Genomic DNA, 119,748 nt, shown 5'->3' on the forward strand with positions numbered 1-119,748 from the left:
TGTGCAAGCCATAAGGAAGGTGAAGCATTACTAGCCACAGCAGTGGTACGCGTAAGGGATGAGAATGGAGAGCCTCACATAATGAGAGCATTGATCGACCAAGGGTCACAATGTGCATTTATAACGGAACAAGCGGCGACGGCGCTAGGAACAAAAAGGCAGCCAATACAGGCGACCATATCCGGAATAGGCTCGTCAGGGGAAAAGACAGCCAACTGGAGTATGAAACTATTGATCGGAAATCATTACCAAAGTGACTTCGAGATGGAAATAGAGGCACTGGTACTACCGAAAATAACAAGGGATTTACCGGAACAGGACATAGTCCTACAGGATTACAACGAGAAGAATGTGCTACTGGCAGACCCAAGATACTACAGGGTAGGAAAAATAGACTTATTGCTAGGAGTAAAAGAATATAGTTACATATTGACAGAAGGGATGCACAGAAGAAGTAATGGACTACTAAGTCAAAACACCAAACTAGGATGGATAATTTCGGGGATAGCGAAAGAAAGGGAGACTACTAAAGCAGAAGTATGCTGTATGATATCCAGACAAGAAATGGACATACAAATAAAGAAATTCTGGGAATTAGAAGAAGTGAATCAAGAAACAAGTTTATCAGTAGAAGAGCAAGAATGTGAAGAAATGTATCGTCAGACAGTAAAAAGAAATGAAGAAGGTAGATACGAAGTGAGAATTCCGTTTAAGGAAGACGTCACAAAGTTAGGAGAATCTAAGCAGCAGGCATTCGCCAGATTGATGCAACTGGAAAGGACGTTCACAAAAGACAAACAGTTACAAACGAATTACAGACAATTCATGTAAGATTATGAAAACCAAGGTCATATGGCAATAGCGGAAGTCCAGGGAGGAGGTTACTACCTACCTCATCATCCAGTGAGAAAGGAGGACAGCACTACAACAAAAATAAGAGCCGTGTTTGATGCATCAAGTAAAAGCTCATCAACAGTAAGCCTAAATGATATTATGCACACGGGGCCAAAATTACAACAGGATTTGACAGATATACTATTGAGATGGAGATCCCATAAGGTAGCATACTCAGCGGATCTGGAGAAAATGTTTAGACAGATCAGAATGGCAGAAGAAGACCAAATGTATCAAAAAATACTCTGGAGAAAGAACACAAAGGATCCAGTGCAAGAATATAAATTGAAGACGGTGACATACGGCACGGCCGCAGCATCATTTTTAGCATTAAGAACAATACAACAGTTACAAGAGGATGAAGGAGGGAATTTCCCTACAGCAGCGAAAATAATAAAAGAAAATATGTATGTAGACGATATATTAGGAGGAGCGGAGACGTTAAAAGAGGCAGAAGCAGCCCAAAAGGAACTAATACAAATTTTTAAGAAAGGTGGATTTACACTTAGAAAATGGTTGAGCAACGAAGAAAAAATAATGGAGAAAGTACCGGAAGAAATGAGGAATGTAGACTCAAAAGCATTCAAGCAAGAAGAAATACGAAAGACGTTAGGAATACATTGGTCACCCAAAGAAGATACAATCAGATTCAAGATAGAAATAACGACGACAAAGAAAATAACGAAAAGACACATACTGTCAGAAGTAGCAAAACTATATGACCCATTAGGATGGATAGCACCAGTAGTAATTCAGGCGAAAATGTTCATACAAGAACTTTGGGAGCAAAAGACCAGTTGGGACAAAGAATTAACTAGCGCGCAACAAAGCCGGTGGAAAGCATATCAGGCACAATTAATAAATCTTGAGAGAATAACATTATCCAGGTGGAACAATTTAAATAAAACAAACAGAGTAGAACTACATGGATTCGCAGATGCGTCTCTGAAAGGATATGGAGCGGTTATTTATTCTAGGGTATTAGACCCGGAAATTAAAACAAATCTATTGATAGCAAAATCTAAAGTCGCACCATTGAAAGGGAAAACGACATTACCAAGATTGGAATTGTGTGCCGCGGTACTATTAGCAAATTTAATGAAGAAAACCCTACAAGCATTGAACAGGGAGAACATGGCAATATATGCATGGTCGGACTCAACAATAACCCTGGCTTGGATAAAGGGATCATCAAAAAGATGGAAAATGTTCGTCGCCAACAGAGTAGAGGAGATAAAAGGAGTTATAGCGCCAGAAAATTGGCATAAAGTGGATACGAAAGAAAACCCAGCGGACATCCTCTCACGTGGAAGTACCGCTTCAGAGTTATTAGAAGCAGAGTTATGGTGGAAGGGACCAACTTGGCTAACGAGTAAAAAAGCACTGAGGTTACCGGCAGAGGATATACCTGAAACAAATGAGGAGGAAGTCAAAACGAAAGTAACGACGCACATGGTAACGATAAAGGAAGACATATGCGAGAGATTCTCGAATTTAGAAAAAATGAGAAGAGTGGTATCATATTGTATGAGATTTGCAAACAACTGCAGAAAGAAGGACAAAACTCAAGGACAACTTACAGTCCGAGAATTAGAGGAAACATTGTTAAAAGTGATAAAACTCACACAAATTAACAACTTCAAGCTAGAAATAAATAAACTGGAAAAGAAACAGCAACTAGACAGGAAGAACAAATTAGCATCATTGGTACCGTTCCTGGATAAACAAGGGATTCTAAGAGTCACCGGAAGGCTAAGGAGTAATTGTACTGCAACAGTTCGGCGTATTTTCCCGTGTTAAATCCCATAAGAAATCGCTAAGGTCCATTCTGGTCATTTTTGACGCGTATAGTGGTGGAGGCGCCAAGACTCGTCCGATCTTGACGTGTGAGGTATCGAAGGAAAGTGGAGAGGGTAAGGAATAAGTTAACACAAAAAACAAAGAGAACGGCAGAGCCAAAACGGTACTATAGCATATCTCCGTTGTTATCGGTCCGATCATGACGTGTGAGGTATCGTAGGAAAGTGGAGGGCTAAGGAATAAGCTAATACAAAAAACAAAGAAGACGACCAAAACGGCACTACAGCATATCTCTGTTGTTATTGATCAGCTCGTGATGTATGAGGTATCGTAGGAAAGTGGAGGGGGTAAGGAATAAGCTAATACAAAAACAAAGAGGACGGCCAAAACGGCACTACAGCATATCTCCGCTGTTATTGATCAGATCGTGATATGTGAGGTATCGTAGGTAAAGGAAGGAATAGCGAATATGTTGAGAAAACAATCATCGCGACATTGACAAAAGGAGTATTGAATCATGGAAATTACAATGGCTGCATTATCAGAGGAACATTTGGAATGTAGCGTCTAAACGACTTACCGTATAAGACACAATAGAATCATTAGGACATTATATCCAAACCACCGAACATACATGACATGCTCTCACTTTCATCTTCCGTTCTTTATCTTTGCCCAAACCATCTAGCATCTATAAGACATCATAAAAGACTCTCTCTCTCTCTCTCTCTCTCTCTCTCTCTCTCTCTCTCTCTCTCTCTCTCTCTCTCTCTCTCTCTCTCTCTCTCTCTCTCTCTCTCGAAACAATTAATAAAAGATACAGGTGTCGATAAAAACAACATAGCAGCGTGGGAGGTAATACTAGAAATAGAATACGACGAACGTATACCATTCTTATGACCAAAGCAACAATCATCCTCAATATCATCTTCTATAATCTTCTATACATGAATCTCCCTCCATTCATACACCTGGTCATTACAAAGAATATAATAACATTCTTAAGATCAAACCAACAAACATCCACCGTCTTCTATTATTGAATACTACTATACATGAATCTCCCTCCATTCATACACCTGGTCATTACAAAGAACATATAACATTCTTAAGATCAGACCGACAAACATACACAATATAATATTCTCTGATTGGATCTACATGAATCTTCCTCCAATCATACACTTGCTATTTACAAAGATTGTAAGTTGCATACTTTATTTCATATACGGCAAGTAGGGTAATATTATGTAGGTTGGTATTATACTTCTCACATAAAAATGGGATTATCTGTTTTATTAGAAAAATCGTTTAACAATATAGCATAGCACAAACAATTGTTTATAGATATGAGTTATACGTCGACATAGAAAAGGTATTTAATATAGTGAAAATAAGTTGTATTATTGAAATAGAAAAATACATGTACTGTATTTTACCTACGACCATAAACAAATTTAGACTACATAGACTGAAAAAATGTTAGCAAGGACAGTCAAGCAGTAAGTAATGGTTAATATGTAAACGTTAATAAAATAATGTTAGTATCTAAGCGATGAAATGTGTGTAAAGCGATTTATAAAAATAATGTAAGCATGCAATGAATGAAAGGTAGCCAATTCGGTCGAACATAAATTTATTGAAAAAACAAAAATATATTCTTAACAGCGATCACCAACGTGAAGGTACGACTACATCGACCGCCAGGTTAGTAGGGGTAATGGTTAGTAGGAATGATTTTTACATTATATGATAATATATTTAATAATAGTGATATACTTAACTTACTAAGATCAGCTCTTTACTTGGTTTAGTAGACATCTTTTTATTGATCTGTTGGACATCTTTTATGTATTCTTATTAATGTTAAAACACCGATACTTTGGTATCAATTCATTCGTTACTAAGTTCTATAGTATTCAAAAATGAATTATTAGGGGAAAATAACTGTAGGTTATCTAATCTTAAAACTAGGGATTTTTTCGACTCCTGTATTTTGATAGGATATCGAAGACTTAAAACTAAATCGGGGAAAGAAGACCATTAAGTTATCGATTGTTTTAACTTGGAGGCTACACGAGCAACGGCTCTGGAATTAACCAGAACGGCTCATTAATTTGCCAGTGGTCCATATCAGATATCTTTTTTTTTTTGGTCATAACTAAACATCTTTTTAGGGGCATACTTAATTATACTAAATTTAGAGATAATATATACAAAAGTATGAGTTACTAGAATCATCATATGATATAAAAACAATGAGTGTGGGAAAGGTTGAGGAATGTAGTAAAAAGGGCCTGTTCCAGATATCATTATGTTAGTTGTAATAAATAAAGTTATAAAAAATTACAATATTCAATCATATAAATAATCTTAGTGACGTAAAAACGATTAGTGATAGGGTGATAAGAGGAATATAATAAAAAAATTGTACATTTGTAATAAATAAAGTTTTAAGACCAACTTCAATCAGCATCCATCTTAAAGTCAATAAAATCATCAATGATAAATGTTAAAATAAGTTTATTCAAATCTTTGTGTTAAATCTAATCAACATCCATCTCAAGAGTATCAATTAAATAGTGCCCAAAGGGAAGCGTATCATAAGAACCCTGAATGTGATGTCTTTTATCATCATTGGGGCTTAGCGCAATCTTACTTTGAGTTATAGAATAAACTTTGTGTTTATCAGAGCGTATAAGATTTTGTGAGGTGACCTTTGCTGTAAAGGTATCTGAACATTCTACGTAGTCCTCAAAAGTAATTTTAGTATTTACTACAGATTTCTTTACCCCCTTCGCCTTCTTTGTCACACCATAATTTCGTATAATATTATCAACTTCATCATCGTCATACTCTTGTTCTTTCAACTTCCCCCTCAGCTTTTTAATGTCAACATCTGTGGTAGCTGCTTTTGTCGTGTATAATTTCGATCGGAGTCCTATGTAGTCGGTCATAATGCAGCCATTATTCTCATCTTTCATTATGCCCAATACCTTCTTATTAACCAGAGGGATGCCGTAAATGTTATCTTTAGGATAGTCTGAGGTATCAAAATATTTATAGCAATCATGTATCATTGCTTCATACGGGTCTTTTTCCCGTATCTCCACGATCACACTATCAGTATCGGTATAGCAGGTCGAAAAGTTTTCTCCGAACCTGCTAGCTAAGTAGCCATATTGGAAATCATATATGGTCGTTTTCGCCAAGTCTAAAATACTCATTCCAACATAAATCGGTTTAACTAACCATATTTCCGCTCTATGCATCTCAACAGCAATCAAATTTTCATTAAAGATAGTAGCGTTTTTAAACAGGGGGCTACTTATTCTAGCTTCAGCTCCATAACGACCCTCCCACTCTGTCAGCAATTTAATATCAACGCGCCTGCGCACACCCTCTAAAGTCTTACCAAACACTGCATTGTTCATAAGCTTAAACAGATTCTTTTCAAACTCATTTTTTGCTGCCTTCCGGAGATTTGTATTCAAGTCGATGTATGACTTTAACCAAGGAGACTGCTTAAATTTCAAGACTCGATGAATCTTTTTTAGTATTAATCCATGAGCTAGCGCTTGCTTCAAGGCTCTGTAATGAATTACATATCTTTCTTTATCATGAAGGGTAGCCATTAATTTGGTCAGCTCTCGCGGACGTTTAGGAGGTTTCATAGTTTTCGGGTTCAAGGATTGGGGACAGAATGGGATGTCTTTATGACGATCATGGAGATGTTGAGGGTACTCCAGATCGACCTCGAGAATGCACCCTTCAGAAGAATCGTCCGGAATACTAAGAATGTTGATGTTAGTATCAGACCACTCGAAACCTCCATATGGAAGATATTGTGACATTGCCCACCCATATTGATTATTGACATCGAAATACATCAGATAGGAGTCGGGCTTCGATGGGTCGTAAGATGCCATGTACTTGTTATTAGCATGAACACGACGTTTCGAGCAAACTTGACTCAAACCACCACGAATGCCACGCTCCACAAACAAATGCATATCTGGATCAGTTAAAAGTTCAAGTTCCTGTTTTGTATACTTAAGCATCGCATCCCACGTGAATCCAGGCAGAGTAAAGTAATGAGCGGGGTCAAGATTATATGTTTCGAGACAACTGGAGCGGAACCGTTCGAAAACGTCGGCAAGAAGAAGAATATCGGTTTTCATGTAGAGATCGACGTAATCTCCGAGAGAAGAACAAGAGAATGAGGACCAGACTTGGAGAGCGCGATGATAATGGCGGCGAGGACAAGGTTTATCCTCAAGTTTATTATAAAAAAACTCGATAGGCGGCAGACATGTTTCAATAAAACGATCGAAAGAATCAATATAATCATAAGGCATGATACCTTTCACAGTAAGAAGATTGAACTGCTCCTCGGGAAGGAAAACATATTGAGAGCGGAGATTAGGATATTCGGTCAAATAAGAAGAGAGCTTATCGAGAGAAGACGCCATAAATCGAAAACTATCGATGAAACGAAATTTAATTCGAGCATCATTAATGTGTTTAGTGAAAGAAATATATTTTTCCTTAGTAATAGGAAGAAGATCTACAGGACCTTTGATGTGAGTAGCAATATCATTAATAATGAAATGCGCGTCATATCCACTGAGGTTATGAAATATCACAGGGATAGTGTGAGCATCTTTGTAATTAATATTACAGCCTTCATGAGATGCAAATCTATAATTATTTTCTGGGATCAGGTGATTATGGTCTCGCATTTTCTTATCACTGAGGGAGAAGCGCTGCTCGCAAATATGACAATGAGTGGCTGCTTGAAAATCACTCTCTTGCTGAAATGTCATATTAATATCAAACGGACACATAAACACCGTAGAAACATCCTCAGCAAGCTGATTTAGTTCATCTGCGAACCATTTCATGCAATCTTTTCCACGATATGATTTGTAAAATGACAGAGAATCATCATAGGAACATTTAAAGTAATACCCAACGGCAGCAGGTATATGTTTTTGATAGGTAGTCTTTTCAGCACTATGTTCCAGAACGCTTTCAAGATCTGCGTATACCGCGAAGGGGGCTTTTAGTTTATTCCTGAAATTCTTAAATTTTAACATTTTATGGCTTTCTTCAGGCATTTTAATGGCTGTTTCATTTATTCTTTCACAATCGTTGATGTGAGCTTCTAGCTGTGTAGACGATAAAAATGGTTGTAAACACCTATCACAGAGAACATCTGATCGCCCTTTGCAGCATGTCTTATGAACATTCAACTTTTCTTGCGATCGAAAGTAATGGAGGCAGCCATCACAGAAATATTTTGTTCCATCTTCATTGCTAAGCTGCTTGGAAAGGAGGCGAGATAGATTTTTTATCCAAACGTAATGATATTTAAGGGGACCTTGCTCATCATATTTATCTTGTATCAAAAGCAGATTCACATGTTTATCCTTCTTGTTTTTTGTTAGGAAGGTAGGGAGAGTCGTATAATTCTTCTTCTCCTTTTTCAAAATGTAAACATTAATCGATATATTATTCTGCTTTTCAAAATTAGGAATCTGTTTGGCGGTCATTGGCCACTGAATACCTTTAAGTTTCAACACTTGAGAGTAGTGTGGGTAAGATGACATTAAAGCGGAGTTATTCTGACAAGGATATAATGCCGATATGACAGCCCATGCAAAGCATGCATCGTCATCGTTTTTAACATTAATGCATGCCTGTTTTATTTTTATCTGAGGGGGAAGTTCAATATATGAGGAGCCAAGCTGTGGTGTAAATTTGTTTATATTCACCCCTAGGTTAACAACAGCTTTAAGTGCCCAGCCACTATCTCTCTCTTGGAATTCTTCCAAGTCTCTGTTGATGGGTTCCACTACTTTTTTTTCGAACCATTCATCAAGATTGGTGTCTCTATAAATGGCTGAGTTTGAAGTAGTGAAGTACTTGGTTTCATTTATCATCTTATCGCCTTGAGCAATCTCGAATTCTCCTCCAAATGCTATGTTAACTTTTACTGCAGCGTTATTTTTTAAGGCAGTCTGGATTCGTCGCTTGAACAGAGCTTTGCAATCAACCAGGAAACTACCTGGGTCCTTGTGTTTAAGGTTCGAAATGACTCCAGTCTGAATTCTTGAATTAAATGTAGATACAGAGTCTTCCCAATGTACCCTACGCTTTGCAGTCTCCGGACGAGTGTTAAGTCCCGCCCCCTTCTTTTGTTCAGCCTTCAGTTGCTTACTCAACGTTCTCACCTGCCGCATCTGAGCTTCGAGGTGCTGCTTTTCGCCAATCGTCTTTGCAAACCTCATTCTATCATGAATCATTTTAATCGCTTTCCTACACTCTATCAACCCTTTTCTTAACTTTTCATCATTATACTTGTTTTGAATTAAACCTAAGATGGTTGCAATTAACTGAATAAGTTTAGTTAACATGTTAAATTAAAAAAGCCAATATTCAAAGATAGATTAAGTATAAAAATTCAAAATTTTCAAAAATTGCTAATTTAAATCAAAAATTATCAAAAAAATTCAAAAATTATCAAAAAATCAAAATTTTTCAAAATATACCACTCACCAGAGCACACGTCTAAATGATTTACCAAAGCACTGAATGAAGATCTGAAACAGAATGAGAAAATATAAGTTGCGTCAAGTATTTAGTAAACATTGGTCGGACGGAAAACTGAATGGTGATACGTTATGCTCAAAAGGCCCCTGAAATGAGTAGATTTGTGCTTGTTTTCTCATAAGAATCAATGTAAAAGTGCTGTATTAAAATATTTATTGAACTTGGTTACATTTTTTTCCCTTCATGTACGATATGTATAAATTAAAAATTTCAGATGTAAACATGTAAAAATCCTGATTACCCCCCACCACCTTGACCACTAACACAATCATTAATTCAAAATAATACCATTAAATTTTCATTCATGGAATAAAAATTGTTTCAACAATTTAGCATAACACACACAATTGTTTGCTATGCTGATATGATGTATATGTTAACATAGAAAAGTATTTAACGTGGTGTAATAAGCAGTATAGATGAAATAAAGAAATGTCTTACTATTTTTATCTACAACCATAAATTAATTTAGAAAAACATATCACATAAAAACGTATCACATAACAACGTATCACGCTAAAATGGAAGTGGGCAGACATAGAAACAATGGAAGACAACTTTTGGACGAAGCGAGTTATTTAATGGCGTCCAAGGGCAATTAAAAAGAAGTAGAGGCAGACCTCAAACAAGATGGACTAATGATATCAAGCGAATGGACATAAAAAACAGCAAACAGATAATATGAATAAACACACCCAAGGTAGGCTTTTATCCGACGATGGATGGAATAGCTGATAGATCACATAACATATCTCCGCATAAATAGTAAAATGTAATGAATATATAAGCTTATAGTATATAACATAATATGTAAAGTATGTGAGAGAAAACAGTAAAAGGAATACAAAACAGTAGTTCAGATAGTAGTCTCCAGGGGAAAGACACTTTTCCTCTCTCCGTATATCACTTCTTGTAATATATTGGCGGTAATCATAAAATAGACATGGCGTTGCATCAAAAGACACTATGATGTTCTTCCTCTTTCCTTCTGGCACTTCAATCGTTTTCTGGGTCAAATCGTCAGACACATGACAATGCTTCGTCTTTTTACCTGTAATGTTTTCTGTTTCACGTCATTTTCTTTCATTTTTTAATGACAGATGACCTTCTTGGTTTAGGTCTAGCCAGGGATATGTCATATGATGGTTTGCAGGCAATAAAATATGATTAAGAAAAATCCATAATTTGAGTAATATATTTTTCCGCAAATCGCCAGGAAATTTTGACATTCCTGTCAAAATTTCTTGAAGAAAAAGTCAGGACTTCCTTACTGTAAGGAAATGTCATTTCCTTACTGTAAGGAAATGATATTTCCGTACAGTTGTTAGTGTTAAATTTATAAGCGTCAAGTTTGACAATTCAACCTCAATACGTTTCCATAGTAACCCAAGTAATTTTATTAGGAATTTCAAAGCACCATTTATTTGGGAATAAAATTATCGCGTTTTTTTTTAAATCAATCAATATCTGTCGAATTTTAAACGATTTGCGGAAAAATAGTATGTTTACCTCGTAGGAAAAGCCACATTCCTGGACTCTGTGTTGCTAAGTCTCGGCTTGCGCCTCGACTTAGCAATCTTCACAGTCGTCCAGGAATGTTAAGCTTTTCCTACCCGGTAAACAATGTACTAATATTATATGACATTTTATATAGAACGAAACAGTTCTTAATGCACATTCGTCACAAAACTTATATGTATAAACAAAAATCATTGAAGTGGCATTGAAGTTGACACGGTCGTTTACACCAGCTATCATTATATCTGATAAATCATCTCGAAAACTAGAGAAAATATCATATAATTCATGTGAATGGGTGGAATTTTTGAATATTATTCAAAACAAAATTATTAATATATGTTTCCAAGAACCTCTGAATCCGAGGAAATACTAAGAAAATGATCCGATAGAATACCTGTGTGAAGAGTTTTCAACAATTATTTATCTATTCGAACGTAAAAATACAAAGTTTATTTCCATTATAAAACATGGTGTATACATTGAGTTGATTCGAGATCAAAGAACTTTTGTTTATTCACAAAAGTATTATCCAGCAAAGAGTGAGACTTTTATGTTGACTTAATTTTAGGGTGTATTATTATAACATTGCAAATAGAATAAAAGCAACATCCTGTTCCTCTTCTATAGATTTGTTGGAGCTAGTGCAAATTAAAATTTCATACAATTTTAGTATTTTAAGTATTGCTTTAGCAGAGATTATACAGGGTGTCCCGAAAAGAATGGTTATAAATTATACCACAGATTCTGGGGTCAAAAATATGTTGATTGAACCTCACTTACCTATATACAATAGTGCACACAAAAAAAGTTACAGCCCTTTGAAGTTACAAAATGAAAATCGATTTTTTTTCATATATCGAAAACCCTTCGAGATTTTTCATTGAAAATGGACATGTGGCATTCTTATGGCAGCAACATCTTAAAAAAAAATTAAAGTGAAATTTGTGCACCCCTTAAAAATTTTAAGGGGGTTTTGTTCCTTTAAACCCCCCCAAACTTTTGTGTACGTTCCAATTAAATTATTATTGTGACACCATTAGTTAAACAAAATATTTTTAAAACTTTTTTGCCTCTCAGTACTTTTTTGATAAGCCAGTGTTTATCGAGCTATTTTGAATATTTGTCGAATCCACCATATATTTGTACATGGTTAAGTACGATTATAGAGACCTGTTAATAATCTGAAAATGTATTTATAATTTACATTTTTAGGTATATTTTGAAAAAGAAGCCATATCTCGATAAAAGGTGATTTGTCAAAAAAAGACTAAGAGGCAAAAAAGTTTTAAAAACACTGTGTTTAACTAATGGTATCACAATAATAGTGTAATTGGAACGTACACAAACATTTGGGGTTTTTAAAGGAACAAAACCCCCATAAAATTTTTATGTAAATATATTAAAAAAGAAGCCGCATCTCGATAAAACTTTGCTTATTGAAAAAATACTAAGAGGCAAAAAAGTTTTAAAAACGTTGTGTTTAACTAATGATACCACAATAATGAATTAACTGGAACGTATACAAAAGTACGGGGGGGTTTAAGGGAGCAAAACCCCCATAAAATTTTTATGGGGTGGACAAACTTCACTATAATTTTGTTTTAAGATGTTACTGCCATAAGAATGATATATGTCAATTTTCAATAAAAAATCTCTAATAGTTTTCGATATATTGAAAAAAATCGATTTTCATTTTGTAACTTCAAAGGGCTGTAACTTTTTTTATGAGCACATTTTTACTAAGGTAAGTTAGGTTCAATCGAACTATTTTTGACCGTAGAATGTGTGGTATAATTTATGACCAATCTTTTCGGGACACCCTGTATATTACTATAGAGATAAAATATTGTTAGATTTACATCAATAAATGTCTTTTATATTATAAAAGTTTTATATACAAAATAACTTTAGACCACATGTTTAAACATGTTACCTAAAATAGTGCAATATTCAATAAATTTTCTCTAAGGCAACGTGACGTGAGCTAACATAATGCCTTCCATATCTACTTTAAAAGATATTATAGACAAGTATGCTTCTACGTGAGAAAGGTTGAAATTTGAATAATTTAAAAATACCTCTATTAGTATGAAATATTATTCACCTAATTAATGTAAATTACTATACACCCTTTTAGGTTAGTATTAATATTGAATATAATTGTTAATAAATAATATCGATTTAGAAAATTAATAAAAAATTACATAAAATGATGTCTCATACCACTTTTGTCCCTATTCCATCGTGTTTCGTCTATAGAATTAACCGTATTTATAAGAAAACATAGACAAGTTTCAGTTTATAATATTGCACAAGTCCAACAGCTCAATAAAATTAAAAATGAGCCAAAATGAGCCAAAATGAACCATATTTTCAAAAATATTAGCAACATGTAATAGATATTGATAAGCATATGACCCTAACTATAACTCGAGAACTTAATTAGTAGAATATGAGATAATGTAAAATATCTTTTAAAGATGAAAAAAATTATCTAGAAACAACAGAATTTAAGACTGCTCCCGGATTACTTAATTTAATATTTTCTAAACAGTCATCTAACTTCACTCAAGAAGATTTATAAATTTATAGCAAATTCTAGAAATAACAGGTCTTTACCTCATTTAACAGGGATATTACACCACCGAACCACCCTCCCATAAAAATTTGAAAATATCACTAAATCTCTATTTACCAAAAAATAAACGATTTTGTTCTCATATACAGAACGCCGATAATGCAAGTGCTAACATTTGTTATACATAAAAACTTTAATTATGAAACCGATCCAAACATTCTAGTAACTATATAATTAGTAATTTGAAAATATTGAACAGATTATATACTTAGATAAAATGAGTAGTGAGTATTTGTATGACCAAAGATGTGGAATATTAATTAGGTGAACATCCGTTGTCTAGGGTGAATATTAATTAGTTTCTGGCAGTCTCGACTAGCAAAATACGGATGATCATCTGGTGGTGTGTTGATAGTGTAGAAGAGGGGGTATACAAATACACACTACTCATTTTATCTAAGTATATAATCTGTTCAATATTTTCAAATTACTAATTATATAGTTACTAGAATGTTTGGATCGGTTTCATAATTAAAGTTTTTATGTATAACAAATGTTAGCACTTGCATTATCGGCGTTCTGTATATGAGAACAAAATCGTTTATTTTTTGGTAAATAGAGATTTAGTGATATTTTCAAATTTTTATGGGAGGGTGGTTCGGTGGTGTAATATCCCTGTTAAATGAGGTAAAGACCTGTTATTTCTAGAATTTGCTATAAATTTATAAATCTTCTTGAGTGAAGTTAGATGACTGTTTAGAAAATATTAAATTAAGTAATCCGGGAGCAGTCTTAAATTCTGTTGTTTCTAGATAATTTTTTTCATCTTTAAAAGATATTTTACATTATCTCATATTCTACTAATGAAGTTCTCGAGTTATAGTTAGGGTCATATGCTTATCAATATCTATTACATGTTGCTAATATTTTTGAAAATATGGTTCATTTTGGCTCATTTTGGCTCATTTTTAATTTTATTGAGCTGTTGGACTTGTGCAATATTATAAACTGAAACTTGTCTATGTTTTCTTATAAATACGGTTAATTCTATAGACGAAACACGATGGAATAGGGACAAAAGTGGTATGAGACATCATTTTATGTAATTTTTTATTAATTTTCTAAATCGATATTATTTATTAACAATTATATTCAATATTAATACTAACCTAAAAGGGTGTATAGTAATTTACATTAATTAGGTGAATAATATTTCATACTAATAGAGGTATTTTTAAATTATTCAAATTTCAACCTTTCTCACGTAGAAGCATACTTGTCTATAATATCTTTTAAAGTAGATATGGAAGGCATTATGTTAGCTCACGTCACGTTGCCTTAGAGAAAATTTATTGAATATTGCACTATTTTAGGTAACATGTTTAAACATGTGGTCTAAAGTTATTTTGTATATAAAACTTTTATAATATAAAAGACATTTATTGATGTAAATCTAACAATATTTTATCTCTATAGTAATATATAATCTCTGCTAAAGCAATACTTAAAATACTAAAATTGTATGAAATTTTAATTTGCACTAGCTCCAACAAATCTATAGAAGAGGAACAGGATGTTGCTTTTATTATATTTGCAATGTTATAATAATACACCCTAAAATTAAGTCAACATAAAAGTCTCACTCTTTGCTGGATAATACTTTTGTGAATAAACAAAAGTTCTTTGATCTCGAATCAACTCAATGTATACACCATGTTTTATAATGGAAATAAACTTTGTATTTTTACGTTCGAATAGATAAATAATTGTTGAAAACTCTTCACACAGGTATTCTATCGGATCATTTTCTTAGTATTTCCTCGGATTCAGAGGTTCTTGGAAACATATATTAATAATTTTGTTTTGAATAATATTCAAAAATTCCACCCATTCACATGAATTATATGATATTTTCTCTAGTTTTCGAGATGATTTATCAGATATAATGATAGCTGGTGTAAACGACCGTGTCAACTTCAATGCCACTTCAATGATTTTTGTTTATACATATAAGTTTTGTGACGAATGTGCATTAAGAACTGTTTCGTTCTATATAAAATGTCATATAATATAATATATTACTCAAATTATGGATTTTTCTTAATCATATTTTATTGCCTGCAAACCATCATATGACATATCCCTGGCTAGACCTAAACCAAGAAGGTCATCTGTCATTAAAAAATGAAAGAAAATGACGTGAAACAGAAAACATTACAGGTAAAAAGACGAAGCATTGTCATGTGTCTGACGATTTGACCCAGAAAACGATTGAAGTGCCAGAAGGAAAGAGGAAGAACATCATAGTGTCTTTTGATGCAACGCCATGTCTATTTTATGATTACCGCCAATATATTACAAGAAGTGATATACGGAGAGAGGAAAAGTGTCTTTCCCCTGGAGACTACTATCTGAACTACTGTTTTGTATTCCTTTTACTGTTTTCTCTCACATACTTTACATATTATGTTATATACTATAAGCTTATATATTCATTACATTTTACTATTTATGCGGAGATATGTTATGTGATCTATCAGCTATTCCATCCATCGTCGGATAAAAGCCTACCTTGGGTGTGTTTATTCATATTATCTGTTTGCTGTTTTTTATGTCCATTCGCTTGATATCATTAGTCCATCTTGTTTGAGGTCTGCCTCTACTTCTTTTTAATTGCCCTTGGACGCCATTAAATAACTCGCTTCGTCCAAAAGTTGTCTTCCATTGTTTCTATGTCTGCCCACTTCCATTTTAGCGTGATACGTTGTTATGTGATACGTTTTTATGTGATATGTTTTTCTAAATTAATTTATGGTTGTAGATAAAAATAGTAAGACATTTCTTTATTTCATCTATACTGCTTATTACACCACGTTAAATACTTTTCTATGTTAACATATACATCATATCAGCATAGCAAACAATTGTGTGTGTTATGCTAAATTGTTGAAACAATTTTTATTCCATGAATGAAAATTTAATGGTATTATTTTGAATTAATGATTGTGTTAGTGGTCAAGGTGGTGGGGGGTAATCAGGATTTTTACATGTTTACATCTGAAATTTTTAATTTATACATATCGTACATGAAGGGAAAAAAATGTAACCAAGTTCAATAAATATTTTAATACAGCACTTTTACATTGATTCTTATGAGAAAACAAGCACAAATCTACTCATTTCAGGGGCCTTTTGAGCATAACGTATCACCATTCAGTTTTCCGTCCGACCAATGTTTACTAAATACTTGACGCAACTTATATTTTCTCATTCTGTTTCAGATCTTCATTCAGTGCTTTGGTAAATCATTTAGACGTGTGCTCTGGTGAGTGGTATATTTTGAAAAATTTTGATTTTTTGATAATTTTTGAATTTTTTTGATAATTTTTGATTTAAATTAGCAATTTTTGAAAATTTTGAATTTTTATACTTAATCTATCTTTGAATATTGGCTTTTTTAATTTAACATGTTAACTAAACTTATTCAGTTAATTGCAACCATCTTAGGTTTAATTCAAAACAAGTATAATGATGAAAAGTTAAGAAAAGGGTTGATAGAGTGTAGGAAAGCGATTAAAATGATTCATGATAGAATGAGGTTTGCAAAGACGATTGGCGAAAAGCAGCACCTCGAAGCTCAGATGCGGCAGGTGAGAACGTTGAGTAAGCAACTGAAGGCTGAACAAAAGAAGGGGGCGGGACTTAACACTCGTCCGGAGACTGCAAAGCGTAGGGTACATTGGGAAGACTCTGTATCTACATTTAATTCAAGAATTCAGACTGGAGTCATTTCGAACCTTAAACACAAGGACCCAGGTAGTTTCCTGGTTGATTGCAAAGCTCTGTTCAAGCGACGAATCCAGACTGCCTTAAAAAATAACGCTGCAGTAAAAGTTAACATAGCATTTGGAGGAGAATTCGAGATTGCTCAAGGCGATAAGATGATAAATGAAACCAAGTACTTCACTACTTCAAACTCAGCCATTTATAGAGACACCAATCTTGATGAATGGTTCGAGAAAAAAGTAGTGGAACCCATCAACAGAGACTTGGAAGAATTCCAAGAGAGAGATAGTGGCTGGGCACTTAAAGCTGTTGTTAACCTAGGGGTGAATATAAACAAATTTACACCACAGCTTGGCTCCTCATATATTGAACTTCCCCCTCAGATAAAAATAAAACAGGCATGCATTAATGTTAAAAACGATGACGATGCATGCTTTGCATGGGCTGTCATATCGGCATTATATCCTTGTCAGAATAACTCCGCTTTAATGTCATCTTACCCACACTACTCTCAAGTGTTGAAACTTAAAGGTATTCAGTGGCCAATGACCGCCAAACAGATTCCTAATTTTGAAAAGCAGAATAATATATCGATTAATGTTTACATTTTGAAAAAGGAGAAGAAGAACTATACGACTCTCCCTACCTTCCTAACAAAAAACAAGAAGGATAAACATGTGAATCTGCTTTTGATACAAGATAAATATGATGAGCAAGGTCCCCTTAAATATCATTACGTTTGGATAAAAAATCTATCTCGCCTCCTTTCCAAGCAGCTTAGCAATGAAGATGGAACAAAATATTTCTGTGATGGCTGCCTCCATTACTTTCGATCGCAAGAAAAGTTGAATGTTCATAAGACATGCTGCAAAGGGCGATCAGATGTTCTCTGTGATAGGTGTTTACAACCATTTTTATCGTCTACACAGCTAGAAGCTCACATTAACGATTGTGAAAGAATAAATGAAACAGCCATTAAAATGCCTGAAGAAAGCCATAAAATGTTAAAATTTAAGAATTTCAGGAATAAACTAAAAGCCCCCTTCGCGGTATACGCAGATCTTGAAAGCGTTCTGGAACATAGTGCTGAAAAGACTACCTATCAAAAACATATACCTGCTGCCGTTGGGTATTACTTTAAATGTTCCTATGATGATTCTCTGTCATTTTACAAATCATATCGTGGAAAAGATTGCATGAAATGGTTCGCAGATGAACTAAATCAGCTTGCTGAGGATGTTTCTACGGTGTTTATGTGTCCGTTTGATATTAATATGACATTTCAGCAAGAGAGTGATTTTCAAGCAGCCACTCATTGTCATATTTGCGAGCAGCGCTTCTCCCTCAGTGATAAGAAAATGCGAGACCATAATCACCTGATCCCAGAAAATAATTATAGATTTGCATCTCATGAAGGCTGTAATATTAATTACAAAGATGCTCACACTATCCCTGTGATATTTCATAACCTCAGTGGATATGACGCGCATTTCATTATTAATGATATTGCTACTCACATCAAAGGTCCTGTAGATCTTCTTCCTATTACTAAGGAAAAATATATTTCTTTCACTAAACACATTAATGATGCTCGAATTAAATTTCGTTTCATCGATAGTTTTCGATTTATGGCGTCTTCTCTCGATAAGCTCTCTTCTTATTTGACCGAATATCCTAATCTCCGCTCTCAATATGTTTTCCTTCCCGAGGAGCAGTTCAATCTTCTTACTGTGAAAGGTATCATGCCTTATGATTATATTGATTCTTTCGATCGTTTTATTGAAACATGTCTGCCGCCTATCGAGTTTTTTTATAATAAACTTGAGGATAAACCTTGTCCTCGCCGCCATTATCATCGCGCTCTCCAAGTCTGGTCCTCATTCTCTTGTTCTTCTCTCGGAGATTACGTCGATCTCTACATGAAAACCGATATTCTTCTTCTTGCCGACGTTTTCGAACGGTTCCGCTCCAGTTGTCTCGAAACATATAATCTTGACCCCGCTCATTACTTTACTCTGCCTGGATTCACGTGGGATGCGATGCTTAAGTATACAAAACAGGAACTTGAACTTTTAACTGATCCAGATATGCATTTGTTTGTGGAGCGTGGCATTCGTGGTGGTTTGAGTCAAGTTTGCTCGAAACGTCGTGTTCATGCTAATAACAAGTACATGGCATCTTACGACCCATCGAAGCCCGACTCCTATCTGATGTATTTCGATGTCAATAATCAATATGGGTGGGCAATGTCACAATATCTTCCATATGGAGGTTTCGAGTGGTCTGATACTAACATCAACATTCTTAGTATTCCGGACGATTCTTCTGAAGGGTGCATTCTCGAGGTCGATCTGGAGTACCCTCAACATCTCCATGATCGTCATAAAGACATCCCATTCTGTCCCCAATCCTTGAACCCGAAAACTATGAAACCTCCTAAACGTCCGCGAGAGCTGACCAAATTAATGGCTACCCTTCATGATAAAGAAAGATATGTAATTCATTACAGAGCCTTGAAGCAAGCGCTAGCTCATGGATTAATACTAAAAAAGATTCATCGAGTCTTGAAATTTAAGCAGTCTCCTTGGTTAAAGTCATACATCGACTTGAATACAAATCTCCGGAAGGCAGCAAAAAATGAGTTTGAAAAGAATCTGTTTAAGCTTATGAACAATGCAGTGTTTGGTAAGACTTTAGAGGGTGTGCGCAGGCGCGTTGATATTAAATTGCTGACAGAGTGGGAGGGTCGTTATGGAGCTGAAGCTAGAATAAGTAGCCCCCTGTTTAAAAACGCTACTATCTTTAATGAAAATTTGATTGCTGTTGAGATGCATAGAGCGGAAATATGGTTAGTTAAACCGATTTATGTTGGAATGAGTATTTTAGACTTGGCGAAAACGACCATATATGATTTCCAATATGGCTACTTAGCTAGCAGGTTCGGAGAAAACTTTTCGACCTGCTATACCGATACTGATAGTGTGATCGTGGAGATACGGGAAAAAGACCCGTATGAAGCAATGATACATGATTGCTATAAATATTTTGATACCTCAGACTATCCTAAAGATAACATTTACGGCATCCCTCTGGTTAATAAGAAGGTATTGGGCATAATGAAAGATGAGAATAATGGCTGCATTATGACCGACTACATAGGACTCCGATCGAAATTATACACGACAAAAGCAGCTACCACAGATGTTGACATTAAAAAGCTGAGGGGGAAGTTGAAAGAACAAGAGTATGACGATGATGAAGTTGATAATATTATACGAAATTATGGTGTGACAAAGAAGGCGAAGGGGGTAAAGAAATCTGTAGTAAATACTAAAATTACTTTTGAGGACTACGTAGAATGTTCAGATACCTTTACAGCAAAGGTCACCTCACAAAATCTTATACGCTCTGATAAACACAAAGTTTATTCTATAACTCAAAGTAAGATTGCGCTAAGCCCCAATGATGATAAAAGACATCACATTCAGGGTTCTTATGATACGCTTCCCTTTGGGCACTATTTAATTGATACTCTTGAGATGGATGTTGATTAGATTTAACACAAAGATTTGAATAAACTTATTTTAACATTTATCATTGATGATTTTATTGACTTTAAGATGGATGCTGATTGAAGTTGGTCTTAAAACTTTATTTATTACAAATGTACAATTTTTTTATTATATTCCTCTTATCACCCTATCACTAATCGTTTTTACGTCACTAAGATTATTTATATGATTGAATATTGTAATTTTTTATAACTTTATTTATTACAACTAACATAATGATATCTGGAACAGGCCCTTTTTACTACATTCCTCAACCTTTCCCACACTCATTGTTTTTATATCATATGATGATTCTAGTAACTCATACTTTTGTATATATTATCTCTAAATTTAGTATAATTAAGTATGCCCCTAAAAAGATGTTTAGTTATGACCAAAAAAAAAAAAGATATCTGATATGGACCACTGGCAAATTAATGAGCCGTTCTGGTTAATTCCAGAGCCGTTGCTCGTGTAGCCTCCAAGTTAAAACAATCGATAACTTAATGGTCTTCTTTCCCCGATTTAGTTTTAAGTCTTCGATATCCTATCAAAATACAGGAGTCGAAAAAATCCCTAGTTTTAAGATTAGATAACCTACAGTTATTTTCCCCTAATAATTCATTTTTGAATACTATAGAACTTAGTAACGAATGAATTGATACCAAAGTATCGGTGTTTTAACATTAATAAGAATACATAAAAGATGTCCAACAGATCAATAAAAAGATGTCTACTAAACCAAGTAAAGAGCTGATCTTAGTAAGTTAAGTATATCACTATTATTAAATATATTATCATATAATGTAAAAATCATTCCTACTAACCATTACCCCTACTAACCTGGCGGTCGATGTAGTCGTACCTTCACGTTGGTGATCGCTGTTAAGAATATATTTTTGTTTTTTCAATAAATTTATGTTCGACCGAATTGGCTACCTTTCATTCATTGCATGCTTACATTATTTTTATAAATCGCTTTACACACATTTCATCGCTTAGATACTAACATTATTTTATTAACGTTTACATATTAACCATTACTTACTGCTTGACTGTCCTTGCTAACATTTTTTCAGTCTATGTAGTCTAAATTTGTTTATGGTCGTAGGTAAAATACAGTACATGTATTTTTCTATTTCAATAATACAACTTATTTTCACTATATTAAATACCTTTTCTATGTCGACGTATAACTCATATCTATAAACAATTGTTTGTGCTATGCTATATTGTTAAACGATTTTTCTAATAAAACAGATAATCCCATTTTTATGTGAGAAGTATAATACCAACCTACATAATATTACCCTACTTGCCGTATATGAAATAAAGTATGCAACTTACAATCTTTGTAAATAGCAAGTGTATGATTGGAGGAAGATTCATGTAGATCCAATCAGAGAATATTATATTGTGTATGTTTGTCGGTCTGATCTTAAGAATGTTATATGTTCTTTGTAATGACCAGGTGTATGAATGGAGGGAGATTCATGTATAGTAGTATTCAATAATAGAAGACGGTGGATGTTTGTTGGTTTGATCTTAAGAATGTTATTATATTCTTTGTAATGACCAGGTGTATGAATGGAGGGAGATTCATGTATAGAAGATTATAGAAGATGATATTGAGGATGATTGTTGCTTTGGTCATAAGAATGGTATACGTTCGTCGTATTCTATTTCTAGTATTACCTCCCACGCTGCTATGTTGTTTTTATCGACACCTGTATCTTTTATTAATTGTTTCGAGAGAGAGAGAGAGAGAGAGAGAGAGAGAGAGAGAGAGAGAGAGAGAGAGAGAGAGAGAGAGAGAGAGAGAGAGAGAGTCTTTTATGATGTCTTATAGATGCTAGATGGTTTGGGCAAAGATAAAGAACGGAAGATGAAAGTGAGAGCATGTCATGTATGTTCGGTGGTTTGGATATAATGTCCTAATGATTCTATTGTGTCTTATACGGTAAGTCGTTTAGACGCTACATTCCAAATGTTCCTCTGATAATGCAGCCATTGTAATTTCCATGATTCAATACTCCTTTTGTCAATGTCGCGATGATTGTTTTCTCAACATATTCGCTATTCCTTCCTTTACCTACGATACCTCACATATCACGATCTGATCAATAACAGCGGAGATATGCTGTAGTGCCGTTTTGGCCGTCCTCTTTGTTTTTGTATTAGCTTATTCCTTACCCCCTCCACTTTCCTACGATACCTCATACATCACGAGCTGATCAATAACAACAGAGATATGCTGTAGTGCCGTTTTGGTCGTCTTCTTTGTTTTTTGTATTAGCTTATTCCTTAGCCCTCCACTTTCCTACGATACCTCACACGTCATGATCGGACCGATAACAACGGAGATATGCTATAGTACCGTTTTGGCTCTGCCGTTCTCTTTGTTTTTTGTGTTAACTTATTCCTTACCCTCTCCACTTTCCTTCGATACCTCACACGTCAAGATCGGACGAGTCTTGGCGCCTCCACCACTATACGCGTCAAAAATGACCAGAATGGACCTTAGCGATTTCTTATGGGATTTAACACGGGAAAATACGCCGAACTGTTGCAGTACAATTACTCTAAGGCACACGAAGCTACAGTACGCGGAAAAACATCCTATAATTTTACCTAAGGACAGCGCATTAACAAAGTTAATTATATCGGACAGTCATACAAAAAATCTGCATAGCGGACTACAACAGACATTACAATACATAAAGAGGAAATATTGGATAATAAACGGAAGAAGAACCGTGAAAAGTCAGTTAACTAAATGTATAAAGTGTAGGAGGTATAAAGGACAAGTAGCACAACAGTTAATGGGAGACGTGCCGGAGGACAGAGTGAACCCGAGTCATCCTTTCACGAATACAGGGATAGATTACGCCGGGCCGATAAAAATAAGTACTACGAAAGGCAGAGGACAAAGGAGTTATAAAGGATACATTGCAGTATTTGTGTGTCTGTCAACAAAGGCAGTACATCTTGAGGTAGTAAGTGATATGTCTACAGATGCATTTATTGCGGCGTTCAAAAGATTTACGGCACGCAGAGGACAGTGCGTCAACATTTACAGTGATAACGGAACCACATTCGTAGGAACGGCAAACTTACTAAAAAAAGAAAATCAAAACCTAGAGGACGAGATAAAACAAGGATTAATTGCACTAGGCACCCAGTGGCACGTCATACCTGCATATGCGCCACACTTCGGAGGATTGTGGGAAAGCGCCGTGCGAATAATGAAATATCATCTGAAAAGAATCATAGGGGAAACAGTACTGACATATGAAGAACTGAGTACGGTGCTAACACAAATAGAAGCCTGTATGAATTCGAGACCATTATGTGAATCATCAGAAGACCCAGAAGGAAAAATAGCAATCACACCAGCTCACTTCCTTATAGGGAAAGAAATTGTATCACCGAATCGGGAAGAAGAGCTCACGACGTACTTGAAGATGCCAGCAAGGTGGCGAATATTGAAAAAAATAAAAAGGGATTTCTGGAAGATTTGGAGGCAAGAGTACCTGCAACAGTTACAACAAAGGAATAAATGGCATAAAACACACCCAAACATAAAAAAAGAAGAAATAGTCATAATTAAGGAAGAGGATACACCTCCAGGTATATGGCCACTAGCAAGGGTAATAGAAACACACCCTGGAGCGGAGGGATTAACCAGAGTAATGTCAGTGAGAAAGGCAAACGGGAAAATAACAAAAAGACCTATACATAAGCTGATAAAATTAGAAGAAGAGAAACAGGAAAAACCAAAGAATTCATCAGGATCAAGATGGAAGAAAATATTAATCGCAATAATGTTTTTAACACTATTGAAACCCATGAATGCAGAACTGTATAAAATATATAATCCGGAACCAGGGTTATTTACTGAAGACCTTGGAGAGGTTTACATAGATCGAGGAACATTCCGAATAAAAGTGCTAATCGAAAAAGGAAGAGTTCAAAAGGAGCATCAACTGATAGGAAGTATGATACAAGGCATACGGGATCTGTGCCAAGAGACAAAAATCGTAAATTGTAAGGAGATAATAGGGAAGTTAGAGGAAGGACAAAGGAAGGCGGAGTCAATAAGTGAAGCGTTGACAGTAGAAATAAAAGGAAGAGAAAAAAGAGGAATATTAGGAACAATATTAACCTCCATATTTGGAGTGAACGACGAAGCCTATAGTGACATTGAGACACTAGACAAAAACCAGAGAGAATTAATAAAGGGGTCACAGCATCAGGCAAAGATAATGTTAGAGACAATAACGTCAATAAACCACACGGAGATGAGGATAAATGAACAGATGAACAAGTTTAACAAAGCACTATTCACAGGCCTACAAGAAATATCAAAAGGACTCAATGAAGTAGAAGACAAAGCATTAAGACTAGAAACCGAATATAGCACGTTACGAATACAAACCATAGCATTACAAGTTACGGAGTTCATAAACGAATATATTCAATTTTACGAGGGAATATTAAACCTGCACTACAACCACGGCCATTTCGTTGATATAATAAAGCCGGGTCAAATAACCAAGTTAATAGAAAGAGCGGGGAAGATACTACCACAAGGAGTGGAAATACGACGACAACCCATTATAGAAACAGAGGTCAGCCATGACGACAAGTATATAAAGGTCATCGGCTACTTCATAGTGACAGGGAGAAATAATTACAGCATGCTCAAGATCACCGCGATACCACTTAAGGTCGAGTGGTCAGTGTTGCATTCGTTTGTCGCCCCAAGAAATCTACTGATTGTAGATTATAACACTCTCCACTACTTCGAATTGACCGCAGAAGATAAAGCAAGATGCTTACAGCTGGCACGGGCACAGATAGCGTGCTCTCCAACGGCCGTAATGAACATGGATACCAAACCAAACTGTATACTGGAAGAAATTTATGAGCGATCTAAGAATAGCACATGTCCAGTGGTTACCCGGGCAATACATCAAGCTCAGTGGAGTAAGATGGGTACACCCAACCTTTGGTTAATAATCACACCGATTCCGATACACCTGTCCATTATCTGTGATGGAAATCGGAACGAAAGAGTTCTGGAGCGAGTCTCATTTCTGAAACTCTCGCCCCGATGCATCGCCCAAACGAAAAACATTACATTACTCCCCACTAGCAGCGGGGTGGAGACAGCGATAACCAGCTACCTGAAGACTCCGATCACTCCTGTAGCGCAGTTGCTGACGATGCCAAGACATCTGTTAAATACGATTCAACCCACACACATTAACACACAAGGCGATGAATTCCGTACTATACTATTGGACGAAGAAAGTCTGGAGCAAGAAGTAGCGCATACGCCCTGGCGAAAGATACATGAGTCACATTGGACTTATTTAACGGCCACCGGGGTCATTACTTCGATTGTGGTGATTGGTCTGCTCATATTGTGGAGATACTGTCCTGGTATACGAAAATGTCGCTCAGGCAAAGCACTTAGGCAGACACCCGACCACGAGGTAACTTCTTTAGCTCGTAAACGGAAAGACGCCTCCCCGTCGACTTCCAAAGCCGACATCCCCCTCAACACTTTTTCATCTAGTAGTCCCAGTTTTGATCTAAATATAGAGTCGGACGGTGAAAGCTAAGTTAACAGTTGGAAAAATATTGATTATTCTTAAACTACTTATTAATAAATTATGTATGTTGTCATATTGGAGATATGGTTGTTATATTTTATATTTATGTTATACTTGTAAACCTCGAACACTGATACTTGGGACAGCTTCCGGCGGGCAGTATGTCCAATAATAAATATTCAGAATTCATATTCGATATTGAACAGAATTATTTTATCACCCAGTAGACCGCACGAATTTATTTATTTTATATTCACGCACGTAGATTAATTAGTTTAGATACAAATTGGTCAATTATCAACAATATAATTTGGAAATGTCACGAAACTGCTGACAAAAGTAGAATTATTTACCTTAATTAGATATACAAATCACGGGTGACTAGCGTCACCTATGACCCAATTTAAGCTTCTATAAAACTAGGCTCTTGGGCCTAGAAAGAGGGTTCTCATTCAGTCTTCAGCTAATCGCGTATCATTTAACAGTTACAGTGTTCGGCGGTTCTCCCGGGATTGAAATATATCCTTGTGTTCGTCTATATCTATAAACGTATTTATCGCTACTCACGTCTTTTACATCCTACGTAATTACACACTGCCTTGTGTTTATTTTCTCATTCTTATGTAAAAGTTTGCTTTATCATTTTAGCTGACATCAAAATCATACATAAAATAATTCAAGGTATTTAAGTATGGTATATTTAAAACCCAAAACATATAGCTTGTGCTATGTTAGAAGACGTATAGTAACTTACTTTCAGTATCAGTATGTAATTATTTTCTAATCAATATTGAGCTAGTGACACAAGTAGCGACTGCATCATTTCAGAATTTAAGCTGAGTCACTCTAGGTGTTGTAGTAATCAGAATCAGTAATATAATAATATTATTGTTCATCAAATAGGACTTTTCAACGCTTCTCATTTGTTTGAATATTAATTTATTTACTAAAAATTCAAATTCCATCATGTTATGTCTAACAGCTGATTGTCATTTGTCGAGTTTGAGCAAACTGACCTTGAATTATGCCTTGAATCAGATGTTCAGGATGTGACGTCACTAACTGTCAAGTTTGATCAAATAACTGTCAATTATTTGATCAAACTTGACTAGTGACACAAACTATACATACTAACTGTCACTTTGTGTCACTAACTGTCAAGTTTGATCAAATAACTGTCAATTATTTGATGGTGAGACGGGGCCTTTAAGGCCCCGTCTCACCATCAAATAATTTGATCAAACAGTTTGCTCAAACTGCGGAAGTACGTCAAAGTGACGTCACAATTGCAGTTTTTTTGAAATTTTTCATTATATACACTCAGGATGTGACGTCACTAACTGACACTTTGTGTCACTAACTGTCAAGTTTGATCAAATTATTTGATGGTGAGACGGGGCCTTTACACTCTGATGCGCAGGGGCTCTCTATCAGCAAAGTACGTATGTGAGACGTCCTGGGTACAAGAACTCACACACTAAATCCGTGACGCGTGAGGCACTCTATTCCCGCTATTTCTAGTGACTAGTGACCTATCATTGATCTGTATTGCTAGCTCGGGCGTTGAGTCCTCGCGCCGGGCTTGGTTTTATAAAAAAGAATCCTATTTAAAAAAAATTTTATACTCCGAGACATTTTCCACAACACACAACTTTCACTAAAATGACACTTATTTATACTCGAGGTCTATTCTCCTATCAACTTCTGATAATTGTTGAATGCAGTATTTTTCAATGGATAATAGGGCTAACTTTCAAAGTCTGTCTTCGCTTGTTTAACTTCTTTTAAACTCTTAATTTGAAACTTTTAATTCATCTTAATACTGCAAAACTTCGTTCAACTGATGCACTTGTGGCTGGGATAGTTAGTAGTACGAATTCACACAACTTGACCACTTCACACAGTGACTTGTTTAAACCAGTAGTTATAAAAAAATCCCAGATTTCTGGGTATTTCTTTATAATTAATGTCAGTTGTTTCATAAATGACACTTAACTGAGAATGCAAAGCTGGGATATCAAAAAATTTTCATTATTTAATCGTAGTGAAATAAATTCCCCTGTGGAAAATTTTGATGAATTATAATTAGAAATATTAAGATTATATATTAATTCTACAAATTTTAAATCGTTAAAATTTTGAAAGCTAGAATTCATTTGTTGTAGAATATTATCAAAAGGTCTCTTTGTTTCCTCTGTTTTCTCTGTCTCCGAAATTACCAATCTTCATTATTTTTCTTTCATGTTCAAACCCCATATGTTCAGTTTTATCCCAAATGTTTTTAAACTGCTCTCGTTTTTTTAATTATCGTATTAATAAAGTCATCAATTTGTCTTATACAAAATGCAATACCATTTGATTTCTGTAAAATGTCAAATAAAAGATCTAATCAGTAAAAGGAAAAATCTCTGCAAAAAATTTAAATCAAAATATTCTTTAAGCGAATGTATGTAATACCTAAGCACCCCTTAGCAGCAGTAACAGTCGGAGCATCTCACTTTCGGGAAGGCGATAGGACGATCGCTTCCAGGGTACCAAAATTCGCGCGACTAGTGGGTGCGGTCATTGAACCCTGACCAACTTTTAAACGGGACAACTGCATGACAAGCGGCGATTTTGAGATGCGCTTCTGTCAGGAGTGGACCGAATAGTTGAATTGTGTGCATATTGAGTTCGTTCGTACGCGATTAATTTTTAATATCTTTCAATGCCTATTGCCTAGGTAATAGGTATGTAGATTACTTGGATTGGGGAAAAATTTTTGATTATTAAATATTAATTAATAATATATTTTCTTATACCGACGTATAAATAGGGAAGCGGTGCTTCCTCCGCTTCCATGGACCGCACGCCTCTGCATCGATGTAAACCTCCTCGATGGCATCGCGATGGATGTTTAGCTAAACCGTCATCGCGACTTACCTGCTCTGTTCGCTTCCATTAATTACAATGTGTTTGTTTTACATAGATGTTGACATCGACCGCGACCGACAGCTACAGCTCCACCGCGACTTACTTGTTTTGTGCTTACCCTAAGACTACAATCGAGTTTTAATTTTAATATTTTATATATGCTAGAATATTCCACAGGGTGTTCCGAACTTTAAGGAAAAAACAAAGTATGATTGTTACACCCGGTGTAAAATGACATTTACCTTTCTAGCAACAATATTCTTAGATAATAAGGCTATAACATACTAAAAAAATTACTCAAATCGGACAACTGGTTTAGAAAATTCGAGACATCAAAATGTCCCATTTTTAAGGTGTTGCTTTAATTTTGCCGGTGTGTGTAATTCTTTTGTTTTTCTCATAAAACTCAATTGCTTCTTCCTCTTCTTTTTTATTGTCCTTTCTGCTAATAACTCCCAGTAGTCGATGCAGAAGTATTTTTGTTCAAATAAAAAAGATCTGATAACTAAAAATTAACCAGCCGAACAAAGTTTAGTATAATACAAAAAAGAAACGAAGATAAAACTTATTATTATTTATTAAAAAATAGTATTTCTGGAAAATATTACTAAAATACATAATTACAACCCAGACCCATATGTTTTGTTCCATATAAGATAATGTTCCAAATCCTTTGGTGACACACTAGATCTAACTCTATTCAATGATTTTTCAAAATCTTCCATTAATAGCGGCCTCACTTCATTGGCTTGTATATGCTCAATCATACTCATATCTATTGAACGTATAGGGCCCAAAGATGCTTCAGAACACAAACTTTTAATATCTGCTCCTGAATATCCATCAGAAAGTTTAGCAACTTTTTCGAAATTTTCAAATGTCAGCTGATGGTTCTCGTTCTTGATTAACTTTTGTATAAGTTGCAATCTAGCCTAAAAATAATATATTAGCTATAGTTTCGCCAATGCTGTACTTAAAATAGTGTTTGCTATGAAGTAAATCATTTATTTTAATTTCGAAGGTAATAAAAACTAGGAATTCTACATATAACTATTTTGTACGTGTATAGTAAAGTAAGAAATATTTCATAGAATAAAGAGGTAAAAGCTAATGTGGAAAACAATTAAAAAAGGACCCCGCAACAATACTTATGGAAAAGTGGCCACGGTCAAATTTAACGAAAGTTTGGTCAATGATAGTTCTCAGTGTGTCGATTAAAAAAATCCATGGGACCTATACTAAATTTACAAACAAGATGCAGAAGAAATAAACAAACCAAGGTACGTTAAATGCGAGCACTCCCGAATTCGGGAGTGCTCCTAGTAGCATTTAACGTGTCTTGCTTTGTTTATTTCTACTGTATCTTGATTTAAATTTAGTATAGGTCTGAAGAACTATTATTTTGAAGCTACAGCCTTCTGAAGTTGTTGGATTCGGGTGCTCGATTTATTTTAAGTGCATTGATTCACGGTCAAGTTAACGAAAATATTTATTATTGAAAGAAGAGAAGACTCATTTTCTGCATGCATATTTGCGTGTTGCATATGAATTCGTGGTCAAAATGATGCATCATATTTTAGTCTTCAGAAAATCTCCGAAAAGTCCTCAGAAAACTGAAGAAGTATGATAAAAAGTGCTGCTAGAGCGACATAAGAATTATCATGTTTTCATTAATGCTTCACGCTTATCCAAATCAGTATAGCTGCATTTCCGCCTCATCTTTAGAAAACTACTGAACAGTGGCGGATCTATGGGGAGGAATGGGAGAATTCCCCACTAACACGCTCTAGAATTAAATAAAAAATTGTTGTTGAAACAAAACAATGTTGCTGACATGAAACTTAAACTACAGACAGACAAATTCAACCCAATTAATTCGACAGTTAGGAAAATTAAGGGAACTTATTGCACATAAGTTATTATCTATGTCTTTTCTGTACTTTGGGTTTATCTTTTTTGTCTTTTGGTTGGTGTTTCATTCGAAGTCCCGTCCCCTCCAAGAAAAATGTCTAGATCCGCCACTGCTAATGAACCGCCTTCAGAAAACTGAAGAACAACCATATCAAGTGCTGCTAGAGCCGCACAAGACCTCTCACGCTTTCACGCATGCAGAATATAAACCTAATCTCCGCAACAGCACCATGTGATTTTGATGAGAATATGGTTGAATTGGGATTCATAACAGTTCGAATATTTTCTAGGTTTCGGCAAGCTATAAACACCAAATATTCGTTTCCTACACGGTTGATGAAGAGAATGATGAAGATAAATCTACAGAAGACCCGATTAGCAGGTACTACTGCACGTACATGTCAATCTGGTGCGAGAACTGTGGGTACTTGTGCTCATATAACCAGCTGTGAGATTACGAACACTCGATACGAATCGAATCTGCCATGTTTTACCGTACTCTAGCTGGTTATATGAGCGCAAGTACCCACAGTTCTCGCACCAGATTGACATGTACGTACAGTAGTACCTGCTAATAGAGGCTTTTGCAGAAAACCACAAAAACACGTTTCATGTTTCCGGGAAATCGGCCAGCGCCACTGCGCCTGGCGGCAGCGTGTCCGGCTCCAACACGCCATGTCGTCAGTCGTATTAGCGCAGTTTTCGAGACTAGTCTCAAATTTTACTAATTTATTAGTGAAATGTTTTCGTGGCGTTTCCAAAAAATGAGCGGAAAGGAAGGAGGTGCATTTTGGGAACGACAAGAGTTAGAAAAACAACAAAAATTAAATGCAGTATTAAAAAAACCCCCAAGATTCAGCTTTTTACCAAATCAATGGAAGATAGTATACCAACGAGCACTTCTTTTCAAAACGATCCAATTGCAACAGTTTCAGATGTTTTAGAAGGTAGGTTTATTTGACTGTTTTAGTTAGGTACTTTTTTAATAAAATAAAATTTGCAGCAGGATCTTCATCACGTCGAGATGATTCATCCACAGCAAATTCAGACCCACTTGTGATATCGAGTTACATCCTGAAAAGAGTTCTCCTGAACGTCAAATTCTAGTCGAAAATGGTGCTAATCGAGTTGATTTACAAGATACAAAATTCTGGCCAAGAAATTGTGTAGATGAAGTGCTGAAAGAATTCAAAACGCAGGATCTTAATTCGTTAGACTTTGAATCTTCAAAAAGAAAAATAGGAAAACAAAACAGGTACTTCACTATCACCTTTCTATAAAGTTTTAAAGAATGGTGGACAGTCATGAAAGGTCAGTCGCTCATTTAGAACATCTTAAAAATTTTATTTCAAGAAATTCATTGAGTATGAGAAAGATCGATGATTCTCTGCGGCAACAGATTGAACATGAGACCACATGTTGGCGAAACATATTACAAAAAGTCGTTAGTGTCATAAAATTCTTAGCTAGTCGGAAACTATCTTTTAGAGAAACCGACAAAAAATTTGGTTCTGCTAGCAATGGCAACTACCTCGGATTACTAGAGTTGTTGGCGGAATATGATCCTCTTTTAAAGGAACATATTGAAAAATATGCTTCAAAAGGCTGTGGTTCAGTATCTTATTTATCAAAAACGATTTGTTTTGAATTTTTGCAAGTGCTTTCGGACCACATATTAGAAGAAATAATTGTAAAACAAATTCATTGTGGCAAAATATTATTCAATCAGTGTTGACTCTACGCCTGATATAACACGTACAGATCAACTGACATTCATTATTAGGTATTGCTCGGACACCGGAACACCTGTCGAGAGGTTCATACAGTTTTTAGACAACACTGGCCACAAAGCCGAAGATAATATGGAAGCCAGCATTGTAAAAATTTTGTCCAACCTGAATATAAATATCGATGACTGCAGGGGGCAATCTTATGACAATGTGAATAAGATGTCTGGCGTTTATAGTGGTGTCCAAGCCCGAATAAAATCTAGGAATAGTTTGGCAAAATACGTAACATGTGCAGCCCATTCCCTAAATTTGATTGTGCAACATGCAGCAGAATGCACTATTTCTTTTTTTTAGTTGCTGAAGGAATTTATGTTTTTTTCTCAGCTTCAACTTACAGATGGAAACGACTCACTGATCTATTGAAAAATTGTGGCCATACAACATTTGTTCCAAAAAGAGTTAATGTGACTCGATGGTCAGGACGATTTAATGCATTAAAAGCTCTTAATTTATGCTATCAAGATATAAAGCAAGCACTTTTAGAGTTATCCTCTAACGACGACGAGAAGATGCCAGTTCGCTGTCAAGCAAACAATTTACACGAAAAGATGGCTACGTTAGAATTTGATACTTATGTTGCCTTTTGGTTCGAAGTACTGGAAAGAACTGACCTAGCGAGTAAATCTTTACAAAGCGCAAATATAGACTTACATACATGTTCGTCTTTGTATAGCTCGTTACAACATTTTTACGAGTCTCTTCGTGATCAATGTATTTTATTTAAACAAAAGGGGCAGCTCTTATCACAACAAAAGGATTACAGCAAAGAAATTAGTAGTCGCAAAAGAAAATTACAGTTTAACGAAACAGATACAAAAGAGATCCTTACACCGCAAAATAAGATTAGAACCCAAGTGCTGTATAACAAAATTGATTATTTGGCAAATAATCTGAAATCTAGAGGAAAAGCTTATGAAGATCTTGCCATCACTTTCTCATTTTTATTTTCTCTACCTCTTTCGGAGGATAACGTGATTTCAGACAAAGCGTCGCGTCGGTATTAGTGAATATTTATTCGAATAACTTGGATACATCTCTAGCAAGTGAGAGTATTCAATTAAAACATTTTATAATGTCACTACTAGGCCAAGTTGAGTATAAAAATCCAACAACTCACAGTGCTACTTTTGTGATGGAGCTTTTGCATAAAAATAATATCATTGCAACCTTCCCAAACGTAGAAATAGCACTAAGAATCTTCTTATCGTTGATGGTTACTAACGCAACTGGTGAAAAATCATTTTCCACTTTAAAACGGGTCAAAAATTATTTGAGAAATACGATGACGGAAGGAACATTAAAGTCGTTCGCTGTTTTAAATATTAATAATGATCTGCTTACAAAATTAGATTTTAATAAAATCATCGACCTGTTTGCAAGTAGGAAGTCCAGGAAAATTTGTTTGTAAATAATTATGTTAATTTACTTTATAAGTTGTGAGTTTGTGTCTTTGTGGCTTTTTGTGTATTTGTAATAAATTACTTGATAATATTAAAATAGTTTTAATGAATTTTTAACCTAAGACGCATCTATACCTAGTGGAGAGTGGCGGTATAGTATGACTTAGCCCCCGGCGGTCCATGAACTAAATCCGGCACTGCCTAAACATTTCAATTTTGTGAAGATATATTTAAACAAATATGAAAGCCTGAAATTGAGAATGAATTTTCAAATTCCAACGTATAATTACTCAAACATTTCAATAGGGAACAAATTAAAAAGAGAGAAATAGAACAAACTATGGTCATACACAGAAATCAATAATCAAAAAGTAGATAAACCAATACAAAATTAAGCAAGCGAAAAAAGAATGTGTGTGTACTTTGTACGCACGTAAGAAGTTATACTTCTATTATAATATAATCTAACTTCATATTATGAGTTCAACGAAATCAATATACCTATCTACTTTAAACAGTTTTTTTGTATTGTATTTAAATATTAAACTAATTTTAGAAAGAACAAAAAGAATACCAAAAATAAAAAAAGGATATTATGACTTTGTCAGGATTCTAACAGGGTACCTCTCGATCCCTAGGCGAATGCTCTACCGATCAGCTACCACCGCTTTTATATTCAGTCGATCATTTCTCGGACATAATTACAATCACGGTGACAGATACATTAATTGAAAATAAACATTTTTATATGGAGGAAAGACATCCATATAAGGAGGAAGACAAATCCACAGACATAAAAATTATAATAAATATCTTCTTCTTAAGGTGCCTATCCGTTCCGGATGTTGGCAATCAACATGGCTATCCTAACTTTGCTTGCTGCTATTCTGAATAATAATAATAATAATAATAATTTATTCAACAATAATAGGTACAATCTTTTTAGATATTTACAGCTAAAGTGAATAAATTAACCCGAAGGTCGTCTCCGAGAGGTGTGGATACACCTGTTTCGGTAAATATGATATAAAATAATAAATAATAACATATTAACGTAAATAACATAAATAGCAACATAATACAATAAATAGATAGGTACGTTTTTTTTTAATTGTAAATACACACTTATGTTTTGGTAAATATGATACGTAGAATAAATAATATAATGAAAACAATAAAATAAATACTTAGTTTAACAATAAAGCACGAATAATTAATTTTTTTTAACAATTATGTAAGGCTCAATTAGTTAGTAATATTTTTGAAGAATGGTGTATATACGCATGTTTTATTAAATATGATAAAAATAATAAGCAAAATAAATCAGTTTAAAACAATATAAAATTTGAAATATACGTATAAAAATTGGTAGTGACTCTAGAGTTTCATTTATTTTTTTTTGGTTTTTATGTATGTAAATTTAAGCTAGTCGTCGCTGGGCCATCGAAGTGTAAACATCGTTAAAGCGCTCCGAAAAAACCGGTGATTAAGAATTCTAATTATCTTATCAACAACAATAAAAAAAACCCATTAGCAATAAGTGAGAAAAAAAAAAAAAAAAAAAAAAATGTGTGTACCATTTTTATATATTCGGCTGCAATACGAAGGAAAAACAATCTTACTTTTTAATTCGAATAAGGAGTGCAGCCAGTCCCTTTAACTGCAGTTTTCTGCTCTTATTGGAGCGTCATCAGAAGGAACGTAGGCACTGTTCTCCTTAATCCAATCAAATCGCATCGAAATGTTTTCCCAAATATTGCAGCCAAAATGATGGTAATGGGTGGCTAGCGCCATCTGGCCGTAAAAATACGAAGCAAGTTTTCAATCCTAATAGCAAATAATTAATATTGAAAAATATCAAAAATTACTAAAAGATTTTTAAATTGAAAACTTACTGGTACATCCCCATGTATACGCCTCCAAGACTTCTACAATTTGCAAGTCATATGGATGCTGCAGTAAAGACGATAGGGAAGGAATTCTAAACCTTGCAATTCAAATCCCCCGTCTGCAGCCGGCTAGGAACTGAAAGATGCACCATAGTTACTCTACTGAGTAATAAGAAAATAAAATAAAAATGTGTGTACCATTTTTATATATTCGGCTGCAATACGAAGGAAAAACAATCTTACTTTTTAATTCGAATAAGGAGTGCAGCCAGTCCCTTTAACTGCAGTTTTCTGCTCTTATTGGAGCGTCATCAGAAGGAACGTAGGCACTGTTCTCCTTAATCCAATCAAATCGCATCGAAATGTTTTCCCAAATATTGCAGCCAAAATGATGGTAATGGGTGGCTAGCGCCATCTGGCCGTAAAAATACGAAGCAAGTTTTCAATCCTAATAGCAAATAATTACATGGGGATGTACCAGTAAGTTTTCAATTTAAAAATCTTTTAGTAATTTTTGATATTTTTCAATATTAATTATTTGCTATTAGGATTGAAAACTTGCTTCGTATTTTTACGGCCAGATGGCGCTAGCCACCCATTACCATCATTTTGGCTGCAATATTTGGGAAAACATTTCGATGCGATTTGATTGGATTAAGGAGAACAGTGCCTACGTTCCTTCTGATGACGCTCCAATAAGAGCAGAAAACTGCAGTTAAAGGGACTGGCTGCACTCCTTATTCGAATTAAAAAGTAAGATTGTTTTTCCTTCGTATTGCAGCCGAATATATAAAAATGGTACACACATTTTTATTTTATTTTCTTATTACTCAGTAGAGTAACTATGGTGCATCTTTCAGTTCCTAGCCGGCTGCAGACGGGGGATTTGAATTGCAAGGTTTAGAATTCCTTCCCTATCGTCTTTACTGCAGCATCCATATGACTTGCAAATTGTAGAAGTCTTGGAGGCGTATACATGGGGATGTACCAGTAAGTTTTCAATTTAAAAATCTTTTAGTAATTTTTGATATTTTTCAATATTAATTATTTGCTATTAGGATTGAAAACTTGCTTCGTATTAAAAACAAAACAATATGTTCCCTTCGGGGAATCTTATTGGGTTCAGAAATGGACAACCAGTTTATCAACAACAAAACATACAGAGTGATCCAATAAATCTACAAATAACACAAACAACCAATAACCAACTACAGTGGCAGCCAACAATGATGAACCAACCAGAAAATGCAATGAACATGAATATGACAACTATGCAACAACAGTATCATACAACTCCTATACAGACAGCAAATACAAACTATCTCTCTCAACCAGTTCAGCAGCAAATGCCGACATCAAGTAAAAATAGTGCAAATATCGAAGACAGAGAAACTCACTATATGACATCAACCAGCGAAGATGAAGAAGAAAATCAGACAAACAGTAAAAACGCTTGGCAAGTCATGGGAAGCAATAAAAGGAAGAAAATACATAACAACAAACCAAATCCAAGCGAAATTGAAACAGGTAACCGATTCCAACCGCTGTCGAAAGAAACAGAAGAAAATACTGGAAACGCAGAAACCAACAAAATACCAAAACCTCCACCAATATTTGTACACGGGGTACAGGATTTCAACGAGATGACAAAGCAATTAGAGGAAATAGCGAAAAAAGAAGAATACCAGACAAAAAGTTTAATAAACAACGTTGTCAAAATAAATTGTGAAACACCAAAAATATACCGAAAATTGGTTAAGGAGTTCAAGGAAAAATATATATACCATCACACGTACCAACTAAAAGAAGAACGAGCCTACAGAATCGTGATCAGATACTTACATCACTCAACCAATACTGATGACATAAAAAGTGAGCTATCTCAGTTAGGGCACAAAGTGAGAAACATAGTTAATGTAAAACAACAAAAAACCAAAGAACCGCTTAATCTCTTCTTTGTAGATTTAGAACCCGCGCAAAACAATAAAGATGTCTATAATATAACAGGCCTACAGAACAGAGTAGTACACATAGAACCTCCACGAACTCAAAAAAACAGTATAAAATACAGTGCATGAGATGCCAACAATATGGACATTCCAAATCATATTGTAATAAACCATTCGTCTGTGTAAAATGCGGAGGCTCACACAATACCACCACGTGCAAAAAGTCAAAGGAGACGCCAGCCATATGTGCGTTATGCAATGGAGGCCACCCAGCCAATTATAAGGGATGTGATCACTATAAGAAACTTACCAAAGGAAGCAACAAAAACAATGGAGAGCATCAAAACCCATCAGCAATCTACACAAATGATATATACACAAGAAACACACAACAACTATCCAATCCACTGCCCCAGGGCTTGAGCTACGCTGAAGTAACTAAACACAACCAAACAGAAGATACAACCACTGTGTTAAACAAGTTTTTGGAAGAATTCAAGAATCTATTCAACCAACTAATCCAACAAAATAGCATGGTCCTCAACATGCTTACCATGCTTATGAACAAAATGAAATAATGGCTAAGTTTCTTCGAATAGCCCAATGGAATGCCAACGGCCTTCCAAGCCATACAGAAGAAGTGAAAATATTTCTAGACATAAATAAAATTGACATATTTTTAATTAGTGAAACGCACTTTACGAACAGAACTTATTTTAACATACCTAAATATAAACTATATCATACTGAGCATTCTGACGGCACAGCCCACGGAGGTACAGCAATACTCATCAAAGAAAATATTAAACATCATGAACTACTGAAGTACAAAGAAGAACACATCCAAGCAACGACAGTAAGCGTTGAAGCACTTCCACATAATGTCAACGTAACAGCTGTGTACTGCCCTCCTCGCCATAATCTAAAACGAGAACACTATGAAGAATTTTTCCAAACTTTAGGACCAAAATTCATTGCTGGGGGAGATTACAACAGCAAGCATACCATGTGGGGGTCACGACTTATAACAACAAAAGGCAGAGAACTTGCACATGTTATACAAAATAAGAATTACTCATTTATCTCAACGGGAACACCAACATACTGGCCGACCGATCCCAACAAAAAACCAGATTTATTGGACTTCTTCATAACAAACGGTATTGGTATAACTTATACAGATATAACACCAAGCTATGACCTAACTACTGACCATAGCCCAATAATAGCAACGGTAAGTACAACAGTTATCACTAAAAAACCAAAACTCCACCTGCACAACAATAAAACAAACTGGGACACTTACCGACAAATAATTCACGATACTATCGAAATAACAACGAGGCTGAAAAAACCGGAAGAAATAGAAGAGGACTATAACAAATTTATAAACATACTACAGTATGCAGCTAAATCAGCTACCCCACAAAGTAGTCCCAACACAAACATAAGTAATATACCTTTAGAAATAAAAAAACTGGTAGCTGAAAAAAGAAAGGCTAGATCTGCATGGCAACGAACACACACACCAGACAGCAGAACAAGATACAATCGCATCAGCAACAAATTAAAATCAAAGCTCCAAGAAGTCAAAAATGAGTCATTTACGAATTACATCACCAATCTATCAAGACAAGACAACTCTATATGGAAGCCCATAAAAAGTAAGAGAAAGCCAATAACAGCATTACCTCCAATACGTAAAAATTCAACCCCACCAGGACCATGGGCAAAAAGTGATAAAGAAAAGGCTGACCTATTTGCCGAGTATTTAGCAGAAGTTTTTACTCCACTAAATCACGACCAAGTACCAGAAGCGAACCAAATATTAGAAGAACCACTACAGATACAGGACCGAATAAAACTATTTACTCCAAAAGAAATTATAGACGTAATTGCCACCCTAAACCCAAAGAAGGCACCAGGCGAAGATCTGATAACCGCAAAAATGTTAAAATAAATACCCAAAAAGGGCATAGTTAAACTACTGCACATATTCAATGCAATACTTAGATGTGACTACTGGCCCAAAGCACTCAAAATTGGACAAATAATTATGATACCAAAGCCTGGCAAAAACCCTCTAGATGTCTCATCATATAGGCCTATCAGCTTATTACCAACAATCTCCAAGTTGCTTGAAAGACTTATCCTAAACAGAATAAATGCAGAAATAAATCCACAAAATTGGATCCCAGATCATCAGTTCGGATTTCGACAAAGCCATTCAACGATACAACAATGCCATCGCATAGTCAACGCCATCAACCAGTCACTTGAAAATCACCAGTACTGCACAGCAGCCTTTATAGACATCAGTCAGGCTTTTGACAAAGTCTGGCATCCAGGCTTGTTATGCAAAATAAAAAGAATTCTCCCAGCAAGTTACTACAACCTACTGAAAGTCTACCTACACGAACGGCAGTTTAAAGTAAAAGTTAATGAAGAAGTCTCGGAATACAAGCCTATTCACTCTGGCGTACCACAAGGGAGCATACTAGGGCCATTATTGTACATACTATATACATATGACTTGCCTACAAATGATAAAACAACCATCGGGACATTTGCAGACGACACTGCTATTTTTGCCAAGCATGACGATCCTATTGCAGCAACACAAAATCTCCAAGAGCATCTAAACTCACTTGAAATATGGCTGAAGAAGTGGAAGTTTAAGGTAAACGAAACAAAATCATCCCATATAACATTCACTCTCCGGACTGGAACCTGCCCACCAGTAACCATCAATCAAATAAAAATACCACAAAGTAATCAAGCCAAATATCTAGGGCTACACTTTGACAATAAACTCAACTGGAAACACCATATAACAAAGAAAAGAATGCAACTTGACCTAAAAACCAAAGAACTTTACTGGCTCATTGGAAGAAAATCCCACCTTTCAATAGAAAACAAATTGCTAATATATAAAGCAGTGATAAAGCCAATCTGGACTTATGGCATTGAACTGTGGGGCTGTGCTAGCAAATCCAATACTGTGATTATCCAGAGAGCGCAATCCAAGATACTTCGAGCAATAGTTAATGCACCATGGTATGTATCAAACCAAACTCTACACAAAGATCTAAAAATTCCATATGTAACCGAAGTCATCCGAGAGAAAACAACAGAAAACACCACAACAAACTAGAAGACCATCCTAATCCACTACTTCATCCACTACTGCAACCTGTCCACAATAGAAGACTCAGAAGAAGCTGGCCCTCCGACCTAAGAGGTAACTGAGGAAACATCGCTGGATGTTTACCTCTCCACGTCACCACATTTACAATAATTTAATTTAAAACCAACAAATTGACTTATAGATGTTTGTTTTATATCTGATTGTCAATAAAGGGAGATAAAAAAAAATTTAAGCTACTATAATGATGTCACAAAAATTTCTTGTTTGTTCCATCAGAAATGATTTTAATTTCTTTTTAAATAGAAGAACATTCTTAGTATTTTTGATATCATTGGGGATATGATTATATATTTTTGGGGCTAGAAATAGAAAACTTCTTTGACAGAAGGACTTTGTCATTTTCGGAATCATATAAAGGTGTTTGCCTCTTGTATCATGCTCATGTGATGGTAAATTGTTGTCTGTTTTCATGGTGTGATATTTTAAAGACACACAAAGAAAGTATAACTGTTTCAAGTCAAATATATTACTATCCTTATATAATCTATCTGTAGAGTAGGTGTATGGTTTAGACATAATAATTTTCAGAAATCTTCTTTGTATGATTTCCAGTGGGAGAATTTGTGTTTTTAGGGCGCTTCCCCAAGCCAGTATACCATAACGGAGATGACTTTCTACTAGTCCGTAATATAGTGTGCGAAGGTATATATTAGGTATGTGTTTTTTAAGATGTTTAAACTTATACAGGATAAACTGTAGCTTTTTAATGATATATTTAATGTGAAAGTCCCATTTTAGATGTGTATCTATAAAAACTCCTAGATATTTAACATTTGTTACGGGTTTAATATAAAAATTTTATTTATTATGTGATATTTGAAGGGGTTTGAAAAGATCAGTGGTCAAGTTAGAGTTAAATATTGGTAGATAAACAGTTTTCTTAAAATTGATTGTTAGTATTTTGTAGTCAAACCATTCTTTTATTAGTTGTAGATCACATTCTGCTTTTGTTTTTAATTCATACCAATTCTCAGCATCATAAATAATAGCTGTATCATCAGCAAACCCAATTATGTGCCCTGTACTCTGTAATGAAAATAATCCATTTATATATGGATTAAACAGGACAGGACCTAATACTGTTCCCTGTGGCACTCCATATGTTATACTTCTTTGTCCGCTTATTACTTCGGAGACCCTTACTACCTGTTGTCTCCCAGAGAGGTAACTTCTAAATAATTGTAAACAGTTGTCTCTTATACCAATTTTCTCTAAGGTTTGTAAGAGGTTATTGTGACTAACAGTGTCAAAAGCTTTGGCCAAATCAAGAAATACGCATAAGCAAACTTTATTTTTGTTAAGTGCTTCATATGCTTTAGATGTTAAATTCAAAATGGCATCTTGGGTGGAAGTATTTTGCTTAAAACCAAATTGGTGAGTGGAAATTAAATTATATTTTTTGATATATGCTGTAAGCCTATTTTTCAATAATAATTCAAATATTTTAGAAATATGCGGAATAAGAGATATAGGTCGATAGTTTGCAGCAAGAGTTTTGTCTTCATTTTTGTATATTTGATCAGAAGAATATGCAATTACCTACTGCAGAAACAAGAGTTTCCCAGAGACCTAAAGGAAGCGAACCTAGTTCTGCTCCTAAAACCTGCACAAATTTCACTATAATTCTTTTTTAAGATGTTTCTGCCATAAGAATGCCACAAGTCCATTTTCAATAAAAAATAATTGACTACTGTTGTTTTGAAGGCTTTAGGCCATATTCCTTTTTCTATACATATATTGATAATGTGAACCAATGGCTCGAGTATGTATGGTGAAATTGTTTTCAAACATTCTGCATTAATGTCGTCAATACCAGTTGCCTTTTTACACTTTAGTTCATTTATTATTGTTTCTATTTCAAATGTATTTGTAGGTAATAAAATCATTGAGTTTGTTAAGACAGTATTTTCATATACTTGGCGGGGATTAGTACTAATTTTTTCAGCCAAACTTTTGCCCATCAAATGTCTTATTAAATTCATTTGCAATATCAGAGGGCTCAGTCAACATATCTCCCATTTGGTTTTTAAGACTCTCAATAGGTACTTTTCCTTTTTTTGGTCCACTTAAATCTTGTACTACACTCCATAATTCTTTATTGTTATTTGAACTTTCTAGGATCTTATTTTTATAAAAATTCGGTTTTGTTTTGTCGATAAGTGAATGCAGTTTATTTCTATATGTTTTATATTTTTGTAATAAATCGTGATCATTTGGATGAAGCCTTTTAAGTCGATATAGTCTGTCTTTTTCACTAGTGGATTTTACTAGAGCTTGTGTAATCCATGGTGTAATTTTTGTGTTTTTTCTATTTCTTGTTTTATAATAAGTACATTTGGCAATATTTTGTTGTATAATTGTTATTAATTGATCTGCTGCTAAATCTGGACTGTTGTATTTCAGAATACAGTCCCATGTTTGTTTAGATATATCATCCACAAGTTTCTTGTAGTTAATGCCTTTAGTATAATATTGGTTTTTCTTTTTATTAATTTTTTTACTGAAGACTATTTGTAACGCTATTGCAAAGTGATCTGTTATATCAGTTTCTATTACCAGAGGAATAATATTATCTAAACTATTAATTTTTGATTTTATAAATATATGATCTAAGCAAGCTTTTATTCGAGTTGGGTTATTTATGGTGGATATAAATCCGTACTCGTTTAGGGTACTTATATATTCTATGGTATCATTATTTAAATCTAATAGATCAATATTGATATCTCCAACAAAAAGGCTGTAACTTTCAGAGTTAATAGTATTATTGTGTAAGAAATGTTGTAAATTATTAATAAATTGAGAAATACTCGGGTTATAATTTACCTTAGAGGGTGATCTATAAAAAGCAAAAACCATAATTGTATTGCTATTATCAATAATTAATTTTATTTTTAAAATGTTTGTTGGTCCTAGTTTTACGATATCATTGAAAGAATATTGTTGTCGATGTCGAAAGAATAATATGTCCGGTTGTCGATGTACTAAACCACTTTCTCAGATTTTGAAGCCAAGATATTCTTCTTCTCCCAGGTCCTCTCTTTCCGAATCCCTTGCCTTGAAGAATGAGTTGCAACAAGCCATATCTCTGTTCATTGCTCATAACATGGCCAAGATATTCTAGTTTGCGCTTTTTGATTGTGTTAATAATCTCGCATTCCTTGCTTATTCTACGTAGAACCTCAACATTAGTCACACGATCCACCCACGAAATTCTCAAAATGCGCCTGTAACACCACATCTCGAATGCCTCGAGTTTTCTCAAAGAAGCCTCGGAAAGTGTCCAGGCCTCTACTCCGTATAATAACGTAGAAAATACATAGCATCTGATGATAGAGATTTTGGTAGCAATAGGTAAATCGTGGCTTCTGAAAAGAGACTTCATCATTATGAACGCTGATCTCGCTTTTCCTATGCGTTGTTTTATTTCACTTGAGTGGTCCCACTGGCTGTTTATGTTGGTACCAAGGTATGTGTAGCTGTCGACCCTGTCGATTAGTTGTTGGTTAACCAAAAGCTGTGTATTTAATATTTCGCGCTTACTGACTACCATGTACTTTGTTTTTTTCGTATTGAGATCAAGTCCATATTCTCTACTTATATCTGATATGCGCGACATTATTCTTTGCAAACCATCTAGACTGTCTGCAAAAACTACAGCGTCGTCGGCATATCTAATGTTGTTCAGACGCACTCCATTGACTAATACGCCTTCCTGTAGTTCTCCCAGCGCTTGCTCGAAGATACATTCTGAGTATATATTAAAGAGCACCGGGGACAGAATGCATCCTTGCCTCACTCCTCTATCTATGGAGACTGCCTCTGTCAATATAATAAATATATTTACTAAAAACACTAATAATATATTCTTTTCACGCACACCTTATTTGCGCTACATAACTTAAAAGATGTAGCGACTAATATCATACTGTCGGTGTGCGCATGCGCCAGGCAATGTAAAAATTCACCCTCGTGCCTAAAGAAGTATAACTTCAAAATAAACGGTTAAAAACACACTGGGCATAAATAGAAGAATACCAGAAAAGACATGATAGTTTTAACACACACAAATAATTAAAGAATTAACTCACCACAATAGAAATAGAAAACCGGGAATACTGAAAAATACAAATGGGAAACTAGTGTTGAATACTACTAGAGATATACAGAATACATCAATGAGTTTTAAAGATATTCAAAGAGGAAATTATTATGGCATTAAAAATGACAAAAGAAGTAGATCCTGACCAAATCCCAGTAGAAATTTAAAAATGCATAAATGATGAAACCTTACACATTACAGTAGACTTGTTTAACACAATATACAAAACTGGACATATACCGAAACAATGGTTACTCTCCATCTCTTGCACTATCCCTAAAAATATAAACGCTAAAGACTACAGAACAATATCATTAATAAGTAATGTTCTCAAATTATTCTTGCACATTAGCATTCTTACATGTAGAAAAAGCATTTAATAGAGTATGGCATCCTTTTTTTCGGAGGAGGCAGCAGTATCCCAGGAAAAGCCTGGGACACTGCCCTCCCCTCCGGTGTGTATGAGATTCAGTCCGATGGGACATGACATAGTCTTCCCTATGGAACACACGAGCGAGTCAACCGCGCGAACGCAACTGCCTACCCACTAAAACCTCCTCATTTCCAGCAGCAGGCACTCGGTACGTGTTCTTAGCAAACGTTACGTCGGGTGCCCCGCTGCTGACCCTTCTATACTCCCTGTCGGTGAGGCCAACATGGTAGTATGTATGTACATACAGTTGAGTCCGCGAGTCTTTACCCGTGCGTCATCACTTAAAGCATACGAAATAAGTCGGAAATCTATTTCACGCAACAACAACTGACAGAAAGTGGCTACTGTTCCGATTACGGGTTTTATTATAAAATTTTACGTTATCAAATATATAGAATGTCAAATGTAAGTTTTGCTTCAAAATTTTTGCGCAGAATTACAGCTACATTTGAAGTAGCTTAATAAATTCTTTTATTATTATTGATTAATAAATAAATAGACAATTTATAAAAAAATCCAATAACATATTTTATTTTTGTTATTTTATTCACTTTGACGGAAATCTAAACACAGTCATTTCTTTACTGTGTGAATGACGTTAGCTTTGTATGTTTTAAATATTAATTGCCTAAGTTTAATTATTTACCTTAAAATTTCAAAGCCCAATATAAAATTAGTTGTGAAAACAACTGTTTGTGTAATATAAAGAAACTTCAAAACGCAAAAATTCGACAAAAACCGCAAAAAGTTCAACTGACTGACAGCCACAAAATTAAACAAATCAGAAACGTCAAACAAATTGTGCTTAAAATATGAAAACATACCGAATCGTCTATTTTTGTACCTATCTCTTTTCAATGCACTGAGTCTAGATGGATCATAAAAATAACATGTGTTGTTACTTAATAACAAACGGCAGCTGGTTTGTCATGACTTTCATGCATGGAAGAGAATGATGCTAGATAAAAAGTATGTGTTTTATCTCGCCAGGTATTAATGACGCACGGGTAAAGACTCGCGGACTCAACTGTAGATGTATAAAGGAATGTATAAATAAAGCCATACACATATCCAGTCGGTACATTATAAATACCGTTGCACGTCATCCCCCTTATAACAATTGACATCATATGTTGCCAACACGAAATATTTAAGTCGTAGGTCTGTTTCTTTTTATCATCGTTTAGCGGAGTACACTGGAATTCTAGCCACTAGACATATTTTATTATATAGGGTGTCCCAAAAGTAGCGGAACGGTCGAATATTCCGCGAACTAAACATCGGAGCGAAAAACTGAAAAACACGTTTTCAATAATTTTTAACAATATATCCAATGACACCAAACGCAATCCCTCAGTCCATCCCCTGGAGGTGTGGCGGGGGGTAACTTTGAAATCTTAAATGGAGACCCCAAGTTTTTATTTCAGATTTTGATTCCTTACGTAAAAGCAAGTAACTTTTATTCGAGACATTTTTTGAACTATGGATAGATGGCGCTATAATCAAAAAAAAAATCATTTATTCTGATGTCATAGGTAAATAATAGAAACGGTCTAATATCTGGAGAAATACACTTCCAAAGGAAAAACAAAAAAAAACTTTACCTTTCAACTGCCAGATGACGCTAGTCACCTAATCCATACACTTCAGTTGCAATGTGGGGATAAGCTTTCATGGTTGGTCACTTCGAGTATGGAGCAGCAGGCATACGCCTCTCCGAGGGTGACTCCAACAAGAGTCGAAAATCGCCGATTCAGAGTGCTGGACTGCGCTCCGTATTCTAAGTGAAAAATAAGATTGGTTTGCCTTCGCATTGCAACTGAATAAAAATGGTATACATTTTTATTTATTTCATATTAGTATTACTCCTATAGAGTAACTAGGTCCATTTTCCGTTGGAACTTGGCTGCAGACGGGGGTTGTGAATTGCATAGTGTAGAATTCCTTCCCTTTTGTCTTCACTGCAGCATCCATCTGGCTTGCATATTGTAGAAGCCTTGGAGGTGTTACCAGGGAAATGGACCAATAAGTTTTCAATTTGAAAATCTTTTAGTAATGTTTTTAATATTTTTCAATATTATTAATGTTGCTATTAGGATTGAAAACTTTACCTTTCAACTGCCAGATGACGCTAGTCACCTAATCCATGCACTTCAGTTGCAATCTGGGGATAAGCTTTCATGGTTGGTCACTTCGAGTATGGAGCAGCAGGCCTACGCCTCTCCGAGGATGACTCCAACACGAGTCGAAAATCGCCGATTCAGAGTGCTGGACTGCGCTCCGTATTCTAAGTGAAAAATAAGATTGTTTTGCCTTCGCATTGCAACTGAATAAAAATGGTACACATTTTTATTTATAAAAAAATACGTATTTAATATTTTTCAACAACCTATCGAATGGCACCAAACATGACACCCACTCTAGAACCTGGAGGTGGGGTGGGGGGTAACTCTAAAATCTTAAATAGCAACCCCCATTTTTTATTGCAGATTTGGATTCGTCATGAAAAATTAAGCAACATTTGTTCGAAACAATTTTTAGAATTGTTGATAGATGGCGCTAATAAATAGTCTTTTTCCAATTATAGCGCCATCTATCAACAATTCTAAAAAATGTTGTAAATAAATGCCATTTAACATTTTAAAGTTAACCCCCACCCCACCTGTAGGGGGTGGGTTAGAGGGTCATGTTTGGTGTTATTCGATAGGTTTTTGAAAAATATTAAACACATACTTTTTGGTTTTTTATTTGAAAGTGTATTTCTCGAGATATTAGAGCGTTTTTATAATTTACCTATGGTATTACAATAAATTGTATTTTCCGTTTATAGCGCCATCTATCCACAATTCGAAAAATGTCAAATAAAAGTTGCTTACTATTACATGAAGAATCAAAATCTGCAATAAAAACTGGCAGTTTCTATTTAAGATTTTAAAGTTACCACCCACCCCACCTCCAGGGGGTGAAGTGGGGGATTGCGTTTGGTGTCATTGGATAGATTTTTAAAAATTATTGAAAACGTGTTTTTCAGTTTTTCGCTCCGATGTTTAGTTCGCGAAATATTCGACCGTTCCGCTACTTTTGGGACACGCTGTATATGCGTAGAAATAATATTGGAAGATTTCTAGTAATGTAAATTTAAGGCACATTAAAACTTTTACCTTCAGACACTATTAAAAAACAAAAAATAGTTGATCTTACATGTTAAGTAATATATTTTAATATACCTCATATTCTGGCAGTGGTATGTATAACCTCTTAACGAATCTTCGTCGAGCTGCCTCGTCCAATTCCTGAGGCCTGTTCGTAGCCCCGATCAGAAGAATCTTTTCTTCATTATCGGTTGTAGCTCCGTCTAATTGGACGAGAAATTCCGTCTTGATTCTACGAGAACTTTCATGTTCTGTATCAGATCTTTGGCATAGGAGAGAGTCCACTTCGTCAATAAATATCACCTGAAATCAAAGATACAGAATAAGAAATAACACATAAATTCTAATCAAGAAGTGATACAGTAGGCGGTACTGTAGACTAGCCTCATACTAGGTTTTCTGTATTTTTAAAATTTAAATAATATTTTTAAAATTTAATAAAGTAATTTTATTATTTATGTTTATTTTTAAATAATTCTGCGGCACTTCTAACGGGGTGCTAATTGGATGCTAAATTTGCACCTACTAAAGTGTCATAGGGATCTATTGGGTTGTGAAGATTAGGTCTTAAGACCAAAAAGGTTTTCCATTTTAGTGGAGATTTCCATTTTTAATTTAATTTTCCATTTCCAAAAATCGTTTCATCCGATTATAGCGACATCTATCTATAATTCGGAAAAATTGTCGAGAATAAAATTATTTACAGAATAGAATTATTTTTACGTAAGGAACCCAAATCTGCAATAAAAATGGGGGTTCATATTTAACATTTTAAAGTAACTCGCGCACCCCACCTCCATGGGGGTCGTGTTTGGTGTCATTCGATAGATTTTTGAAAAATATTGAACACGTATTTCCAGTTTTCCGATCTGATGTTGATTTCGCGAAATATCGCGAGGTTCCTATTTAAAATTTTAAAGTTGGCCCCCGCACTGTGGGGATTGTATTTGGTATCATTCGATAGATTGAACAAGTATTTTTCAGTTTTTCGATTTGATATTGATTTTTTTTGCCGTTGGTGGGCAAAAATGGGCTTTGTGACTCGCCCATTTCCTTATGCCTCGCTCAAATCGTCAGATTTTTGAAATATACACTATTCTTCATGTACTTAACTTGTCACCTGATGTTTTTGAGTTTTTCCAAGGATAGATTTTTCTACGGACTGCTCCCAACGCATGCCCTGTATTAAGAGACCATATATGGCAAGGGTACATTTACAGGGTACAAGGTTTCTCCCCATGTGATTTTCTGACGCGCTCGAGTAACCGCAAAAATTACCGCTCGAGCTCCCCTACCATAACTAGGATGACTGACGGGTACTTGCAGTCCTTAAAAAATATATCGATGCATGTGGGATACATCTTATAGTCGAGAGGTAGAAGCGGATTTTACTCGTGATAAGTAATATGGGAAAACTATACGGGATATGTTGAATTAGTTGTGTACATGACTTTTCCCAACGGGCGGAAACCTGAGTGGGGGACGAGTGTAGCATAAGGGGTCAAAGTCGCGGTTTTTATTATTTTTTTTGTGACGCTTATGATCGAGATAGTGCACCAGAATTTGGGAATAAGTAGGTCATGACGTAACTAAGTAAACCCAGTAAAGCCGACCCAGGGGTGAATATAAAAATTATAAGGGGTTTTTTGTGACGTTCTTGATTGAGATAATGCACCAAAGTTTGGGAATAATAGACCATGACATAACTAAGTAAAATCCCCAGAGGCGGAAACCAGAGTGGGGGACGAGGGTAGTTATAAAGGGTTAAAGCCGCGGTTTTTATTATTTATTTTATGACGCTTATGATCGAGATAATACACCAAAATTTGGGAACAAGTAGGGCATGACGTAGCTAAGTAAAATCTTTAGGGGCGGAACGCTGCGTGGTCGACAAAGGGGTGAGGGCAGGGGTGAATTTAAAAATTAAGGGATTTTTTGTGACATTCGTGATCGAGATAGTGAACCAAAATTTGGGAGTAAGTAGATCGTGACGTAACTAAGCAAAATATCCAGGGGCGGAAACCAGAGTAGGGGACTAGAGTAGTTTTAAGGAGTCAGAAGTCGCAGTTTTTATTTTTTTTTTGTGACGTAGCACATTATTTTTGTCCCCCACGCAGCGTTCCGACCCAGCTGAACAGAAGGGGTCGTGAATTGTAAGTATTTGAATTCCCTCTTGTCTTCTTCGCTTCAGCATCCATCTGGCTTGCAATTTTTAGAAGCCATGGAGGTGTTACGAGGGAAATGGACCAATAAGTTTTCAATTAAAAATCTTTTAGTAATATTTTTAATATTTTTCAATATTATTAATGTTTCTATTAGGTTGAAAACTTTGCCCTCCTAATAATAATTATTGTTATCGTAGTTTTGTTTTGATTTTAATTTTTTGTATTGCATTTTTATTATCTGCGTGTGAAAGGACCGAATTTAAACATAAATAAATTTTCATAATTTATTTAGACGCACCCCACCTGAACCTCGATTTTTGACCCTTCGCTTCGTTACCGAACGTATTCGCTTCGTATCTGTTAGTGTACAGATAGCGAATGATCGATAACGAAGCGAAGGGTCAAAAATTGAGGTCGTATCTCTTTTAATATACCTACCACTTCGCTTCATCTGCAACACGATTTTCTACTATATCTTGCAACGATTATAAACGTATTTTTGTTATTCCAAATGTTGTAAAAACAACAATTTAAATCAATTTTACTGTACATTTCGACAAAGATTTTCGATGATGGCAAATGCGACCCTTTCTGTTCTAACATGTGGATGTAATAGAAAAACACGTGTGAACGCTTATCAGGATTAGTGCTTCCGTATATATATATATATATATATATATATATATATATATATATATATATATATATATATATATATATATATATATTATTTATCTATGATTAGTGCCTGGTGCTTCTCACAATTTTTACCAGAATCCCTGAAGCTCACAAAGGGAAAAGGTCGCTTCAAGTCGCTTGTCAACTTTCGCAAGAAAATGTGTGTGTGGCCCCATCGCCAAATTAATGTATGTGCTGTAATAGACGATTAAATAGACTCTTCTTCGCTACTATAAACCCGGTCATATAACAGTATTACCACGCTTTTAACTCATTTCACTTTGTCTGTTTTAAATTATTTTCTCAATTTTAACTATTTAGAATGGGAAATAAGCCACAATATTATTAAAAAATGATTTTTATTAACGTTTCGACGCCCAAATCGGGTGCCGTTGTCAAAATACAAAATACTATTAATATAAACAAAAATGTTGTTGCTTAGTAAAAAAATTCTTCTAATAATTTATTTAATTTGACTCATTTATATCGGCAATTCAGATACATATGATACATTTTAAAGTAGAAGACTTTAAAATGATATTGCCAATATTTACGAGTTGCGTTCCTGGGACGACTTTACTGAAAGATAGTTCATTCGATTACATGAAATCAACCCCAACTCAAGAATATCCGTCACAAAAAAAAAAAACGTTAATAAAAATCATTTTTTTTTTTAATAATATTGTGGCTTATTTCCCATTCTAAATAGTTAAAATTGTAAAAATGCCACAAGAAAATAGCTTCAGAACAAAATTATTTTCTGTTATTAAATGTTATCTATCAACCGACAATTTTTATTTTCCTCTTAAGGGTATAGGCGCAAAATGTCGCATGTCAGAATTTTGAAAGTATTTTTGAAAAATGTAAACGCAGAATAAAAGATTGCATTATTAGTCCATGTGGTGAGACCGCTCCCGTCTGGAAAATTTTCTGATTCGGTTTCTTTGTGGATTCCTATTCAAAAATGTCCCCTTTAAACAAATCTAAAGCGTACCGGACGGAATTTTTGGGCAGAAATTGTTTAAAAAATTTCTTTTAAACAAATACAAAATATCGCGTTTTTTTGCCCCGGAACATATATTTTTAAGTTTTGTGGGTCATTCTAAACAAGAAAGGTATCTTGTAAATTTTCTCAAAAATTAATAGTTTTTGAGTTATAGGCGATTTAAAATCTGAAAAATGCGAAAATACGCATTTTGGAGGCCTAAAAACTCATATTTAAATTAGTATTTTTGAGGTTGCCGGATACTTAAATTGAAGTTTAAACATTCAACTTTAAGATTCTGACGAATGATTGCGTCTAACCTTAATTTAAACCGTCCGTTTTTAATTGTTAAATATGCATGTCCATCCGATTTTTTTACCGGTGCGGCGAGCTCTATTTCAAAAATCTCCAATTTTTTTCCGAAAAATATGTTTTCTGGATTCTTTGGGATATTCTAAATAAAATAAGTTTCTTGACATTTTTCTCAAAATTTAACAGTTTTAAAGTTATAAACGATTTAAAATCCGAAAATGCGTTTTTTGGCATTTTTCTGATTTTAAATCGCTTATAACTTTAAAACTATTAACTTTTACGAAAAATGTCAAGAAACTTATTTTATTTAGAATATCCCAAAAAAACTAGAAAAAATATTTTTCGGAGGGGAAAATAGGAGATTTTTGAAATAGAGCGCGCCGCACCGGCAAAAAAATCGGATAAACACGCATATTTAACAATTAAAAAACAACGGTATAAATTAAGGTTAGACGCGATCACTCTTCAGAATCTTGAAGCTAAATGTTTAATCTTTAATTTAAGTATCTGGCAACCTCAAAAGTACCAATTCAAATATGAGTTTTTAAGCCTCGAAAATGCGTATTTTCGCATTTTTCAGATTTTAAAATCGCCTATAACTCGAAAACTATCAATTTTTAAGAAAAATTACAAGATACCTTTCTTGTTTAGAATGGTCCAAAAAACCTAAAAATATATATGTTTCAGGGCAAAAAACGTGATCTTTTGTATTTGTTTAAAAAAATTGTTTAAACAGTTTCTGCTCAAAAATTCCGCCCCCCACCCTTCAGATTTGTTTAAAGGGGGCATTTTTGAATAGGAATCCACAAAGAAACCGAATCAGAAATTTTTTCAGAGGGGAGCGGTCTCACCACATGGACTATATTACCGAGGGCAGAAAGTCCCTTAGAATAACCAAAAAAAAAAATTTTTTTGAATGAGATATTTGAAATTAAAAGTCACGCTAAAAGACTTTCGGACCCCGGTAATAACGTAATCTTTTATTCTGTGTTTAAATTTTTCAAAAAATACTTAATAGTTTTTTCAGGATTCGAAAAAAAAATGAATACATTTAAAACACATTGAATAATTTGACAGGCGACATTTTGTGCAAAGCCTTCTACAGGCTTTGTACAAGCCTAAGTGCAACCAAAATCATTTTTAAACTACTCGCTTTGAAGTCCACTATTAATATCGAAGAATATAACTCTGTCTTGACATTCCCTTGGTCCTAAAATATTAGAAAACGTCCCTTCAGAGAAAAGGAATTAATTAATACTTTTTCAACGTTTCATATAGATTAAAATAAAATCCTACTACCAAATTTGACTACTTACAGCTGGTTGATGTACACGGGCCACTGCAAATAAAGCTCGAACCATCTTCTCACCATCACCAATCCATTTGGAGGTTAAAGATGAAGCACTAATACTGAAAAAGGTTGATTTGCTTTGTGAAGCCACACATTTGCCTAAAAAATGTTAAAATATTCTTGATCAAAGAAAATTGGTTTAATTTTAAAATGATAGTTCACAAAGTGTTATTGTCCACTAACTTAGTGAGTTTAAAAATAAACTTTTAAATTATTACTATTGTTAGGTATTAAGCATTACATTATATTTACAGTCTTAAATGAAGACTTTCAAGTACTACTTCTTTTCCCAATCACTCATGTATCATATATTATAATCTGGTTATTCTAAATGCGCCCTTCCCTTTCCAAATTAAAAATTGCTCTTCATATTTTAGTATATCATAATTTTAAAAGCAGTATTTAATTAGCATATCATAATTTTAATAGTTATTTATGATATAAGTGTTAAAAGTACACGTTTAAGGCACGCATGTGAAAGTTTGCAGAATGAGCGAAAGCGAGTTCTGCAATTCACATGAGTGCCTTAAAAAAGTACTTTTTAACACGCATATCATACAATATTTTTTCTACAAACGTAATTACAGGACAATATCTACAAAAACTTTTACTTGAACTTGACTGACATTCCAATTTTATATTTTTTTGACATTACATCAAAATTGCATATACGGTCAATACGAACTGCAGTGCCTTAAAAAATTTTTAAAGCACCAGTGCCTTAAAGTAGCATTTTTAACGCTCGTATGGAGTGCGAAAAATTGCATTTTTAACACGGTTGTAGAAAAAAAGCAATTTTTATTAATATAGCATAATTTTAAAATAATAGTTCACAAAGTGTTATTGTCCACTAACTTGGTGAGTTTAAAAACATACTTTTAAATTATTACTATAGTTAGGTATTAAGCATTACATCATATTTACAGTCTCAAATGAAGACTTTCAAGTACTACTTCTTTTCCCAATCACTCATGTATCATATATTATAATCTGGTTATTCTAAATGCACCCTTCCCTTTCCAAATTAAAAATTGCCCTTCATATTTTAGTATATCTTCAAAATTATTAATAATAGGTACCTTTTCAATCATGCATACTTGCATGAATATGTTTTATTCTTTTTCTTCTGGTAGCACTACAACCCAGGGTGGATTTGGCTGACTGCACAACTCGCGTTTTGCTGTCTGAATTCTCTCTTTTATTCCTTCCGTGATATCATTACCTGTAGTGATTGTCGCTCCGACGTATTCAAAACTCTCCACTCTTTCAAAGTTGTATAGGTCTATTGTAACATTTTGCCCTATTCTATCTCTTCTCTTTTGTCTGTTAATGCACATGTTTGGTTTTCTCTTCGTTGACCCGTAGACCCATCCGCGTATGCAAGTAGTAATTTTGGTCCATTCATTGTCAGTAGTTTTGTTCTAATTTGTGCTGTTCTTACTACTTTCTCCACGATTATATTAAAAAGGAGATATGACAGCGCGTCTTCTTATTTCAAACCGCTGTTTATTTGAAACGATTCTGAGAGTTTGTTAACTATCCGTGCTGTAGATCTACAGCCAACTGAAAGTTCTGCCATTGCATTCCACATCTGATCCCTTTTAATGCTGACGTACGCTTGTCGCAAATATATGAAGATATTATGGATTGACATCCTTTTTAAAGCAGCTGGCTTAAAGTAAAAATCTGATCTATGGTCGATCTATTTTTTCTGAATCCGGATTGGTATTCCCCTATGAAATTTTTTACAAAATATGTTAGCCTACTTAATAGGATGTTCGGTACGATCTTGTACTAGTGGAGTCACTGAAGGTGGATATGAGCTATTACCTCCGATTTCGTTGAACCTCCATCGATTTGCATGAAAATTGGTGAGCGGTTAACTTGCGCTTTTACCCTGGGGGTGGATGCCACCCCTTCTCGGGGGTGAACATTATTTTATCCAAAATAACCCCATAATTCGATAGAGGGACAAATTTCAAGCAAAATTTGTTATATAAAGTTATTAAAATAAATCAAAACTTTTTGGGTTATTAAAGATCAAAGATTTTAATTTTTCTTGACAAAAATGCATGTTTTTAACCAATTTTTCATCAATAACTCAAAAAGTGTAAGTTTTTACAAAAAAGTTATTATTTTCAAAAATTGAAGCTAATAAAAAATGAAACAAACCGCTTACTACAAAAACCTTTTAATGTTAACTAAAAGTGAGTTATAGGTAATTGAATGTATATTTTTTTCGGCGAGTAAAAAACTCTAAGTATTGAAGCTGAAATAACGGGAAATTGATGAATTTTATAACATAAACTTATTAAAAATTTGTCAAAGTACTTAAAAATAGCTATTAAATGAGCTCCCGAACATGTTGATAGCGTTAAAATTTATGCTCCAAAATTTTTTTCAAAATTTATCTTTTAAAAATTTTTCCAAAAAATGTTATTGTTTTTTTTTTAATAACTCCGTTCGTATTTAGGATATCAGGTTCATCTAAAAACTGTTTGAAAGTTAATTCCAAGTGCTATTTAAGTACGTTGAACCTAATCTTTTAAACCCCTTACTTTTTTAAAAATAAAAGGCTAAATGACCCCGGTTGCATGGTTCCCACAGCAAAATTTAAGATTTAAACGTATATTGAGTATTTTTGGAGTTATTATCAAAAGAATATGAGAATTACAATAATTTTAAAAATTATGATTTTTTTAAATTATATCTTTTTTTCAAAAATATGCATTCTAAACCGGTCAAAATTATCGACAACATTACTTATGCTAATATAGAGAAGTATTTGTAAGGATTACTATAAATTTTAATTTTTGTGTAAATGGCGTATGTTTTATTTTTCAGTTTTTCCTAAAAAATTCGAAACGGTTCTTTTATTTTCATTATAACTTGCCTAGTTTTGACGCTATTACCTTGTTCTGAAGCTCATTTGATAGGTATTCCGAAGTACTTTGGCAAATGTTTAGCAGGAATATTTTATACATTGCATCGTTTTCCCGTTATTTAAGCTTGAATACTTAGATTTGAGTACTCGTCGAAAAAAATACACATTCAATTGCCAATAACTCACTTTGAACTAATATTAGTTTAGTTCTTTATGTAAGAAATGTATTCAGTTTTTTGTTATCTTCAATTTCAGTAATAATAACTTTTTTGTAAAAGCTTATAGTTTTTGATTTATACGTGAAAAACCGATTAAAAACATGCATTTGTTTACGAAAAAATAAAATCTTTGGTCTTTAATAACTCAAAAAGTGTTGATTTATTTTAATAACTTTATGTAACAAATTTTGCTTATAATTTGTCCCTCTATCGACTTATGGTATTATTTTTAATAAAATAATTTTCACCCCCGAGATGGGGTGGCATCCACCCCCAGAGTAAAAGCGCAAGTTGGCATCATGTCACCTTTGTTCCTTGAGGTATCCTCTAATTACTCACCAATTTTCATGAAAATCTATGGAGGTTCAACGAAATCGGAAGTGAAAACCTTCAGTGACTACACTATACGTCGTATTAAGTACGGAAATACCTTTATAATTAGAGCACTTATTATTGTCTCTCTTTTTGTGGATGAGGATTATTACACTTTCGCGCCATTTTCTTGGAATCTTCTCTTCGTTCCATATAAGTCTTATTAGTTTGTGCAATTGTCTATGTAGAAATTCTCATCTGTACTTAGGAATTCGGCCAGTATATTGCCAGAGCCTGAAGCTTTTGCGTTCTTCAATTTGTTGATGGCTTGCAATATTTCTTCTATGTTTGGGTGTTCTAGCCGTAGGTCCAACCCAATGTATACAGTAAGCGCAACCCTATGTATTGGGATACACTGCATCTCAGTAATCATCCTATTAAGACAAATTCTTTAATAATTAAATGTCTTTGGTAAAACAAATACGTTTGTTTATAATAAATACGATTGACCTACATTACCACATCAATGCATGCGGTTTGGATACAAGGTCAGTTTGAAATAATAATTAGTATACGTTATTTATAATCTAGTCGATTCAGCAGTTTTAGTATCACTCTCACTTTTTGTTTATATAAAAACAATAAACACGGCAATCCACTTTTAGTTATACTTTCACGGAGAAAAGATTAGTCAATTAGTATTTGAGATCCCAGCGGGCAACATCACATCTATTAAATATTATACCACCAGCTCCTTACCGTTATTACTCCAACGTACAAATAAATGTATTCACAGTGAGTATTGTTACTTCATCAACCCTTATGGTAGGGGGTAACCACCCCTTAATTATCTGAGGTGGCTCAGAAGCTAGGAGCCACCATACCTACTAGATACATAGGAACATTGAGCTATTACGGTCCTGGACCCTTCATCTGTTGCAATGTTTATTTTTATGTCTAGTGACGTTTAGAACGTCAGAAAATTTATAGAAACTGAATATTAACATAGAAAGTTGACAAATAATAGGTCAGCTGTATTTGACGTTTAAAGTTGTCATTTTGTCAAAGTTGTAAAAGTTTTAGAGTCATTCCATTTCAAATCACTCAATTTTGGAGCAAAAAAAATTTTGGACCTCCGATTTGTCTGAAAATTGGTATATAGCTTCTGCGGGACGTAAAAATAAGATATTTAAGGTCAAAAAATCTTCTTCTTCTTTTTTTCTCAAAATGTTATTTTATGCGATTTTACAGTGATTTGGTGTTTATTTATACAAATTTGCATTTTCTATCGTAAAGTATCAATGGAAAACATAATATTTTAATAGAAGGGACTCAAAAATATCATTATATGGCATTATAACAAGTTACTTTGATTCAAAACAAGCTTTTGATCAAATTTTATAGTGTAGAAAACGTTAAAATACCGTTTTTTACATTTTTCTCCATTCCCAAAATACATCATAATCGATTTGGCTGAAAATTTGCCCACAGATAGACAAAACATGGGACTTTAAGTGGTAAGAAGGATTTGAATTATATTACAATACCAAAAAAGTTACATGCAATATTATAGTCAAAAATATAGGCGTCTACTGTAAGTACAATTAACTCGAAAATATCGACCTCACGACAAAAATTGTTAAAAAGAAATTGTAATAATTGTAAATACGATTTATTTGGAACAATTTCAGTTCCTACCATTTTTGTCGAAAAGTTAAAAATGGCGGAGATATTGAGCAAAACAGGTTCTCCTTTAAAATCAAGATGGCGGCTAACGTAACGGAGGAATTCATTCGTGATTTTAAATTTAGGCTACTATTGACTCCCCTATATATATCAGAAAAATAAAATTTTGGGCAGTTCGGCATTCAAGGTCAAATGCTATCCCGACTGAACTAATATATACTTTTGAGTCTGATATTACTGCATGTAACTTTTTTGGTATTGTAATATAATTCAAATCCTTCTAACCACTTAAAGTCCTATCTTTTGGCTATCTGTGGGCAAATTCTCAGCCAAATCGATGATGATGTATTTTGGGAATGGAGGAAAATGTAAGAAATGGTATTTTAATGTTTTTTACACTATAAAATTTGATCAAAAACTTGTTTTGATTCAGAATAACTTGTTATAATGCCATATAATGACATTTTTGAGTCCTTTCTATTGAAATAAATATTATGTTTTTCATTGATACTTTACGACAGAAAATGCAAATTTGTTTAAATAAACACCAAATCACTGTAAAATCGCATAAAATAACATTTTGAGAAAAAAAGAAGAAGAAAATTTTTTGACCTTAAATATCTTATTTTTACGTGCCGCAGAAGCTATATACCAATTTTCAGACAAATCGGAGATCCAAAATTTTTTGCCTGAGTGATTTGACATGGAATGTACCTTTAACGTATTGTAATATTCTTGGTGTTTGAATAAAGTTATTTTAAAGCAGAGTAACAATACTATTAATTAATATATTTTTTATATGGAAAAACAATTATTTTGAATAGTTTCTTGACAGTAACATGACAGGGATGGAAGTCACATCTGAGAACAGAGCGGATTAGCCCATAATAAGCATAGCAATTAGGTACTTATCCATGTATCTAGTAACGTGACGCTTACTGTATATTCTCTTGATGTTCTTCCTCTTGATGTATGTTTAGTAAATTTTTGAAATGTTCTTGCGATGTTTGTAGCAGTTCTCTTCGTTGATTATTAATTCATCATTATTTTTTCTGAGTACAGACACGCAGTTAGGTCTGAAGCCCCTCTTTTGGTTTGATACCGATTTTTAAAATTCTCGACTATTTGACTGTTGTCTATTCCTTTCCATTTCTTCACATTTCTGTTATTCGTATTTCCTTTTTTGTCTCTAATTAGTTTTCTTGTTTCTCGGCGTGATGTTATATAGTTTTCTTTACTTTCTGTTTTTTCTTGGCATCCTCTATCAAACACGTTTTATGCTAGTGACAAATTATTTTTATGCTTTCTATTATACACCAAACAGTACAGCATAAAAAAATATTGTTCACTTGTTACAGGTAATACTGTCTAGCGCTAGTATTTCTAATTCTAAAAGTAGGCGAGTTTAAAAATTGATTCTTATCGCAGTTTAAACCCTATTTCTGATTCTAAAATGAAGTATATTTGACTCTAAAAATACCCACGGGATCGAAAGATACAGTTGAACAGTATATCTTATAATATGATTCTAAAAATAAATCCTAAAATGATGATCCGATTATAGGAGCATTAATTAGACAACAAACTGGCCCAGATTATTTGATGAAATATGCAAACTATAAGATCCTTACACAAAAAAAAACGAGAGAAATGACAGAGTATGGGAAGCATAGTTTTCTAATCATCTACGCATGGAGCGATAGTTTTTTATTTAATTTATTTTGTTTTACTCGCATTTTAATCGCTTTTAAACCAAAACGCCAGAGTTCGAATCGAAGGTTCCACAGCCGCAGAAGTAGAAATTAGGAGGGAGTTAGACAAGGATGTGTTCTGTCACCCCTGTTGTTTAATCTTTACTCCGAGTTTCTATTTAAAGAGGCACTGGAGGATTCCAAGAATGGAGTCAAGGTGAATGGCGTAAATATCAACAGCATCAGATACGCCGATGATACGGTGTTGATTGCAGATTCTGACTTGGGTCTAGAACGACTCATCTACAAGACCAACTCGACCTGTGAGCAATTTGGTATGAAAATAAACATTAAAAAAACCAAAGTGATGTCAATCCGACAAAACCAAAACGTACCTCAACCTTGCACAAGAAATGGGCACATTTTAGAACATTTCAATAGATTTAAGTACCTGGGATGTTAGATCGATAGCAGCCTAAATTCTGATCTAGAAATAAGATCAAGAATAGAATAGTCCAGAAAATCTTTTGAAAAAATCAAAAAACTGCTTTGTGATTCTAAAATAAAACTCGAAATTCGACTAAGTTTATCAAAATGCTACGTCTAGTCGACTCTTCTCTATGAAGTTGAGACATGGACCCTTAAAACGTCAAACAGAGATAAATTGGAGGCCTTTGAAATGTGGATCTAAGGAGGTACCCTCAAAATTTCAGTCACATCGCATACCTCAAACGAAGTACTGCTGCATAGAATAGGTAAAGAAAGAGAACTTTTCAACAAAGTGAAAGTTAGAAAAACATCATACCTAGGCCACATACTGAGAAATAATAAGTACAAATATGCTTAACTAATAGTGAAAGGAACGATCGAAGGAAATAGGGGACTAGGAAGGAAAATACTATCGTGGCTTAGATACATCCGACAATAGATAGGGCTAAATTTTTGAACAGCTAATAAGAACAGCTGAAGGCAGAGAAGAGTTTGCAATTGTAGTAGCCAACCTACATTGAGGAGGGGACACTTTAAGAAGAAGAATTATTATAAGGTAAGGCTCCACGGCTTATATTTACCTATTAGAGTTTTTCCCGTTCCAGGAGGTCCAAATAACAAAATTCCTTTTGGGGGTCTTCTTAAACCTGTGAATATATCAGGTCTTAGCAAGGGCCAAACAACAGCTTCTTGAATAGCAGTTTTGGCAAAGGATAATCCAGCAATATCATCCCAATGTAAATTTGCATTACAGTCCATTATTTCTGATTTAATAAGTTCTACCATTTTGGGCTCAATATTTTTCAATCGTTCATCCACGGGTTCTTCAACTTCCTTTGGTTTTATATCTTCATGGCTAAAAAAATAAATAAAATAATAAATATGTATTGAAAAGCTTGTTAAAGGAAAATGATTATACAGAGTGGGCCAAACAAAAGAGTCCACCTCGATATTTGGCAGTATTTATTAGATTTTAAGGAAATGAAGAAACAAGTCGATTTTTGATCTAAGGGGGACACATTTTTACGGTACATACATCTGTCATTTGTCAACCTCCTCCCTTCCACATCCCCCACCCCTTATTTTTAAATAGGGCATAGGGGTCGTGTGCTAGCTCATTTGAAAGGTTATTCAATTCTCTATTCAGTAATATTAACATTGGCATCATTATTTATACAGGGTGTCCAAGAAAAATTATTTTGAATTAAATTCATTGACACAAAAAGAAGAATGTATGTAATTTATTTAACTCAAAATACATTCTACTGCTGACAGAAAACATAAAAAAAATGTTTATTTGATAAATAAACATTGTTTGTTGCTTAAATTCAATATTCAACCTACCAAGAGACAGATGGGTGGCAGCTTGAACATTGAAATTAAGCAAAAAGCAATGTTTATTTATCAAAAAACATTTTTTTCTGTTTTGTGACAGCAGTAGAATGTATTTTGAATTAAATAAATTACATACATTCTTCTTTTCGTGTCAATTAATTTAATTTAAAACAATTTTTCTTGGACACCCTATATAAATAATTATGTTAATGTTTATATTACTGAATAGAGAATTGAATAACCTTTCAAATGAGCTAGCACACGACCCCCATTCCCTATTTAAAAATAAGGGGTGGGGGATGTGGAAGGGAAGGGGTTGACAAATGACAGATGTATGTACCGTAAAAATGTGTCCCCCTTAGATCAAAAATCGACATGTTTCGTCAATTCCTTAAAGTCTAATAAATATTGCCAAATATCGAGGTGGACTCTTTTCTTTGGCCCACTCCAAGGTTAATAGATTGGGCGTAGGTGTGTCGTAACTATAGACCAATCAAATGCTCGCTTTTTAAAGGCGGGAATACGTCACCCGTACGACACTTTTGAAATTGTCATAAGTTTCAATGCTAATAAATGGTTCAAAATCTTAGGTTTTGCAATATATTTTGGGATTTTTTTGGGTATAGATATATTAAGTGGTTCTTATATTGATAATTATATCAATTTTTCCCTTAAAAATCAATAGTCTGCTGACAAAAAAATAGAATTGATTTAGAGAAGATTTAACATTTATTGTGTGTTTTAAATGGAGATAACAGTTCAATTCGCACAAAAACCCAAAACAAAAGGTAGAAAAAGTTTAGCAAAATTACATACCTACTTACTTATTATGGTTTTTCTAGAATGTGCAGCATTTTTATCATATAGTCAAAAAAAAACTAATATAAACTAAATAATATAAATAATTTATTTTTAGATTAAAATACAAAAAATTATTTGTCCTTCAAGCACTAATCCATTAAAAATGTACCATGTATACGTATTAATTAAAAATTAAACAAATAAACAATATTAAAGAAAATTATATAGAAATATTCGGAAACGCAACCAAAACATAAAAAAAGAGGGTTAGGTTTGAACCACAAACAAAAACTGTCAAGTGTCAACCTTGACTTTGTCGTACGAGTGAAGTAGTCCTTCCCTTCCGCCTCGCTACCGCCCACATAGTTACGAGACAACCTACCTGCTATCTATGAACCTTGGGCCCACTCTGTATACTATATACAGTGATGAGCGCTCCAATAACCGGCAAAATAATGGAAAATGGAAAACATTAAGTTGTGAGGTAAAAAGAAATGAAACTAGAGGAGGTGGAAAACCTCCTCTATCGCTAAATTCCCCACCTCCACTAGTTTCATTTCTTTTTATCTCACAACTTAATATGTTTTCCATCTTTTGCGTTATTTTGCCGGTTATTAGCGCGCTCATCAGTGTACTATGTTTTAATATCATATAGCAATACAAAGCTAAAAATAATAACAGAATTTCTAATTTACTATGTGTCCTAGTATTATAGGTTTTATATGATACGACTAAGAGCCGGAATAGGTGAAATTTGCTAATCATTTTAGGCACGATAAAAGTCTATAACTTAAATAGTAGAACCTAAAAGAAAACGTTTAAACACTGCGCCGTCACTTTTCAGTGGCACATGCGTCGACAGTGGCGCAGCAAACTTTAAACTAATGGACGGGATAAATAAATGATTTATAAATTGACAGCATTAAGGCGCAAGGAAGATATTAAAAATATAAGATATAAAAACTATATGCCGTAAAAAAATATTGGTTCTGCAGCGTAAAAAAAAATTTCATTTTTCGCATACTTTCATTGATAAAAAAATTATAGAAAACTGTACGGCGTGTATGATTTTAAGTAAATATATTTATTTCACAACTATATTTTACTATGCCGTACAAATTCACTGGCCCAAATGCAGTTTTAACCCTTGCTCAACCCCCACTTTTTACGTAGAATAAGGTAATTTATTTCAGGCACCCTAAAACAAAAACATTTAGAAGGTTATATATAAAAATAGTCCCCAAATTATTATGCCGTACATTTTGAATGGCACATGAGGTCACAGTAGGAAAATGAATTTTCCGTTTAAGGTTTAGTAAAAAAAATTGTTGTCTTTTTTCAATTTATTAAAAATAGACTAGTAAAAAGCTAATCCCGTATAAATATTGTGGCACGATGAAGCAAAAAGCCTCCAAAATCGTTTGCATATTAACTGCAATAATTTTTTTCATGCATTGTTTTTAAATTTTTGTACGCGCGGCTACCTCACAATCTATTTTGTTTACTTTGCCTTACAAATTATTTTTTAACTTTCAATAAAGCCTTGTATATTTTTAAAATAATTCAACACAAGAAAGTGTTTAATACATAATAACCCAAAATTGAAAAATTAATATTAATTTTTATTTAAATTATACTTCTTTAGGCGCGATTGGTTATTCATCAAGAAAAAAGCAACTTCTTACGTTCGTACACATTTCGTATACACAAAGTACCTCTTTTTTATATAATAATATTGTATAAATATAATAATATTATATTTTATATTTATTATATATAATATTATTATTAATTAAAAAAATAATCAAGGATGAAATAGCTATTTGTATAACAAGGGAGGAAAGTGCTACTTTTCCTCCCGAGAATGAAGTTTACTGCCCGAGGCGTAGCGGAGGGCAGTAATCATTTAAGGGAGGAAAAGGCACTTTACTCCCATGTTATACATATGGTTTTTCCGCCTTCCTCAAATAACAAGTCATTTTTTCATTTTTACTTAATTTATTTATGTAACTATAACCAACAAAATATATTAAAACTAAAACCAGCAAGTAGGTACAATATAACTGTCAACTGTCAAATATAAGTCAAATTATTAATGTAAACATTGTTAAATCAAAATAACAATTTACTGTTTTTTACCATTTTGCAAAATACAGGGTGTTTTATAAATAAACGTTAAAATGTATAGATACTTACGTAATAGAAAATAGATATTGTACAGGGCGTCAATAAGTTATATTTCATGAATGAAATACCATGACGTCACTTTTACTTTTCCTCCCTAGGGAGGAAAAATATTTTCCTTCCTAGGGAGGAAAAGTACAACTGTGTTCCCTACAATAGGTCCTGAAAAGTATACTTTCGGTAGAGGTAGGTGGAAAACCATTTTGCTAATGATTTTAGACACCGTAAGAATCTATAACTTAAATAGTAAAACCTAAAAGAAAACGATGCGCGGGAATTCCGTGAAGCTTTTTAAAATTCACTGCATCTAGGTACAGCTGCACTGGAACTAGGTGGTGGCTAGGTTAAGTAAGTCCGGAGCAGTCCATTTTACGAACAAGGGGAGGTAGTCATACAGGAAATCGTAGGAGTCTTTGATATTATAATAATTACTTCCTGTACGACGACCTACCCTCGTTTTTTATACAAAATATACATTTTTTGGTTTTTTATTTTATTTGAATACCCATTTAATTAACCTGGTTTTGCTAAGGTGTAAACAATTGAAAAATCTATTCTGGTGAAATTTTTGAAAACGTGATTAAAAATGAATCGTACTTTAATTTCTGAGTTGGACCGTATATGAATTATCGATTTAGTTAAAGAAGGCCATTCACAGCGGTTCGTGGCGGAAAAAGTGGGTGTTTCTCAGAGTGATATCTAGCGGATATGGAATAGGTTCCTGGAGACAAACTCGATACGAAATAGAGCTCGGTCTGGTAGACCCCGAGTTACCAATGATCGACAGAATAGATATATCAGAATTTCCATCCGTAGAAATTCTTCTATGTCTGTACCAGGCCCCCAAAGAGAACTCAGGCATGCTGCAGGAGTCAGAGTATCGTTGGCTACAATAAGAAGAAGAATTTTAGACTCAGGTTTGAGGAGTGGTCGACCAATAAGAGTTCCTCACCTACAACCTAGACATGTTTTGGACCGCCTCCAGTGGGCTCCAGAACACATACAGCTCCCTCAACAGTTTTGGAACTTTGCGCTTTTTTCAGACAAGACCAGAATCTGTTTAAATAGTGATAACCAGCGAATTCGTGTGTGGAGAGAGCCAACAAGAGCTACACAACTAGCCACACACGAATTCGCCGGTTATCACTATTTAAACAAATTCTGGTCTCGTCTGAAAAAAGCACAAAATTCCAAAACTGTTGAGGGAGATGTATGTGTTCTTGAGCCCACTGGAGGCGGTCCAAAACATGTCTAGGTTGTAGCTGAGGAACTCTTATTTGTCGACCACTCCTTAAACCTGAGTCTAAAATTCTTCTTCTTATTGTAGCCAACGATACTCTGACTCCTGCAGCATGCCTGAATTCTCTTTGGAGGGCTGGTACAGACAGAGAAGAATTTCTACGGATGAAAATTCTGATATATCTATTCTGTCGATCAGTGGTAACTCGAGGTCTACCAAACGGAGCTCTATTCCGTATTGAGTTTGTTTCCAGGAACTTATTCCATATGGAACTTATTCCGCTGTGAATGGCCTTCTTCAACTAAATCGATAATTCTTATACGGTCCAACTCATAAATTATAGTACGACTCATTTTTAATCACGTTTTCAAAAATTTCACCAGAATAAATTTTTCAAATGTTTACACCTTGGCAAAACCAGGTCAATTAAAAGGGTATTCAAATAAAATAAAAAACCAAAAAAGGTATATTTTTTATAAAAAAGATCCATTAAATATGTGATAAAGATACGGATTTATAAAAGCGTAAACATCGTGAATTAGAGGGGTGATGCGTAACTTTTGAAACTATGTGTATAATTACAGTTATGGTTTCCAGTTTATTTTTCGGATATAACTACTGTAGCATCACAGATTTAAAATTGGTTTATTTCGAAAACGGTTGAGTTTAGCGAGATGAATATAGTACATATATCTATTTTAAGTTAAAAAAAATATTAAGAGAATAAAAGTTTTGACTCAAAAAGTATGTAGAGTGCGGGATACAAAAATTGGAGGTATTAAATGAGCGCTGAAAGACGTATGTGGCGCCCTCTGGGTAATACATCATTTTTGGTGGCGAATTTAGATTTCTCGTTTCAAAAAACCCCCGCTTACGAAATTTCGTGTTGTTGTCCCATAATAGGTTGCCAGGAAATATTCAAGAATAAATAAAAAAACTTTAACTTTGACACCCTGTATTTCAGTTATTACCAACTTTCCTACTAAGGTAAGAGCTTAAATCGACATATAAAAAAAACTGAATTACCGTGTTCAATAAGGATTAGGTATACCTTCTTTATGTCGATTATTTGAAATTGTACCGATTGATAATTTTTGTTCTGGGGAACCTCAAGCCACGAATCTGAGAATTATGTGCATTGGTGTGAAGCTGCTTCAGTTAATAGTAAAAATAGCACATTTAAATATTCAGTAACTGGGATCAATTATAGTATTAAACATATTTTGAGAAAAACAGTAAACGTTTGTCAAATTTTTGTGTGCATAGGAATGCCTGGAACTTTGACAAAACAGGGTTATCGAGAAAAACCAAAATTTGAACCCCACTGTATATAAATGTTCCATTAAAAATGAACGGTATTATATTTTTTCATCATCATTTGATGTTGTTAATGTTATAAAGTGTGTGCCGTACAGGAATGTATGATTTCATAATGTGATGAAAATTACTTTGGAAGTCCTACTTATTTTGGGACACCCTATAGTTAAAAATGTACGACATGAACATTTTTGTCATAGAATATTCTAAAACTATCTATTATTAGTCATAGAATATTCTAAAACTATGTGGAAATATGATATTAAATATTATTATAGTAGCTGGGAAATGGATTTTCCAAATACATAGTAAAATTGAAAAAAAAAATAAATATTTGTATTCACCATCAATTTTTTTATGTCAATATATTTGTACGGCATTTTCACATACAGTTTATAAAATACAATAACTAGCTTCTAAAATTTATGCCGTTCAGGAAATAATAATTTTTCACTACAAAAAATGGCGTTTAGTATAGAACACTCAAAATTATGGAATAATTATTTTTTTGCCAAATAATTTGTACGGCACTCATGTTTTTCATCATTTTAGAGCATAAGTAATACTCTGAAATCAGTGCCGTACTTTTCTAACTAATTTTTGTCAATAGGGGTTGAAATGAGAAAATTTACATAAGGGTTGAAACTGTTTGAGCCAGTAGATTCGTACGGCATAGTAAAATATAACTTTAAAAATATATATTTACTTAACAATAAAAAACTGAAAACGTTTGTTTTCTATACTTCCACAAAATTTATTATATCTAAGTGACTACAGCTGTTTCGGCGGAGTGCCTTTCTCAAGTAATATAGTTTACAATGTGTTTGCCTTTTTAATCTTCAACTGAAGAGGTTGAGGAGTGGGGAGCTGTTTGTCTCGAGTTGGTCATTCAGAATTATATCTGTATTTTTCAGTTTATTAATTTCCATAGATTCTAAAAAAGATAGCTTAAGGCCTTTATTTTGAATATGTAGAATTTTAAACTCTTCATTGAAAGAATGATTATGATCTAGAAGGTGAAGTGCGTATGTAGAAGTGTCTGTTTTTCTATTGTTGAATGCCCTTTTGTGTTCTGCTATCCGTTTGTCAAAAGTTCTGCCAGTTTGACCGATGTACGTTTTCGGACAGTCACCACAAGTTAGTTTGTACACACCACTCTGTAGTTGCTTTCTCTTTCGGCTTTTATTGTTCTTAATATATTTGCTTAAGTTGTTGTTAGTTCTGAAAGCTGGTGTTATTCCTTTCTTTTTTATGTATCTGGCTATTGTTGTTGTTATCTTGCCAGTATATGTGAGAGAGCAGAAGGTACTGGGTTCTTTCTGTGGTGGTGGATACACTAATTTCAGGGCTTTCTTATGGAGTTTTTGGTTTAAAATTTTGTTAACTGTTTGTTCGTTATAGCCGTTGTTTACTGCTATTTGTTTAATGATGTTTAGTTCTATTTCGAAGTTATTTTTTGTCATGGGAATTTCTGTCAGTCTATGTATCATGCTATGGTAGGCTGCTAATTTGTGTTGTGTAGGATGGGATGATGAATTGTGTATAGTTGTGTCAGTATGGGTAGGTTTATGATATATGGAGAACTCATGTTTGTTGTGTAGTCTGGAAATCGTTACATCTAGAAAGTTTATAGAGTTATTCTGTTCTGTTTCTACTGTAAACTCAATATTATTATGAAGTGAATTAATATATGATAGAAATTGGTCAAGTTGTCTGTTAGTTCCTGTAAAGCATACTAGTATATCATCCACGTATCTCCACCAATATAAGAACTGTTTAAATACGGGATGTTTAGAAATTGTTGTTTCAAGTTGGTTCATAAATATATCTGATAGCAATGGGCTTAGAGGATTACCCATAATAAGTCCTGCACTGTTGTTTGTGTATATTTGATTATTGAATTCAAAATAGTCTTGATTTATGCAAATTTCAAGAAGGTGTAAAATTTCAGATGCAATGATCGGATTTGTACTATTATGGTCTAAAAGATTCTTAACTAAAACAAAAGTTTCTGTAGGAGGAACACTAGGAAAAAGATTTTTTACGTCAAATGAAATTAGTCTGGAGTTTTTGGGCAATTGAAAATGTTGTATTTTATTAACTAGTTCTAGTGTATTTTTTACGGTGAATTTAGGTGAAAATTTAGTGTATTCTGTAATAATATCTGACAGTTTTTTTGAAATTTTATATGACGGAGCTGTATAAAAAGAAACTACAGGTCTTATTGGGTGGTCAGGTTTGTGTAGTTTAATAAAAGAGTATAATTTAGGAGGTTGTGGGTTCATAATATTAAGGTATTTCTGTTCTGTTGGATTTAGTATTGATTTTGAATTTTCAATGGCTAGTTTAATTTGTTTTCGGTATTTTTCTGTGGGGTCTTTGTTTAGTTTTATACTGTTTTGGTTAGTTAAAAATTCTATTGTTTTGTTATTATAGTCTCGTTTGTCGATAGCAATAGTAGTGTTACCTTTGTCTGCTTTTGTAAATATTATGTCATGTTTTATTGATTTATTTTTAATTGAAACGGCTATTTGGTTTTCTTTGAAACAGGAATTATTAGTTTCACTACATACATCAGTAATAGATTTTGCAATGATGCTTTTTTCTATGTTTTTGGCAGTTTTGTTTAACGCTACTTCACACTCTACACCTAAATACTCTAAATTTTTTTGATTATTATGTTGAGGCAAGTTGTGTTTGAATCCTTTCTCTAAAAGTTCTATTTCACTATTATTGAATTTAGTATCTGTTAAGTTTATAAATCTATTGAAAAAACTATGATTTGAAAAATTTGTTGTATGAGTATTGAGTTTTTTACTATTGCAAATTAGATTATTTAGTTTTTTACATTGTGTATTAAATTTTTTGTCTATTAAATTATCTACTTCAGTTCTTACTTTAGAATCTAGGATGTCAAATTCTATATTATCTAATCTATAATGTAATTCTGAATGACATACCTTAAGATAAACAGCTATAATATCTCGTTTTCTGTATTGGGTGCTCCTATCCCGTTTCAGCCATCTGGTTTGACCCTGGTGGATACCTGCTATGGCAGCGGCACTGCGGTTGTTGGTTTTTAACTTTATGTATTTCGGGAACACGTTGTTTTTCACGCACATGTTTAGAAACCAGATATTTTGTGTTGTTACTCTACGCTTTAAAAGCAATCTTGAAAACAATATGGTCAATAGCCCTGTATTGGCTTCCTGTAAATAATTGATGGATTCGACCGTTACTTGATGGAAGTTCATTTTATCTAACAATAAAAAACTGAAAACGTTTGTTTTCTATACTTCCACAAAATTTATTATATCTAAGTGACTACAGCTATACCTGCCATAGCAGGTATCCACCAGGGTCAAACCAGATGGCTGAAACGGGATAGGAGCACCCAATACAGAAAACGAGATATTATAGCTGTTTATCTTAAGGTATGTCATTCAGAATTACATTATAGATTAGATAATATAGAATTTGACATCCTAGATTCTAAAGTAAGAACTGAAGTAGATAATTTAATAGACAAAAAATTTAATACACAATATAAAAAACTAAATAATCTAATTTGCAATAGTAAAAAACTCAATACTCATACAACAAATTTTTCAAATCATAGTTTTTTCAATAGATTTATAAACTTAACAGATACTAAATTCAATAATAGTGAAATAGAACTTTTAGAGAAAGGATTCAAACACAACTTGCCTCAACATAATAATCAAAAAAATTTAGAGTATTTAGGTGTAGAGTGTGAAGTAGCGTTAAACAAAACTGCCAAAAACATAGAAAAAAGCATCATTGCAAAATCTATTACTGATGTATGTAGTGAAACTAATAATTCCTGTTTCAAAGAAAACCAAATAGCCGTTTCAATTAAAAATAAATCAATAAAACATGACATAATATTTACAAAAGCAGACAAAGGTAACACTACTATTGCTATCGACAAACGAGACTATAATAACAAAACAATAGAATTTTTAACTAACCAAAACAGTATAAAACTAAACAAAGACCCCACAGAAAAATACCGAAAACAAATTAAACTAGCCATTGAAAATTCAAAATCAATACTAAATCCAACAGAACAGAAATACCTTAATATTATGAACCCACAACCTCCTAAATTATACTCTTTTATTAAACTACACAAACCTGACCACCCAATAAGACCTGTAGTTTCTTTTTATACAGCTCCGTCATATAAAATTTCAAAAAAACTGTCAGATATTATTACAGAATACACTAAATTTTCACCTAAATTCACCGTAAAAAATACACTAGAACTAGTTAATAAAATACAACATTTTCAATTGCCCAAAAACTCCAGACTAATTTCATTTGACGTAAAAAATCTTTTTCCTAGTGTTCCTCCTACAGAAACTTTTGTTTTAGTTAAGAATCTTTTAGACCATAATAGTACAAATCCGATCATTGCATCTGAAATTTTACACCTTCTTGAAATTTGCATAAATCAAGACTATTTTGAATTCAATAATCAAATATACACAAACAACAGTGCAGGACTTATTATGGGTAATCCTCTAAGCCCATTGCTATCAGATATATTTATGAACCAACTTGAAACAACAATTTCTAAACATCCCGTATTTAAACAGTTCTTATATTGGTGGAGATACGTGGATGATATACTAGTATGCTTTACAGGAACTAACAGACAACTTGACCAATTTCTATCATATATTAATTCACTTCATAATAATATTGAGTTTACAGTAGAAACAGAACAGAATAACTCTATAAACTTTCTAGATGTAACGATTTCCAGACTACACAACAAACATGAGTTCTCCATATATCATAAACCTACCCATACTGACACAACTATACACAATTCATCATCCCATCCTACACAACACAAATTAGCAGCCTACCATAGCATGATACATAGACTGACAGAAATTCCCATGACAAAAAATAACTTCGAAATAGAACTAAACATCATTAAACAAATAGCAGTAAACAACGGCTATAACGAACAAACAGTTAACAAAATTTTAAACCAAAAACTCCATAAGAAAGCCCTGAAATTAGTGTATCCACCACCACAGAAAGAACCCAGTACCTTCTGCTCTCTCACATATACTGGCAAGATAACAACAACAATAGCCAGATACATAAAAAAGAAAGGAATAACACCAGCTTTCAGAACTAACAACAACTTAAGCAAATATATTAAGAACAATAAAAGCCGAAAGAGAAAGCAACTACAGAGTGGTGTGTACAAACTAACTTGTGGTGACTGTCCGAAAACGTACATCGGTCAAACTGGCAGAACTTTTGACAAACGGATAGCAGAACACAAAAGGGCATTCAACAATAGAAAAACAGACACTTCTACATATGCACTTCACCTTCTAGATCATAATCATTCTTTCAATGAAGAGTTTAAAATTCTACATATTCAAAATAAAGGCCTTAAGCTATCTTTTTTAGAATCTATGGAAATTAATAAACTGAAAAATACAGATATAATTCTGAATGACCAACTCGAGACAAACAGCTCCCCACTCCTCAACCTCTTCAGTTGAAGATTAAAAAGGCAAACACATTGTAAACTATATTACTTGAGAAAGGCACTCCGCCGAAACAGCTGTAGTCACTTAGATATAATAAATTTTGTGGAAGTATAGAAAACAAACGTTTTCAGTTTTTTATTGTTAGATAAAATGAACTTCCATCAAGTAACGGTCGAATCCATCAATTATATATTTACTTAATATTATGCATGCCGTACAGTTTTCTATAATTTTTTTATCAATGAAAATATGCGGAAAATGAAATTTTTTTTTATGTTGCAGAACCATTATTTTTGTACGGCATATAGTTTTATGTCTTATATTTTTAATATCTTCCTTGCGTCTTAATGCCGTCAATTTAAAAATAATTTATTTATCCGGTCCAAAAGTGAAAAGTTTGATGCGCCACTGTCGACGCATGTGCCACTGAAAAGTGACGGCACAGTGTTCAAACGTTTTCTTTTAGGTTCTACTATTTAAGTTATAGAATCTTATGGTGCCTAAAATGATTAGCAAATTTTTCCTATACGGCTCTTAGTCTATGATAATATGATTGTCAATGTTAAGGTAAAATATGACATTAAAGAGGATATAAAAGATACTTAAATCTAGGTTATTCGGTTGAGTCTAGTAATACTCTCACACAAAAAATGGGACAAATGTGACCTACAGAATTATAGACCTATATTGTTGCTCAGTCAAGTATACAAACTATTTATGAGAATTATTAACAACTGGTTGACATAACAAACGGAAGAACAGTAAATAACATAAGATTCGCTGATGACACCGTTATAATGGCAGACACCCTTGAGTCGCTACAAGAATTGTTAAATAGAATTAACGATTATTGCATTCGATATGGACTCAAAATAAACAAGAAAAAAACTAAATTTATGATTGTCTCAAAAACACAACATGGAAATGAAAGGTTAATACTAGAGCAAACCCAAATAGAAAAAGTAAAGACATACAAATATCTGGGAACCTGGGTTGATGACAAAAATGACCAAAGCAAAGAAATTAAAGTCCGAATTGAAACTGCAAGGCAAGCATTTATAAAAATGAAGACACTGCTTACAAACAAAGACCTTCAGTTGCCTCTCAGATTGAGAGCTCTAAGATGCTACATATTTTCTATATTACTATACGGAATGGAAGCTTGGACATTGAAAAGGCAACATATAAGAAAAATAGTAGCGTTCGAAATGTGGTGTTACAGAAGAATGTTGAAAATTCAGTGGGTTCAAAGGATTACCAATGTTAAAGTGTTACGACGTTTAAATAAGGAGTTAGAAATTATGAACAGTATAAAAACAAGAAAACTAGAATATTTGGGTCACATTACCAGAGGATAGAAATATGAGCTGCTGAGAGTTATTATGCAAGGAAGGATCCAAGGAAAAAGAAGCATAGGAAGAAGACGCATCTCCTGGCTGAGGAACCTTAGAGAATGGTTTAACTGTAGTTCATTACAACTGTTCAGAGCAGCAGCCAACAAAGTGACCATAGCCATTATGATATCCAACCTCCGCTAGGAGATGGAACTTTAAGAAGAAGAAGGTTGACATACAAAATGGACAATTATCAACCGGTTGAACAGGTTGGCTTCTGTAAAGAATATAGTACAGCAGACCATCTGCTGAAAATGAGAACATTGATATAGAAGGCAAATTAATACCAACTACCCGTATTTCTTGCCTCCGTAGACTATGAGAAGGCGTTTGATAGTATCGAGATGTGGACCATAGAACAAGCTACTATTGTAGAATAGATTCGAGATACATATAGGCAATCAATACATATAGTACGTTCTTTAACGGTAAAATATTGCAAAACCTCTAAATTTTAAAGAACCGCTTGGAATGATCAGAGGCGGCTTTACCTATTGTTCAGAGTGTGCGGTGCACACGGGCGCCGGGATGTTGGGGGGCGTCAAGCGCCAAAGAGCGGGTCCTGGGTCCTTTACTTTGTTTCAAGATAAAATATGAATTTTTTTTAATTATGAGGCGGAAGATGAATCAGCAACTGACGCCAAAATACATTAGTAAACTTTTACTATTACCTGTTAGATACGATATCGAACTTTTAAAGCAAAATAGTGACACTTTTTCGTTCCTTAAAAAATTAAAACATTGGAAGGATTTAGAGTTAGATATTACAAAAAGAGCATATTGTTCTAATTTAGAAAATAAATTGTGTCATGTTGGCTCTTCAGACGTAGATAGGTTTGAGCTCTTTAATAAAATACAATTATTACGAATCTTTATCGATGATTCTACTACACCTTTGGATATTTTAAATTCTTCTTCTTTAAGTGCCATCTCCGCGACGGAGGTCGGCAACCATCATAGCTATTCCAATTTTAGAGACGGCTGCTCTGAAAAGTTCATTTGATGAACATCAGAATCATTCTCTCGGGTTGCGCAGCCACGATATTCTGCGTCTCCCTATGCTTCTTTTTCCTTGAATCGTTCCTGGCATAATCAATTAGAGCAAGTTGTATCTCTCTCCACGTGTAATATGTCCGAGATATTCAAATTTTCTTGTTTTGATGGTATTTAGGATTTTCATTTCTTTATTCATCTTTCTCAGAACCTCTTTGTTTGTGACGTGTTCTGTCCACGATATTTTCAGAATTCTCCTGTACACCCACAGCTCGAATGATTCTAGTTTTTCATTGGTGCAGCATTCAAGGTCCAGCTTCATTTTAAATTACTTGTATACAAATAAATTACATTCAGTGTTCCCAAATTTGTTCACTGCTCTTAGAATTTACCTCACATTGCCAGTGACAGTAGCGCACAGTGAAAGATCATATTCTAAATTAAAAATAATTCAAAATTATCTAAGGTCAACATTGTCGCAAAGTCGATTGACAAATTTATCACTAGTAAGTATTGGACATGAAATAAAAATTAAAGTAAATTATATTATTTCAAGATTTTGCTAATTCAAAAGCACAAAAAGTATCTTTTTTTATAATTATAATTATTATACGTTGTAGTAAGTGCCTATGTGCGTCCTTTAAGAGCACACAGTAGCGATCAACAGGTAGCAACAAACGTGGTCCAAGATTGCGAAAGTTCTGCGAACTTTCAAAAGTGATACAACAGTGCGTCGGTAATTCGACACTGACAGCACAGAATAACTAACCACACAGAAGCGAAACTCAGGCCGAAAACGGTAACATAATTTTCATGCTCATGCGTCACGTAAGTGGTGCAACCTCACTTTTGCGACTGACAGTGACAGTTATTTCTAATTGAATTTTATATTTATATATGTTTTATTTTATACTTTATTTATATTTTATAGTTAAATTTTATATTTCATATTTAATTAATAACTACTTGTCAAAAATACTAAGACTACACATCATTTGGAATGGTCTATTCCTTAGACTTATAGCCACTTTACACGATGCAAGTAATTGCGAAATTTATTGCACAAGTTCTTGCAGCAAGAACTTCTGCAATAAGTTGCAACTAGCTTTCTGCAATAAAGTGATTACACGGTGCAAGTAATTGCATAAACTGACATGAAATGGACAGAAACTTTGACATACCATAAATTTTAGGTTATGTTGTTTTTATAAATTAAAAATGTAATTTTTTGAGTAGAGTTATCAGATATATTAAATTAAAAATGTTAGATTATAATTTGAGAAAATTATAATATGTATTATGTATAACAAAATCAATTAATACCTAATGCAAGTATACCTATAATACGACATTATTCATTTACAAAAGAAAACAAGTTGTTAAATACAAAAGAAATAGAAAATAGTTTCTTTAATCCCTATGTTGCATAATTAAAGTTATCCACCAGAATAATGTTATCTGTGAAGCGTGAAATTGGTAAAAAGTTCCTCTAGTTTTGTCAAAAATTGTTTAGTTTGAAATTTACAATGACAGAATGTCAAAACAAACAGTGTAGCATTAAAAGTTACTAAAAATATAACCAAATTGCAGAAAAAATTGCATGAAAAATAGACATGTAGGACAATTTCTTGCTGCAAGTAGTTGCAGCTTTTCTGTGCAATTCGCGTATGACACGATGCAATTTCTATTGCTGCAAGAAATTGTGCAATCAATTTCGCAATTACTTGCATGGTGTAAAGTGGCTATTAGAACATCAAGTTCTATTCTGTAAGTGGTGCACAAGGTCAAATATTTCGGTCCCAACAAAATCAGTGGAAACGACAGTCAGATTCGCTTCTGTGTGGTTAGTTATTCTGTGCTGACAGTGACGTTTATACTATCAAAAACAATAATTTTTATACACATAGGCGCGAAATGTTGCCAAGTCAGTGACGTTCGATTTCTTGTTATAAAAAAATCGATTTTTAGTAGTTCCAATGTGAAACAACATCTAGGCACGGGATAAAAAAGTTTATTTGAAGAAAGTATATTTTTTTGTCTTTCTTAATGGCGGAACAGGCTCCTTTTTTCAATATTTTATTTAGTAATAGAGTAATTTCCACATACTAACATATTAATCTCTGAAATTGGGCTCTGTACCGCCATTCTTTATTGTATTACGAATATGTGTGCCAAATATCTCGACAAAATATTCAAAATTAGAGCCGCAATCTTGGAACGCGTTTGTTGCTACCTGTTGATCGCTACTGTTTGCTCTTAATAATTAATAAATTATAATTTTTTTAAATAATCACGAAGTTGTTCTTTTTTATTCATCTAACCAGTTCCTTCCTAAAAGTACTATTTACTTGTGTACTCAAACCTGTCAAATTTCCTCAACCAATTTTCCTTTATACCTCATAGATAAAAAAGTTCATTTTTAATTAAATATTTTTAACAGATTTGGGTAGTTTGTTCTGACGCCGTGAATACCTATTGGCTCCCGACATAATTTAATATTGCACTATTTGCATCTGGATTTTTGTTTACATTATAAGCGTACCTAATACCCTCTAATACTCTATGTACTATTAGTACAGGTACTAGGTATTATAGGTACCTATTCGACTATTCCATTTTGACTGCGCGTCAACCAAAGGGTGCCAGGGCATCGACTGCACACGGGCGCTACATGGGCTAGAGCCGCCTCTGGGAATGATATGAAATTTGGCATACACATAGCTAACAAATCTAAGAAAAAAAGTGATATTGTGCCGATGTGTGCTTTTGCCATGGGGGTGGCTCTCATCCCTTCTGGAGGGTGAAAAAATATACGTCCAAAGTAAGTCCGGAAATGGATAAATTGACTAATTGTAAGTAACTTTTGTTTTATAGAGTTTTTTGATTAAGTCAATACTTTTCGAGTTATTTGCGAGTGAATATGTTCATTTTTCAACAAAATGACCGCGCTTTTAGACGGTTTTTTGCAAATAACTCAAAAAGTAATTATTTTGTCGAAAAAAACATTCTTAACAAAAATATAGCCCGCAAAAAATTGAAAAAAAATTTGTATATTTTAGGTCCCTATACCTGGTAAAAGCAGAGTTATAGCTAAAGAAAAATAGGTTCAGATTCGTTCAATTCCAAATGAAATACTTTAACGTGAAATACCAAAAATTGAAGCACTTTTTGGGGAAAACTCATTACAAATTATTTAAAGTATTTAAAAAAGGTTTCATTTTTGTTTTATAAAAAAAATTCTAGCGTCAAAAGTAAACAAGTTACGCTCAAAATAAAGTTAGTCCCTTGTTTTTGGTAAAAAGTCAGGAAAATCACCTCCTAAATAGTATCTCAGATGAACTTAATCGTTACCACTTCACAAGTTTCTTTACTCGTGGATGTATTGTTTATATGATCTGTAAGTTTCATCGGTTTAAAGTCCTTATTTTTGCAAGAGCTATAGTTAAAATGGCTTGAACGAATCACTGATCACGAGTGTATGCAAATTTAGAAACACCAAATCTTAATCAACTTTTGTCTTACAGAAAAACAAAAAATACAAGATATTCAGAAAAGTAATACTGACTTTTTTGTTTTTTGAGATTTTTGGCATCTCTAACAATTTTTAAGTTATTTTGAAAAAAGCATATTTTAAATAAAATTTTAAAAATTTTATTTTAATACCAAATTTTTTCAAAAATAAGCACTTGCGAGTCAATGAAACTTACATATCATATAAACACAACTTAAATAATTATTTGTGGAGCGGTAAAGATTAATTTAGTCCAGAAAGCCACTGCGCATCCGCTAGGAAAAATATTCTAATTCGGATTTTTTGGACAATCTTATTCAAAAAGGACCCCTTTTAACAAATTTGCATGTTGCCAGGACCAAAAGGTGGTCAAAAATTTTTTAAACGTTTTTTTTTTGTTTTTTTCCTAAAATTATTTTTTTTGCATGGAACAAAATTTTTTTAGGTTTTTTGGATCATTCCAAACAGAAAAGGTGTTTAGTGACTTTTCTCTAAAGTTGATAGTTTTTGATATATAAGCGATTAAAAATTGAAAAATTGCGAAATCGGCTATTTTTAACCCTCAAAAACTATGTGAAAAACTGAAAATTTGAATGTTGCCAAGGTAGGTATATATTCTTTAAACATCGATTGATGAAATCTCGAAGAGTTTTTTGCAATACAATATCAAAAACCCCTTTGTTTTTTAATTGCCAATCAAGCGTGCGCGACACTATTTTCCACCGTTGTATGTATGGAGTTGCATGTATGCAGTATGGTGCAAATGAAAGGAATAAATTCGTTATTTCGTAAGCCGGCGACTTTAAGGAAAAATCCCGAAACAGGTCGATTTTTATTTTTAAGTTACGATATTGTGACATATATGGTATACTAGTGACGTCATCCGTCTGGGCGTGATGACGTAATCGATGATTTTTTTAAATGAGAATACGGGTCGTGTGCTGGCTCATTTGAAAGGTTCTTCAATTCTCTATTCAGTAATATAAACATTTACATAATTATTTATAGAGTGTGTCCAATAATTTAATTTTTTTGTCAATTTGCCAAATGATTTAATTTAATAAAAATTTTTTGGAAACCCTGTACAAATAATTATGTACATGTTTATATTACTGAATAGAGAATTGAAGAACCTTTCAAATGAGCCAGCACACGACCCGTATTCTCATTTAAAAAAATCATCGATTACGTCATCACGCCCAGATGGATGACGTCACTAGTATACTATATATGCCACAATATCATAACTTAAAAATAAAAACCGACCTGTTTTGGGATTTTTCCTTAAAGTCACCGGTTTACGAAATAACGAATTTATTCCTTTCATTTGCACCATACTGTATACACATGCAACGGTGGAAAATAGTGTCGCGCACGCTTGATTGGCAATTAAAAAACAAAGGGGTTTTTGATATTGTATTGCAAAAAACTCTTCGAGATTTCATCAATCGATGTTTAAAGAATATATACCTACCTTGGCAACATTCAAATTTTCAGTTTTTCACATAGTTTTGAGGGTTAAAAATGGCCGATTTCGCAATTTTTCAATTTTTAATCGCTTATATATCAAAAACTATCAACTTTAGAGAAAAGTCACTAAACACCTTTTCTGTTTGGAATGATCCAAAAAACCTAAAAAAAATTTGTTCCATGCAAAAAAAATAATTTTAGGAAAAAAACAAAAAAAAAAACGTTTAAAAAATTTTTGACCACCTTTTGGTCCTGGCAACATGCAAATTTGTTAAAAGGGGTCCTTTTTGAATAAGATTGTCCAAAAAATCCGAATTAGAATATTTTTCCTAGCGGATGCGCAGTAGCTTTCTGGACTAATTTCAGTTAGGTTGCCAATTAGGGGGTGATCTTCCCGATTTTTTTTTTGCCAAAACAAAAGGGAGCAACTTTATTTTGAGCGTAACTTGCTTAAATTTGATGCTAGAAACTTTTTATAAAAACAGAAATAAAGCTTTTTTTAAACACTTTAAAAAAGTTATAATAGGTTTTCCCCAAAAAGTGCTTTATGTTTTGGATATTTCACGTTCAAATAGCCTATTTGAAATTTGGCGAATATGAACCTATTTTTCATTGGCTATAACTCCGGTTCTACGAGGTCCAGAGACCTCAAGCGTACACAATTTTTTTTATTTTTTCACAGGCTATATTTTTCCTAAGAACGTTTTTTTAGACAAAATACTTACTTTTTAAGTTATTTGCGAAAAACCATCTAAAAGCGTGGTTATTTTGTTGAAAAATGAACATATTCACTCGCAAATAACTCGAAAAGTGTTGACTTGGCGAAAAAACTCTATAGAACAAAAGTTACTTAAAATTAGTCAGTTTATCTATTTCCGGACTTACATATTTTTGATATATATTTTTTCACCCCCGAGAGGGGGGTGAAAAAGGTAAAGCCCCCAGGGCAAAAGGACACATCGGCACAATATCACTTTTTTTCTTTGACATGTTAGCTATGCGTATGCCAAATTTCATCTCAATCCAAGCGGTTCTTCAAAATTTACCGCAAAAACCGTGAAAGAATGTACTAATAATATTATACGAAACTATGGAACTATGATAGTACAACTATACTAAATTTACAATCAAGATGCAGTAGAAATAAACAAAGACACGTTAAATGCTACCAGGAGCACTCCCGAATCGTAATTTACAATGTATATATGTTATAATCAAAGCCCAAATTTCAGGCACTCCTAGGTTTGACTAGGCAATCCTCAGGTCTGACTGACGCTCTTAGTCAAAGCTCGAAATAAATTACAGTTTCGGCGTTTGACTAGTCAAACCTAGGAGAGACTAAGTTGGTCAGGCAAAGGTCGACATTTAGTTTTATGAAATCGGCGTTTGACAAGTCAAACCCCGATCAGCTATTAAAATGTCGTAATTTGTTAGATTGGGTTTAATAAAACGTAATTTTTTAATTTTATTGTTTATTATTTCTATATTGTAATTAAGATAAAAATATTAGTGTTTTTTCTCACAGTTGAGGCATTATGGCATTTAGAGTTGCACAATACGTTAGACCTTTTACACCTGCATAATTTTGAAGAGCATTTCTTATTGCAGTAGCATTTTATAAAGCCTTGTCCTCCAAATTTAGAATCTTTTGTACCAATTTCTCTTAAAGGCAGCTTAACGTCTGGAACATCTTCGAAATTAAGAAAATTATAAATATAAAAATGTATACCATTTTTATTCATTCAGTTGCGGTGCGAAACCAAAACTGTCTTAATTTTTACTCAGATCAGAGAGTGCAGCCAGCACTCTTATCGACGATTTCACCTCTTGTTAGAGGTTCATCAGAGACTGCATAGGCTGCTTTTTCTCTGGCCCAGGTAAAAATTTTCGACATATCCATCTCCCGCCGCAACTGACGAGATGGTAGTAGGTGCCTAGCGGCATCTGCTAAATAAAAGACTAAGTTTTTCAACCTAATAAAAATATTTGTAAATTAAATATTTTTAAAAGATTTTTAATTGAAAAACTTTATTGGCCCATTTCCTGGTGACAACCTCCAAGGCTTCTACAATATGCAAGCCAAATGGATGCTGCAGTGAAGACTAAAGGGAAGGAATTCTACACTATGCAATTCACAACCCCCGTCTGCAGCGTGGTAAAGTTCCAACGGAAAATGAACCTAGTTACTCTATAGGAGTAATACTAAATAAAAATAAAAATGTATACCATTTTTATTCATTCAGTTGCGGTGCGAAACCAAAACTGTCTTAATTTTTACTCAGATCAGAGAGTGCAGCCAGCACTCTTATCGACGATTTCACCTCTTGTTAGAGGTTCATCAGAGACTGCTTAGGCTGCTTTTTCTCTGGCCCAGGTAAAAATTTTCGACATATCCATCTCCCACCGCAACTGACGAGATGGTAGTAGGTGCCTAGCGGCATCTGCTAAATAAAAGACTAAGTTTTTCAACCTAATAAAAATATTTGTAAATTAAATATTTTTAAAAGATTTTTAATTGAAAAACTTTATTGGCCCATTTCCTGGTGACAACCTCCTAGTATTACTCCTATAGAGTAACTAGGTCCATTTTCCGTTGGAACTTTACCACGCTGCAGACGGGGGTTGTGAATTGCATAGTGTAGAATTCCTTCCCTTTAGTCTTCACTGCAGCATCCATTTGGCTTGCATATTGTAGAAGCCTTGGAGGTTGTCACCAGGAAATGGGCCAATAAAGTTTTTCAATTAAAAATCTTTTAAAAATATTTAATTTACAAATATTTTTATTAGGTTGAAAAACTTAGTCTTTTAGTCTTTTAAGAAAATTATCTTTAAATTCTCTTATTTGATTTCTTGAAAGAAGTGTGTTTATTGTTCCGTATTTCGTATCAACTCTATATAAACCGTCAATTGGTTTATCTGGTATTATACCGAAAATATTTCGAGCATCCCCTTTGGGTCTATTAAAGCTGGGAATAGGTATTGTTACAGTTTTTCCGATCGAAATTGGAGGAATTATTTTTACTTAATTATTTCGTAGCATTAACCTGGGCATAAAGACCTTCAATTGCCTTTTATTTATTTTAATCTTTTCTGTCTGTGAACAGCGCATGCATATAACTTTTCTTTCAAAACCTTCGTAGTATGCACCAAGTGTGCTGCCAGCGCACACAACATGTAGGCGATTGCGCATAAGGAACGGCGATTGAAGGTCTTTGTGCCCAGGCTAATGCTATGAAACAATAATTAAGTAAAACAAAATTTCCTCCAATTTCAGTCGGAAAACTGTAACAATACATATCCCCAGCTTTGATAGAGCCAACGAAGATGCTCGAAATATTTTGGGTATTATACAAGATAAAGCAATATTGACGGTTTATATGGAGTTGGTACGATATACGGAACAATAAACACACTTTTTTCAAGAGATTCTAAATTTGGAGGACAAGGCTATAAAATGCTACTGCAACAAAAAATGCTTTTCAAAATTTTGTAACTGTAAAAGGTCTAACGTATTGTGCAACTATAATGCCATATTGTCTCAACATGTGAGAATAAAGACTATTTTTTTATATTAATTATGGCAATATAAAAAAAAATAAACATTAAAATTAAAAAATGACGTTTTATTAAACCTAATCCAACAAATTGTAACAGCTGATCGGGGTTGGACTAGTCAAACCCCGATTTCATAAAATTCAATTTCGACCTTTGCCTGATTAAATTAGTCTCTCCTAGGTTTGACTAGTCAAAGGCCGAAACTGTAATCTATTTCGGGCTTTGACTAAGACTGTCAGTCAGACCTGAGGATTGCCTAGTCAAACCTAGGAGTGCCTGACATTCGGGCTTTGACTATAACATATACACTGTAAATCCCAAATTATGATTTACAACGTTTATAGATTGTAAATTATGAATCGGGAATGCTCCCAGTAGCATTTAACGTGTCTTGGTTTGCTTATTTCTACTGCATCTTGATTGTAAATTTAGTATAGACGAAAATACAAATCCCATCCCTATTAAGAGAGGAGTGAGACAAGGAGACGTAATATCGCAGGCAGCTCTCAATACGTCGGCCTAAAAATGAATATGAGAAAAACGAAAATATTGACAAACACAGATGACCCCATACGTATAACTTTAAATGGCAGTGAGATAGAACAAGTCCAGGAATACACACATCTACCTAGGCCAAATCCTGAAACTTAATAAAGAGAACCAAAGACAAGCAGGGACAGGATTTGGAAAACGCAGTTGGATAATTAAAAACCGCAAAATACCCCAATACTTGAGGAGCAAATTGTTCAACCAGTGCATCCTTCCTACCGTGACATTTGGATGTCAAACATGGACTCTAACCAAGGCAAATATGAATAAACTAGTCACGACAGAAAGAGCAATGGCAAGAGTAATGTTAGTAGGTATATATGTCATATAAAAAGAGGAATGGTTGGGTAAGATGAAACTGGACTGGAGATAACAACAAAATTGACAAACTTAAATGGAGCTTCGCAGGCCACACACACTGCTAGACAAAAAGACCAATAGTCTGTGCAGATTATCGGAGAATAGGCCATTTTTGGGAAAAGTTATTTACCAGCAATTTTATTGCTGGAATCGAATTTTATGATTGTATATATTAATAATATAGGTATGCAAAATCCACAGATAGTGTTCTACTTTTTTATAAACAAAATGGCGCCCGAAATCGTGTTTTTTTTTTTCAATTTTTGCTCTATAACTCCAAAGATTTTAACTTTACACCAAAAACACCTAAATAAAAATTCACCGTAATTAAATTCTGCACAGAGTCGTGTTTTTCCCGATTTACTTCGACGAAAACTTTCCCCCGAAAATGCGGGTTTTTCCAACAAAATCTTTAATTTTCAACTAAAATTTTAGATAAGTAAATGTTTATCAATAATTAAATAACTTGGTAATATAAAGCTCATTTCGTATAGATTACAATTCCAGAAGCCGATGGAAATTGAATGAACAGTTTAGCAACAATTGAAGTGTTAATTAAAAATTTACGGTCGCTATTATAACCACAATAAATATGATACATAAAGAATAACTATGATTTTTATTTAAAAAGACACTGTACCTATCTAACGTATTTTACAGAATTGAAATTGGACTATTTAAGCGGCCTCAGGAATATTTTAAAATTATAAACAATTTTTTGGCTTATAAACCAAATAGAATATCTCGGGAAATTTTTAATTAAATTAAATCAAGAAAACGGCATTGGAAAAAAAGCGGCAAAACGCTTCTTTTAAAAGAATCAACGTTTAATTGTGATGATGAGTGGTTCCTGAGATACAACCGGTCAAAGTTGACCGGCATTTACGGCAAAGATATAAACAATAGGATCATAATTTTCGAACCCTCACCTTTTTATTTCAGTCCTCTTTCTCTAAACCAATTTTCATATCTTTAAAATACTCATAATATACATTATTATAATAAAAACTATCGATATTACGAGTGAAAATTGCCAAAAATAGCAAAATTCCAATCAAAAATTAGGTTGGAGGAAATGTAATCTCAAAGTTCAAAATCGGTACACGTTAAAAAAATGCATTTTCTCGGCTTCCCATGGAGCAATTTTCTTCATTATTTTTTTGTTCCCAAGTAACTCGAGTAGAGCCATCTAACTAACGCATTATTAAATAGCAAAGTTGCTTTTGTTTTATTATAATAAATTTATTTATTTATTATAACAAAATTTTTTAATTTCTTTAAATAAAGATTGTTTAAATAATTATACAGCTTTCAAATGAGAAGATTCGTGTTTTTAACGTTAAAAGGCACATTTGTGGTAAGTTTATCTAAAAAAAGTCTACAACTGGAAAAAATATGTAGTTTTCTTTTCTTATAAATAAATTAATCTAGTATAACAAAACAAAAGCAAGTTTGACATTTAATAATGCGTTAGTTAGATGGCTCTACTCGAGTTACTTGGTAACAAAAAAAGAATTGAAGAAAATTGATCCATGGGAAGCCGAGAAAATGCATTTTTTAACGTGTACCGATTTTGAACTTTGAGATTACATTTTCCCCAACCAAATTTTTGATTGGAATTTTGCTATTTTTGGCAATTTTCACTCGTGATACCGATAGTTTTTATTATAATAATATATGTTATGAGTATTTTAAACATACTACGAAAATTGGTGTAGAGAAAGAGAGGTACGGATAGATGTTACAACCCATTCCGCTGTGTTGCCAAATTTTTAATCAGTATCGGAACGCGGCAGATTTAAAAACATGTCAAAATATATTGTTTTACTTTACTTGTTCTAAAAGTGAATCAAATCTATTTTTTCTAATTTGATAGTTGCTTGTATAAAAAATACACAGATGGTACGTAAAAAATATTTATATTTCGATGTAATAAACTGATTATACTAAAAATGAATTACAACCTGTGTTTATCTGGCTTGTGTTTATCTTTATCTGAGCCAGTGATGTGGGAGGGATCTGAGCTTTAACCTAACCTAACATAATTAGATTCAAAGATGATTTTATCGTTTTTATTTCCATTTTGGAAGAAGGAAATGTAAGTAAATCAAAGAATTACAACTTAAAAAAATAAGTATACAAAGTCATAAGGTTTAGAATACATTTCCATATTTTTAATCAGACAACAATATTGTTTTAGAAAGAAAACATTGATTATGCTGAAAAATTTACTGGAGAGCTTTAACAAGAGGTAAATCCATTTTAAGTTAGTGGAAAACTGTTGATTTGTATGTAAAATAGAAGACAAAGACTAATGAAACAGATGCAGTGGTAATTTTGTTTACATAATAACTATATGTACATATTATATGATTATTAATATTAACTGTTCAATGATGTAAAAATTTGTTAATGTGGGGAAAACTTTTATTTAAATTCAATACTATATTTCTCCTCGACACCGTAAGGTACAAGAGGACGGCTTAAGTAAGTAAGTAAGTACTATATTTCTGTAGTGGTATGGCAAAACTTGATGTTGTGTCTGATTTAAGCCAGAATGAGATTATTTGCTTGATATGCTATTTAGTAACATTTCTTCAAGTTGGTAGAGATTGGTATGTGTATGATAATGATATGTGTACATGTGTATGTATGATATTGGTATGTGAAGGTAAAACCCCCTTTGTCCCACATATCTTTTGTATAAAAGATATGTCCCCTTTTAACTTACAGTAGAACCCCGATTATCCGGGTGCAGATTATCCGTGCTATGATTTTCTATTACATACTCAAGTTGCATTTTTGAGGTTTTATCAAAATAGCGTCATCGTAAATCACTTGACGGAAACTCTATATGACGAAAGAGAGACTCATAATGAAATATTTATTTTTTTCTGTTATCTTTTTATGGTAGGTACATATGTATGTGTATATGTACATATCGTCGGCTTAAGATGCAAATGGCCTAACTCCAAAAATTTAAATTATTCAGGAGATGCAAAAACTTGTCAGAATTAGAAAATAATAATAAAACAAGGTAAGTTTCCAAAATATTTTATTTTGTTTAATGCTACAACATAGAAAATACTTGCTCTTGTCAAAAATAGGCTTTATTCTTGAAAAATTGGGAGTTAGGTAATATGCGTTCCCTGAGCATGGGTTGGCATCAGGAGATAGGCAATAATCTAATTAATTGTGCAACTTAAGTATAAAAAAAATTTAAAGACGGCAACACAAGACAAAAGACAAAAAGAAAGAGGCATTTTACAAATGTGTTAAGTTATCATAAAAAAAATGAAAGTCCTTAGGAATTGACGATTTAAGGTCCATTAAGTGTTGAAATTTTTCCGATTTAATTGGTATTGGAGTCGGATACATTAACGGCAACTCTTCTAAATTCCAGATTTTTTTATCTTTTTTCGTGATTCTGTAAGGCAAAGGCATCCATTCTTCTGTATGCCTGATTTTAAAGAGAATTCCGTGTTCATTATACTGAAGTGCTCTAATGTTTGTTACAGTAGGATCACCTGACGATCTACCAGGACGGATGGAACTAATGTATTGAACTTCTTGAAAGTTTTTGAAATATGTATGACCCAAGTACTCCACCACGTAGGGTTTCGGATTTATACGAGCAGTTTGACAAATATTGACATAGTCTGCTGGGACATTTATGACTCGGTTTTTTAGTTTTCGCTCGATTGTGGAGTGCATTGAATCGCACTCCATTTGCGTATGCCCTTTTTCTAAAAATTTTTGCTCAATTGTAATCCCATGCTTTTGTGCAAAGTTGAAAAGTGCATTGGCAAGAATTGCATTTCTGTTTTGTCCAGTGCAACCATCACTGTACAAAATGACTTTACTAGTAGAGTTTTTTTGGGGTATAATATTAGTCTCTAAAAACTTGTAAATGATGGTAGCAAATGTGTTGGCAGTTAGTCCAGCATGACCCTCATGCCAGAGGAAACAATATCCATCCAAGGATTTAATGTCCATAATTGTAAAATTATGGACTATTAATTTTGTTTTATAATATAGAGTGCTGACATTAGATTTTGGACTCAGTAGAACTGATTGCAAATCCATTGAAAAAACTTTTACATCTTCTTTTGTTTTGTCAACCTCTTTTTCCTTTCGTGCCTCCTCCTTTTTCTTCTGATGTTCTTGATAGGTAGCTTCGTCAATATTACCAGTCTTGTAACCCACACACGTATCACATTCGTCCTTTTTAGGTGAAAAAAGTGCTAAATTAAAATCGTCGAAACTGTTATTAAATGCTGCAATAGATAGCGGTTGTGAATCGTTTTTTGTACACCAGTCATTCTTATAAAACCAGTATAATTCCATTTTTGTTTGCCAAGATCTTTCAAGGTATAATTTCTTTGTGCTCTTTCGACAATAATGTGACTCTAGTTTTGGAAGAACTGTAAAGAAATTGCACAAATTTTCTTTTTGTTTGTCGATTTTCGCTTTTCTAGGAATAACTATTTGGGAGGAATTATTATCACGCGTATCATTAAGGTCATCATCCACCAAATCATTTGCAGTGTGTTGTGATTTATTTTTTTCAATCAACCAATGTGCAACAGTTCTTGGTGCAACTGAAAGAGTATTGCAAAACATTGTTTTGCACACTCTTATCTTGGATGTTGTTTGAAGAAAATATATATAGGAAAATTCCCTTCTTGACTCGTTCTCTTTTTTTCGATCCCTAGCTCTTGAAGTACTTTTCTTTTCAACCAGCGTCCTTAGAAACAATTGATTTTCGTTCCACAAAAAATTCCAAAATCTTGTAAAAATTTCTGTTCTTTGATCTTCTGTTATCTCATTGCACTTCATTACTGATTTCCCATTATTCATTACTGATTTACCACTGCATTTGCATCTCGGTCCTATAGCTTTTGCTTTTTTTTTAATATCATAATTCCATTTTTCTTCTTGCTTTTGTTTTCCAAAATATTCCTTTCCTTCTTGTCTCAAAATCTTATTTTTATTTTTCTTGCATTCCTTTTGATCTACATGACGTCTCTTTCTGCGTGTCCGTGAAGGGGTTTGCATTGGAGTGTTATTTTGTAGCTCTTCTACTACTTCATTTTCATTTTCACTTGAACTTGTTTCATTTTCACTGGGTTCATAAGATTTATCTGAACGACTAGAAGAAGCTTCAATAACTTCTTCTTCCAAAATGGAGGTTGGCACTTCTTCACCATGAATTGATTCTGGAACGAAATTCTGACGATCTTCTGGTTCAATGTTGATTTCATCTTCAGGAAAATTTGAGGAGATAAAATTCAGGTTAGCAACTTTTTCTTCAGCTAGGGTGAGTAAATCATCATCAGTAATTAAATTGTCGTCAGCTAATAAGTGGTGATTAGATGCTGAGGAGCTTGCTAGATTAGTACTATCAGTTAAGAGTGTAGATAAATCCTTATCTTGATCAAAAGTATCACAAAATGTTAACAAATCTCTTGTTACATCGCTTTCGGCATCGCTTTGTCTGTTGGGCTTTTCCTGGATGTTTTGCTTAGCCAATAAAAGCATTTTCATCGCACGGGATTGCGGATTCATTCTGAAATATACAGCGTTAATTAGAAAGTATACTTTTATGTACCTAGCTAAGCAAAAATTCAGAATGTTATTATAGGGAAAAAAATATTAAAGGTAGGTACCTATGTGGTTTATCATCGAAACTATAATGGCCTATCTCCTATCCAAACTAAGTAAATATAAAATGAAAATTGCCTAACTCCAACACGATATTTTAACATCAGATTTACCCAAGAACGCACAAAAATTAAATACTAAATTTATATTCTCTAGATAATTTGAACGTCAAAGGTAATTAAAGCATTAAAAAATTATTGATACTTACCTCAGATATTGTTTTATGCACATAAAATTAAGAACAACAACGTTTCACCTGTTATTACCATTACACACTGGGAGTTAGGCCAACTGCGTATTGTTGAAAATCAAGCCGGAGATAGGCGAGTTTCGACTGGTATTTTGTCGCGGCATTTTTGACATTTCGGTTGTTAGGCGTATTTAAGTCGACGCGGTTAATTTTTATGAACCCAACCAACCTAAAATGTTAATTTGAGCTAAAAGTGGAGTTAGGCCATTTGCATCTTAAGCCGACGATATGTATTATACATAAGAAATACATGTTCGGATTATCCCTCTTTTCAATACACCTTCGGTCCCGAGGAGGATGAATAATCGGGGTTCTACTGTGTAAGTAGTGCAGAACTTGATATATTACTTGATTTCTTATGATGATTACTTTTCGTTTTTGAGTTGGCAAAACATGATTCAATCTTTCCAAATTCTCTCCTGAAAAATTAGGCTAGATGGACATATCAATCATTGTCAAAACTCTCCAGATTTATAATCCATCCAACTGGTATATTGAATAGTAAACTAGGGCTAAAAACCAACTATGTATATCAAAACACAATATTTTTAAAGATTGTATAATTTACATGGTAAATTGAAGAATCCCAATAACAGGAATAAAACCTAATTTTAATATTTGGATGCCTCAGAAGTCAAACAGTGTAAGTCACATTCTCCCTAAAAATGACTTATGGGATATAACACTTATTATTATATATAGAAATATTATTATTTCCTTGTTTGTATTTATGAATATGTTACCCATGTTATGATAAATAAAGACAGTTTACAGTCGGAAAAATTAAAGAATACCCATGAACGATCACATCAATCACATATTCAGATTACTAATAATCTATCTCTGTCATTTGTTATTTATGGAAAAAAACAGCAAATACAAAATATGTGATTGACTGATTGATGTGATCGTTCATGGGTATTCTTTAATTTTTCCGACTGTATTTGTTTTTAATAACTAGGTACTTATATTTCTGCGACTATTGTCAGAAACATCTTAGTATCTTATTTTAAGCACTTATTGACTTACACCGATTGGCTTCTGAGGCATTGATTTGTTAATAGACAAATTTCACTTTTCTAAATAAAAAAATTAGTTACAGATATGAGAAACATCTAGCTAGAAGATGGAATCCTGCGTTCTTAAAAGAAAAAAAGCTAGTTCCAGAAGTAAGCTACCAATAATAAACTAGAGAATGTATTACAAGAAATAACAACGCTAATACTCAACATAGCTCAATTGCTTCAGATAGAAAAAGAGGAGGAAAGGGTACAACACAAGAGTACCAGAGAAAATGAAAGGGCAGAAGAGAGACACAAAATTCATTGATTTATTAAATTTAAAAATTAAATTATACAAAGGACAATTAAATAAAAAATTAAAAAATGATACATGTATATTAATGATCCTTCTATTTCCCCATAAAGCTTGTTACTGACCAAGGCCTCGATTTTTGACCCTTAGCTTCGTTATCGAATGTATACGCTTCGTATCTGTTTAGTACACGAAGCGAATACATTCGATAACGAAGCGAAGGGTCAAAAATCGAGGCCCAGGAGGTATACTATAATAGATATATATTATATCTCATATCGCTCACTCTAGTAATGACTGTGCCTGCATAAACGGAACCATAATATACATTATAGTTCCGTGTATGCAGCCTCACTCATTACTATAGTGAGTGATATGAGATATATTATAGTATAGCTCCCCGTGCATGACAAGCTTAACACAAAAAATTTATAAGGTTATCAAACATCTTAACTTCAGTAAATTCAATAATTTAGCTTATTCCTGGTATATACTTAGCAAAAAATAATTTTTGAATTAAATTAATTGAGACAAAAAGAAGAATGTGAATGTATGTAATTTATTTAAGCCAAAATACATTGTACGGCTGTCAGTAAATAGAAAAAAATGTTTATTTCACAAATAAACATTTCTTTTCGCTTAAATTAAATCACAAACAGCGTCCCACATACCTCTTGGCAGTTTGAACATTTAATTTAAGCGAAAATCAATGTTTATTTGCCAAATAAACATTTTTTTCTATTTTCTGACGGCGATAGAATGTATTTTGAGTTAAATAAATTGCATACATTCTTCTTTTTTCGTCAATTAATTTAATTCAAAAATTAATATTTTGGCCACCCTGTATGAATAATGATATTCATGTTTATATTACTATATAGAGAATTGAACACCCTTTCAAAAGAGGTGCTACACGACCCCTATTCCCATTTAAAAAAATCATCGATTACGTCACCACGCTCAGATGGAAGACGTCATTAGTATGAAATATATGGCAAAAAGTTGTAATTTGAAAATAAAAATCGACCTATTTAGGGATTTTTCTCTAAAGTCGTCCATTTTAGAGAAAATGAATTTATTCCATAATTTAGATAATCTCTGTATGTGTACTTATATTATACCTCTATTTTTTATGTAATTAATTATCGAGTTAGAAAAAATACATTTGATTCATTTTGAGGAAGAAGATATTAAAAAAGGCAAGTGTTAGGATGCAGTAATTCAATGGATTATTCAATAAATATGGACATTATAGACAAAATATTGAATAATTTTTAGAACGTGTAATGACATGTTTTTAAATCTGCCGCGTTTAGGATTCCAATCCTGATTAAAAATTTGGCAACATCGCGGAATGGGTTGTAAGATCTATCACTACCTAAGAAAGAGGACTGAAATAAAAAGGTGAGGGTTCGAAAATTATGATCCTATTGTTTATATATTTGCCGTAAATGCAGGTAAACTTTGACCGGTTGTATCTCAGGAACCACTCATCACAATTAAACGTTGATTCTTTTAAAAGAAGCGTTTTACCGCTTTTTTTCCAACACCGTTTTCATGATTTAATTTAATTTAAAATTTCCCGAGATATTCTATTTGTTTATAAGCCAAAAAATTGGTTATAATTTTAAAATATTCCTGAGGCCGCTTAAATAATCCAATTTCAATTATGTAAAGTACATTAGATAGATACAGTGTCTTTTTATACAAAAATCATAGTTATTCTTATGTATCATATTTATTGTGGTTATTATAGCGACCGTAAAGTTTTAATTAACAATTCAATTGTTGCTAAACTGTTAATTCAATTTCCATCGGCTTCTGGAATTGTAATCTATACGAAATGAGCTTTTATATTACCAAGTTATTTAATTATTGATAAACATTTACTTATCTAAAATTTTAGTTGAAAATTAAAGATTTTGTTGGAAAAACAAGCATTTTCCGGGGAAAATTTTTGTCCAAGTAAATCGGGAAAAACACGACTCTATGCAGAATTTAATTACGGTGGATTTTTATTTGGGTGTTTTTGGTGTAAAGTTAAAACCTTTGGAGTTATAGAGCAAAAATTGAAAAAAACACTATTATCGGGCGCCATTTTGTTTATAAAAAAAGTAGCACACTATCTGCGGACTTTGCATACCTATATTATTAATATGTATATACAATCATAAGATTCGATTCCAGCAATAAAATTGCTGTTAAATAACTTTGCCTTGTATTTTGCTAATTAGCCCAGAGTACAACATTGGAGACCTTACGAAAGTAAAGGACCAAGAGGAAGACCACAGATGAGATATTTTTAATGTACATAAATAATATAGTATTTCCAGTATTGCAAGTTTTCCCACGCATGAAATTATTTACGAATTACTTTTTATTCTAGGTCGCTTTTTTACTCACAGAAACTAGTATCGCAAAATTAAGTGGCTTGTCCATAGAAATCACAATAAGTTAAACAAAGATAAACAACATGGCATGTTGGTGATATAACTGTTCATTTACTTTTATTGTTTACCTATTGGTTTTTAAAATTATTTAACTTTTAGTCTATACATAATATGAAAATAAATATTAGAATAACATAATATTATGTTTTTCTAATATTTATTTTCAAACATAATTATTGTTAAAACGACTAACTACTGTCCCCTCTTAAATTGAATTACTTCCCGTAAGTACCTATTTATTCTTTAAGGAAAAGTGACAAGTAATAATTATGAGTGTGACTATAGTTCTGTCGAATGGAAACTTATTTTTGTGTATTTTCGAGATTACTGTTTACCTTTTGTTTTTTTTTTTATTTATTTAGTAACATTCTATATTTATCTCTATACTAGTAATACTCGGTATGCTGTTCAAGTTGTTTAATGTTGAGTCGATCCACCCCCTTAACAGTGAAAAAATATTAAACAGTTCAATAAAATAACTTTATAAAATATGTCTATGGGATAATAGCCATTTCCTAATTATTACCACTTACAGTGCGTATCAATGATAATGCACATCGACATGTACATTTCACTTTATTTTTTGATTTAACATGTTTGAAAATTAATTGTAACGCATGGGAAAAGTTAGAGTAGAAGAATTATAATGAACAAAAATGATTAATAAATTAATGGTCTTAAGCTGGGTACTCACTTGAGCACGAATACGCATGAGGCAAGCCGAGGCCGCACGGAATGCCTCGAGTCGGGAAAAATGTAGGAGGACACGCATCCCGTATGAGGACGCATGAGGATTGCCGCAGCAGTGATCCATTTATTCGTCCTGAGGCAGCGAATATGTCGAAGGAACAATTATTATTATAATAATAGCTAGGGAGGATTCCATAGTATTTCCATATTTTTGTATTTATCAATAAGTTCTAAACAAAACTCTTGGCTCCATTGCATTTTTTATAGGTAGATTTATAAATTTATCTTGAATTTTTAAGTGTATAACTTTCCAAAAGAATGAATATTTCAAGATAAGAAATAAAATTCAACAAAATCCAAGTCTTTTAGAACCCTTTTGTATTATTTTATTATAATTACATTCATTGCTTGCACGGTCTGTTTAAAAATGTATAAATATGAATTGAAACGCAACCGCATGTTTAAAAATACTTAAAAACCGTCCACACTGAGGCACGAATCACTTTGATGGACCGACAACAAATGGATCGCTCCAAGGCGTGCAGCGAACGATTTGAGCATATTTGCCGCGCCTCGGATGACATCCTCACTGACTGCCTCGTATATAGCCTCGGCTTGGCACATGCGCGTTCGTGCTCAAGTGAGTACCCAGCTTTCAATGGATGGATACTAACCTTCCACTATTTGATCTAAGAGGAGAAATGAATTTATTGCTGATGCCCCTTCTATTTCCAACCCTTTTTTTCTGTGCTAGTGAATTTGATTGCACAGTATTTGAAGCAGTACCATATTTTTGAATATTCTGTATTTGTAATTCTTCCCTTGCTGTTTTAAAAGAACTAGCCAGACTACTCATATTATCATTACTTTTAGTCTTTTCTTCTATATAGGATTTTTTGTTAGGATAAAAAATTTGTTTGTTTTTATTAGACTGGTTTAGAAATTCTGGGTTTTGAGCAGGTTTACAACTTTTGTTTTGTTTCAATGTATCCAATAAATCTTGCAATTCTTCATCAAAATTTTCAGAATTATAGCAGGAGCTTTTTTCTGAGGTACAAGGCAAAGCTGTAATATACTGTTGAGGATCTATATTGGATAACTGAGATTTAATGTTATTTCCTGCAACCTTGCCAGATTTTAAAAGAAGCGATTTTATTCTGTTGTCATAAACATTTTCATGGCCTTTATCTAATATATCTGCAAGAGCTTTTAGTTTATGGTCTACTAAAGTACAAGTATTTTCGTTGTCCAATCTAAAAATTAAATACACAATAAACATAATTACGAAAATATCACTTACTCAAATGATTTTTTAAATACAGTAGAACCCCTATTATCCGGGTTTAAATATAAGTTAAAACAGTGACCAGAAATAGCTGAGTTAAAACGATCAGATCCATCTTCAACAATGAGCATTAATGTCTGGCCTTCGCTGATGATCTTACTGTTTCAGTGAAAACAAGAAAACAATTAAAAAACGTTATGAAAAGTTTAGAGGAAAGATAATTTGAAAGGAAAGGAGGAAAGGAGGAAAGATAATTTGATTTAGAAATAAACCAGGAAAAGTCAAAGTACATGATACTTGGAAATACAGAGCAAAACGAAGAGGGACAGTTTACTTTCATATCTTATGATATGAAGCAAGGGAATATAATTTTGACAGAGTAGTCCATTTTACGTATCTGGGGGTTATTATAGAGGAGAATGGTCAGGAAGAATGGGAACTGAATGTCAGATTAGCAAAGGGAAATAAAAAGATGGGAAGTCTATACCAATTTATTTTTGATATCCAAAAATTTTAATCTGTCCTTTAAAACACCAAAAATATGCCTTATTGCTTTTACTGATGTCTGTAAAACCTAAAAACCTCTCATAAATATTACCACGTAACGCCTATCGAACAACAATTGATAGTTGTGAATGACATGATAATCAGAAGTTTCATCTACTTCTAGCGAAAAGCAAATGGTTTTCAGAATCTCAGATTCAATAACGTTATTCAAAATATAACTGATTGATTATATTAGTTCATTCTGTACTGTTTTAGACATGCCGCTAAATATCTTCGAATCAGAAAAAAAATTGGAAAATTTCAAATCGTATTTCTTAAACAATTTTATTAGTTCTCTATAACTACTTTGATTTAACAAATGCTCCGATTCATCATGTCCCGTAAATAATAATTCCTGACAACTTAAATAAATTACAATATCAATTAAACGACGTAAAATGGAATAATTATTTTTTACAATTTCTGCCGAGTCTTCCAAATGAAAGATCGGCAGACTTAAATGTGCCGTACCTGCTGCTGAATGCCTATGGAGAGAAATATACGTTTGGCTGCTCTTCGACTCATATTTTGTTGAGTTTTACGTGTAAATCGTCAAGCTCGAGATGAGCTGGGGTCTGCTTGCTGAAAACAGTCAGATGAATGGTTCGGATCATTCATTTTTTGAAAAGTCTCTTATGCGCAGGGATCACTTAACGCTCGGATTCACCAAATCCTTTTAAAAAACATGAATAAAATGCAATCTGTATTATCTGACGAATTTTTTAATTTCACAGATACAAATGACATCAACTCTGATTAAATTAAATATTAAACAAAATCTATATCTATAAATGTGTGGGTTGGTACTGCCGACCCTGACTGGCCGCCACTGCCAAATGGAAGACCCAGAGAGAGATGGGAGGACCAGATCATGAGAGATATCAAACTTCTGGAAGTGAGAAATGGTAGGGAACTATGCACATATCAAAATGAGTGAAAGAAAATTGTAACGAAAGCCAAGTAATACAACAAGAATCAGAGAGCTCTAAGTAAGAGCCGCAAACATTCCATTGGGAATGAAAAGTGAGAAGCCCTGATGATGATGATCTTTTTATGTAAAAAAGTTAGTTTTAACCTATCAAACGATATAAGATTTATTTTTTCTGTTCAGATTATTCAGATTCTCCCTGCTTTTCAATTATTCTTGCCACGTCCAGTCCTCTGGAGCACGGATTATCAGGGTTCTACTGTACATTGCAACTTACAAACAACAATCATGTTATTCTTTCAGATAATTAAATTAGAGTTGATGCTGTTCGGTAGTTTACAGAATATACTTATCTATTACAAATAGTCCTTATGTACATACTCAAACTGAATACTTACATATTAGAGGATACTTTTACCAAGTGTGTAAGACATTTTCTTTGAATATTATGTGGTTGATCACTGTCTTTTAAATAAATTTGATGGTGTACTGATAAATCAAGATCTTGTTGATCAGTTGACATGTTTCATTCCTATTTAAATTTATTTGCTTGTAGGTATATTTTGTTGAAAAACAAAAATTATGAAATTTTCGGTGTTTTGAAGTTTGTTGTCAAATAAATCGGTCTGTTTTTGTTTTGAATATTCTCGGTCTTCTTTTTTGCTATGACCAATGGCCATTTACTCTTTAGCACATAGCCAGTTTTTCTCCGTTTTTACTCCACAATCCGAATAATTGGAAATATTTTAACCATAGATATATAATACTCTAGATTGCGCCTTACGATCTTAAAATGGGTGACGGTTGCGACAGAGATAAATGAGCCTATTTGGTCGGTAGTCTCTTTCTAATTCAAGGGGAGTATCGACGACGTCACTATCCTACTCTGTCGTCGAGTATTTTAGATGGTTTGACAGTTCGAGCGGATGGCGACGAGAACAGGGCCCGGATTACGTACACTCGATACGCATCGTATCCGCCATGTTTTACTGTAGCGCCTTATGGGAAAACATGGCGGATACGATGCGTATCGAGTGTACATAATCCGGGCCCTGGTCGTTTGTCTAATAGGGCTTTTCATCGATTGTCATTTGTTTCGAGCTTCTGTCATGTGTCACATAATATTAATATATCTACGCCATACGTCTTTGGTTTGTATCATTGGTATATGCCAATAACGTATGACGTAGATATATTCATATTATGTGACACATGACAGAAGCTCGAAACAAATGACTGTGAATGAAAAGCCCTATCCGGTTCGAATCCCATACCAATCTTTACTTTTTTTATTTTTTATTTAATCAATATTGCGTTTATTAGATATTATTACATCTCTAATGGTAGGGGAGCAAAGTATGCTAAATGTGCAGTCACTCGAGCGTTATGGGGACCTATTGGGTTGTGAAGAGTAGGTCCTAAAACCAAAAAAAGTTAAGTAAAATTTTCCATTTTAGTGGGCGCTTGCCATTTTTTAATTTAATTTTCCATTTCCAATAATCGTTTTTTCCGATTATAACGCCATCTATCCATAATTCGAAAAAATGTTTCGAATAAAAGTTACTTATTTTTACGTAAGGAATCCAAATCTGCAATAAAAAATGGGGGCTTCTATTTAAGATTTAAAAGTAACCCTCCACCCCACCTCCTTGGGGAGTCGTGTTTGGTGCCATTCGATAGATTTTTTAAAAGTATCGAATAAGTGTATTTTACAGTTTTTCGATCTGATGTTCATTTCGCGAAATATCGCGGGATTCGTATTTAAAATATTAAATTTACCCCCCACCCCTCTCCGTGGGAAGTCGTGTTTGGTATCATTCGATAGATTTTTAAAATATATTGAGCACATATTTTTTAGTTTTTCGATCTGTCAGTTATTTCGCGACATATTCGCTTATTTCTTGTGAAACTTTGGGACTCACCCATTTCCTTACCCTCTGCTCAAATCGTCAGATTTTTTAAATATACACTCTTTTGCATGTACTTAACTTACCTTATCTTAATCTGACAATTTCGAGTATTTTTAAGGGTAGATTTTTTTTTTCGGGCCCCCCTTAACGAACTCCCCTGTGTTAAGAGCCAATATATGATAGAGGTTCATCTGCAGGGTACCAGGTTTCTCCCATATGCTAATCTGACGCGCTCGAGTAACTGCAAAAATCCCCGCTTGGGCTCCCCTACCATAAAGTAAATCTATGCAAAGTGCAAAGAAATATATAACAAATAAGAAAAACTGTGTAGGTACCTATAGATTTTTAAAAATATAAAAGCCAATGTTATTTTTTTAATAAGTTAATTGTAGTATAGTGTAAAGTAATTGTTAAAAATATTCGTAAAAAATTACCAATATTTAATATCAACATAATGTACCATCGATTTATTTATTAATTGAATCGGTCATTTCAAAAATAACATGAGTCACATATTCCTAATTTTACAGAAGAGCAAAGAAAACTAACTATATAGTCGAAAGATGGATGAAATGGATGACATCAAAATTCAGAGTTATATTGTAGTTTTGTTCCTAATGTTTTTACTGGACTGGTGTCGTTTTTGCACACAACGTTTATCTTAAAGGAGTCTATTCCTCTCAAAAAGTTAGTTTCTGAAAATTGTGGACTTTGCTGTTTTTGAAATGACCGATTCAATTATAAGTAATTAGACATTATTTTTATTTATGAAACTGTTACAATTTTTTAAAAAAGTAGAAGCAAAACAAACATTCACATCATTCGAATAAGGACGAATTTATATTAATAACGAATGACTTTTATTTTACTATGCAGTTCACAAATTATGTATTCCAATATTAACTTACTATACATACATTTATTATCTGCTAGATTTACTTAGGTCCATTTTTCAGATGTAAAAATATCTAATAAACGCAATATTGATTAAATAAAAATAAAAAAAGTAAAGTTGGTTATGGGATTCGAACCACGATTATCCACGTCCGAAGACCAAAGACTATTTCCCGTCACCACCCGCTCCAACTGTCAACACATATTACTCGATAAAGTGGGATATTCACGTCGTCGATATTCCCCTTAAATTAAAAAGAGACTACCGACCAAATAGGCTCATTTATCTCTGTCGCAACCGTCACCCATTTTAAGATCGCAGGGCGCAATCTAGAGTATTATATATCTATGATTTTAACTGTACGTTCCTCAAAATATTTAAGTTTTGTTTTAACCTAAATCACCTAATACGAAAATGCTTCCTAGGGAGCTAGAGCTCTTTGAAGATTGCGCCTCTTAATTAGGCTTTTTTTAAATATCTCTAAATAGAACTCTTCTATTTAGAAAAACGAAAACGTACGCCTATTTATCTAGTACCGGCCATAGGCGTCCCTTTTGGGTAGGGCAACGGAGATATTTTTTCATCGCATATATGTACCTACTTTTGTCTTTATCTTTTAAGCATTTTTGACACTGGATTATTAAATTGTAAGGTATTCTAATACTAAAAAGTACTTTTCGTTTAAGCGGCAGCAGCAGAATACATCGTTTTCTAGAAAAAGCAATTTGAAAATTTTTAGTTTTTGAATTTGAAATGAATTTAAAAACGGTATATTTTACTGACATAAAGCAAGAGTAACTTTTAGTACTAGAATACCTCATAATTTAATAATCCAGTGTCAAAAATGCTTAAAAATTAAAGACACAAAAAATAATGCGATAAAATAACCGTTGACCTATCCAATACGGACGCATTGACCGGTACTAGAAATTCGCTATAGGGCTTTTCATTCACAGTCATTTGTTTCGAGCTTCGGTCATATGTTGTATAATCCGTGTATATTAATATTAGACACAATTATACAACATATGACAGAAGCTCGAAATAAATGACAATCGATGAAAAGCCCTATTGATGAAATCGATTTGTCACTGGAAGGTAATGGTATGGGAGCAAAGTAGGTATGCTAAATGTGTAGTCACTCGAGCGTTATGGGGACCTATTGGGTTGTGATTATTAGGTCCCAAAACCAAAAAAAGTTAAATAAAATTTTCCATTTTAGTGGGGGACTTTCATTTTTTAATTTAATTTTCTATTTCCAACAATCGTTTTTTCCGATTATAGTGCCATCTATCTATAATTCGAAAAAATGTTTCGAATAAAAGTTGCTTATTTTTACGTAAAGAATCCAAATCTGCAATAAAAATTTGGGGCTCCTATTTAAGATTTTAAAGTAACCCCCCCACCCCACCTCCGTGGGGGTCGTGTTTGATACCAATCGATAGAATTTTCAAAAATAATGAATAAGTTTATTTTGCAGGTTTTCGATCTGATGCTTATTTTGCGAATTATTTAATAATTACCCCTTAATTTACCCCCCCCCCTCTCCGTGAGAGGTCACGTTTGGTATCGTTCGATAGATTTTTGAAAAATATTGAACACGTATTTTTTAGTTTTTTGATCTGACGTTCATTTCGCGAAATATTCGCTTTTTTGTGAAACTTTTTGACTCGCCCATTTCCTTACGCCCCGCTCAAATCGTCAGATTTTTTAAATATACACTCTTTTGCGTGTACTTAACTTATCTTATCTTAATCTGACAATTTCGAGTATTTTTAAGGCGCCCTTTAACGAACTCTCTGTGTTAAGATTCAATATATGGTAGAGGTGCATCTGCAGGGTGCCAGGTTTCTCCCCATATGATAATTTGACGCGCTTGAGTAACTGCAAAAATCCCCGCTTGGGCTCCCCTACCATAAATAAACGTACCAGTTTTCGTTTTTCTAAATAGTTTTTTGTTTAATTTTTTTTTTTTAAATTCAAAAAACGAAAAATGTTCGAAAAAAAATCGATTTCTTTAGAAAACGATGACTTAAACCAAGACTACCTTTTAGTAGATATTATAATACCTCGCAATTTAAACATCCAGTGTCAAAAATGCTTAAAAGTTCATATAATATAAATGCTTAAAAGTACACAATAAGCGTTGCCCTACCCAAAACGGACGCCTATGAACGGTACTACAAATTCGCAATTTTTTTAGTCGATTTATCCCAGAAAGATAAATAGGCGTATCGGTTTTCGTTGAAAATTTACGTACCATCTATTTCAGCTATTTCAGGGTATATTCACCATTTGGAGCATATCCACCTGACTCTTTTTGGAGCACCTAAGTGAATTCTTAACTGAAGGTTCTTTGAATGACTTTTATGGAGTCTTGACATTTCTGTAGTCTGTTTTTTCTCCTCACAATGCCTTCTCCACGATTCTCTTTTTACCTTTCTCAGAGTTCCTTATTATGCTCATTAAGAATTTCGCGATTAGCGCCAACTCATCGAAATTAAATTTTCGTTTGATTTCTGCTATTTGATTTGCAACAATAGGGAACTTGCATAAATTTTTAAATTCGAAAAAAATGTTATAAATCACAACAGAACATAATTTAAAACATGTATCAAAGATAAAAAAGTTTTGTTTGTCTTTCGTTTGGCCCCTAAAGACGATTAAAAATTCAAATTAAAACAGGTGGTCCAAAACGCGTCGTGACGTCACTCAGTTTTACATTTACATTTTTCCAATAAAGTAAACAGAATTTTAAATTAGACGTTATAAACGTCAGTAGAAAATACATTTATGTGACGTTACAAGTGTTTTTGATCGTTTGAACTATTCATAGAAAATTTTTATTTTTACAAAATGGTTTTATTTTCAATAGTAAACCTTCGTTACTTTCCTTCAAAAACAGTATAAAACTCCAATTTTAACAAACTGCAAACTGGTATATATTATTACAATGACATACGATATATGTCATTAGAATATAAATATTTTTGACTTATTCCACGACGATGAGCTGGCCAAATACCCAAGTAGGTGGAGGCCAATAAACTAAAGAAGGAGAAGAAGAATATACCTAAATATAAGGTTGTCTCTAGGTATACGCTAACGTGTACGCAAATAAAAAAGTTAGAGTGTCAGTTATTTCTTATTTTTTATTTGTTTAGTGTTTGTTTTTAAATTAACTATGGAGTGTGGACAATTATTTAGTTCTTTTAATGAGTTTAAGAACATTTTAAAACAGTACGAAAAAGATAAGAGACTATAAATCAATATATATTTTTTTTAGTTATAAATGAAATAGTATTACCGTCCAAGTTTAAAATAAAAGGAAGACCTAAAGTTTTCACAATAATAATTAACTTGTTCTGAAGCTATTATCCTTGTGGCATTTTTGTAATCAACTATTCTAAATGGGAACTAAGCCACAATTTAACTAGAACATTGATTTTATTAACGTTTCGACGTCTAAACCGGATGTCGTTGTCAAAATACAAAATATTATTAAATTAAACAAAAATGTTGTTGCTTAGTAAAAAAAATTTTCTTATAATTTATTTAATCTGACTAATTTTTGTATTTTGACAATGACATCCGATTTGGACGTCGAAACGTTAATAAAATAATTTTTTTAGTTAAATTGTGGCTTATTTTGCATTTAGAATAGTTGATTATAATAATTCACTTACGTATAAAAATTATTTTAACAATATTTTGTACCAACATGTCATGTCAACTAAATACATATAATTATTTTGCTAACCTAAATATATACTTTTATATATATATACATTGATTTATTACAATTAAGTTTGAAACATCTGAATAGTTCTTCCCTTCCCTTAACAAATATTTTCCTATCAAACAAACACTAAACATATATGAAAATAGCATGTACCAAATGTAAATAATGACGTCACTGGCTTGATGAAGTTTAATTCGCGTCTACCTAACTTTTTTATTTGCGTACACTTTACCGTGTACCTAGACACAGCGAAATATAGCCATAATCAAAACTAATGCAAAACTATGTGACGTCACGGGCCGTTTGAACTATTTTATACCGCAGAAGACTTTAAATATGTATTTCTAAGTTATTACGAGCACACAACACTTTTTTCTATGATTACGAGTTTTTGAAGCGTGAAATTTTGAAAATCTCATTTTTAAACAAAACTGAACATTATTATCTAATAAAAAAATGTGCAAGTTCCCTATTGGTACCAATTAAGTTATGTACTAGACCAGGGGTTGGCAACGTTTTTCGGACAGCGGGCCATTTTCAAATTATTTTTTTATGCGGGCCGCACATTCAAATGTAACTTAAACACTGCTTTTAGGTATATCATATAAGAGTATAATTCTTATCTATATAAATAAAAATGAATGTTTGTACAGTAGGAAAAATGAAAGAATACCCATGAACGAACAAATAAAACAGGCTGTATTTTCCTGTCACCGTGTCACAAAAAAAAATTGTCCAGTGCAAGTACATGTAACAATAATTATTACATGTACTTGCGCTGGAAAATTTCCTTTGTGACACGGTGACAGGAAAATACAGCGTGTGTTATATGTTCGTTCATGGGTATTCTTTCATTTTTCCGACTGTATGTATGTATGTATGTTCCTTATAGACTCGCAAACTATGCATTTGATCGTATGATGATCTTAATTCTTTAAAAAGGTCTTTAAAAAATTACCAAATCTTAATCAATTAATTTAATTAATATGAAAATACATACACAAATTATTAATTCTTTGACAAGGTTGTCAAAACCAAACTTTCAATATAATTAGTTAGCATGACGACGATCTTGGTTTCCATGACGATGATTCAAAACTACTGTTATTGTCTACCGATTTGACTTTCGAATATTATGTCAAAATAATTTTATTTCATCGAATTGTCGCGTTAATTTCATTAAAACAGGAACACAATAAGATATATTTGAAATAAATTAGTAAATAATATCTAAATATTAGTTTTCTGCATGTATTATAATTACTTTAAGGCCATATTAACATATCTAAATTAACACGCGTGCGGAAAAGTAAAAACCGCGTGCGGAAAAGTAAAAACCGCGTGCGGAAAAGTAACACGCGTGCGGAAAAGTGAAACTTTCTAAACTAAAATGCGTGCGCGAAAGTAGACATTTTTGCACGCTCGTAGAAAAAAATTATTTATTATTGTCATGCTATAATAACAATAATGTCAGAGAACAAAAATTTTACAATTCTTAAAAGGAAAAAAAAAAGAAAGTATAATTTATTAGTCCTATCGCCAGGGGGGGTACAACTGCCTCCTTAATTCAGATGGACTTACCCAAGTTTTTTTATGTATTTTGACCCGTAGAACACGAATTTTTTTGGGTAACAGTTGATCCGGATGTCGATAGGATTGTTATATACAAAGAACTTGAGGAATTACATAACAGCGATTTTTCGCAAAACAAAACATTTTTTGGATTCTTTGGGTGATTCTCAGCAAAAAATAGTCTTACAAGTTTTTTCATAGGATGCATAGTTTTCGAGATAAACGCGGGTGAACTTTCAAAAAATCGAAAAAGTGCAATTTTTGAACCCGAGTACCTTTTGATTAAAAAATAAAATAGCAATTCTGCTTACTGCATTTAAAAATTCAAGTCAAATTCTATCGGTTTTGATTATTTGCAGTGCTAAAAATTAAGTTTTTATTTGTTAAACAAAGCCATAAACATATAGTGTTTCCAGTGCCCAATACATGCGTTTTAATGTACGTAATCTACGTAGAAATTGTATGTATGCCCGCCTACTCGTTCGATTTCAAATGAAAAATGCATTGAAAATATCATTCAATCACTATGTGTTTATAGCTTTGTTTAACAATAAAAAAATTAATTTTTAGCAATGAAGGTAATTAAAACCGATGGAATTTGACTTGAACTTTCAAATGCGTTAAGCAGAATTGCTATTTTATTTTTCAATCAAAAGTTATTCGGGTTCAAAAATTGCAATTTTTCGATTTTTTGAAAGTTCAACCGCGTTTATGTCAAAAACTATGCATCCTACGAAAAAACTTGTAAAAACATTTTTTGCTATGACCCAAAAATACAAAAAAATCAATACAATTTCGCAATACAATGTTTTGTATTGCGAAAAATCGCTGTTATGTGATTCCTCAAGTTATTTGTTTATAACAATCTTATCGACATCCGGATCGACTGTTACCCAAAAAATTCGTGTTCTACGGGTCAAAATACATAAAAAGAAAACTTGGGTAAGTCCATCTGAATTAAGGAGGCCGTTGTACCCCCACTGGCGACAGGACTATATTTAACAGTTTATCTTTCATTTTATTCATGCAATAAAATTTAATGCCCTTTTTGTTCTTGGATGTTGTTTGACAATGACAATTCTTTTAATTCCGGTTGTGTTTGGAATACTGAGATCCTCAAAAAATTGTCTAAATTTTCATCTGTCAACCTCGTTCTATATTTTGATTTTATGAAATTCATTCTTGAAAATTTTTGTTCATTATAAAAATAGATGCTAGAAAAAATACAAATCATTGATATTGCAAAATTTCTTAAATTGGGAAATTTATTTTCTGGTAGATTTGAATAAATGAATAAAATGCACTAAAATTATTATCGTCAAAATTATTTTTATACACCAACATTTTTAGAATGCAAATGCAAACCAAAACGCTAGTTATAAATTGTATGGTGCTTTTCCCATATCAAATTTTAACGGATTTTGATTCAATAACTTCATATTAATTTGTACCTGTCAATAACTTCATATTAGTACCTGTCTACAAAAACAAGGGAGACATACAACAATGCACAAACTACAGGGCTATAAAACTACTTAGCCACACCATGAAAATATGGGAGAGAGTAATTGATAGACGGATACGTGAAGAAACCGATATATCCGATAATCAATTTGGCTTTATGCAGGGCAGATCAACAACAGATGCAATTTTCATTTAAGGCAACTGATGGAAAAATACAGGAATAAAGAGACCAACGCTCATATGGTATTCATTGATCTTGAAAAAGCATATGATATAGTTCCTTGAGAGATTCTGTGGTGGGCACTCAATAAGAAAGGAGTCTCTGGCGAATATGTAAATATTGTGAGATATATGTATGAGGGAGTAACGACTAGTGTTAGAACAGGTGTGGGAGAGACTGATAAATTTCAGGTGAAAGTAGGATTGCACCAAGGCTCGGTGCTTAGTCCTTATTTATTCTCATTAGTTTTGGACCAGATAACAGCGAAACTACAGGATAGTATTCCATGGTGCCTAATGTATATGCTGATGATGTAGTGTTAATAGGAAATAGTGAAAGAGACTTAGAACAAAAACTGGAACAGTGGAGACAAGCTCTGGAGGAAAAAGGTTTAAAACTTAGTAGGACAAAAACAGAGTATTTGGAATGTTTATTTAAAGATGGAGTTACTACAGATAAAATGGTATCTTTGGATGGTGAAATGATTGTGAACAGCAATAATTTTAAGTACCTAGGATCGGTATTACAGAGTAATGGAGAAATAGATCGAGATGCATGCAGTAGAATTAGGGCTGGATGGATGAAGTGGAAAGAAGCGAGTGGTGTGTTGTGCGACAGAAAAATTCCAATGAAGCTGAAGGGAAAATTCTATGAAACAGCCATAAGACCGGCAATGATGCACGGAACTGAATGTTGGGCAGTGAAAAAGAAAGAGGAACAACGAATTCATGTGGCGGAAATGAGAATGCTTAGATGGATGAGTGGAGTGACAAAGAAGGATCAAATTAGAAATGAGTATATTAGGGGAAGTCTAGGTGTGGCACCAATTGATGCCAAAATGAAAGAGCATAGGTTAAGATGGTTTGGTCATGTTCAACGTCGAGACGTTAATCACCCAATACGAAGAATAGCTGAAGTGCAGATTCCTGGAAGGAGTAGGAGAGGAAGACCAAAGAAGACCTGGGGGGAGACGATAAGGCAGGACATGTTGGTAAATGGGATTAACATTGATATGACCCAAGATAGAATTGTGTGGAGAAATGCAATTAGGGAAGCCGACCCCGCATAGGGATAAGGCAAAGAGAATGATGATGATGAACTTCATATTAATTTGAAGTACCCTGATTGTCGTTTTTACTTGAAAATAATTGCAAAGTAAGAAAATGACAATCATTAATTATTCTTTTCAAATTGAGAAATAGACCGTTTTCAAAACCTTCCTTCTACCTTGTAATGTTATTTAATTTATTGAGGTAAGTTGTAATATCCATAAGAAAAGCTAACTTGCTTATACATTTAGAATTCGATAATTCTGGTATATGATTTCCCTTTTCTGTCACAAATATTGCAGTCTCGTGTATCAAGTCTTTTTAAAAGTTTTCCAGGCTGAGCCATATAAATATAAATGATATCTTCATATTTTGCATCAATTTCATTTAATAAATTCCGGAATGTTCGATGGTTCATACCGTTTTTACGAATATAATTGATGGACATTACCACAATATTCATATCATTTTTCAAATTTACAACTTTTTTATTTAGTTTCAATTTTTCATTAATAGTATGGTATAACTAGACCCACGGTTATTAGACTTTATTACGGTTGTCTTGTCCGACGGTGGTGGGGAAACTTATATTTTTGACTTTACGTCACAAGAGTTTACATTCCCATATTTTTAAATGATTTTCGATCATTGAATGTGTGTTATTGCGTATATATGTGTATTATTTGTGTTATTATGAAATAATTAGACAAATAGTACACATTTTATCTTATACCGGGTGGTGAATCGTAAAAAGGGCCATAGGAAACTCAATGTAAAATTCTGAATTGTTGAATTCCTGCTTCCCTAATTATTTTACATCAAAAGTCATGAGAGAATACTTGTAGATAATTAAAATCTGTATTAAAACCAAAAGTTAAAATTGTTCTACGATTTAAATGCATTCCAAAATTTTGAAAAATATGATACATTTGCCACAATAGGTATGCGTGTAAAAGTAAGGCCACACGTTACTATTTAACTGACAGTGCTCACACCATTGACTGAATAAAAAAATCTTTATTATTAATCCTTTCTCCGCAACTGTGGGTATCTTATCAACTGTATTGTTTTTAAACAATAGATGATAAAATAAAAATATTGACAGTTCAAAAATGTGAACATTATTGCATTGTGTGTGGCCTAAGTTTGGGCTGAAAATTAAAATGTATTACATTTTTACAAAATTTTGGAATACATATGTTTAATTACGTAGCGTAGACCAATTTTAACAGTTATTTCCAATACAGATTTCAATCCTGTACAAATAGTTTCTGATGTCTTTTGGTGTACAATAATTATTAGGGAAGCTGGAATTCAGCAGTTCAGAATTTTAAAAGTTAATGCAAAATTTTGACGCATGTCAAAATTATCAATGTGTTTTAATTGTATTCATTTTTTTCGAATCCTGAGAAAACTAATAAATATTTTTGAAAAATTTAAACTCAGAATGAAAGACTACATTATTACCGAGGGCCGAAAGTCCCTGAAAACTTCTTTAATGTTTATTTTAATAAGTTACACGGCTAAAAATAAAAGAGAGGTGTGATATTTAATTTCAAATATTTCATTCAATAGAATCTGCTTGTTTATTCTAAGGGGCTTTCCGCCCTCGGTAATAATGTAATCTTGCATCCTGCGTTTAAATTTTTCTAAAATACTTGGTTTTCTCAGGATTCGAAAAAATTATATTACGATTCAAATGACAGTAAACTCTCGTGACGTAATCGCACCCTTAATGTTCATTGGTTAGTCGATTTAGGCAACCGTAGTAATGTCTAAGAACCGTGAACTAGACCCAAACCCAGACATCCAAAGTGAAAGTTATCCTCCATGGGTCCGTGCAAGTTCGGCAAAGCGACCCCTATTTCTACGCTCTGTACTTTTATTCGCACTTTTAATTATATTGGCCAATTATATTACTCCTGGTTACTGGATAATTGTCAAGGCCATAGTCCAAAAAAATAATAAAAAGAAAAAATAAGATGCAGGTTATGTTATGCAAACGTAAACAATTGTATGTAGTAAATAAAATTAGTTATTAAAATGCAGTACTGCAAGCAAAATACAATTAATTAAATTTATCTTTATATAATAATTGCATATTATATCAATATTGTGGAGAAATATATATTTTTTCTGCTTCAGTGACAGAAGGTATGAAATATACGTCAATTTGACAATTTCAATTGACAATATGAATTATTTAAGATAGTTGCTATATTTCTCCGCGACTCGCGCATGGTCGTTTCTCGTTTCCCTTCCAAGTACTTGCACACACATTATGGTCCACATAATGTTCAGAAAAAAGTCACATAAATGTGAGCATTGTGAAGAGGAAAGTGATTTAGATCATATATTTTTTGGTTGTTCTAAAAATACAATTTACTCATCTAAATTAATAAATGATTTATTAAAATGTAAAGTAGCAACTCCTTGGAATATACTATATTTATTATCACTTGGTTCTGTAGATGTATACAACTCTTTAATTAACTTTTTAAAAGACAGCAAATTATCATTATAATTCCCTTAAACATTTTTAATTAATACCTTTGGTAGTTAGTAGTTTTAGCTGTTAAGCTTAGTGTTACTTAATACCTTTTAGTTGTTATCTTTGTTTTAAACCTGTTTTGTATAACTTGATAACTTGTATTCCTTATGTGTCTGGCAGTATGACGGTAAGTCTAAGCCAAAATAAAAAAATAAATAAAAAAAAAAGTCACACCATTTTGAGCGTCGGGTTTGGGGGGAGAAGGGGGAGAGATCGGTAAATTCGTAGTGTTTTACGTTTTTCGTCAATATTTCTAAAACTATGCGGTTTAGCATGAACAACCTTCTATACAAAAATGTTCTACATTAAATTTGAAATAAAAAAGGCTGTATGCATAATCCTTCTAAAATGAACGGTTCCAAAGTTACGGGGGTAGTATAGTATAATTGGTCCAAAAAAAGGCCTAACCAAGACATCCAAAGTAAAAGTTTTCCTCCAACACCAAATTGTTCTATATGGTCCACATATTGTTCAGTAAAAAGTTACACCATTTTAAGCGTCCGGTTTGGGGGGTAGATGGGGGAGAAGTAGGTAAATTAGTAGTTTTTTACGTTTTTCGTCAATATTTTCAAAACTATGCTTTAGCCTAAACAATCTTCTATACAAAAATGTTCTACATAAAATTTAAAACAAAAAAAGTCCTATACATAATTGTTATAAAATCAACGGTTTCAGAGTTACGGAGGGTGAAAAGTGAAGGTTGTTGATACTTTTTATATTTTTTGCGAAATTTATAATATTGTTACCGATGAAAGAAATTTTCTTTCACAGGATTGTGTTTTGTGAATAAAGTTTGCTATTTCAGTGGTATGTTAGTAATATGCCCTTGAAGAAACGTCAACCTCACCACTCGAAATCATCATCAATTGCCCAAAAATTATAAAAAGTATTGAAAACCTCCACTTTTCACCCTCCGTAACTCTGGATTCCTTGATGATTTTAGAACAATTATGTATAGGACTTTTTTATTTTAAATTTTATGTAGAACATTCTTGTATAGAACATTGTTTACGCTTAAGAATAGTTTTAGAAATATTGACGAAAAACGTAAAAAAAACTAATAATTTACCGACTTCTCCCCCATCTCCCACACCAATGGTGTAACTTTTTACTGAACAATATGTGGTCCATATAGAACAATTTGGTGTTGGAGGAAAACTTTTACTTTGGATGTCTTGGTTAGGCCTTTTTTGGGCCAATTATACTAGACTTCCTCCGTAACTTTGGAACCGTTTATTTTAGTAGGATTATGCGTAGAACCTTTTTTATTTCAAATTTAATGTAGAACATTTTTGTATAGAACTTATTCATGCTAAACCGCATAGTTTTTGAAATATTGACGAAAAACGTAAAGAACTACGAATTTACCGATTTCTCCCCCCACTCCCCCCAAACCCGACGCTCAAAATGGTATGACTTTTTACTGAAGATTATGTGGACCATATAGAACAATTTGGTGTTGGAGGATAACTTTCACTTTGGATGTCTGGGTTATGCCATTTCTTGAATCAATTGTATCATACTATAACACCTTGGCTGCGTTTAGACATATTTATAAACTTACGTTGGGTGCGTTATGAATAGGGTGGCCATAAATGGTTTGGCTCAGACCGGGACATCGTAGTTACCGGGGGGGGGGGCCCGGTGAAGTTAATCCATGGAAATGGGTTGGTTTGTGAAACAAAACTAACATTATGTTTCTTCTTATTTATTACCTACAAGGTTAAAAACTTATAAATCATAGCAAATTATCGTGTTTCTTCTTACACTAACAAAAAATGGCCCACTTCCACTTTAAACTTATTTTTAGTTTGAGGGTCCTGCCTGTTCATCAGATTCTTTTTCTTTTTCATACCAAAAGTATTTTTGGGAACTACTTATTTTTCTCAATGCGTCTTTGTTTTTCAAGAGCATCTCGTAAAATTGGTCGCAGGTGTATTTAAAGTTCACTCGAACCATCAACATTGAACTCATTGTTGTTATATGAAGTCGTGATTTCTCATTTGACCACAAGTTGTTCATGATGGAAAATACTCTTTCTACGGGAGCACTAGTTCCTGGCAAACACATAGCAAATTCGACCACTTTCAAAATAGTATCGTATGCAATATCCTTACTATAAAGCCTTGCGAATATTTGCTTCCATCGCTCTTCAACAGGAGTTTTTACTTTAGTTTTGTCCACTCTGTTCCATTCCGTTAAGTTTTCAGACACAATCTCCTTTACACACTGCCACTGGTCAAAGAGTTTGGTTCTACTTATATATACCTTATCTATGGAGTTTGGTTTCTTCTTCTTCATCCTCAGATATTTTCTTGATCTGTGTGACATTAAAATTAGGTAGGGAGAGATCTTTAGGGAGAGAATTTTGCACTTCTGTCGAATGTGCATGTCGGTAGGCGCACCTGACGGTACAGTGTACAGTCAACAAGAAAAGCTTCTCGTTCATCGCGAAGTACAGCCGATGCAACAAAACACGCATTAAGTAGCACATACACGATACATTTTCATGCACTTTTTAAAACTGTACTAGTTTTTTTTAAGCTATTATGAATTGCGATGAAACTATTAATAAATTATTATCTTTGTTAGTAAAAATATACATTTTTTTATTTTTGCATGAAACCGGGACATTTTAGGGAATTTTCTGAAACCGACGGGACGCCCTCAAAAGTGGTCAAAACCGGGACTGTCCCGGCCAAACCGGGATGTATGGCCACCCTAGTTATGAATCATATTATGTCCCGTATACCCCATTGACCACCATGCGTTATGACACAGTCGACGCAGACAACCGATAGTATAGTACGAGGTCTATTTGTCCCGTAACTCAGCCAAGGTGTCTATCAAACCAGTATTGTTACCCGTCATGTTCTGTGCAGTATCAGTTGTCACATTTTTTAATTTTGTTCCTTACATTTTTTTAAAATGTGCCTACCACATTTTGGCACGATAACGTGCCAAAGTTTTTTTATTTTTTCTAAAATTATATTATTGCTTTGTCCGGCCGAGCAAAAAGTTGCAAAGGGTCGCATTCGGCCCGCGAGCCGCATGTTTCCGATCCCTGTACTAGACAGTCATCGAGCGATTTTCTACTAGTGTTATTTCTGGTTGAATCTTCATGTTTTCCTATTACCTATGTATACTGCTGCATTTTTACCAAACTTTTTAACTGGAAATAGTATCAAAACCAGAACTAAATATTTGAGCTAGACTTTTTATTACACAACGATTCTTTTTCTTCTCTAAGTGCCATCTCCGTGATGAAGGTTGGCAATCATCATGGCTATATTGACCTTCGAGGCAGCTGCTCTGAACAGTTGCCTTGAGCTGCAACCAAACGATTCTCTCAGGTTCTTCAACCAGGAAACGCATCTCCTTCCTACGCTTGTCGTACCCTCTATTTTTCCTTGAATTATGAGTCTCAAGATGTTATATCTTTCGCCTCTCATCACATGTCTGAGATATTGCAATTTTCTCTCTTTTATTGTGTTTTAGATTTCCCTGTCTGCCTATTCTCCTTAACACTTCTATATTAGTGACTACCTTTATCTAACCATGAAATCCTTAACACTCTTCTAAATGTCCACATTTCAAACGCGTTAAGTCGATTTAGTGCATTTCGATTTAAAGTCCATGATTCAGCTCCATAGTTGGCACGTGCTTTTTCAATTCTCGCTCTTATTTCTGCAGTATAATCGTTCTGCTCTATGATTACCGTTCCCAAGTAGGTATATTTTTTTACTCTATCAATCTGCTGGCTGGCTACCGTTAATATTTCGTTTCTATTGCTGTTCTTGCTAATTTTCATAAATTTGCTTTTTTTTGTGTTAAGAGAGAGTCCGTATTCTCCACTATATCTTAATGTTTTGTTCAGTATTCTTTCTAAGTCTTCTATGTTGTCGGCTATTTTGACTGTATCGTCGGCATACCTAATGCTCTTAATTAAACTTCCATTCACTTTTATGCCGACTGTTTCGGTTACCAAAGCTTCTTGTAGGATTCTTCAGACTAAGCATTAAACAATAACGGCGACAATATGCAACTTTGCCTGACCCCTCTCCTTATCTCCATTTCTTCTGACGCTTCTCTTTCAATTTTCACATTTGATCGTTGGCTGTGTTATAAATTTGATATCAATGTTACATCCCTTATATCCAGATTCTTGTTTTTGAGTACTTCTATAAGTCGGTCATGTTTTACCTTATCGAATGCTTTGTTATAGTCTATAAAGCATGCATAAAGATCTCGGTTAACATCCAAGCATCTTTGGGTCAGCACATTAAAAAAAAATAGTGGCTCTCTTGTGCCCACTCCATTCCGAAATCACAAACTGGGAATTATTAATCACTAATATCCATCTCCAACTTAGCGTGTATTCTATTATGGATGATTTTAGCAGAGTTTCTAAGGTATGTGACATTAGACTGATCGACACAATGATCGATACATCAAAATGTAGGTACTATTTCGGCGACTTTAAAACAGTACTTCCAGTTGCAACCCTGTAACCCAAAGTCCGAGGTTAAATTTCTCACCTTTAATGCCATCTTTGTTATAAGCTCTCACTCGACGCCTCATTTTTCATTCTATCAGTTCTAATAATGTATGAGTTATATTTACGGACAGACATACGGAGGGACAGACAGACATGGAACCGGAAGTAGCGATCGAACCGGAACCGGCGACAACAGTAGTTCCGGTTGCAACTCCAAAACCGGAAGTCAGAAGTCAAATTTCTCACCTCTAATACCCTCTTTGTTTCCCTCTGTTTTAATAACTGGGGAGTTATATCCGCGGAGACAGGCATGAAACCGGAAGTATGGGCCATTCCACGAACATACCCCTGTTTTGGATTACTTCGACAACGAATATTTTACTGTGCAACGTAAGAAGTACGAAAGTAAATGGCGCTAATAATTATTCCAATAAACCACAATGTAATTTGCAAGTTACTTTCGTTCTTCTTATTTTGCACAGTAAAATATTCGTTGTCGAAGTAATCTAAAACAGGCGTATGTTCGTGGAATAGGGTACATATATTTGTGCTCGTCTTTATAAGGAGCGTCGAATAATATATCGCTCGTACTATTTCGGCGACTTAAACAATACTTCCGGTTGCTTGTTTCTGCTACGTTCTTGGGATATAAGCTTTCATTCAATACTTCATTTGTCATTATATCTGGTGTAATTACGGATGAGTTGTGCTTACAGACGGGCAGACATGGATAATTCAAGGATATCACATTTTTTCGAAATGGGTGAAAACTTGTATGTATTGAGCTTGGGTTGACCTAATATACAGTAGAACCCCGCTAATCCGAACGTTCGGCAAATCCGAACCAACAGAAAGTGAAAAAAAAAATAAAAAATTCACGACAAAAACTTAAAAACATGTTTATTAAACAGAGTAAAACCAGAAAATTGAACAATGTAGGATTAATAGGACGTTGACATTTAATATTTCTTAAAAATAAATACGTACTTTATATGTAAACTACTTATTCTTCTTCTTCTTCTTCGTGCGACTAGGATTACTCCTGTTTGTCTGCCTCTTATTCTGTTTCAGTTGTTGTTGTCGACTGTACATTGGCTTTCCACCTTTTCGGCGGCTTTCCAACGGGTCTTCTGCTATACGGCTTGTTGTTTTTACAGATGTTCGCTAATCTATCCGGTTCCATTCGGTTTACATGTTCGTAAATGTAAGTGCGTAAACTACGTAAGCGTAGTGCTTATAAATGTTAAATATAAACTTGCTTCGGTTTCCTTGCAGTCAACTTAGTCCAAAAATAATGTCCGCAGTCCACACTCTTGCGAGAACGTTTTGTGACTCAAAATCAACGAAAACGAAAGCTTTGAATTATTAGTTAGGCTAACTTTCGGATAATCCGAACTTTTCGGAATCCGAACAGGCTGTCCCCCCAATTAGTTCGGATTTGCGGGGTTCTACTGGATATGTATAATTAATAGTATTTTGGAAACACTATTCGTTTATTTAGTTTACATATGACGTAATAATTAAGTACATGTTAACAATAACAGAAAGAGTGAATGAATATCATATCAATATGCTAAAAATGAAAAGTCAGTTCGCTGCGTGTGTAATAAATTCTCCGGCGCACGCACTTCGCGTTTCATCTCCTCATGATAGACCGAGAGCCCGTCGCATGATATACCGATATATCACACTCCTCCCTCCTGGATGAATTTACTCATTGATAAGAGTGCGATCGGGTGAGAATTTTTTAATAGTGATTTAAGGAGAAAAATACGGGTTCGCGCAATACCGTATTAACAATGTCCGAAGTTGTCGGTAGCGCGTAAAACTTTAAAGCTAATAATATAGAGTGTAGAATTGGAATAATAAGTGAGGGCTAGCTGGAACCCAGGTACAGTAACACAGTGACGGATGCTGCAGGTGGCGTCTCATCGCAGGGGACTTCAACCAGTTCGTGTACTTGCTGAGACTTTGGAAGCCGTAGCCGTAAGGGAAATGACTTTTTCTTATGCAAGACATTAGAACCTTTAATGTTCGTAATACCTAGAAGCATAGCCGGTTCGTTACAGTTAGTAGGACCTTATAACACTATAGCCGAACTAGTATACTCATCATAGTCCTTCAAACACCTTGGAGGTTTTCTTATTCGAGCGGGTAGCTTCTTGACTTCAGAGGCCTGCTCTCCAAGTTGTGGTTCTGGATCTACCAAATCGTTAGGATGCGGAAAAAGCTGTTGCGGAGTTACGCGTATCCCTGTTTCCATCGAGGTTGACGGTGTAACTTCGTCTGTTGTTTCCTGGTCACATACACGAGTCCTTATTTGGCCAGAATGACGACGTAAAATTTTACCATCAGGTGTTTGAACTTTGTAGCTTAATGGTCCGGTGGTTTCAATTATTTTGGAAGGAAGCCACTTTTGGCCAGGAGTAAAAGACCTTGCAAATACAGTCTCGTTTTCGTGAAAAACTCTTGGCACTGCTTTATTAGGATATCTGATCTCTTGTTTGGATATCATCTCTTTCCTAAAATCAGGCTGTATACGATCAAATAGTGAGCCTAACTTCCGCCCCATTAATATTTCGGA

At 33.6% G+C, this 119,748-nt stretch overlaps 3 protein-coding genes across 3 annotated transcripts; 1 reads left to right on the forward strand and 2 right to left on the reverse strand.

Moving 5' to 3' along the window:
* Positions 1-5,240: 5,240 nt before the first annotated feature.
* LOC126880762 (uncharacterized) lies at positions 5,241-9,113 on the reverse strand. The gene has a single exon (XM_050644815.1). The coding sequence runs from the start codon at positions 9,111-9,113 to the stop codon at positions 5,241-5,243; it is 3,873 nt and encodes a 1,290-aa protein (XP_050500772.1).
* A 7,762-nt stretch (positions 9,114-16,875) lies between these two features.
* On the forward strand, positions 16,876-20,748 carry LOC126880763 (uncharacterized). Its single transcript, XM_050644816.1, has one exon. It carries the CDS (start codon positions 16,876-16,878, stop codon positions 20,746-20,748), a length of 3,873 nt encoding a protein of 1,290 aa, XP_050500773.1.
* A 9,090-nt stretch (positions 20,749-29,838) lies between these two features.
* LOC114335867 (fidgetin-like protein 1) lies at positions 29,839-100,208 on the reverse strand. The gene is made up of 6 exons (XM_028286154.2): positions 99,662-100,208; positions 97,179-97,757; positions 62,466-62,740; positions 54,570-54,703; positions 49,189-49,416; positions 29,839-30,211 (listed from the first exon to the last, which is right to left on the reverse strand). Exons 1-6 carry the CDS (start codon positions 99,784-99,786, stop codon positions 29,900-29,902), a joined length of 1,653 nt encoding a protein of 550 aa, XP_028141955.1. The 5' UTR covers positions 99,787-100,208; the 3' UTR covers positions 29,839-29,899.
* Positions 100,209-119,748: the final 19,540 nt, after the last annotated feature.

The sequence above is a fragment of the Diabrotica virgifera genome, chromosome 2, assembly GCF_917563875.1.
Source record: "Diabrotica virgifera virgifera chromosome 2, PGI_DIABVI_V3a".
NCBI lineage: Eukaryota > Metazoa > Arthropoda > Insecta > Coleoptera > Chrysomelidae > Diabrotica > Diabrotica virgifera.

Excerpts from the sequence above, each read along its gene's own strand:
- LOC126880762 (XM_050644815.1), bottom strand. The coding sequence starts at position 9,113 with ATGTTAACTAAACTTATTCAGTTAATTGCAACCATCTTAGGTTTAATT.
- LOC126880763 (XM_050644816.1), top strand. The coding sequence starts at position 16,876 with ATGTTAACTAAACTTATTCAGTTAATTGCAACCATCTTAGGTTTAATT.
- LOC114335867 (XM_028286154.2), bottom strand. The coding sequence starts at position 99,786 with ATGTCAACTGATCAACAAGATCTTGATTTATCAGTACACCATCAAATT. Across the intron at positions 54,704-62,465 it reads AACGGGAAAAACTCTAATAG|GCAAATGTGTGGCTTCACAA; the intron begins GTAAATATAAGC and ends AACATTTTTTAG. Across the intron at positions 49,417-54,569 it reads CCCGTGTACATCAACCAGCT|GTGATATTTATTGACGAAGT; the intron begins GTAAGTAGTCAA and ends CTTTGATTTCAG.